This window comes from Balaenoptera acutorostrata, chromosome 9 (assembly GCF_949987535.1).
Source record: "Balaenoptera acutorostrata chromosome 9, mBalAcu1.1, whole genome shotgun sequence".
Taxonomy (NCBI): domain Eukaryota; kingdom Metazoa; phylum Chordata; class Mammalia; order Artiodactyla; family Balaenopteridae; genus Balaenoptera; species Balaenoptera acutorostrata.
In genome coordinates, this window is record NC_080072.1 from 31,567,118 (window position 1) to 31,711,296 (window position 144,179).

General features: G+C 41.6%; 1 protein-coding gene across 4 annotated transcripts; it reads left to right on the forward strand.

Annotated features, from left to right (window-relative positions):
• Positions 1-22,781: 22,781 nt before the first annotated feature.
• Positions 22,782-82,377, forward strand: BDNF (brain derived neurotrophic factor). 4 transcript variants are annotated; one of them, XM_007180991.2, is made up of 2 exons: positions 22,782-22,802; positions 78,706-82,377. In XM_007180991.2, exons 1-2 carry the CDS (start codon positions 22,800-22,802, stop codon positions 79,471-79,473), a joined length of 771 nt encoding a protein of 256 aa, XP_007181053.1. In that variant the 5' UTR covers positions 22,782-22,799; the 3' UTR covers positions 79,474-82,377. The 4 variants fall into 4 exon arrangements, with proteins under 4 accessions (XP_007181053.1, XP_007181055.1, XP_007181054.1 ...); XM_007180993.2 differs by lacking the exon at positions 22,782-22,802 and adding an exon at positions 23,703-23,872; XM_007180992.2 differs by lacking the exon at positions 22,782-22,802 and adding an exon at positions 43,110-43,416.
• Positions 82,378-144,179: the final 61,802 nt, after the last annotated feature.

Below are 144,179 nucleotides of genomic sequence, written 5' to 3' on the forward strand. Positions count from 1 at the left end.
CTACTCATTTTTTCATTCATTCAGCTCGTATAGAGTACTTGCTCTGAACAAATCTTTGTGCTGGACATTAATAATAATCATAAAAATAATAACAGTAGCTAATGCTCATTGAGCACTCCTCTTTTTTAGGAGTTCTGCACGTACTTAATCCTCACAACAACCTCTGAGGTAGGTACAACTTTTATCCCTAGGGACACAAAAATGAGAAAGCAGTGCCTATCCCCTAGAGGGGCTCACAGCTTTGGGGGCAAGTAAATGATTTCCAACCCAGAGGGAGAAGCTTTATGAGAGTGATACAAACACAGGGGCTGTGGATATACCCAGAGAAAGGAGGGACTAACTCTGACAGGGTTTGGAAAGGCTTCCTGGTGGAAGGAACAGTGTACGCAATAGCATGGAGGCTTGAAGACGTGTTCTAAATGAAGAATTCAGTGTGAAGGGAAATCAACACGACTCTCATCTTTTTCATCTTGATCTATGCCGGAACCATGCTGAACATTTTACATGCATCATCTCAGTTAGTTTCCCCACATTGCATTGTATTAGCCCTTAGAGAGGAAACTGAGAATCCAAACAGCACAGCAAGTATGGGAGTGAACCATGATTGAATCCAGGTCTTTCTAAAAAGTGGGGTATATGGGAAGAGAGAATGGACACCCAGGATTAGAGGGAGGCTGAAGGGACATTGTTCCCTTTACACAGCTGCTAGCGAAAAATGAAGCTTCTAAGTATATGGCAACAGTATTTACCAAACCAGAGAAACCTGGTTATACACAGTTATATAGCTTGACAGGGGATGTTTTTGGAAATGTTTGTGTTTTATTAACATTTTTTAAAGTGTTAAAAATGAATTCCCATTTAAGAAAACATATAACACAAATGCCGATATTGAAAAATATTAGATTACGTGAAATCCTAACAGTACTGGAAAATCTGGGCTATGTCTAAAGCAGACACATCGATATGTTAGCTTCCTCCCAGTTAAGGCTGGGAAATGTGCTGACTGGGGCCTCATGCTTACAAAAGAGTTCTCTCTCCCTACTTTAATTCAGGAAAGACAGAGTCAGGGGTAGTAGCAATTTTTGATCAACAATGAGAGTGGCTGTCTCTAGAAATTAAACTCAGAAGGAGTAAAGAAAGGGAATGTCTTAAAATTTTTGAACTAAATCCACCTTGGAAATATCCACCTCTCTACTTTGTCTATGGTGACTTGCAAAGAATATATATTTTGTTGTGATTATAATATGAATCCAATATAAAAGGCCAAGATATTTTATAGTACGTTGACTAGTGATGAAGGCAGTTATAAATGACTAAGAAGTAACCAAGGTGGCTGAAATAAAAGATCTTTGAGAAAGGGTGGGCCACAGGGTAAAGGAGTAAGATCTCAAGTGGAAGCCTGGCTGGTTGGTTAAGGATTAACCCAAATTTGCACTTCATCCTAAAAGCCATGGCAAGTCATTGAGCTATTTTTAAAAACATGATATGAGTTATAGTCATGGAAATCCAGGGTGCCATGAGAGTTCATAGCTAACATTTCTAAACTGGATGAGGAAATCAGGGTAGGTCTCGCAGAGGAAGTGACATTGAGGTTGAGGACAAAAGAAGAGGAAGAGCTAACTGGGAAGAAGAGGATGACGTGTCCTAGGCAGAGAAAAAGGAAGAGGTCAGCACATTTGAGGAATCGAACAAAATCCAGAAACGGCTGAAGCGTGATTGTGGAGTGTGGGAGAGTGATGTAGCTAGAGAAACAAGCAGTGTGTAGACCGTGGAAGGCTTTGGAAGCTGATTTCAGAGTTTAGATTTAAGCATGAAAGCCTAGGACATTCACTGAAGGGGTTCGCCATGATCAAATTCATGTTTAAGGAAGATCATTCTGGCTACAATCTGGGGAAAGGGATGCTAGCCTCTGGTTGTGGTCCTTATGGCTGCAAGTACATATTTCCATGGGATAGCTTCTCTCTGCATAAACTTACATAACTGGGAAAAAAAATCTTCCTTTCTCTGCTAATTTGCTTTTCTTGGTTGAAAAAGTGGAACATGGAATTAAAATAACATGGGGCCCTCAAAACTTCCAGGGGAGGAGACAAGATTGCGTGTGCACAGAAGATTTAATTGTATGATCAGGGCGCACTGGATCAGAGCAGAGATGGGCAAAGCTATCTAAAATTGAAAGGACTCTGGTCAGAGCAAACATTTGACTAAAGGCAAAAACTTATCTAAGAAGAGAATTGTTCATCCTGGTAACACCAGGCAAAGGGAAATAACCAAGGCAAATCTTGGTGTTGTTGACTCTAACCACCATCCAGGAGAGAGAGAGTCTTGCCCAGTGGACTTTGGATAATACGACACCATTGCCAAATCATTCCTATTGTGGAGACAACTGTGTATCAGATTGATGGTCTCAACCCTGACCGACCAAGAAAATCACATGTAGAGTTTTTAAGAAAAAAATACAAATGCCTGACCCTAATTTTAGGTCTGAGATGTTGAAAATTTCATAAACTCCACTGGTCTCAGAGATATAGCCTGCGTGGAGAAACCATTGTGTCAGGCAATCTTAGCCTGACACTGGAATCAATTTAATCTCCTTTATTCTGATTCTGTACTCCCATACAATTATCTGGTTATAATTTGGTTTCATAGGTAGGTCTTTGTACAGAGAAAGAATGTGCTGGTTCTTGCCATACAAGTGTTCCAGTTGAAAGGATTATTACATTTCTTCTCATGAACTGATAAACTGACAATGGCAATTTATACAGCAATCTTAAGACACCTAATTAATATGAAACTGCCTTTGAGAGAATAATACTTCTCTCTGGGTAGTGGTTTCAGAAGCTGTAAGCCTTGAAGACCATCTAACTTCACCAAGATAATATCATCATTTGAACCTTTGCGGGGATCAGCTTGAAGGTATTACTGACTTTTCATTAACCTTAACACAAATGGTTTATCCCTCCACTCACCCCCCAGAAATGATCGGATAACAATATTTTAAACTCAAGTATATATAGTAGTAGTTTAGAAGCAAGAATCCAGGTACTGGGACATTGAACACATTCCTTAATGAGTCCCTTGGTTATACTTAAACTAAAAGCCCCACTTACCTTTAAAAATACTGTTTTCATGATCAAGGGAAAGTGTTCCCTGCAGTGTATTAAGCTGCTCAGGGGAGAGAGGGAAAATATTAGAACTTAAACGTGGAAATGAATATAAAAGACGCATCATAAATTTCACAGACCCAGCAGCAGGTACTAAAAGAGGTCTTTATTTTATTAAAATATTAAACGACTCTTCAATTGAGTAAGTGGGACTGAAGCTGAGCTTCAGTAGGTATTGTTCTGGCTTTACAACGGGGCCACTACCCTTTTTAAATGTAAATGGAGGGTATCTTCTGTCATCAACAAAAGTTACAAGGAACAACGGAGAATGGAAGAAATGTCATGAAAGCAAATGCAAGAAAGCACAGAGGTGGATAATTCAGCTGCAACATCCTTGAAAACATGCCAAAAATCCTTATCTACTGAGGGAGCTCCAGTGGGGAATGAGAAATCACTTATCCCAGAGAGGAGGGCTCCTTGTTTTCCTGTGGAGATGGCATGGGGCCAGAGTAGCCATCCAGAGGAAAATGGAAGAATAGAGTTTACTAGAAGGAGGCCCAGGTGAAAAGAGAGAGAGTTGTGAGTGAAAGGGAAAAGAAACAATTGCTCGCTGTTTTCCACGGCCTCCTAAGGAAGGACAGCCCTTAGGCTGGGTGGGTGCCTCAGGGTCCCTGGGGATTCTGTAGGAGACACCCCCAGGAGATAAACGAAAAGCTGACACCTCTGCCCGGGCTCAGGTAGCAATAAGAAGCTGGGCCTCTTAACATTCCAGCAACCTGTGTACCCTTTACCACACAGCCCATGCCTGAGCCAAAAGGAATGTTCGCCCTGCAGCACCAATGTAGATAAACCCTCAATTTACCCTCGTATTAGAAATAGAGAAATGAGATAAAGGAGAAGGCAGCAGCATTGTTTGCTCAAATTGCATCTCTCCAGGCTGGTGATAGAGGTGGTGAATGAGTGTTTAAGCAAATGGGTTTGGGAATTAGAAAGCCCTGACTTTGTAGCCAGTTTTGTCAGTTATTTGTTGCATGATCTTGGATATGTTACTTAACCTCTCTGGGCTTCCTTTGTCTCATCTATTAAATCAGAAAATAATACCTTCTCCATAGGTGGTTATGAAAGTTAAATAAGATGCCTGATAAAAGGTTTGGCCCAGTGTTTGGCAGAGAGAGTCTTACCAGCAAATTAAATGGTATTAGGGCAAGAGAACAGTTTGAACTGTTATCCACTACCTTCCCACTCCACTTTCACCTTCATCCCTCATTTCATTTCTTCACATGAACTCTGTGACCCTTCAGCACTGGCAACTACACAGGAGTTAACCCTTTTCTAAAAGAAGGGTGTCAGCATGGAACCAGGGGAGAAAAGTAGGAAAGTGTTTGGCTCTTGAGTTTCAAGAACTGTGAAACAAGTGTAAGTCAGAAAAAGATTTGTAAGTACAAATGACCTCTCTTGGTCTTTACTCTCCAGACCAAGTAAAGATTCTAGGACTAAGAAGAGAGATGATGATTGAGACAGACTGGGTTAGAACAGAATAAGGAGAGATGACTTAACTTGACCAAAGTACCATCAGCCCAAAGGCACCACCAGCAGAGAACTGGGTCGGTGCCCTCAGATGATTCACTCTCCATTCCTGTGATCCATGGGCACCAGCTAACCTGAGCACCTATATTAGTTTTCTTATCATCATCTGCTGGGGATCACCCACTGATAGCCTGCATGTGCCCAATGATCACCCAATGATGGTGCAAGAGTGATCCACATTTGTTCCCTAAGATTTTGTTCATTCCTATCCAACCCACTTTGTGACTTTCCTTCAGTGACCAAAACACTCATTAGCCCAGACAACTTAAAAGGGCAATGGTGGTTCAAAAAGAAAAGTCCTCCATATCTAGCAAAGATGTTACTTGATAGAAATCAGGTGAAAAATCTCCCACTGAGCCAGAACATTTCCCATGTTACAATATCTGTTGTTATTTTGATCTGTACCCATAAATCCCCAGACAAATTATGACTGTCCTCCATGCCTAATTTAATCTCCAGAAGCAAAATTAACTTCAGTATTTTGTAATTGCAGGCAACTCCCACTAGCTAAAAAAATTGTGGTTCTATCTTCTGACCCCTTGAACCACACAGTTGAATGCAAAAAGGCCCATTTCCACAGCAGCGAAGTAACCAATTACTGTTCTAAGCCATGCCTGAAATGTCAATGAGTCTTAAAGAATTCTGAAGTTTACTTCTGCTCCTCTACTGGGCAAGGCTCCTACAATGGCCTCTTCACACCTTGAAGTGACTGGAGAACTAAGGAAAAGCCACTGTCCCTAAATAAATCAGCTTTTTAAAAAGTCAGACAGGAAAGGGGCAGGGGAGGGCCCAAGAATTTTCTATGGAGACATGGAGGATAATTTTCCAAATTTCCAACTTATTCCTGAGAATTCAGGCAGCATGTGTTGCCCCTGGGGTTTGCTATACGTGAAACACTGGAAACATGAACAAACCAGAAAGAGCAGGTAGATATTCAGTGAAACAAAGCAAAGAGCAAGGTGTGAATTTTCCATGCAGAATGTACCCTAAGAATGATATGGGGTAAAGAAAGCATTTGTGAGTAATGCCTATGTGATAAGCAACTGTCATGGCAGTTTGGCTTGACTTCTTTCTTCCTTTCCTTGATGGAGCATAGTAAGAAGCATCCACAGGGCAAATTTCAGAAGAGGCTGTATCTGAAGCCTTCCTCACCAAACTCCAGTACTGATGACAGTAATAGAGTACAGGAATATTAAACCCCTTGTAACACATGGTACGTTAAAACCTTTACCCTTCCCTTTCCTTAGCCATCATCTGACCATACCACTGTATTTTTCTCCACTTTTCTTCATTCTCATTTTCAACTGACTGTAAAAGAAATTTGGGCTACATTCTAGGGAAAATAAGAATGCTGATAAGTAATATAGAGCATGAGTCACGAAGGCAGGAACCATGTCTGTCTTGCTCACTGCTAAACCCATGGTGCTGAGCCCAGTGTCTGGTTCACAGTAGATTCTTATTCATTCATTTATTCCGTCAGTCAGTCATTCCACAAGTGTTTATTGAGCACCACCTATGTGCAAGATACTGTTCCAAGAGCTTGAAATACAACAGGAAGCAAAACAGAGGAAGTCTCCGCTCTCATCAAGCTAGCTTTCTGATGGAACAATTCAAACAATAAACAAATAAAGATATAAAGTGCCAATCACTGATAAATGCTTTAGAAGAAATAAATAAATGAAACAGAATAATGTGACAGGAAATGTCAGGGAAGTACAGGCAGTGAGGATATGGTACATATTGCTTGAGGTGGTCAAAAACCTCTCTGACAAAGTGTCCTTTCACCAAAGAACTGAAAGAGTCAGAGAGTGAGTCATGTGGTTGTCTAAAACAAGAGCATCCAGGCAAAGGAACAGCAAGTCCAAAGGTACCGAAGAGGGACTGTGTTTACTGTGTTTAAAGAACTGTAAGGAAACCAGCGTAGTTGGAACAAAATGAATGAGGGGGAGAGTGGAAGGAGATAGAGTCAGAGAAGTAGTGGGAGCCTTGAGGAGGAAGAAGAAAATGTAGGGCCTTACAAGTTCTTTAAGGACCGAGTCATAATAAGTCTGTAAGAATATCAGTTTTTGTGCCAGATGAAGTTGGAAGCCCCTGGAGAGTTTTGATCAGAAGGGCAACATGACCTGACTTTGATTCTACAATGATCTCTCTGAGTGCTATGCTGAGGGATGGATACTAGAGACACACCACTGAAATGGGCCTGGGTGGGAGCAGGTAGGCGGATTAAGAGGCCGATGAAAAAACCCAGGTGAGAGGTAATGATGGCATGAACAAAGAGAATATGGGAGAGTGGCAGGAATTTGTCAGATTCTGGTTATATTTCAGTGATAAAGAGCTGAAAGGATTTGCTGATGGATTGGAAATGGGATGTGAGAGGAAGAGAGATTCTTACCCTGAGCAACTAGGAAAATAAAATTGCCATTGACAATGTGGGAAAACCATTCATGGGAGAAGCAGATTTTGGAGGTGAGGGCAGGATCTGTAGTGCAGGTTGGGGCATGTTAAATTTGAGCTGCTTATTAGATATCGAAGTGTCTATCAAGTAGGCAGTGGGATATATCAGGCTAGCGTTAAATGGAGGGGTCTGAGATGGAAGTATACATTTTAGAGTTAAATTATATAAAAGGTATTTAAAGTCATGAGACTTAGTCAACTGAAAACTGATTGTAAACAGAGAAAAACACCAAAAGCTAAAGCCAGGAACTGAACCCCATAATTTAGAAGTCTGGGGGTGGAGAAAAAATTCAGCAAACTAAGACCAAGGAGTAGCCACTGAAATAAGAAAACCAAGAGAGAGAACTCCAAAATTAATTTTTATTGAAAATGAATGAATGAATGAGATCATGGATTTGGGAGCAAATACCAAGTCTTGGTCATCCTTGCATTTCTACTTACATATAGTCTTAAAAGGATAAATGTAATTATGAAGGCAAATAGTCCTAATAGTAATGTTTCAAAGTGAAACGATCCCAGGAAACACAGAGCACCAGTTTGTGGCCTCAATTTCCCATCTGAGGCTGTAAAGCATTCCAGTTAGGAACGCAGGCACAGGGACAGGGCTATGAGAGCTCTCATTCTAGCTCTATAACTCACTAATTGCATGACTTTGACCAAATTACTTAGCCTTTCGCTGCCTCAGTTTCATCATCTGTAAAATGAGGACAATAACAGTATCTATCTCACAGGACTGTTAAAGATTAAGTGTTAAGACATATAAACTCTCTGAGCAGTCCCTGGCATTCAGAAGCACTCAAATAACTATTATTATTATGTGGCACATGATAGGTGATCAGTGACTGATCCAAATTTGTTTTAAGCCAAGAATTCCCTCCAAAGAAAGAATGCACTAGAACATAAAGTTATTGTGGGACAGCCCCATGGGGTCCAAAATTTTCTGCTTAGTTATATGCATGTCTATTTTATTTTTTAACAAAATTTTAACATACCCAGGACTCTTTTGCTAATGTAATATTTCTCTTTGTACTGTGTGCATACCCTCATCTTTTAAAAATCTCTTATGGGTACTAAGGAAAGTCCTCATGTCTTAGTTTGTTCCAGCTGCTAGAACAGCACAGCATAGATTGGGTGGCTTATAAACACAGAATTTTACTACAGTTATGGAGGCTGGGAAGTCCAAGATCAAGGCTTTAGCGTATTTGGTGTGTTGTGAGAACCCACTTCCTAGTTCATGGACAGCCTTCTTTTCACTGTATCCTCAGATGGAGGAAAGGGTTGAGGGAGCCCTCTGGAGCCTCTGTTAGAAGGGCACTAGTCCCATTCACGAGGACTCCACCTTCATGACATAATCACATCCCAAAGGCCTCACCTCCAAATTTCACACTGTGGATTAGGTTTCAACACATAAATTTTGGGAAGACACAAGCATTCAGTCTATAGCACCTAGTTAAATTGAATGTCTTACTTTAAAAAGTAGTCTATGCTTTATTAACATATTGAGTAGACTTTCCTACAAAAGCCAATCTAACAAGAATCAGGTTTTGGTTTTTTTTCCATCAGGAAAGGAAAGAAAAATGAATATTTTTTTCTATGTCAAATGGAGGGGAGAAGAGATTCGTATTGTAATTTTAGTTTCCATATTCTTTCCATTCACTCTCACTGAGTGTTTTAATTTTGTTTTCCTACTCTGAATTGTTTTTCCTTGAAAAACCACTCCTTCCTATTTGTTCTGCTTCATCTCATACTCCAGTGAAGGAGTTCAATTGAAATTGCACCCTATTTCCCTTCATATGCGTGTGGTACACACAAAAATTCTATACACAGTTGATCTCGTCAAACAAATCAATCAGAGGATGATGATTTTCTTTCAAAGTGATTTTTTTTGCTTTTCAAAAGAAGGTCCCAGTAGGATTTCCTTAAGTAGTTTTCATCTTCAGGACATTACTACTACAATCTATTGTTGAGAATTTGATCCAGCGTATAGTAAATACTTAAGGAATATCTATTTTTATCAATGATGTGATCTACCTGATAACATAGGCATCTGTGTATATATCTGTCCCTCCCCTAGAGTCAGGATGGAAAATGGATTTTATTGCTTGTTCCAACTCAGATTGATTGGAAAGAGCTGCCTAGAGCATTGAATTTAAGAAGATTTTGAGGGACTTCCCTTGTGATCCAGTGGTTAAGACTCCGTGCTTGCACTGCAGGGAGCGTGGGTTCGATCTCTGGTCGGGGAACTAAGATCCTGCATTCCACAAGCCATGTGGCTTGGCAAATAAATAAATAAAAATAAAAGGATTTTGAGACCAAATCCAGATTCAGACAGAAAGAGCACCATGATCGATTAGAAATGTCTGATGTGGGAGCAAGAAGGTATAGTGGCTGTCCATGTGCTTCCCAACCTTCACTAGCAGTAAATATCTTCAGAGAAAGATATCATGCATCTTTGAATCACTCAGAGAGCACAGCACAATTTATGGCCTGTGTAGACAGTGTATATTCATTAATTAAATTAAATAGAAGATTAGTGACTTTCAAGACTATTTGCAATAAACCAAGTATCTTCCTTATACATATCTGGTACTTTTGTCACCCAACCAACACATTTATTGAGCATTTACCAGTTGGAAGAAGTCCCTCTATAGACAGTCAAATTCCCTCTCTCCCTCCTTGAAGAGATCAGAGTGTTCACTCACACACACACACACACACACACACACACACACAGAGGCACACGCACACACATCTCAATCATAAACCCATGATAAGAGAGATTTTGATTTTGCCTTGGTTTGCCTTGGTTGTAGGACACAGGCGCCCCTAGAACCCTTCTACAGTTACCGACCCTAAGTTCATGATCATCCATGAGCATTTTTGCCTGCTTCTTTTTGCTAAAGTCATGACAGTAGGAAAATAAAATACAGGTGAACAGGTCTGGCCTAGAAGTTGTATAAATATTAATACCATGTCACACTTCTGACTGCAGTCTCCTAAATTAAAGGGTAATATTGATAGTCCTTTAACTAAACCAGATCATAATCACTAAAAAAGTATATATAATCCAAAGATTTTCTAACCATCAATAAAATGGTCACAAAATTAGGAGAATTTTGACTGATTATAATAATGATGGTAAATTTAAGGTCATAAAGACAATCTGGCCTTTTAGCAGGAAGCTTCCCATCTTGGGTGACATGCTGAGCAATGCAAGAAACTCCAAGGCAAGATCAATAATCATGTGGGAAATCTTACAGGCAACACATGGCATGCTTTGGGTAGCAACTTAAATGTTTTCTCAGTTTCACCCAAATATACTATTATGGAGCTGGGTCACAAGGAGAAACTTCTGTGGGTTTGTAAATACTCTAAAATCGCAAGCAAAACTCGGAAAATGGGTGCATTTTTCTAAAAAGAGATTCCAGAAAAAGTGCAAACAGAGTTAAGAAGACCTCCTACGGGAACTTTACTTTGTAATTCATGATCAGCACCCCTTTCCTCTTTCCATGCCCCATCTTCATTCATCTGAACTCCAGATACATTTTGTGAAATTGTTAGTTCTTCCAAGATATATACTATCCATGTCAAGGAGGAGACGGGTAACAGGGTCACATCTGGTACAGTGATCTTTTCATTACCCATACTTAGCCAAAGGAAGTGCTCAGTAAACATTTGGCGATGGAAGGGATGAACCATCTATTTATAACAGTGGAGTCATTGAGCTGTTAAGTAAGATTATTATAGGCCTCGAGTTAGGGTTTGATTTGGTGTCACTGTGTTCACAACTTGACTTTTTTAAGAGCTACAGATGAAGAAAGAAACTCATTCTGATCCTGAATTTAAATATTACAATAGATAGCAATTAGCACAGACATCAAAGAGGTAGAGAAAATTTCATCATTAAGAGGATAAGGATGTTATTATTATAACCAAAGAAAGATGATCAGATGCAAACCTATTACAGCAGCTGCTAATAAAATAAAGCTTCATAAAATGGGTTAAATTACCTCCTTAATATTAAACAAATGATTTTACAGATGATCTTGATGGAACTGAATATGAGGGCAAGCCATGACACATTACTTCCCCTGTTTCTGCATTCCATGATGAAACCAGAAAATAAACCAATAAATGTAATCATGATCATAGCAATATTTATGCAGCCACTGCAATTTCCAATACCTTTCACACGTTCTCTTTCCTTTATTAGATTAGAAGGTATTCAGGTTATGTTCAGGGTGTTTAAGACACAAACGTATAACGCACTGGAATCTACAGTTGTTTTATTAACGAGGTAACACATGTGACCCCTGGCAATTTTTAGAGGCAAGTCCATGCCTCTATCAGAAGGGAAGTTCAAATTCTCTTCGCATTTCATTCTCCTCCCATAAACACATGGATCAGTCACTGTGAAGGAACTTTCATGTCTCAGTGTCGTTCTTTAGCACTGGAGGACAAATAATAAGGTTGTAAAATAGCCCCAATATAGTACGTAGGCACACCTTTCATCCATGGTAATTACCTGAAGTCATACAATGTCTTAATGGGTCAAAAGTATTGTTAAACCTCAGCAAAACTACATAGTTCTTCAAAAGAAAGAGCAAAATGGCTTACAAATGAGGTGACATCTCTGTTTAACACCCAAGGACAGCAGTGCAAAATAATTTGAGATGGGAAGCAAAGCCTACCTTATCCAATTGAACAGTGCAGGGGAACTTGAAGTTGTCAGAACGCAATTATCCCTGCTGGAACTTGGGCAGGCCAGCATCTGACACTTCCAAGCAATTCCGTAGGCCTTTTTAATGAACTTGAGCCCTCCAGATTGGATTTCACCTCAATTCAAGGTATAAAGCCTGCACTCTGAGAATAGAGAGTGCAGAGATGTTAATTAGTTCACTGCTGTCAGGTTCAGAATTGCCCTCCTGGAGATCAATAGGTCTAAGGCTGTCATTTCACAGAAGGAAACTGAGGCCAGGTGAACATCCCACAATAAAGAAATGAGTAACTTTGCTTTTTTTGGTTCCTTTTTGTGTCCCTGAGTCCGCAGTTTCCTCAGTTCAATTTAATTCAACAACTATTTATTAACTCCTCCTCTGTGCCAGATCTCTTGCTGGGGTCCTAGGAATTTATAGGGGTAAAGGAAACCTAGTTTCTGCTTTCTAAAAGCTGCTGCTCTGGGTGGAGGGACAGACATGGACACAAGTAATTCTCTCAGAAGGCAGAGTGTGCTATGGGCTAAAGGACAGATATGACCATGGGAATATGCCAGTGGGAAAGAGTTCCTTCTTTGGAGGAATGTGGGAGAAGTTCCTGGGAAAGGCCTGCCTTGCTGTACTTTCAAAACCCCACCTAACTTCCCAGTGGGTTTGCCCTCCTGATCAGTCTCTGCTCTGCCATTTCTCAGACCCAAGCTTTCATTCAAAACTTCTCTGGAATTCATTCTCTTGGGCTTTCCTGGATTTTGACCTGGGGACAGGGATGGATCCATGTTTGGTGGGACCTAAAGGATATACAATTTGGGGGCTCTCTTTAAGAAAGAATACAATGTTACGAACACAACGTTGTGCCCAAGGGTGAATATATTTGAATAAGAAAAGAGATCACAACAAATTGTTGAAGGCTTAGGAGTGGAATCCCTTTTTTCTTGGGTCTTATTGTCAATTTGCCAGAATTGCTTACATAGAGATACTTCCTACCACCCCACCATTCCACCTCCAGCACACACAGCTCCAAGAAACCCCTATCTCTCTCCAAGAGTCCACTAGCTTCACAATAAATCTGCCTTTGCTTGGAGAGATGACTGGCTCGAGGTCACACAGTGAGTAACTGGTCAATCCAGGACTAGAACTGGGTTGCTTGAGTGAAAAGAGCACATACCTTGAAGTCACACAGACCTGGTTTCAACCTTGCCTCAGGCACTAACTAGCTGCATGCCTTCATGCACGTCACTTCTAGGTTTCCCCTTTCCCCTCTAGTAAATGGGAATAAGAATCTTAAGCACATAGGGCTGGTAACTATTCTAATTGCCTAGCATCATTCCTTACTTGAAACAATAAATGCTCAATAAATGGTAACCATCACAAAGACTACTTCTTTTCCTCAGTAATCCTCTATTCTTCCTAGGTAATAGAATTCCTAAATTTTAAACAGGCACCTAGATATCCTGAATCAAGTCTTCATTTGCCAGCCTATGTATCAGATAGATTTGGCCACATGATGAAAGTTTAGCCAATGAAGCATAAGCAAAAGCAGTGTGTCCAACTTCTGGGAAATCTCCTTAAAGAGATGGCATATTCCCTTCTCCAAGCATTCCTTTTTTCCTGGTGGTGGAGAAGAAGCGTCCAAATTATACCCTGAGGTGATGCTGAGAATGGGGCCACACATATAGGATTTTGCTATATCCTATTAGTCAAGGCAGTCACAGAGCCTACCAGGATTTGGGGGAGGAGCACATAGATCCCACCTCTTGATGGCAGAAGTGTCAAAGCATTTGCAGTCATCTTCAATCGATCCCAATACTAAACCTGTTGAAGGAACTTTCACAGAACTAGGAAGGCAGATAATTTGGCAGTTTGAAATATGTATTCGTTTTCTAGGGCTGCCATAACAAAATAGCACAAACTGTGTGGCATTAACAACAGAAATTTATTTTCTCACAGTTCTGGAAGCTGGAAGGCCAAAACCAAGGTGCCAGCAGGGTTGGTTTCCTCTGAGGTCCCTCTCCTTGGAGTGCACATGGCCACCCTCTTGCTTTGTCCTTACATGGTCTTTCCTCGGTACACATGCATCCCTGTTGTCTCTTTCTTCTTATAAAAACATCAGTCGTATTGGATTAGAGCTCCATCCTAACATCCTCATTTACTTTAATCACAACTTTAAAGACCCAATCTCCAAATATGGTTACATCTGAGGTACTAAGGATCAGGACTTCAAAAGATGAATTTGAGAAGATGTAATTCAGCTCAAATGTAATTCAGTTTGACATAACAAATGTCAAATCTAATGCCATTATATAAGTAGAAAAACTGAGGCCCAGAGAGAGAAAATGATTTGCCAAAGTCAGACAATACAGTGAGTAATAGAGTAGGAATGAGAGTTCTTTCCAGTGCAGCCCTTTTCCAAGACTTGTGTCCTGCCTTACAGGGGGCAGGAAACAGAGGCAGAGGAACCAAGAAAGGCCCAGTATGGGGGCCAGAGATTCCTCTTTTTCTCTTGAAATTCCAGGCTTTTCACAATTATTTTATTGAGACCCAGATCTCTGGCCTGCTCATTCTTTTTTCTATTTCTTGGCTGACATTTCTGGCGTTCAGGTCACTATTTAGATTCTGAATCACAGTAATATTGGAGAATAAGATGTCCTTGTTTCTGCCTTAACATAGATCTGTCAAGACTTTGGGAACATCTCCTCAGTGATTTGCAAACTCAGACCCATTCTGGGACTCTGAGTCATCGCATTAGTCCCCCCTAATTTGCAGTGTATACCCCATCTTTGATTTGTAGTTCTTGGGTTTCAAGAATAACCTCCATTGTAGAAAGGAGTTGGCCTATGTTCTGTCGAGGCTTCTTCTAGGATGCATCTGCTACCTTCTAGGATGGAGATGGGGGAAGGGGAGACTCCAGATGTGGTTTAAGCCTTCCCGGACGGTAGGACAATTGGTATTCCATGTTCTCCTCCCGGTCTCACTTTGCATTCCAATCTAGGTTTCTATGTTACATGAGGTTAGAAAACTAGTCTTCCCAGAGGTAAAAGGATCAGTTTAATTTCAATTCATGTAACAAAATTATATTAAGCTTCAATTATATACCAGCCACTGTGTGTTGGGGGGGCAGGGGGAGGGAGGGGACAGTATAGTTAATTGAGACTGGCTTGTCACAATATTCTAACAGAAAGTAAGCTACAATTAAAAACAATAATTAGGGACTTCCCTGGTGGCACAGTGGTTATGAATCCGCCTGCCAATGCAGGGGACACGGGTTCAAGCCCTGGTCTGGGAAGATCCCACATGCCGCCGAGCAGCTAAGCTCGTGAGCCACAACTACTGAGCTTGTGCTCTAGAGCCCACAAGCCACAACTACTGAGCCCTCATGCCACAACTATTGGAGCCCGTGCACCTAGAGTCCGTGCTCCGCAACAAGAGAGGTCACCACAATGAGAAGCCCGAGCACCGCAACGAAGAGTAGCCCCTGCTCGCCGCAACCAGAGAAAGCCTGCGCGCAGCAACAAAGACCCAACGCAGCCAAAAATAAATAAATAAATCAATAAATTTATTTTTAAAAAAGAGAGAGTGACCACCTAGAGGGGTGGGATAGAGAGGGTGGGAGGGAGACACAAGAAGGAGGAGATATGGGGATATATATATATATATATATATATATATATATATATATATATGTATAGCTGATTCGCTTTGTTATAAAGCAGAAACTAACACACCATTGTAAAGCAGTTATACTCCAATAACGATGTTAAAAAAAAAAAAAGAGAGAGAGAGAGATAATAGCATCATATATTTCCAAGGAGAAGCTAGGGAGAACTGCCTCCTCCCACCTGATTACCTGAACTACTGACCATTCACAGCGGCTCGAGATCACTTAAAGCAGTGGACCTAGAGCAATTCCCCCAACGTGGGTTGTCTTATTGAAAAGACAGAGGACTAGAGTTCTGAGTTAACTCATTGTATGACTAATATTTTCCGAATAGTTCATTGGGGAATTTTCAAAGTTTCTGTTAAGTGTATATATTCCAGTACCAAATAGACAAAGCTGCATGATTATCAACTCAATGAGTTCTATATTCCCCTGCTACAAAATGATGGGGGGACTTCCCTGGTGGTGCAGTGGTTGAGAACCTGCCTGTCAATGCAGGGGACACGGGTTTGAGCCCTGGTCCGGGAAGATCCCACATGCCGTGGAGCAACTAAGCCTGTGCACCAAAACTACTGAGCCTGCACTCTAGAGCCTGTGAGCCACAACTACTGAAGCCCACGCGCCTAGAGCCCTGCTCCGCAACAAGAGAAGCTACCGCAATGAGAAGTCCTCTCACCGCAACGAAGATCAGCCCCCACTTACCCTGCAACTAGAGAAAGCCCGTGTGCAGCAACGAAGGCCCAACACAGCCAAAAATAAATAAATGAATAAATAAATTAATTAATTAATTAAAATGATGGGACTGACCAGAGTGGCTTGCAAGTACTTCCATCTCTGAACTTCAGGGATCAGATGAAGATGTTAGGATCTCATATGCAAAGTCCTGGACAATGCTTTTCTATCAACTGAAAAAGAGAATGTTTTCCAGGATTGATGCAAAAAAAAAAAAAAAAGTAACTTAGAGGAAGAGCCCTGCATATTGTAATTCAATTATTTACATTTTTTGCTGAACTTATGGAACCATTTGGGGATGAAGAGGAAGCAGAAATATGTTACAGAAGCAAACTCCTTGAGCCTGGGGAGTGTTAGTAAAGTTCATCATGTGCTATGAGTGCAGGGCTTCTATAGGATTAATCAATGCCCGTTTGAAAATGTTCTCAATGAAGAAAGAGATAAGATGCCTCCTTGCCGCCTCATTTTGTATCTCTCATTTATTTCCTGATCTAAATCCAGTGTTTACCACTCCTTTTGTGACTAGTGGAATTTTGCCAATAGGAACACTGCTAACTGAAGGCCTTTAGAAAAGCTAGAGCCATTCTTCTGGCCTTCATTCCTTGCCAGAATCCTTCTACTCTTGTTTCCATAAGGTACTCTTGTCGCATCCTATTACTTCCACTAGTTTCAGAATGATAGCACCTCAGTGAGGTACCATCTTTCCTCTCCTTACAGAAGAAAACAGACCCAGTTTCTTTAACCTTTCAGCAGAAGCAAATTCCCCAAATCCCTCTGTCATTCTGGTTGCCTTCTGCTATGCCTTCTCTAGTTCCAAAATATCCTATTTATAGAAAGAAACCCAGAATGAGCTCAGGACTCATAATATGACCTAACCAATCCTCTTTACATGACTAGAATAATTTTCTCTGACTCCTTTTCAGTTTTGCAATGTGCCCAATATATTCCAAGCTCATTCTCTTTTCTTTTATTCCAATACATATGAAATGACAAACATTCAAACTATGGCAGTGTTACTGATGAGAGGTTGATGCCCATTGTATTCAGGAACTTTCTGGAATTAATGGGTTGAAAAGTAAGCTAGAGTTTGTGATTCGTGTAACATTAGGGTGAAAGGAACAGGTCTCTTCCTTGAATTATTTTTTGTTATTTGGCATTCACTTCAGTTAATAAAGAGATTAGCTAGTCTTCAATGAAGCCATAATGCAGACAATACCATAGGCTGAAGCAGCATTCACGAAGAACAGTCCAACCTGGGAATTTGTTAAAAATGCCAAATCTTGGTCCCCACCCTAGACTCAGAATCCACTTTTAACAAACTGCCCAGGAGATTCATGTGCACGTTAATTATGAGAAGCATGGTTTTGCACCTGTGAAAGTTTCCCTCCAGATGTTCTAGGCAGATTTGATCTGAAACATACCTTGTTAGGCCCTATCACAATATAGACACTTTTACTAGTTTTCACTTGCCTTTCCATGATCCCAAGTTATGTGACACCCTGGGGATTTGCTTTCTCTTTTTATTCACTTTGTAATATGATCTTACATTTAGCTCAGTATATTTTGCTCACAAGCCCTGACCTGACATGTTCTTGACCTGTCTTAATCCCCTATCAACTTTTCGTATTAACAACATCACTTCTCTACTTGCCACCCAGACTTCCTTTTATTCATTTCTTGTCTGTAAGATGGTTTAGACAGAGTCATTCAGCTCTTCCTCAATATTCCACGTGGTCTTGCTTCAGCCTCATTATAGGGTTGTCTGGTTTTCCTGAAATTGAGTTAAGTCATATCCAGATCTTCTGTCTCATGCTATTTGTCAGACTCAGGAATGCACAGAGGTTATTGCAACTAAATCATAACTTTTCGAAGCCTTTCTCTTGCTTGCTTCTTTTTGATGCTCTGATTGTTTCCTTTCTAACTAAACTGGGTTTGTAGATGGAAGATTCCTTGAGTTCTTTTTAGATATGAGCTCAACACCAGGTTCTTGGCAATTGTTGCCTATTCTTGTTTGCAGAAAGCTTTCCAATTTGTGCATCGTGATTCTTTGCTTCTCCTTCTATTGCCTGTGGAGAACCATTATAGATCAGGAAGTGACTAAGAGAGCCAATCTTTCTTCCTACCTGGTCAGAATCACTTCTTATATCATAAGCAGAACTCTTTTGCTACCTGTTTTTTTTTTTTTTTCCTAAGCCTCCAAGACAGCAGTTTTGTCACCCTCTGAAGGCTTTCTGTGAACACTTTTCTTCATTGATTATAACAACTGATCCTTAGTTGGGAGAAGGTAACTGTTGACCTCTTGGCAATAATTAAGCATGTGCTCTTCAACTGTATCATCTTCACCTGACTCAATGACTCTTCACAGATTAGATCTTGGGTCTATTAGACTCTGAGATTCTTTAGGGTAGGGAATTCTTAATATATGGATCATCGGCCTCTATCAAAGTGTCTGGCATAGAGCAAGTACTGAAGGGGAAGGAGAGGAAATAAAAGTAAGGGGGAAGGAAGGAAATAATCTATCCAACACAAGGTGAGATGGAGAGCTTGGCAGTTAAGTACAAACAAATAGATTTGGGGAAAAAAGTTGGGAGGAAAGAATGAGGTACTATCTCATCCATTCTGCCTTGATATGGGGGAGGGAGTACCCAAACCATTCTTTTCAATGTGACTTGCTGAATTTCCTTTTAGAAATTAAGAGAGAGGAGACTGTCTCAAGAGATATTCCAAGCATCTGTTAGTTCCCTAAACAAAAGGAGTCCTTTTTCATTTCTGATTTTGTAGACTCCTGTTTTGTTTCCTCTCTCCCATTAATTCTGAGACTCTTGACACATCTACTTAATGATATTTTTGTGCCTCCTAGTCTTGATAAGCCCCTTCTTATTAATTTTTGTACCCTTGTTCATAAAGGTACAGGCAGAGGATAAACTTTATGACTATGGCTTTGGTAGAAAACTGCATGTGAACATCAAACAATTCACCAATAAAGAACAGTACTGGTGGTTTGAAAGCCAAAATCCTTCCTTCTAGGTTGTATTAATACACTTTGCTTTAAATTTGGCTACATTGTTACATGGTAATCTTTAAGGAACAAGCTTTGTTTACTGTTCAGTTTGAAATGTTCTTACCATTACTAAAAATGAATGGGGTCAGATGAACCTAGACAGGTGTGATATTCATATCATAGCTGACTAGGTTCTTGTGGAGAAAATGAGATGGCCTCCAGAATAAGTGCTCCTGAGATTAAAACTGTGGCAGGTCCAGTGCTTGGCATCTATCTTAACAAATTAAATGACTGCAACCTTCGCTTATATTAGAAACTGGATTTCTGCAGATGGAAAAAAAGAAAATATGTAAGTGAGTGGATGGAGATTAAAAGCTGGAAAGCTGATAGCAAACCAAGAGAAGAGAATTCTTCTTCAGATCACTGAGAAATCAAGAGAGGAAAATATATGTATGTCAGACACCATCCCTTCACTCCTCTCCTCAACTCTCTATAGCAACTCTCGTTATATGACAACTCTTGTCCCTCATCTTGGTCCGTGAGTTGTAGGTTTTAGTAATGATTCCAAGAAAGAAGAACAGTGGTCAAAAATATTCCTTGGGAAATATTTTCAGCACAATCACATATTGTCTAAATCATTTCAAACTAATCAATTGTTCATGTTTTGAATCCCCAGGCACCCGAGCTAACAATTTAGGGTATCCCACTATAAAACATGACATTAATTTTCAGAATAAGGATCCATCAGAGAGGTAACTAATAGTCTCTATACAGACCACAACTACTGAGGAAAAAGCCATATAAATATATCACATAGATGACGGTGGGGGGTAATTATGTCCATAGAGTAATCATCTCCCTGTGTTATTTCAAGATTTCAGATCTGTACTGGAGACACTGAATACTTAATTACAGCATTATGAATTGCATTCTCAGGAAACCAGTTTTGTCCACAAAACCTGTACCCCAAGACCTCTGAGGATGGTATGTGCCAGCTGTTCCAGTCTTAGGGCAGCATCTGCTGGCTAATTCATGGATCGACAAAAAGTGGCAATTTGTGGACAATCTGAGCAGTCCTCTTAGTTGGAAGGAACTGTTGTGTTGGTGACTGTGGAGGTGTCTGGCATCCTTTTATGATGACCTATCTCAGGTCTCTAGGAGCCTGGCAAGTCTAGAAGTGTCCCTAATGAGGTCTGATAAGCATTTGAATACTACATGTATTTTGGCTGGAGCCTAGGATAAGCTAGGTTGGCTCTGGAAACATCTCTAGAGCGATATCAACTCAACACTGGACTTACAGTAATGATAACCCGGTACCAATGGAGATTCCAGTGAACAGAAGTCCATATACAGAATTAGGAAGTAAAGCCTGTTTCCCATAAGGAAGGCATTTCTGGAAGAGGAGGGGGAGGGGAGCAGGACCTTGAAGCAGCCACTAAATGCCACTATTCTCTTGCTTCTAATCATCCTATCGTGTAACTGAGGTTTACACACCTAAGGAAGCACGATTGTCATTCAGATACAGCACTTTTGATCGGCATAAAGAAACTGGAAATTGGAAAGGGCTGGATGGTCTGAAACTTAAGAGCTGTCCACCATCTTCTGCAGCATCTCTCCGCCTCATCCCTGCAGTCAGTAGCGCCGCGGCCAAGGCCTGTGACGCCGTTGGTGGGCTCCCCTTCGTGGGAACTCTGGGTGGAGAGTAAAATCTTGGTGTTGGTGCCAAAACGACGAAACCTGAAATGCGTCTGGGGACTTTCCAGGGCACTTGCGCTCCTCAGAGCAACCGGCATCTCCATAACAACTGGTTTACATTCGTCTTCCGTTCCTCTGCTCGGCTGTGGAGGCGCCGGGTGGGGGTAGGCAAAGGGCGGCTTCAGTGGAAAGCTACTTTGGGTTAGCGCCTCCCTAGGCTGGGGGGATGTTGCCAACGACCGGGTTACACAGCTCGTCGCCTGCGATTTCTCGAGCTCTCCCCAGGTCTCCAGCAGGGAGCGGCGCCCCTCTCCCACCTCTCTCTCCCTCCTTTACCTTTATTTTACACACGGGGGACGAGGGAGGTGCGGGTGAGGGGGTGGGGAGGTGGTTTGTTGTCTCGTGCTTTTTTCTTCTCCTTGAAGTTCATTCTCTCCCTTCCAAGTTACTTTCCGCCAGCACGTGACCTCTCCGCCTCCCAGCCTGCGCAGCCACTGGTGGGGAAGCGCGGGTGCTCACCGCGGGGCTTCCTGGGAGAGCCCCCTCCCGCGGCTCTCCATCCCAGCCCCCGCTCCTCCGGCGCGCGGCTCTGCTTCCCCGCCGCGCTCACCCGGGCACCCTGGTGGCCCGGGAGCCCCCGGATGATGCGGAAGCGGCTCAGGGGAAGAAGCAACGAGCGGACGCGGAGCGCCGAGCCGCTGCAGAGGCATCCCTCCCTGCCTTTGCCCGCGGCTCCACGCTCCGCGGCGCGCCATGCCGACCTAGCTGCGCACCGGGGCTGTTAACTCACATTTGAGAAGCCATAACCCATTAGAGCAAACGCAGTCATAACTTCATTCAACTCGGCCGCCCGAGAGCTTGGTTTACATAGGTTCCTGTGGGCAACTAGTGGCTCGCCCGAGTGCCTCTCGCCTAGTCATCAGTCCCTAAGAGGGAAAGGGAAAGTTGCCGGGCTGATGCGCGCTTCGACGCAAGTAGTTGTTCCCAAGGACAAGTCACTCACCCACGCCCCCTCCCCGTCTACCCCCATCGCCCCCCACACACATTTGATCATCACTCAAGACCTCATCAGCTGGTGACCCTTAGTCATGGGGGAAGGGGGAGGGGCACGAACTTTTCTAAGAAGTTTCCTTTTTACCAAGGGAGTCACAGTGAGTTGGTCACGTAAACAGCACGGATAGTCGTCGTCGTTGCCGCCCCCCCTCACCCCCTCCCCCTGCGCTTTTCTGGTATTATTATTAAAGCGGTAGCCTGCTGGCTCTGACAAGCAACAAGTTCCCCAGCGGTCTTCCCGCCCTAGCCTGACTAAGCGAAGGTTTTTCTTACCTGGCGACAGGGAAATCTCCCGAGTCGAGCTCAGCTTTGCCAGAGCCCCAGGTGTGACCTGAGCAGTGGGCAAGTGTGCAGGCTGGGTTATTTTTATGAGGGTACCCTGAAACTCCCCGGGAACTTTCTGTGCCAGGACCCAGTGACCGGCGGTTGGAAGGCAGCCCCAGGAACCACCGCTATATAGCAGGGCACTTGGGCAGTCATTGGTAACCTCGCTCATTCATTAGAATCACGTAAGAACTCAAAAGGAAACGTGTCTCTGGGAGTGAGGGCGTTTGCGTAAATCTATAGGTTTTTCAACATCGATGACAGTTGCTTTGTCTTCTGTAGTCGCCAAGGTGGTTGACAGTTTAAGCTTGCGGATATTGCAAAGGGTTATTAGATTCATAAGTCACACCAAGTGGTGGGCGATCCACTGAGCAAAGCCGAACTTCTCACATGATGACTTCAAACAAGACACATTACCTTCCAGCATCTGTTGGGGAGACGGGATTTTAAGACACTTGAGTCTCCAGGACAGCAAAGGCACGATGGTGAGTAGCAATAAACCCTGCATTATAATTGAAAAATCTTGACATGTTGCTTAACAACGGGCATATCACAGCTCTTCCTAGCACTTCACACGCCAAAGAACAGCAGCTACTCAGGGCAGGAGAATCGGGTTTTTACACAGTGCAACTTTAATTGGAATCATTTGAGATTTAACACGGCAATGTGGAACTGCGTGGAACAAACTTGGAGTTGGGGGTGTGTGTGTGTGTGTTATATTGGCTGTTCAAGGCTGATGCTTCTCTCCCAGCCTTCTTGCATTCCATTCTCTGCCTCTATGTGTGTGGTGTATGAGCATATTCTATGATTTATATGTGGGCATGTAATTGACATTCGCAAGGAGGTTAAGTTCCATCTAAAAACAATCATGCTATTAGAGATTGGGGTTAGGGGGTGGAGTAGGGGTAAGGGTGGGATAGAGACTGGGAGTTTGGGTGCAGATGGGGGTGGGGTTGGTGGGAGAGAAATAAGTCAGAAGGGCATATCACCGGTAATGAAATGGGTAAGCCTCTCATAGAAGAAAGGGGTCTCATCAACATGTGATCAACTATTAACAGGATGGCTTTGGCACAGCCATCTGCACGTGACAAAACGTAAGGAAGTGGAAGAAACCGTCTAGAGCAATATCAAATATCACTTAATTAGAGATTTTTTTATCCTTTTCCTCCCGCTGCGCCGGGTGTGTAATCCGGTAGATACGAGCCCATTCAGCACCTTGGACAGAGCCAACGGATTTGTCCTAGGTGGTGGTACCCCAGGTAGCCGTCTCGGCCCCGCAGTAAGCCGGCCCTGTGTCGCCCTTAAGAAGCGTCTTTTCGGAGGTTCGGCTCACACTGAATCGGGGCTGGAGAGAGAGTCAGATTTTGGAGCGGAGCGTTTGGAAAGCGAGCCCCAGTTTGGTCCCCTCGTTGAGCTCGCTGAAGTTGGCTTCCTAGCGGTGTAGGCTGGAATAGACTCTTGGCAAGCTCCGGGTTGGTATACTGGGTTAACTTTGGGAAATGCAAGTGTTTATCTCCAGGATCTAGCCACCGGGGTGGTGTAAGCCGCAAAGAAGGTAAGCACCGGGGCGGGGACCCCCTGCAACCCCAAATTTTGAGCTATTTTGATACTCGATCTTCCCGAGAGGACGCGCGGTGGAGGGGAGGAAGTAGAAGGAGAGTGTGAGAGGGGGGTTGTTTCCTGGTATTTGCCCAGTTTGAATTGCCCTAGGTGAGAGCCTTGGGGTAAAGCGAGAAGGGGGGTGGGGAAGCTCAGTTTTCCTGCGGATATATTGAGTTTAGTTAACTTGGACCTGCAAATGTCTGATTCAAATGTAAGATTTCTCTTTTTCTCCCCTTCATCTGCTTCTTTTCCGTTTTCTTTGCCAGGGTGTGTGTATGTGTGTGTGTGTGTGTGTGTGTACAGTAGGTTCATTACTAATTATGAAGCTTTTACACAACATTCGATTTCCTAAATTTTGACTTTGTACCATTTAGAATTAGGCGGTGGAGGTGGTGTGCGGTGAGGAAAGAGGAGGTGGAGGTTGGGGAGAGGGTAGGAGGTAACGCCAAATCTCCAACACAAAATGAATCAAGGTAATTTCAGCTCTTCTAGGCAAAGGATTCATTCTCTCTGTATCCCTCCCTCCCTCTCTCCCCCTCCCTCCTTCCCGCCCCCACCTCCTTCCACCCCGCCCCCTCCTCCTGCCTCCGTCCCTTCCTTATTCTCTCTTCCCCACCGTCGCCCTCGCGCCTGGCTGGATGTTTCTTTCTGGTTGTTTTATTTATTTTCTTTCTTTCTTTCTTTCTTTTTTTCCCTCTCCCTTTCTTTCCTCCCTCCCTACGAGTTTCGGGTGCTGGCTTAGAGGGCTCCCGCTTTCTCAGGGGAAGGGGAGCCGCCGAGACCGAGCTCCGCTCCCCCGCCAGGCTGGATGCCTCTCTGAGCCCAGGTCCGAGTCAGTCGGGGTAACTAAGGAAAAGGGGGCCTCTACTTGGGAGGAGAAGGTCCTTTACGGGCCGAAGAGCCAGGGAGCGGGCCGGGGGAGGGGGCCTGGGCGGCTGGAGGAGGTGGAGGAGAACACTCGTAGCCCCGCGCGGCGGCTGGACCGAGCCACCAATCAGCTGGGCGCACAGACCGCCCAGCCACCGCGAGGTTGCTCCCGGAGGCGCGTGTGGAGGGCGGCCGGCTCGCCGCCGGGCCGCCGCCGCAGCCGCCCGGGTGGGCCGGGGGGCGGGGGTGATCGAAGCTGCTCAGAGCCTCCCAGCCTTCCGTTCCACCTCCCCGCCTCCGCCCCGGGGGGACAGCGAACGGGCGGAGCGCGCGGCAGCGTTGTCCTGCCTCTCCACTGGGAGTCCAGGGACTTGCGCACCCCTGCGCGGGGGCCACGGTCCTCTCCACACTCCTACAACCCTCAACCCACCCCCTTCCCGGGCCCTTTGTTCCGGCCTCCTGGCCAAGCCCCGTGGTAGTCTTCGCCCCAGGGCTTGAGCGTTCTGGACTCCTCCTTCCTGGATCAGCCCTTCTTAATTAAGAGGCAAGGCTTGGATGGGGGTAGGGGGGAGCGTAGGGGGAAAACCTATTTCCGAAACTCACTTGACTGTTCTAGCGAACGAAAAAAGAAAGAATTCCAACTCTGCTCAGGTGAAAAGGATGGATTCATAGGCAATGCGAGGATATTGTGGAGATTTAGAAGGAAAAAAATAAAAACCAGGCACTAGGATCAGATGACGGTGATAGGCTGCTCGGCACACAAAGGGAGCGCTGGGCAGGGTTTACGGAGCAAGGCTGCAGCGAATGGGGCACAGATTGTTCCGAGATCCAGTCATTTTCTCAGTCAGATCTACGCGCAGGGAGGGGAGGGGAGGGGAGGGCCTGGGAGGGGAGCGAGGCGGGAGGGGCTGGGCTTGGGGGCGGGGGGATTTCTGATCAGTCTGATGCAATTCCAAGCGTGCTGCAAAGGAACTCCAAGGAGTCCGCATCACCATCGCCACCCACCCTTCCCAGATGGTGCTGTTTTAAATACGGATCTGCAGGGCTGAACGCAGAACTGGGAGATTTATTGCAAAATCCCGAGAAGGTGGGGGGAACGGGGAATGGAGGGGCAGAATTTAAAGGTGCAACGCCTCCTTTTCCCCAAATCAAGCGGCAGCCGGTCGGCATTTTTTTTTTTTTTTTTCCTGTCTGCCTGTCTCTGGATTCACCAAGGAAGAGGTGTAAATATTGTGACATTTTGAGGCGGTTTGATGGATGAGAAAAAAATCATCTGTCACTCTAAATCGCAGAGTTCCCTCTCTCCTCGAGATGCCTTGCTAGCGAATACCCGCTGCTGCCTAATACGGCTGCTAGGGCTTTAAATGAATGCACCGTTAAGGGAATATTATCCTTTTAGTCGACATGCCAATTTATCTTGACAGTCGAATGGAGAAAACTGTAGATTTCGAGTCTTCGGGAGACAAGGAGGGAAAATGCTTAACTAACTCTTGTAACCTCGAGATCTTTAACAACTTAAACAAACCTCAAAAGTGTCACGTCATCCTCTGTCACACGCGCACCTATACATATCCTTGACTTGTAGATGAAATGGTTTCGCCTGAAGTGTCGTAAGAATGAGTATCACTTTAAGAATAGTGCACCTGATATTCACTGTTTATGTGTATTTACATAGAGCCCTTCAGCGCGAAGGCAAGAAATTTCAACTGTCCTGTTTGAAACCGGACAGAAGATTAGCAGGTGTTAAAGAGGAGAGGGGAAGAAAGAGGAGGGGGATATTTTTAACCTTAAAAAAATGAACTTTAACCTAGCCTACTTTTGTACCCCCTAGTCTTGCATATTAATATTTCTGTGTGTGAGATTTTAGCTTGGTCTAGCTCCCCCAATGGACTATATCAGTATTGATTCAGATGAAAATATATTCATTTTGCCTATAGCTTTTTCAGTGTCACTGATAGTAAGACCTACAACACAGCAATTTTTGGAGGATAGAAGAGAATGTTTGAAAGAGCCTTGCAAACTGGGAAGAAGACACTCCATAAGAGGGAGGTATCACTGTCATTCTCTGCATACAGCATTTTCATTTGATTGAACCAGAATGCTAGTTATTTTTAAATATCGTCTAATTTATATGGTAAGGCAGTAAATGGGATTTTAAAAGCAAGCTTCTTGTTGGTTTACAAAATCTTATTTGTAAAATTGCCAATCAATGTAAATTGGAAAGAATACCTTTAAAAGATCTAAAATCAAAATACATATGCTTCTTCGTTCACTTACCAGACTCTTTGCCTATCGAATCTGTAATCTATATTCTTAATAAGAGGAGAAGCTAGTGATTTTAGTTTCTTTCCTTTTCCTGGCCTGTCCTCTAGGGGAAGCTTAGTAAGAAACAACATTCCATTATCAGGCAATGTGAGAGGCAAGGCCTGGGTGACCACAAAATAGATAATCAGCCACAAAAACCAACAAAGAGAAATGAGGGGAAAAAAGAGAAAAATCAGCATTGAGGCATGATTTACAAAGGATTTTATTTCTAATTCTGTGATTTGGGGATGAGGCTCCAGTTGCTCAAATAACATTCATTTGATCAAACTGCTTACAAAATGTCAGTCAAAATGATGTCTAACTGAACATACTTTTTATTGCATATACTCCTATCAAAGGCCGGTAAAGCTAATCCTTGCCTTTAATTAAGAAAAACTAATCTAACCATTTAAATGACTCTAGTGAATATGAACTGATAGAATCTGATTTTAAGATTCTGCTTAAAACTAAATTTGTTCTGAAAAGCACTGACTTGCCAGAAAAATATCTATTTTTGTAGCTTTCTTTTCACTCTGTGGATAATTTAATGAGTTGCCTATTTTAATTTTACAACTGCTACCTCAGAAGTATCTCAAATTATCTTTCTTTGGCTGGTGTCTTTCTCTGCTGATCTGCTCCTGCTCTGTGTGTGTGTGTGTGTGTGTGTGTGTGTGTGTGTGTGTGTGTGTGTATGTGTGTATAGGCATGTTTGTCTCTGTGTGTTTCTAGTGAATTTAACAAGCGGTGAGTCTCTTTAATTTACATGCCATAATCCATGTAAAGAACAGTGTGTGGCATTTAATAAATAAAATAAATATTAACATTTAGTGAGAGCTTACCATTATTGAATCCTACGGAAATGGGGAGGGAGGGTGTTGCCTTTAAGGGGAGAAAGATTAAATTCTTAAACAATAAAACAAAAAATTTCTCTCCTCTTTGGCCAGTGAGTGACTATAATTTCAAAAATATTAAAATCTTCTTTTACTTTGGAAGTTAAAGCTACTGCTTTAACCAGTGTATCTTGAGAAAGATACACATGGTCCCTAAAGACTAATACGCCGAAACACCAGGGTGCAGAGATCAAAATGTCAAATTTTTATCCCTGTCTCCATTGTCATTTGGCAACCTTTGGAGCGTTCGTTCTGAGTTTTTTTTAAAGTTCAGATGGGCTTTTCCCCTTTTTCCTACATTCTAAAGGAGTCCTATGAAGAATTCTGTATAATGCAGACTTTATTTGTATTTCCTAGTAATAATACTTTATATACACATAGTGCTCTGAAAGTTCTTCACAGATTTCCTTATCTGATCTCCTCAGCCAGGAGGGTAGGGTAGGAATTATCAATCACCTTTCGCAGATGAGGAAACTCAGGTTCAGAGTTTCCCAAGACCACATTGCCAGTAAGAGGTGAAGACTGACTCAGAATCTTTCTTCAAATTTCAAGGAGAATATTTTCAGCTCTCCAGATCATGCTGCCTCAAACCCTACTCAGGCATCTGAGGGGACTGTAGGCATTATTTCTTCCTGTTTTGATTTCTTTAATTTAAAAGAAAAAAAGTTATCTACAAATAGTTCCCACAAGTCTGTAGTCCTAATGAAAAGTTTTTACCAGTCTATGACCTTCTCTTCCTAAGCCATTCTTTCACTCTCCCATAATCGGAGGCTCAAAGAAGGCAGGGATCTTCCTAGGGTTGACATACCATCTAAGGTATAGTCACTAATTCCCCAAAAAACCAACACAGAGAATAGGAAGAGCCAAAGGCAAGAAGAATTTTTACTTGCGAGCTGTAGAATCTGGGGCCTGGGAAATTTCTCAGGGGTCACTTAGCCCAGCCCCTATCTGATGCATGAATTCATGTTGGTTTGTTTTCTTCTAACCCTCTGGAATTTCATCCCAGTCTTTTTTTTTTTTTTTTTTCCAATATCTTTATTGGAGTGTAATTGCTTTACACTGCTGTGTCAGTTTCTGCTATACAACAAAGTTCATCAGCTATATTCATCCCAGTCTTAGATGCCTGGGATCTTGCTTATCTTGGTAGATATTCTGATACTTATGGGGATCATGAGCTTGACAGGCCATTTTCCATTTGCCCAAGAGGTATACTTTCTATAGAGACTCTAATATTCATAATTTTATTCTGTAAGCATTAATTGACAATCTACTATGTGCCAGGAACTGTGCTGAAGTCTGGAGATTCAGCAATGTGTAAGACTAGAAGGTACTTATCTTGGTGGAACTTACAGCTGAGAGACCTGACTTGTCCTTTAAGTTGCTCTGTTCCCTAGAAGAAGACAGACTTCTGGATTCTTACCTTTTCCAAGAGAATTCAGTGAAACAGATTAAATGTCTGAGTTCAAGCTTTGCTGCCAACTAATTGTCAGTAGCTGGAAAAATCAATTAGTCCCCTTTGATCCATATTTCCTCACACATAAAACAAGGAGGATAGTCTTAGGATCTACTCTAAATTCCATTTTAGCTCCAAGTTTGAGTGATATGATAGATAACTTATTTCTTGGGCTTAAGTCACCCTAACCTTTGATGATTTGCAATTTGGGGTGCCACCAATTTTTAACTTGTTTGTTAAGAAGTACATTATGAAAAATCAAAGCAACTTATTCGAACCCAGCACAGAAAGGATCCAGATATTGAACCAATCATTTTCTGAGAAAAGATGACTCGGAAAGTTTTAATTTGAACAATGATCTCAAACTTCTACAGATTACTTTTTAAAGGGATTGGATGATGAGAGACTCACTATCAAATTAAATGCTTATTTTCTTTGTACAAGCAGAAGTTCTCATTTTTCAGGTCATTTCCTTTTAAAACCAAAGATATGACACCCTGAAATTGTCTGGGCCTCATGACTAATGCATTATATACACATGATAATAGATCATTAGATGGACCAACCAGGAGAAACATGAAAGGGAGCTGGTAGCCCAAGGATTGCAGAAGGTGTGTGGGCATCTTGACATCCAGGAAATGCTATAGATTTGTCCTTAGCTAACTCAGCCTGGTGGAGATAATTAAGAAAAATGTGGATGTAGAAAGGCTACACTCCTTGGGATTGGCTAGACTGCTGCAGTAGTTCAAAACCAATTGGCACAGCTGCCCACACTGGACATGATTGCCTTTTGAGGAGGCAGCTATTGACTTTTATAAAGATGCCATATTTAAAATAACTTCGGATGCACTCGGGATGACATACATCATTCTTGAATTCTATTTTAGACAAATGGCAAAATATATTTCAAAGTATTAATTTAAAAATAAAAAACTTTAAAGTCGAGTTTCTAAAAATCAGCAGTTTAGCAGTGTGTGACCTCCGAATTTAACAGTTCAGTCTGAAGCTAGAAGAAACCTGTGGTCTGTGTGAGGCATTTTGACCATTTATGAACATTTTCTGGATCACCCCAGGAGGTAGAAAGTACTTTGCCAATGTTTTCAACCTCTGAGTGAATGTTAAATGCACTCAAAAACCTTCTCACACTGGGAAAGGGAAACCCAATCAATTGCCCGAAACAGCAGAAGGAAATGCTCTGAGATCTTTGTGCCCAGAGTGCGTGCTATGATGTAATGGAATCCAGGATTCCTTCAGAATATGCTAAATCCCATACCCATCAGCACCAGAAGGAGTTGGAACAGATTTGTCTTACCTCCATCTTCAAGGAAAATAGCAACGACCTACTATCTCTAGGTAATAAGGTGACTGTGGGGAAAAAATAGCTAAGTTGGGTGATTGTAAAAAGGCTCCATAAATATCTAAAGCCTTTGGGATAGGACATTACAGGGCAAGTGAATAGAAAAAAGAGAGGGAATGTGAAAAAAATTGAGCAGAGAAATAAAAAGGGAAACCAAAATAGGGTTAGTATCATATGGGGGCTCTTGAATAGACGTGTCCACTCCGAGAGTATCCTTCAAGGCCATTTGTCTACTGAGTCTGATCTCTACCATCCATGCTCATTATTGTTCTGGTTATGTTGGTAGGAAACAACGATTTCTTCTGCTTTTACCTTCCTCCTCCAGTAAGGGCTTCTGTCTCCCCCAGCAACTTCCACAACCAATGTTTAAGAATGGCCTTGTTATTGTCTCTCCTTGACATACGTTGGATTAACATGGGCTTGGTAACCACTTCTGTGCTGTGGACTCCACTCTTTTGGCAGTCTGGTCAAGCCTATAAACCCTTCTCAGAATAATGTTTCTAAATGAATAAGACTTAAAAGCATATGATTACAAAGGAAGCCAATTACCTTGAAATATAGTTTTAAAAATATTTAAAAAGTAGATTGTGTGATACAGTAATATATGTGCTTTCTTAAGGCACTAAATAAGATCTAACAGCAAGGTGAATACTATAATTTTGCAGTAGTGATAAGCATCAATGTATTTCAAGATATCTGTAGCAACGGACATGTGATATGAATGTGACTGTGATTTCTATCGGTGACAAAGTCTGCAAATACTACTGTGTAGCATTTCCTAAACATATTTGATAATAGAACACTTGGAGAAGGGGGCACTGATTAACATGGCATAGATTCAGAAATGTTAGTTTAGTCTCTGTCTGCCTTTCAGTATGAGCCATTGAGTTTTCCATCCTGGCATTTGGAGAAAACTTTTAAAATTCACTTTTGCCATTTGACAAGTTGCCAAGTGGATAAAGAACCAACTGATGAGATGGCTAAGGTGTAGTAGACATGTTTCTATTGGCTGAGCTTGCTATTACTCCGAAGTTTATCCTCAGTACCACACGGGCTACCCCACTACCCTAGAATCCATCGCTCCACTGAAAAAGAGAAAAAGTCCAGACTGTGTTCATTAACTCAGTGAGCATTACCTCAGATACCTGGTGTGACTTCACTAACCTCAACAAGTTATAAAGACTTCATTTCTGTCATTACTATACTATGGGAAAGTATATGCAAATTATGATGGGATGGGATAACATTCATTTTGCATTTATCCAGGGCTAAGTTGTTTGCTTTGCATTTGACATTTATTATTTCACCCTCAAAGCAACTCTCTGAGATAGATTATATTCTAATTGTATAAATAAGGAAACTGGAGCTCAGAGAGTTTATTTACCCCAAATTATACAGCGAATCTTAAATGGAAAAGCTAAAATTCAAACCTAATTTTCTCTGGTTCCAAAGTCCATTATAAAACCACACTTCCCTATCTAATAGCTACCACCCAGATTTGATTTGGGTTCCACATTATCAGGTTTGCACGTACATTTTGTTAAGAGATCTTCAACACAACCCTTTGAGATGGCTGAGAATTTCAAAATCAGTGGCCACAAATGCTGATTTAGAATTATATTGAATCTTTTCTAACTAATGAAAAACTTTCAAACCACTAATTGTCACCTATCAATTTTGAAGCGCCATGTTCACAATCATAATGCGGAAAGAGTGATATTACTTAAAGTGTTTGGGGAAGATCAGATAAATTAATAATCAAATCAAACTTTACTGAGTTCACTGTGGTGAGCATTCTACATTTCCATAGTTAACTGAATCCCCACAACAATCTTTCTAGGAAGAGATTATTATATTCCTATTTTAAAGATAAGGAAACTGAGGCATCAGTTAATTCATTAACTATCCTAAATTAGCAGAGCCAATAAGTGGCAAAGCTTGACTAAACCCAGGTCCAAGCCCTTTCTTTTAATCAGTAAACTAATCTGTAAGTCCCTATGCAATCTTAGCTGTTCTTATTATAATTGTTGTCATGTTTAAAACACTAGCAAGAGAGAGAATTGTCCAGAAATAAGTACATAGTCACTGAAGAGAAAGATTACTATCTGGAACTCTTCACCTGCACGTTCTTCCTTCCACTGACTTTAGTTTATTAACCCCATGGATGATGTCTGACTCCTTTCTTAACTTGTTTAGGGCAGTTCCAAGTTGGTTGACTTCTGAGAGTTATTGAGTAAGAAACGTTATAAATTGTTTAGATTAGGAGTTAGTGTGTTTAGAAGCCTTTTCATAAATTTGCCTTTTCAAACTGTTACTGGCTATAGCACTGCAGATGCTGTGATGAGGAACGCCCTCTCCAAAAACACAGTGGATGATAAACCTCCAAAGCTAACATGTTGTTTACAGAGATGGAAAAGAAGAGGATGGGCAAGCACAATCCTAAACGTAATTACAAGGCTTACAGTCCCTGCTGGGGACTAAAATGTTTATTGGCTTTCCTTGTGCAATTTAATGTTCTTCCTCCCAAAGCCCTACTCCAAACTTGGAACTTCTCTGGAAATAGCATCTCATTTGGGAGAATGCCAAGTATTTGTGTCTGGGTCCTTTGCATCTTTGCACCGACTCAGAACTCAGAATAGCAGCTCTAGAAACTAAGGCGGGGGATAGTCTGGGTAAGGGAGTTATACGTCTACTTGCGCATCTTCCTAATAAATTTCTTCCATCTTCCTCCTGGAAAACAACTCTTAGAAAGATGTGGTTTTAAATGAGAGATTGGCTGCATACTGGTAGTCCAAGATAGTACAAGTCAGTGGTCTCTGCAGAGCTGCTAAAATCATATAAGGAATCAAGGATGTGGAGGTCAATGGGAAGATCTCATCCCGCCGCCATCCTGATCTATGCAAGGAAGGATGGCCTGAACTCACAATGCAGTTGATATGTCCCAGAGCTCAGAAACCAGCCCAGGGGGAAAGGATGATCTTAAAGGACATTTTGGTGTATGAAAAAGTCTACCTAAAACCTCATCAGAGATAACTATGTAATATATAGAAGAGTATGAATCCTTACCTTGGCTCAAGGCTCTTAACTTTAGGGGAAATAATCTCATGAGTTCCAAGTTTAGTTTACCAAATGATATACAGTTCCTGCAAGCAGTCCAAATTTAGATAGAAAAAAAGCTTTAAAGACGATCTAGTTCACAGGTTTCACTAGGACACTGAAATCACCTGAATCATTCGTTCCTTTGAGCTAAGGTCTGAATGTGCTGCTAGGCTTGACAACCACAGCTTATAGCACACTGCCCTGGTTTCATTGATCAGGCAACTGAGGTGTACAGTAGTCAAGATTGCTCCACTTATTAAACAAATATTTCTGTGAAACTGATAGTATTGATGTGAACAATCTTGGGCTAGTGAAGTGATTTGCACAGGTCACATGGCCAGAGTGATCGTTTAAACTAGAACCCCAATTCTCTTGACTACTGAGGGCCTTACAATCATATCATGTGGCAATGACATTTCTTCTATTTCCCAATAATCAAAACATAAGAAAACAATGGGGCTTCCCTGGTGGTGCAGTGGTTAAGAATCCGCCTGCCAGTGCAGGGGACATGGGTTCGAGCCCTGGTCCGGGAAGATCCCATGTACCGCGGAGCAACTAAGCCCGTGCGCCACAACTACTGAGCCTGTGCTCTAGAGCCCAGGAGTCACAACTACTGAGCCCACGTGCTGCATCTACTGAAGCCCGCGCACTCTAGAACCCATGCTCCGCAACAAGAGAAGCCACCACAATGAGAAGCCTGCGCACTGCAAGGAAGGGTGGCCCCTGCTCGCTGCAACTAGAGAAAGCCCGCACACAGAAACAAAGACCCAACACAGCCAAAAAAATAATAAATAAAAAATTTTAAAACAGAAAACAATGAATAGTCTGTGCAAGATTTTAATTATTTTGATTTTCAAAGTAAAGCTTTTTTGTATATAACTCAGATTAATTTCTTAAATATAAACATACTTAACAAAATGTTAATAGCATTCCAATATGACATTATTAATTTCAAATTGGTAGCACAAAACTAATTATAGTATTTTAAATTTCTTCAACACTCCACAGTTAATTTACAATTATTGAGACGCTAAGACAAGATGAATTGAAACCTCAAGTTTTCATTCATTCCTATGTTATTCCCAGTGTTTCCAGTTGGTTCTAGATTTTTATCTGAGATTTCACAACAGCTTTATTTATTATTCTTGTAGCTTCCTCCCTTCTCACCCTAGGAAAACAAAAAATTGATTTATTTTTCTTAAAACAATCAAGAAATAAGGAAGAAATTCTAAAATTTCTTAAAATCCCTTGTCTTAAAACTGTTAGGAAATGTTTACTAATTTAAACTTTAGATTTTTTAACTCATGTCATTTTCCAAAGAAACTCTTTAAGACTGTTCCTTTGTTCTTCATATGACATCTATACATATAATTCTGCTTTTGAGATTAATTTCTATTATTAAATACTATTCTGAAGTTGTACTCTTATCAATTCATTGAAGGGTAAATTAGACATTTTATAAACTCTTCCTAGGAATGGACGGCAAAATCATATCAATAAATAACAATCTGACTTATCAAAAACACAGTAACAAAAAGTAAAATTAGAAAAAATGTTAGTCAAGCAAATAGTCAAGAATATGTCAAACTTTGACATATTTTTTTGAGATAAATTGGCATCATTTAGGTTAGCATGATCCTTTTTTATGGAATTCAACTTATTTTTACTCACTTTAATTAGTTTTTGTGTACAGATAAAATGGAAGGAAATGGAAATTTGGCTTGCAAAGTAGTTCTAAGATGATCTACATCCACAATCTGGTTGTAATACCATAAAAATATGTTTATTATGTGAGAATGGTAATTCAAGTTAGCATTCAGTATAGACATAAAGCAATGAGCAATGCAAGTTAACTTCAGTTATTTATCCTGGGATTTTTTTTTTTTTTTTTTTTTTTTGCTAAAAAGACCAGAATATATGATAGCATTGGCTCATTCTTCCCAAATCCTCCTGGAAAACATGTCTATGAAATATAAGCTCCTCAATGCTAAACATTTTACTGCATTTGGGAGAAGCATAAAATTTGGTAAGAAAGGAAGTGTTGGGTCTTCATTTTTCTAAATTAGTATGGAGCCTGTCTTAAGGAAAGCTGACCGTGGGCTGAATTTGCATCCCAGAAATATATTTAATTTGTATTACGGACTCAAAATCTGACTTCCAAAATTGGGTATCTAGCCCTGTTTTCCCCCACCTCACACACATCAGCCTCTCTCCCAGGTCATGACTACTGTCCAAGCAGAGAAAAATGAATTTCCCTGAGTACATATGTAACAATAACTAAAATGAAAATTAATTAATTAATGGGTCTTGGGATTTAAATGTGTGGCTCTGCTTTCCCCCATTCATTTCCCATTCTACCATATCTCTCTGCCCTCACGTTTTACGAACTATTATATTTGTCCTATCCATCTGCATCAACATCACCCTTCCTTAGGTTCAACTAGATTTTGCACTTCTTGTTACCCTTCTTGGTAGACTAAGGTTTCAGAAGTTCCTACTTAACAACAAACACTCTTAGTAATCTTTTGATCACAGAGTCCCTTGACAGTTTCTCAAAATGATATTATGAAGGGGAAGTAAATGTTCCCTTTTTCTACTCAGTTTCTTTTTAGAGTGTTGATTTCATTCCGTGTCTGGTTTAATTTCTTCTTGGGATTGCTGGATTGATTTTGCAGTTACCATTGAATTCCTTCAACATGCCCTAAACAGACAACTGTGAGTAGTAGGAATGATATTTCTGCTGATCCAATGCTCTTCAGCCGGGCTATCAAGAATTAGAAGGCCCAAAATATTTGGTCACATTGGACTGTGAAATCATAATTGGGATATTCCTGACAAGTGAAATCATCAGTTAAACTTGATTCTAGGAATCACATAGGTTAACATGATTCTCTTTTATGGACTTCAACTTAGTTATACTGTATTCTAATTAGGTTTTGAATGCAGACAAAATGAAAAGAAATGGTTCAATTTAGGAGAAAGTTCAAACTTCAAAAGTCATGTAGTGTTGTGTAGACCTTACCTTCTGAGAGAAATTACTTGAGAAGATGAAAGCACTATCCTAATTTATCAGGTAAAGGTGCACAACTGGGACATTAAGTGGAGAACAGAAAAATTACTTGTTCTTAAACAATTTTGTTGAGAAGTAAAAACAAAATGTCTTATTAAAGATCTGTTTCTTTTGAAAAATGCTTCATCTGAAAACTAAGGATAGAATATATAGCTTTGACATAAGGGCTCGTCTTTTATGAAACAATCACTTCTGTCTCCAAGTTGCAAGGGAAGGATTTGTCATTCTTATTGAATCTTCCCTTTAGTTTTTCCCAACAGCTGTGTTCAGATAATTCATGACTCCAGTGTTTCCTGAGCCCTGGATAATTTCACAGACATGTCTAATACGGGTCTCCATATTTTCAGAAGAATATGGAGATCTTGGAGGAGATCCAGGGTGGACCAAAGGATATGATTAATGGATTGGAAGTTGGAGTTTATGAAGAAAGTTTGTGAGATCTGATTTCTCGCTACGAGAAAAGGCTGAGGGGTGACTTAATAGCACAAGAAAGTTAGGAAGCAGCTGTTCTCCATCTTCACTAAGGTTGGATGAAATGAAATAAAATATAAATTGCAACAAGAACAAAAATGTGTTACAAGTGGGAACTTCCAAGCTCGAGAATGGCTGGATTCTTAGGTCCTCAGAAGAAGGATGTGTAGTCTATTTCCCTGGTCTGCGGTGATAGGCCTATGTGTAGTGAGGAAGATGAGATAATCTCATAAGATCCCTTCTGGATCGATCTTTTTATAAGTCTACCTAATCATATTTAGAAAAATTATTTTCCTGAACTATGTCTCATTTTCTCCCTACCGCTACCTCCACCCCTGATCCCTTATCCTTTGTCTGCCTTCTGTAAAACACTGCTAACCAAAGATGGCTAGGGCACTGATCAACCAGTGGGGGCCCTCCCCAGCTGCTAGCTGCCCCTCCAGCTTCTTTTTTTTAATTAGTTAATTATTTATTTATTTTATTTTTGGCTGCGTTGGGTCTTAATTGAGGCACACGGGATCTTTCATTGTGGCATGCCGGCTTCTCTCTAGTTGTGGCATGCAGGTTTTCTCTCTCTAGTTGTGATACGCGAGCTTCAGGGTGCATGGGCTCTGTAGTTGTGACGTGCGGGTTCCAGAGCTCATGGGCTCTGTAGTTTGCGGCACGTGGGCTCTCTAGCTGAGGTGCGCGAGCTCAGTAGTTGTGGCACGGGGCCTTAGTTGCCCCACGTCATGTGGGATCTTAGTTCCCTGACCAGGGATCGAACCCATGTCCCCTGCATTGGAAGGCGGATTCTTTACCACTGGACCACTAGGGAAGTCCCTGTCCCTCCAGCTTTGGGAACAAGTTTCTTGTCCATCACTGCTACCCCTTGGCCACTAGGGTCATGCTGATGGTCATCCTTCTATACACTAAACCCATGACAAGGGAAAACAAAACCAAACAAAGCATAATTTCCTACTCTTAACTAACTCACAAGTGGCCCAATGGATTAAAAGGCAAACATTATGTCTAGAATTTGAGCAGCTAAAGGGCTGAAATGTGTTTTACTCATCTGCCTGGATTCTGGTCCATAGAGCATTGGCTGGCAGTAGGTGCTCAGCAAGTTTTTATCAACCGAATGAACTGAAGTTGAGAAAGGTCAAGAGTGTTAGAGGTTTCCAAATGATTCCACATGTGAGACAAATCTAAAGCCTAATCCTTGCTGCCACATGTGTGCCGTTGAGGACTTTATTCCCACCAGGCCTGGGCTATCCAGAGGACTCGGACAAGGCATCACAAGCTGCTTGGGTCCTTCCTCCAAAAAAAATTCACCATAGGCACTGTGCAGATTCAGAATCATGGAAAAATAGGCCAAATTCTTAGTGTGATTTTTAAAACATGACTTTAGGAAGTTCAGTAATTATTTTCTTCTAAATTATCTCTTTGCATATGTTGCTAACTTTCTCCATGAAGAGTACAAAATTTAGCAGTAGGAAATCTCTCACCCCAATCATCACACAGCCTAAATAGTTGGTTCTCAAAAATATAATCTGCTCCTTACAATCTGATTCAATGTCCTGAAACCCTTTGGTTTAAACTTGCTAAATCTCCTGGCTCTTCTCCCAGCAAAACCAGCAAAGAGTCAGCTACCATTGTCAGTTCTAACTTCTGTCCTAAGCCCTCAATCACATCCCTTCTGACTATGCTTACAGAAACATTATAACAAGTAAACCAATTTATTCCTCACTATTATTTTTTAAATGTTCTCAGGGAAAATCTGGTAACTCGGAGGGCTACAAGTTGATGACTCTCGTATGTCTGGGAGTTAGTTGTTTCATAATGGTTTTTATGCTGTTTTGTTTTTTTTTTTGATCCAACTAAATATTATTCCCAGATGGGATCAGTTTTTGACCTTCTTGTGCTACTCTCCTAATCTTGGCCCTTCTGACATTTTCTTACTATGGTTCCTTTCTTTGGTTTGCCACTAAAGGCCATGCCTGGTTACATAATTCCTGTAACAGGTGTTAACCAATTTGGACACATTTGAGTACGGCACACAGCTATTCTTATGGTTTATGAAAAGCTTACAGACAAGAAGTACACCTCATATTAAGGTACCATCTAATGAATTGGGATTTTATTCCTCCCTTAAGATTTTTCTCAGGACGGGCCTTACTCAATAATTTGGAGGATTGTGAGTGACAGTTTGGCATTAGATTGGGGCTTTGAAATCATGAATTTGACGTCTTTGCCACTCTGCTCAGCAGGAGAGTTTTCTGTTTACTTATTATTTTCCCTATGCTAATTACTCCAATTTTCAGCAGTTTTTGAGGTCCATTCATTTGATTCTGAACACCTTTTTTTTTTTTTTTTTGCAAGGAAGACTGAAGGCAGGAGTAACTAGGAAACTTAAGTAAACATAAACATAAAATGCTTATAGTGATAGTAGAATTGACCTCAGCCAATTAAAATTATTAATAGAAAAAATATGTCAATGTCAAATCTGAGCTTACTGCCTCTGTTCCCACTTGGGTAATGAGGATTAGTTCACATTTCCTGACAAGAATAGATGGGAATTTCTCCTTGACCTTTGTCCTTCTAGAACATTGTGTTAGGATAGTATTAGACCATAACCAAAAATAAATAGGGATTTTGACTAATTCAAAATTAATTTTGTAAGTGAAATAGGGAGCATTTTCTTTTTTCTTTTTTTTAATTTTATTTATTTATGGCTGTGTTGGGTCTTCGTTTCTGTGCGAAGGCTTTCTTTAGTTGTGGCAAGTGGGGGCCACTCTTCATCGTGGTGCGCGGGCCTCTCACTATCGCGGCCTCTCTTGTTGCGGAGCACAGGCTCCAGACGTGCAGGCTCAGTAGTTGTGGCTCACGGGCCCAGTTGCTCCGCGGCATGTGGGATCTTCCCAGACCAGGGCTCGAACCCGTGTCCCCTGCATTGGCAGGCAGATTCTCAACCACTGCGCCACCAGGGAAGCCCCAGGGAGCATTTTCTTTTCAAGCAGTGAAGTTTTTCCTCCTTTTGGTGATTGAGGAAATATTCAGATCACAAACTTGGAATCTTTGCTCCTAACACAGCAATCATGTCAGAGACCAGTCTTTAAGAAGAGTCAGGAATACGTGCTCTATATTTTCAGCATCACCTGTGATCACAATAGGAAAATGATTTTGTAAAAAGTTTGATCTTAGACCTCTAACACTATCTCTATATGCTACCTGAATTAAACAAATAAAAAAATTATTCAGAATTCCATTCAAGACACTGGTACAACTTTAGTTTACCTTGGTGTCATTTTTAAATGTAAGATGTATTTTTAAGGCAAATAGGCAAGGGTTTAAGTATGGGCTTTTATTGTTTTGGTAACACCATAATCACAAATCAGAAAGTTTGGAAATGCTCAGAAGTGTCCAGAGGTCTGATTCATTAGAGGGTTTATCTGAATTGGCATTTGATCTTCTTTTATTTCTAAATATTCCTGACATTTCTGATTCGTCTGTCTTTTCCTCAGTAAAACTGCACCACACACTGGAAAGTAAAGATATATCCATCTGTATAACATCAAGGGAGAGTAGGAGTAAGAAGACTGGCCATAGATACAATCAGAGTCTCAGAAATAAGGACACTCCTTCCTTCAGCAGAAATGCTGACATGGCGACGTGAATTTAGCATATAGATTTGCTATAACTTCTCACTCAGCAGCACTGAGAATCCTAAGATTCTTGATATGCTAAGATTCTTGGTATTTTTCAGGAAGGAACTAAATACCTAAGATTCTTGGTATTTTTCAGGAAGGAACTAAATTACAAATGAGCTTAAAAACCTGGGGAAATAATTCATTTTCAAGCAAATTTAAAGTTGGAAAGTAAGCACTGGTTTGAAGTTAGCATAAAATTATTAAAAAAAAAAATCTTAGGGTAGGGCTCCTCCAGTACTTTATAAATCAGTACAAGTTTTGTTTTTTTAAATTTATAATCTAGCCTCTCAAATTGTTTTGCCATATTAAAAGAAATTGTGTCTGCATTCAGCCTACACCCCTGGGAATCAATTCAGAGGTTCTTTGAGGTGGCCAGGCTGGGCTTCTTGGCCTCTGTCCTTCATTGCTTCCAACTAGCCAGTCTATTTCACTTACATTAAATATTCCACAATATACTTCACCATCTGTGCTGTAGGGTAGTTTGTATTGGTCATGTATACCCTCAAGTTGATAGAGGTGCAAAGCTAAATGTGTGACACTCTAAGAATATGCATGTATTTGAATAATTTGACTATTCAGTCCAACAGTTTGCAAAGAGGCTCTGAAAGATCACACATCCTGATAACACTTCTAAGAAACAGACAGCTTCCCTTTATTGGGGGTGGAGAGAGGCAGGGATATTTCTAGCTAGAGTTCCTGATTTATTAAAGTCTTATCTCTGGCATTTAACTGTGTGAACTTGGGCAAATTATTGTGTGGCACTGAGCCTCAGGTTTTCATTTATAAAATAGGAATAATAATTTCTTTGACTGGTCTTTAGGAGCTCTAAAACAGCTAATATAAGTAAGTGCACTCATTTTTTTAACTGTAAACCCTTAGGTAAACTGAACCGAGTGTATAATGATATTATATACTCAGTTCAACAGCACATTCTTGATAACCACAGGAGGGTCCAGGAAAGGAAACTGTTTATAAATCTTTCCCTTTCCCCAAATTAATGTTGGACTGTTTAGAGAAATTTTTAAAGCAGTGAGTCTTAGCAATTATTAGGTCAAACCCCTTTGAGATTACAGAAAAAAATGCACATACACATAAAACTGCCTACCAAATTTGGGGGGAATGGGAGATTGCTATGACACTCATTTATGCATCTCTTAAGAAAGAGTGTTTCTCAAAGTGTAACCTCAGATTTTCTGCTTCCCAATCGCTAGAGGTGCTTGTTAAAATGCTAATTTCTGGACGCTGCCCCGCCCTTACTAAATCACAATTTCAGGAGGAGAAATCTGCATTTTAATAGGCAACCCAGGTGGTTTTTTATGCTCGGAGGAGGTCCAAGGACTCCAAGTTAAATGCTGGGGTCTTGTTCCGTTCCTTATTCTAAATTTCAAGGTCTGTCCTAGTGCTTACGAATCGGTCGAACTAATGGGAAGAAAATTCAGCTTTAAAGCAGGAACCTAGGTAGACGGTTGAAAACGTTCGTCCAATGGCAAAATGAAAATGGTCCTCTGGACCCTAGCCACTTAAATTCTCTCCAAGGGTCTCGGCTACCTGCAACTAAGAATCCTAAAGATTGCTCTTCTGCTGCGGGGGGAGGGGCGCGAGGTGAGGATTAATTGAGCCAACTGCCCACCCCCTAGACACACACACACACACACACACACACACACACACAGACACACACGCACACACACGTTAAAGCAGAGGCTTTTTATTTATCTTTGCTGCCCAGGTTCTTTATTTAAAGGGTTGTTTTATGTGTGTAAGTTTGCTAGGGAGGGAAGTGAAAACATCTGCAGAACCATGCAACGCCCTTTAACGGAACCCTTCTAATAAAAGATGTATCATTTTAAATGCGCTGAATTTTGATTCTGGTAATTCGTGCACTAGAGTGTCTATTTCGAGGCAGCGGAGGTATCATATGACAGCGCACGTCAAGGCACCGTGGAGCCCTCTCGTGGACTCCCACCCACTTTCCCATTCACCCGGAGAGTGCTGCTCGCGCAGCCGCTCCCCCAGGCGAGCTAGCATGAAATCTCCCTGCCTCTGCCGAGATCAAATGGAGCTCTTCGCTCAGGGGGTGCGAGTATTACCTCCGCCATGCAATTTCCACTATCAATAATTTAACTTCTTTGCTGCAGAACAGAAGGAGTACATACCGGGCACCAAAGACTCCCCCCTACCACTTCTTTTTAACCAAAGGGAACGTGAAAAAAGAATAGAGTCTGGGAGTTTCGGGGCCGAAGTCTTCCCCAGAGCAGCTGCCTTGATGTTTACTTTGACAAGTAGTGACTAATAAGGTGGGTTTCTTTTCTTTCTCTTGCCGTTGTTCTCTGGTCGGCTAGAAAGCGTGTGGCTTGAGTGAGGTCTGTCATTGACTCGGCTTCCTGGCTGGAGCAAGTAACTTGGTGTAACGTTATCTGGGGGCGTTCATTAATAAAAAATGCCGTTATTATCTTGATTGAATTCCTATTAGGCAAACTCCGGAGAGGTCAGTGCACGAACTCTGTTTAAGCCGCGGCGTGTTTAAGGTAGCGGAGTAAACCAGTAGCCCCTATGCTCCATGCGATTTCATTGTGTGCTAGCGTTTTCAAGCTCCGTCGTGCGGGAAGGTGCGGGAAGGTGTGTCCATGGGCCGGGAAACGCACGCCCTCTCCCACAGAAGTTGGGTGCCGGGATGGGGCGGAGGGAGTTGCCGAGGAGGGGCGCAAGACCCTGGGGGCTCCGGATTCGCGCTCGCTAGCTCCCGCCCCGGCGCGCACAGCCTGGGTTTACGCGGAGGGCGCGGGACGCGGGGTTCCCCGGGGCGGGGGCTAGGTCGCCTCTCAGAGCCGCGGGCGTGGCGCGCGCGTCCTGTTGAGTCGCCCCAGGGACGGGCGCGGGGCTTGCGGGGCCACGTCGCGGGCCCCCAGCGACTGGAGGAACGGGGCGCGCGGGCCCGGGGAGCTCCGGAAGCTCGGGGAGTCCCGGGGGCCGAGCGGGGGCGAGGGAAAGGCGCGGCGTCTCCTTTAAGCGGCCGCCCCGCACGGGTCTCGGTGGCGCGGGCGAGCTCGGAGGGGGGAGGGCGGGGGGCGGCGCCGTTTGACCAATCGAAGCTCAACCGAAGAGCTAAATAATGTCTGACCCGAGCTCGAGGCGCAGGCTGGAGCTCTGGGTCCCCGTCGCCGCCGCGCCGGGGCGCACCCGCCCGCTCGCCGTCCCGCGCACCCCGTCGCGCCGCGGGCTCCGGGGCGGGGCCGAGGAACCGGCCCGGCGCGCCCCCCACCTCCTCGTTGCGAAGCTTTGATGAGACGCTTGAACTGCAGCTGCCACCCGCTGCTGTGGGGCCGGCGGCGAGCGTCTCCGCGACGGGGACCGGGGCTCGGCGCAGGGGCCAGGAGCGGGCCAACGATGTGACTCTGCCGCCGGGGACCCGTGAGCTTTGTGTGAACCCCGAGGTAGGCGAGCATCGGGCGTGGGTCTTGGCGCGGGAGCCGCCGGTCCGCCGGCGAAAGTTGGCTTGGGGGCGGGGGGGGGGCCGAAGTTATTGGAAGAGGCCAGAACTCCTCCTTTCGTCCCTTGCACGAGTCCCGAGAAGGGGGGACTTTGAGTTGCTCCTGCGGAGCTTTCTCCTCCCACCCCACGATCCAGAGGGGCAGCCCGGCTCCCCGAGGGAGAGGGACGCCGGGAAGCCCTGAAGTGGGGAAGAGAAAGCCAAGAGGAGACGCAGAGCTGCGCCATGGGAGAAGACGGCGCCCCGGGGTCCCCCGAAACCCTTCCCCAGCAGAGGAGAGGTCGTGAGAGCGATTTAGGGCGCCAGCTGTCGGGGGCCCCGACTGAGGTGACGGGCTTGGGGCTGAGATAGGAATCTTTCCCATGGGCTGGGCGGTCCCCGCGCAGATTTCGGGGGGCCCCTTGCTCCCTCAGCCCGCATCCCCGTCCGGGGCTCCAGCCGGGCTGCACATTGTCACCTGCTCCCCAGGAGTTGAGATCAAAGCGGACTTATCCAGGTCCAGTACCAGTTTATCTCGGGAAACTTGATACACTGCTGCAGCTCGGACGTGAAAGGGGCTGCGGGACTCCGGGGCTAGTTGTGCCCACACCTCTCTCCATCCCGTGCCCCTCCCTTGAGGCACCTTCCAGGAAAGTAAAAAGTTTTGACTTTCGGGGGCTGGGAGGGATGTGTGTGTGTATTGGGGGGGACAGGTTGTGACTCAGGTAGGTCTCTGGGGATGCAAAGCCGGGAAGAGGAAATGGGTGAGTGAGCCGTGCCTAGAAAGAAATAGCTGAGGGTTGGAGGCGTTTTGCTCGACGGGCAAGAGAAGGGGAATTGCAGACCGGTGGCACCCCTAGGGAAGGGAAGCCTTGGGGCTGCTGGGGTGAGCTAGAGTCACTGTCGGAGGATGCTGTGTTTGTGTGTTGCGGGTGGAGCGGGGCGGAGGGACTCGGTTGGAGGGGCCCGAAGGAGGTGGGAGGGGTGGGGAGAAAGGCGCTAGGGAAGGTAGAGGGTGCCCTCTGCCGGCCAAGCTGCCCCGAGCAGCTGCTGGGGGTGGGGAAGTGGTAAGAGACGGCTTTGCGGAATCCCTTCAGTAGCTGGTAGGAGGGACTTGTTGAATGACGCTGCTGACTCCCGACTCGGATGAATTTCGACTCGTCGCGCCTCTTTGGCTCCAATGCCAAAAGTTTTCCTTGAGCTGGGGGAGCTTTGACAGGCTACGGTTAGTGGTGTGTTAGGGATTCCTGGATCTCATTTTAGTGTCCTTCAGGGATCTTAATGCTTACATCTCTACGTCAGCAGTAAACAGCGAACGTTTTCTGACAAGAATGCAGGAATGTTCTTGGCCAGAAGCAAAGAAAAGCATATTTCTGAGTGTTTATTAATTCTAGTACAGTTATCTTTTAAAACAAAGCCATATGTAATTGGGAACGTTGATTTTTCATTGCATATAAGACTGCATATTGATTTTTAATAGGGTATAATGTTATTAAATGAGACCTTCAAATTGGCTTGACTTTTGGGAAAATACCCCTTCTCCTTTAATTTTATCCAAAAAAAAAAATCTATATTATATATGTTCGTTATAAAGTCAGAGGCTTAAAAGTATATTTAAAAGTATATTTGAACACAGCCATAAAAAAAAAAAAAGTATATTTGTATATACTTATATTTTTTGCATTTTAATCTATTGAGGTATAATTACAGATTTAATTCATCTAAACATGGGACCCCTCGATGTTTACATTATTTTTAGGTTGAAGGTTTCTGAGATTATGGCATGTAGCACTTAAAATTATTATTATTTTTTTTTCCCTTTTTCTTTTTTTTTTTTTTTTTTTACACACACACACACTGTATTTTATTTTTACAAGAGATAGATAGACTGACCTAAAATTATTATTATTATAAGTAATAGATCACAAAGTTTAGACCCTGGGAACCACACCCCTTTAAAACAGTCTCTAACTCCTGTTCCTTGATTTTGCAAATACCTTGCTTAAGATTCTTCTTCTGTAAGTTTACTGCTGGACTTACAGTGGAGGTAAGAGAAAGGAAAGAGACACTTGTTGAAATGTAACCATACCTTTACTGGAATTTAAAACACATTGGTCACCCTTACTGGAATTCCAGGGCCATAAAGTCGTTGTCTTTTTTTTTTTTTTTTCCACTTTATTTTGCAAAATGTGATAAATGTTGGTAAATATAGACCGGTACTAAGTATTATGACAGGAGAAGCACTATGTAGAGCTATTTTAAGTCATTACAGAACGTTTTCTATTTATGAATGATATAAGCAGAAAGAAATGATTTCCAGATAAACAAGACTTACGTACATGTTTTGAAGCGTTAGAACATTGCAGACACACTTAGACATCACATTTTTTTAAAAGGAAAATAACAGAGTAATTTTTCACATACCTTTGGAGCCTTTCATTGCCTATTCAGAGCTGAATTAGTAACTGGAAATCTTGTTTATTTTAAGATGATATTTAAGGTCTTTTGAGATTTATAGCAGGTCAACATTTGAATATCCAGAAAATAAAGCATTTAGGAAGTCTGTTTTAGGATGCCTTTTCAATAAGTGTAACTTGTACTTGCAAACAGAAGGAACTAAGAAAGGGATATTTGCCTAAAATGCAATGATCTCCTCAAATGATTCATTTATACTATGTAAGTTAATTGCCTAAATCTCAAAATGGCCACAGAGGGGTGGGAAGGTGCTGGAATATTGCTGGTTCATTTTGATTCACCAGGAGAGAGGGAAGTCCTGTAAATAATGCAAATTTCTAAAATCCTGGCTCAAAATCCTTGAGTTTCCTGTTTAATAGGGGCACCATTAGAATGTAAGTTATTCTCTTCTTCCTGGAATGGTTACGAGTCCCAGCTTTTCAGTAGTCAAAAGGCAGATGATTGATAATCTCATTTCTTTTCAACAAATAGCTCTGGTCTGTAACTTAAAACACACACAGCAAGCTGAGCACACCCACCTGATAGTACAGCAAAGAGCTTGTTTATGTTTTTGTACATTTGTCTTTAGAACCTTCTGTAAATATCCAACACCTCCGCCACCCCCCAACCCGGGTCACACACATCCATCCACAGCCCCTACATACGGGTAGTGAATTTGTGGACTGTAACAGCCAGTAGCTTTGGGTCTCAACCATAGACTTAATCTTCTACTGAGCTTCAAGAATATTGAAGATGTACACAATGGAAAAGGTCATATACTAGTAGTTGATTAACATTTTAGGTTTTGGAGGTTAGTCTCAGAGTAGACAGAAGAACGGTTTTAGACTGCTTGAATGAAAACAGCGTGGAGAAGTATTGAATATATGAAAGCTCAACTCTGAGTACCTTTTAAAATGAGAAGCACTGCTATTTCAGATGTCCATAATACTGAATTTATTTTAATGGTTGAAACATAATTTTCAACTTTCATCTCCTTGTGTAGAAGATTTGTGTGAGGCGGCTAGCCTAGCCTAGCCCAAAGCATGTGACTATATCCTTTAATAGGGTAATTGCTAACTTGTCTCAACTTGTTGTCAAACAATTCTTACGGAGCACTCAGTTTTCACTAATTGCAAAATTGCTGCTTAATTGAAGGACTCTCAACCGTCTAGTGCAGCCTTTCAGCCACTGGCAGCCTCTGTAATCTCAAGCTGTGAATTGCATTTTAATAGAGGAACGGAGGAGAGAATTCCGGGGAATTCTAGGTTTAAAACAGCTGGCTGTTGTTCAATGGAGGAGGAAGTCATTTGAACGTTAAATTGCATTGTGATAAGTTTTCTTTGTTAGGGTGAATAACGTGCCCAGATGGGCATGCAAAAAGTGAATGAGTGAACTTCGTGGTTACACTCTGCATCCATTTACTCTGTTTAGGATGGAGTAATGTCAAACAATAATTGATGTTGGCAAATGAAATCCGTATGTCATTTGTATGTGGGGTTTAACCCTAGGAAACAGAGGAAGGCATTGGTATATATATTTTTTTAATTTATTTATTTATTTATTGGCTGTGTTGGGTCTTCGTTTCTGTGCGAGGGCTTTCTCTAGTTGTGGCAAGCGGGGACCACTCTTCATCGCGGTGTGCAGGCCTCTCACTATCGCGGCCTCTCTTGTTGCAGAGCACAGGCTCCAGACGTGCAGGCTCAGTAGTTGTGGCTCACAGGCCTAGTTGCTCCGCGGCATGTGGGATCTTCCCAGACCACGGCTTGAACCCGTGTCCCCTGCATTGGCAGGCAGATTCTCAACCACTGCGCCACCAGGGAAGCCCGGCATTGGTATTTTTAAGCTTAGACAAGTGTCCTCAAAGTCTCCTTAAACTTCCACTTAAGGCATAGAATTACTTAATCCTAAATCATTTTATACTTTAAATGCATCTCTGACTTTCCAGAATACTTATACTAAAGCCTTAGAAAAGTCATGGACCCATTTATTAAATATATGGAATCATTATTGATGATAGACACGAAACAATGGAGCTCACTAATATATGGACTTTGGAAAACTTTTTGGAGTGAGGGAGTGGTAAATGGGCATGTTTTCTAAGTGAACTGGAAGGTATTCTTATTTCTGTAAGAAAAACATGAATAAGAAATGTTTAAATGAAAGTACTCAAATTCATGTACAAACTCTGGGACACTTACACTTTTTTTTTTAAATTAATTTATTTATTTTTGGCTGTGTTGGGTCTTCGTTTCTGTGCGAGGGCTTTCTCTAGTTGCGGCAAGCGGGGGCCACTCTTCATTGCGGTGCGCGTGCGTCTCAGTATCGCGGCCTCTCTTGTTGCGGAGCACAGGCTCCAGACGCGCAGGCTCAGTAGTTATGGCTCACGGGCCCAGTTGCTCCGCGGCATGTGGGATCTTCCCAGAGCAGGGCTCGAACCCGTGTCCCCTGCATTGGCAGGCAGATTCTCAACCACTGCGCCACCAGGGAAGCCCGACACTTATACTCTTGGTGAAACAAATCTGACCCAGTAATACTGGATGCTAAGAAGTGACTCATTGCCTTGATATCTCATCTATACGTTACCTAAAGTTTGAGCATGGTTCCATTAGATGAATTGGGGGCTGGGTGTAGGTCAGGAGAGTGACTGGGGGTAAGCAAAGTCAATTCACAAGCTTCAGTGACAGCCATAATAAAATAAAAGTTTATTTCCAAAGAGCCCAGAGAATAACGAATGTTATGCAGTTTTCCCCAGAGGTTCACTTGAAAGAACTTTTCATTGGTTGTCACGGTAGTAATGTCTTGATTTTGAAAGCTCACAGAACCTAGTAGCTCTTAAATGTGCTTTCATCTTGGTTCCTTTGGTCTGACTGAAGCTTTATGACGACCCTCTGTGTTTTTGACATGCCCCTTTATTTTAAAGGGATGAGGCAGGCAAAAGAAGATTCTTTAAATCTGAGACAGCATAACTAGGAAATGTGTAAAAGCATATGGTAGAAAAATCACTTAACTTCAAGTGGCTTATTAAAATCAAACTAGAAGGCAATCTTTCATTTAATTACAACTAGTATGTATAAAATTAAGATTTATGGGATGGAAACGGAAAAACTAAACGGACAGTTTCAAGGAATTTAAGCAACTCATCAAAAGTTGAAGTAATAGCGCCACCTAGAGAACAAAATCACCAGCTTTACCAGCCAAACAGCTTATTTGCCACATGAGCCATTTTCTAAGGCTACAAGTTACTAGGATTGCCTTGCCACCCTATTCGGATTTGGTGAGTGTATGTGCGGGGGGGCAGGGAGGGGATGGCTTAGGATGCACTTGGGCTTGTAGATGAGATTTTAAAACAGGCAGATCCATACCCATACCTCAATACCTACACTAAGTCCTTTTAACATTTTAATATTAGCCAAATGTAGAATAACCTGCCGGGAATAAGGGCTGGCCTCCTTTTTAACATTTATTATTTTCAAGGATATATGCTGAAGCATTGAGTACAAAGGTTCTGATTTTATTTACTTGCTACAGGCAATCCATTGCCCTTTCTGAGATATAATAACACCAAATAAATAAAGTAGAGAGACCTAAAGAATGTCTTTGATCTGTGCTCTCATTTTAACTTTAATGATTTGAGAAGAATTAAGAGTAAAATAAAGGGTCATGTATGTGGCAAGACTTTAAACACCAAAAAAGTAAGAGGTGGGGAAAGGACAAGGAGAAGGCAATTTTAAGAGTTGCCTCAACCTTAGAATAAATAAAGATGTACATCTGAGCCAGCATCAAAACCGGTAATGGAGCCAGGAGCCAATAATTACAAATTAGCTTAAAATTCTTTGATGACAAAATCTGCATTTTATTCATTTTTGCATGCTTCCACAATAGTATCCAAAATGATTCTGGTAGCAGAAGAGACACTTAGGCAAATATCGTTGAATGAACAAATAGATTGATTAATAGTTGTCTCAGATTCTGACTAGCAATGTGGGCAATGAAGAAACTTTATAATTGTAGAAAAATGTGTATTTGTTTTGCTGGCAGAGAGGCAGAAATTGGAAGAAATAAATGTAATAATATTTTTGTTTTTCTAGTATGTATTATAACTGTCCTTTGGTTGGCTTAATTCTAAAATTTCTTATGTACAGTTTGGCTCACTCGTAAAGTTGCCACGTTTGGAACATATGAAATGTTAGAGCTAATTTAGACAGTAGCAACTATAAAGCTACTGGTGGATTTTCGTTTAAATGTTTTCAGTTTTGGGGTACTGGTGGCCATGCCAGTCATTGTGCTTCAGGGAATGGAAAACGGTGTATGTTAAGTTTGTTCCAATTTCTGGTAAGCAGTTAACCAAAGAAAGTCATTATATTGTCTGTGTCATGCATAGAAGCAATCAGGTGCAGAAAACTTTACTTTTCAGGAAAAAAATTACTAAAAAAGCAAGCTATATATCTATAGCTTATGCATATATAGAGAGAGATGGGGGTGCGGTAGGAGAGGGAGAGAGAAAGATAGAGGGAAACTCCTTGAATAAAATTTTTGCCACATGGGATTAGTCTAATCGCTCTTGGTTTGGAGCTGTTACCATCAGCATTTGCTGCCTTTTCTGATACTTGCTTTCTGCTTTTGAAAACAGAACCTGTGCTCAAATCGAAACAAGTTTTTCTATCTTTTCACGTGTTCATCTGTTTCTTGAATCATGGGGAGTGTTTTTAAACACAGGTAAATTTCTCTTACATCATGCAGAATCTGAAGGCCGAGAAATTTGCTTCATGCTGCGGGCAGAGATGCTTGGTGGAGTTCCAGGCCAATTCCTAGACCAGACTGGTGAAGGTGTTCTCTCTTATGCAACATGCGGAAAGCACATCCAGCATTCACACACTAACTGATAATGTATCTGAAGTCACAGATGATGGGCTTATCATTTTGAAACATAAACCCAGCAGACATTCTGTTGGATGATAGAACCTGGATCATTTACATTTACTTAAATGTAAAATACTGTGGTTAGGTTAAAAGTCAACTGTATAAATAGAGAGAATATGGAGTTGGGACTAGGTTTTGGGGGCTGACTTAGAATGTACAAAGGAAACTCAGATGTTTTAAATGACCGCAGGTTCAATGGGAGCCAGTGGTGTGTGTGTGTTGGTGTGCGGTGGGGGGCTTTGGACAAAACTATTGCAGTTTTGGTCTGTACTAGTAGAAGCCTAACACGCAAATGGAGAAACTAATAATTTCCCCCCATTTCTAAAGTAGACTATGTATGGAATGTCTTCAGTTTAAGGAACTGAAATAGGTTGCTTTAGGTACAGCATCGACAAATTGGTGTATATTGAGATCATTGTGATCATGATGCATAGGAAGTTGGAAACCATTGGCAAGTGAGGAATGGCTGAGGGAACTTGGAATGGGTGGCTGGGGAACAAGAAAACTTAGACTGGAATGGTGAATGTATTCTTTCTCCCTTAGGTAGTCTAAATCACATGATGGTAGGTACCTGGAAGGCTGGGTTAAGAAGAAATCTGGAGCTGTCCAGGCTCAATGAGAAAGAATGTTCTGACTGTTTCTGCCCGCCACGGCTGGGGGATTACAGTGGCAGCATGTGTGACATGTTTTTGATGTCCTAATTTAGAGGACAGTCTTCACGAGTGTAAAGAACTGGCACATGGAGGAGGGAGAGGGTTTTTTTTATGTTGCCCCAAAGAACAGGTCTTGGACCAGTGATATAATTTAGGCACTGTGTGTAGTATCTAGAAGAACTTTCAGTTCCATTTAATTAAGCAAATATTGCAGGCTCACTGCATACAAAGCACTGTGTTGAGGGAATTATGATCTAACAAAGAAAAAAAGAAGCTTCTTTGGAATATGATCAGTTTCCTGTTTTAGATGTTTAAGCAGAGGCTGAAACCCATTCAGAAAGGACAGCTATTAACATGGGAGGTCAGAGTTAGGTATATTCTGAAGTACCTTTGTACTCCTAAGTTTTTGAAATATATTGATCATATCATAAGTATGCTCCTTATTTTGAGTTCATATACAGTCCTAATGACGATCATATATTTCTGTCTTTGGATCCTCTACATGAGATAGGGGCCATATCATGAATTGAGCATCAGAGATCCTTCCCATTTCTTTGCAAAGTGCTGGGCTTTTACTTTTTTCATGCTTACAAAAGTAATTATTTTTCCTTTGGATCAGACAGAATGGAATGTTTAAAAAGAGTCCTGATCAGATTCACATGCCCAAATTGCTTAAGAAATTAGCTTTTGACATTAGATTTTTTAGAGAGTTCAGCAACTGAACTGAAAAAAACGCTCAACATTCACCTTCCCCTTTTGGGAACTGCAGAATCCTCAGCTTTCCAAAGAGTTTCTTTTTTTAAATGTAAACTGTCAAAGCAGTGGACCCCTCCCCTTCAGGCTTCAACATGGATGGAGTTAACTTTTTTTTTTTTATAACTTATTTTGCTCTTCTGTAGATCAGTTGGAGATTAACCAACATGGAGATGTCATTAAAATGCAAGTTTAGACCCTAGGTTGCATGGCCCACTCCTAGTACTCATGAATATTTATTCTTCACGGTCTCTCATACTGCTTTCAAATATTCATATTGTCGGTCATCAACGCAAGCAGTTTACTGTTTACATCCCCTTTAGAGCATCACATATTTTATATATAGTTCATGTGGCTGCATGTATGTTTTCTCCTGTTTCAAAGCTTTTCTTTAAAAAAAAAGTAAAAGTATTACACGCAGGGAATGAATCTTTTATTTATTAATTCATCAAGTGTTAATTGAGTGCCCAGTGGGCGCCAGGCACTGGGCTGGATGGATCCATCCATCTTCAGGTGCCCCTTGATAAGGAACTCCATTGATTCTGCCAGGTGAGTCTTCCATTACCTCTTCATATACTCACTTCAAAAGAGTATTTTAAAAATCTATTGAACAAATTCTCTGAGTCATTTCAGAACTTCCTGCCCATCCTGTATTTTCAGTTATGGATTGTAATATTTTGGAAGAATTTATGTCACTTTTAAGAGATTGATCTTTTTTTTATATATATAACAATCAGGTATCATTTCATGTTCAAATTAAGGCAACAAAAATGCTTGTTCGTGTCTTAAACATTTTGCTATTATTTGAGGATATTTCAAGAGGAACTCTTTTTTAAAATTAATTAATTTAATTAATTAAATTAATTAATTTTTGGCTGCGTTGGGTCTTCGTTGCTGCGCGCGGGCTTTCTCTAGTTGTGGCGAGTGGGGGCTACTCTTTGTTGCGGTGCGCGGGCTTCTCATTGCGGTGGCTTCTCTTGTTGCAGAGCATGGGCTCTAGGCGCGTGGGCTTCAGTAGTTGTGGCTCGCGGGGTCTAGAGTGCAGGCTCAGTAGTTGTGGCACATGGGCTTAGTTGCTCCGTGGCATGTGGGATCTTCCCGGACCAGGGCTTGAACCCGTGTCCCCTGCATTGGCAGGTGGATTCTTAACCACTGTGCCACCAGGGAAGCCCTCAAGAGGAACTCTTGTAATGATGCTGGTAGAAGCCACAGTAGAAGGAGAACTTATGGACTAAAGATGCTGTTCATTTCCACTGATGCTATGATGGATTTTTTCCGTACTTACAAGGACATGTTTGGGCCTTTTAGTATTCAAGAATGTGTCTTTTCTTTGGCAGTGTTTATAAACCCTGTGTGTTTCCCCCCTAAAGAAACTAAAAATGTGAAAATGCTTCCATTTACTAGAAGCTGGTTTCATGATTATGCTGAGTAAGAAAAAGAAGGAAAAATCAATGTAGTAAGTACTATATTGCCTTTAAACGTTAGTCAATAACATGCTTAAATGGTAATTTTTTTTAAGAGTTTCCTAAAACCACTTTTCAATCCATTGGGTGGTCTCCTTTCACTGTGAAGTCAGGAGGTGTTTTTGCTCAAATACATGGAATAAATAAGAATCCGTATGTAGTATTTGTGGATTATGTAAATATGTGGAACTAGAGCACAGTTTGGCACCATCAACTCAGAAATGTTTAGCTTCTTGATATACTGAACAAGGAAGCAAATTTTCACATATTCTCTTGTGAATCTCAAAAAAAAAAAAAAAATCACAGGATCAGGAAGTGGTAATAGATCCCATTTTCCTTCTAATACCAAACCTATAACCACGTTTCTAACCTTCTCCTTCACTCCTGAGCAGGGCAATCAGAATAAACCATAAATCCATAAATAAAAAAAGAATAAGCCATAAATAAATAGTGCCAGGACTATTCCATTCATTCTTTGTTCTTTGAGACAAAATCAGAGGGTTAGACACAGGTCCTCTAACCTCCAAATTAGTGGTATAAATGTAAATAAGTACATTGCAGGACTTTTTTTTTTTTTTTCTGTAATACAATCTTACTTAAAACCCCAATGTGTAAAACAAAAATAAGCAGGGCTGAGTTAGCTGAACTGCAGGTGGGAACATCAGCGTCATGTCTCCTTGACCTCGATTTAGCCCCTTGCAAGAAGGCTGTTGACACTCTTGTCTGCAAAACCCAGTTGGAAAACTGTTGTTCTAGAGAAAAATCAATAAGTAGAAATCCCAAAGTCTTAAATCTTCCTTCCTTCCTTCATGAAAATGACTGTCCTCCTGCCCATTCCTGTGGCCATTCTCTTGCATCTAGACTTGTGTTCATCCCCTTGTTTAAATTATTCACGGATGGTAACTTGGTAACATAGATACGGGTATGTGAAATTTTCCCCACTGCATAATTTTTAGAAATTAGACGTGTAATGGCTGAGAAGCAACGCAAGGTGACCTTACCTTCAAGATTTTATTAATCATTGAAATTTATCACCATTAATAAAATTTATTTTAAAATGTTCTTCCTAAAATACCAGTATATTTTTCTGGTTTTCACATCCCTGGCAATGATTTTCTTAAAACTTTGAAGTGTCTGTTATTCCAGAGCATCTGATTGTTCTTCAGAGTTAGTCTCATCTAAGAATTTAGGGGAACCCTCGCCATCACTGTTCCAAGCAGTATCGGAGATTTTATATACATATATATATATATATATATATATATATAAATTTATTTATTTGTTTTTATTTTTGGCTGTGTTGGGTCGTCATTGCTGTGCACGGGCTTTCTCTAGTTGTGGTGATCGGGAGCTACTCTTCATTGCGGTGCGTGGGCTTCTTATTGCGGTGGCTTCTTTTGTTGCGGAGCACGGGCTCTAGGCACGCAGACTTCAGTAGTTGTGGCTTGCGGGCTCTTGAGCGCAGGCTCAGTAGTTGTGGCGCACGGGCTTAGTTGCTCCGCGGCATGTGGGATCTTCCCGGGCCAGGGCTTGAACCCGTGTCCCTTGCATTGGCAGGCGGATTCTTAACCACTGCGCCACCAGGGAAGCCCCAATATCAGAGGTTTTGACGACTTGCCCTAGTGCAGTGCCCCAGTAGACAATTGGTACTAGGACCAAAAATCAGTTGGTTTGTCATCACTAACATTCCTACATGATTTTATTGTCATATGTAGGTAAGATTGCATACCTCGGTAATAACCTTGTCCAAAGGTATAGTGCTCCGTACATTAAGAAAATGCATACACGTCTCATTCCACTTGATCCTATAAATAACCCTTTGAAAAAATTGGGCAGACATTATTCCTATATAACAGTTGAGGAAACTGAAGCTTAGAGTAGTTAAATAACTTGATCCAAGATGTACAGCTATAGAACCAGAGCAAGGATTACAGCTCCATGACTTCTCCTAATCCAGCCCTCTGACCATCATGCTGGCTGTCTACACCATGAACTGCAGAATTCAGGTTAGAAACCATATTTCACCCTTGATGCGTTAATGTGGGTGCCCGGCACAGATGGAGACCAGTGTCGTCACCCTGGCCTAGTGTCCACTCTCTAGAGAAGAGATTGGCAACCTTCTGTGTGCCAAGGAAGAAGATGATGATGGGAAGATAAAAAATGTTTACTCTAAGGAGTTTTTAAATTTAGTTTCCTTTTTTTAAAGAAAAAAAAATTCTTGAAAAAAGAGAAAAAGGATATGTCTTGTTCCTTGAGCTTCTTAGTTATAATTTTGCTTAAAGCCGAGGGTCCTGTAAGTGAACTGTTGGAAAGCATACCATGGAGCAGTGGTTCTTAAAGATGGTGATCATCAGAATTACCTTCGAAACTTAAAAAAAAAATACAGCTATCAGGTCCTAATCCCTGAGATTCGTGGGTTTGGGCCAGAGCCTGGCCATATGTTATGTTTAGAAACCTCCACAGGTGGTTCAGATGTGCAGGAGGTTTAAGAGTTGCTGAACTAGAAACCAAATAAATTTTTTTTTTTTTACTTTATTTATTTATTTTTGGCTGTTGGGTCTTCATTTCTGTGCGAGGGCTTTCTCTATTTGCGGTGAGTGCGGGCCACTCTTCATCGTGGCGCATGGGCCTCTCTCCGTCGCAGCCTGTCTTGTTGTGGAGCACAGGCTCCAGACACGTAGGCTCAGCAGTTGTGGCTCACGGGCCCAGTTGCCGCGCGGCATGTGGGATCTTCCCAGACCAGGGCTCGAACCCGTGTCCCCTGCATTGGCAGGCAGACTCTCAACCACTGCGCCGCCAGGGAAGCCCAAGAAACCAAATAAATTTAAAAAGACATCATTTACTTCATCATCCAAATACTTGGATTTGAGCATGGTTAGAAGGGGTTTGCAGCCTTGTAAATAATCAGAAATTCAGAAGCTTTGAGGTGGGAGGCCTGTTGAAGATATTCTTCTGACTTGAAGGATATTTCCTAACTGCAGGCTTCCGTGTGACAGCAGAAGGCCTGGGACAGCATTCCCGGGCCCACGCGTCGAATTGGACTCCAAGACCACCACTTACTTACAGGGTCTAGGCCCTTGTACAAACTGCTTCCAGTCTCTGTGCCTCAACCTCCTAACACGGTCGTGGTAGGCATTAAGTGTGTTAATACATGTAAAGTCCTCAGAACAGTGCTTGGCATAATAAATGCTTAATGAATTTCAGCCACTGTTGTTATTACTGGTGCTTTCCAGCCCTAAAAGAGTACCTTTTATGACTTATTGTCAAGACAATTAAAAACTGTATCAGCATGCTCCACGCCTAAATCTGCTTCACTTTGTACCAACGGTGACAAGACCAGAACTCTTTTGTTGTAATCTTTGGAGGCTAATTTGTTTACTCATTGACTTTCTCTTCCTTTCATCCATCTAAGTCCTACTCATTCTTTAAGGCCCAGCTCGAATTCGACTTCCTCTAGAAAGACTCCTGCCCAAGAGAAACCTGCCCTATCTGGATTCCTGGGTCATCCATGGTCTCTGTCTAACAATTTAATAGTTAATTATATAAGCAATAATTGCACAACTATTAAAACATTATTGGGTGGCTTCTCTGTATCAGGTTCTCTGCTAGGATGTGGATGTGATGTCTTAGTCTAGAAAAACACTCTAGATTATCCTGCTTAGGATGCTTACAGCGTGTTCTGCATTGAACTGTAATTGTTTGCTCACGTGTCTAAACTGTTCTACATCCCCCGCCCCCTTTAACAGTGAAGTTCCAAAGGCAGGGATTCTCTCATTCATTTTGGTGTCCCCAGTATCTGTGCTCAGAGTATGTCTATTAAGCGAACAAAAAGTTAAAAAGTCAATTTTAGGAGAACACTAAGTCATAGTCATTCTAAACAATACGTTTGACAAGTTGACATCCAAACAAGGCCTTCACAGATAACCCAGCCACAGAAAGATGGGCAACCTTTGCAGCTCTGGTGGGAGAAGAGGCCAAAATGTAGCTTTAAAAACATTTGTGCGGTTTTTTTTCCTCGTGGAATAAACACGGGCTACAACTTACTTTTCTTCACATGAGGAAATGACAGAAACATAGCCGGTTATGACCTTCAACTTCAATCCAGTGACCAGAGCTCTGCTGATGAAACATGAGCTTGTATCCTTGACACTGACATACACCTTGGAGGTGTTAGCTCATTGTCCCTGTCTGTGTTCCTGTAAACATTTTTTTAAGAATTGTTTTTGATCTGTGAATCTCCAACTAAATGATTAACCATACGATATTGACCATTTGGAGCCACATTGAAACACTTCCCTTGAAAGCTATTGACAGCTGGGAGCGTGCCCACCTCCATAATTGATTTTCTTGTTGTATTTGAAAATCAGTGAGGATTTAAACTCAGGATTCAGCCACTTGAAGAATCTATTAAGATTTACCAGGTTAATTATTCCTGCTTTACATGAAGCTTCCTTGAAAATGATTTTCCTAAAGCAAAGCACATCTGAACTTGGTAAGTTCTTAATAACCTGTGCCGAATGAATAAATGAATCCTTAACTAAAATAGAGCACATTCTGATTCTTAATCAGAGTTAGTTTAAGCCTCTTGTGCAAGAGGAGACTCTGACTGGAAATAATATAGGATAGTAAGCCTCCTAGGGAAATTTCTGTAAGGAAGCATGGCCAACTGAAACATGAAGCTGAAAGTGAGAGGACATTGCATTTGACCCAAAGTGGCCTGGGAGATTCTTAGCAAGGTCCATCAAAGTCATTAAGTGGTGGTCTCAGAATGCATTGTACGGTTTAGACCACTTATACCCAATTGGAACCAGGCACCTTTCACAAGGACCTTCCTTAACCAAAGTAGAAAGGAGTTCTTCGCTTTCTTCTGAGTTCCAAAGAGACTTCTGGTTTCCAGACCAGGTGTCTAGATAGCAGTACCAAGTTAGGGCACCAACAGTGAACTTCCTCCTGTGGTTATTTCCTACCTCTTGGAATGTTTCACTTCAAGAAGGTGAGAGAAGCAACCTTTGGGTTTTCATGATGAGTTTAACATTGTGGTCCGGCTTTGACCATCCGTTTAAAGGGAGATCTGCTTTCCAGATGATCATACGTATGGAGAAGAGAAGGTTTTCTTCTTTCTTTCTTTCTTTTTTTTTTTTTTTTTTGTTTTGTGAGAGGGTTTTTTTTTCTTTTTTTGCCTTTTTAGAGAGTGTTTTTTATACCATTTCTAAATTTGGGGTAAAAGGTGGTCCCCTAGGGAGCATTTTCAAAAGTGTTTGAAGTTTGCATTTTATTTTGGAGGAAGGTTGGAGGCCTACCTATATATGACAGGCACATGGCTCCAACAACTACACTGATCGCAAGGATAAGGGCCATCCTTTTGGATCATTCATTTGACATTGATCTTGCATCTGTATTCAGGTCTGTACCCTTTAAGTTTGCTCCACATATGTTTCCCTAATTTCCCTGTTAAGGCTTCTAGAATTTGCAGTATATTCAATTGCAGATGACCACATATGGAGTCATTTAACCACATGTCTTAATCTTCAGAGTCTTTCTTTGTCATCCTGCTCTTGTGTTCTGTTTACATTTAGATGCCATCTTTTGGAAGTTTTCTTTCCTCCCCACCATCTAAGTGTCTCAGAGACTTTTGGGAATGGGTCTCGTTCTCCTTCTGTGTTTGGTCATGGTCACCCCTCAGCTTGGTGTTGTGCTTTACAAAGGTTGTTTATAGGGTTGCCCTTTAGAGTTTATAGAGCCCTTTTCTGTGTGTTGGTAACCCTTGGCATGACGCTGTGACAGGCAGGCTGAGAACTCTAATCCTCCTTCTGTCACAGAGCTGAGGCAGTGGAGTCCTTGAATTGGCTCACCCATGAAGGTTCACCCAGGAATTTGCCCAATTTGTTGGTAAAAAATGGCCAGTTACCAGCCATTTTATAGGGTCAACTAAATAGCAGGTGGGAAAGGCGGGCCAGAACTCAGGTCTTCAGTCCCCAGCCCCAGAGACAGTCCTTTATATCCAACTGTCCCACATTAGATTGGTTTCCAGAGAAATGTCCCAGAAATTGAGATGGTTCCCCCCAAGACTTCTGGTTTTAGTCACCACCAGGACCTAGAACTGGTTAAATCTCTTGAGTGTCTGTTGCATCAGAGCAGTGTGGGAGATTTTTTGGTGCCAAAAGCAAAGCCACTAGGTTAAACATTTTTTTGATTGGTTATTTATTTATTTTTTTTTTAAATATCCAGGCAGATTTATTTATTTATTTATTTATTTATTTATTTATTTATGGCTGTGCTGGGTCTTCGGTTCGTGCGAGGGCTTTCTCTAGTTGCGGCAAGCGGGGGCCACTCTTCATCGCGGTGCGGGGACCGCTCTTCATCGCGGTGCGCGGGCCTTTCACTATCGCGGCCCCTCCCGTTGCGGGGCACAGGCTCCAGACGCGCAGGCTCAGCAGCTGTGGCTCACGGGCCCAGCTGCTCCGTGGCATGTGGGATCTTCCCAGACCAGGGCTCGAACCCGTGTCTCCTGCATTAGCAGGCAGACTCTCAACCACTGCGCCACCAGGGAAGCCCCTGATTGGTTATTTTTAATTTAAGTTTTTGATAATTTATTTATATGATTCAAAAATCAAAATAGTATTAGAAAGTCTCCGTTGAGCTCAACACCACTAATCATTAGAGAAATGCAAATCAAAACTACAATGAGATATCATCTCACACCGGTCAGAATGGCCATCATCAAAAAATCTGCAAACAATAAATGCTGGAGAGGGTGTGGAGAAAAGGGAACCCTCTTGCACTGTTGGTGGGAATGTAAATTGATACAGCCACTATGGAGAACAGTATGGAGGTTCCTTAAAAAACTAAAAATAGAACTACCATATGACCCAGCAATCCCACTACTGGGCATATACCCTGAGAAAACCATAATTCAAAAAGAGACATATACCACAATGTTCATTGCAGCACTATTTACTATAGCTAGGACATGGAAGCAACCTAAATGTCCATCGACAGATGAATAGATAAAGAAGATGTGGTACGTATATACAATGGAATATTACTCAGCCATAAAAAGGAACAAAATTGAGTTATTTGTAATGAGGTGGATGGACCTAGGGTCTGTCATGCAGAGTGAAGTAAGTCAGAAAGAGAAAAACTAATACCATATGCTAATGCACATATATGGAATCTAAAAACAATGGTACTGATGAACCTAGTGGCAGGGCAGGAATAAAGATACAGACATAGAGAACAGACTTGACACAGAGGGGGAAGGGAAAGCTGGCACAAAGTGAGAGAGTAGCATTGACATGTATACACTAGCAAATGTAAAATAGATAGCTAGTGGGAAGCAGCGGCATAGCACAGGGAGATCAGCTCAGTGCTTTGTGACCACCTAGAGGGGTGGGATAGGGAGGGTGGGAGGGAGGCTTAAGAGGGAGGAGATATGGGGATACATGTATACATATAGCCAATTCACTTTGTTGTACAGCAGAAACTAACACACCATTGTAAAGCAATTATACTCCAATAAAGATATATATTAAAAAAAAGTCTACATTGAGAATTCCTGCCCCACCTGTGCCATGCCCACCTGTACCCCCACCCGACACATACCATCTGTGGGTGGTCGTTTGTATTCGTCTTATGTGAATACAGTGTGTTTTATGGAAATACAGGTAAATATGAATATTATTATATTCCCCCAGTTTTAAAACAAAAGATAGTGTGTATATGTATACATCTGCTGATTTGTATCTTGCTTTTATCACTTACCAGTATATTTCAGGGAGCTTTCCATTTCAGTATATGGGAGCTAACTTGTTAACAGTTGCACGAATTCATTGTAAATATGCACTATAGTTTATATACTTTCCTTTAGCTAGAAATGGGACTCCTTCTAGTATTTTTGCTATTCTATGCCTTGTTGCAGTTAATAACCTTGTGTATGCATCATTTTGTACGTATGCACCTACCTATTACTGTACATTTATTCTCAGAAGCAGAATTGCTGGATTAGCAGGAAAATTCATTTAAAATTTTGATAGGTATTGCCTTATTGTCCTGCAAAAAGGTCTTGAACTGTTTGTACACCCACCATCAGTAAGTGAGAATGCCTGTTTCACTACAGCCTCACCAACAGAGTGCATGTCAGTCTAAAAGATGAGAAACGGGAGGCGACCTTCTAAGTGAGGTCTCAGTCTCTTCTGTGTCCCCTGGTTTGCAGTGGGAATACTGCCCAGTTCCGAGAGCTGGTGCAGGCATCAGTTCCAATGGAAATAATGCCTCACCATGGCCATGGGCTTACGCCAGCTCTAGTGACACACATGGAATGGACCCACATTGACACTTGCAGAGTTTCCTGCAGTGGAAAGTTGAGCATGCATTCATTATTCACCCAACTAGCAATACTGGGTCTAAAGTACACAACAGTGTTTACTGGAATAGAAAAGGAAATTGTTCCACTGCAGCGCCCTGCGTACCAGGCTTTCAATGCTTGTTTCCCAGCTGCTAACCTTATTTCTAGGGACTGAATTCAAGAGAGAGATCCCAAATCACAGAGGAAGTCTTGCTGAATTTGGAGCTTTCATACCCAAGGGGATGCTCTTTTGAGAGATAATTTTGCACTTCCCCCAAGATTTGTAATTAAATAATTAGTGCTTTATAAGGTAAAGTAAAACTATGGGATACAATGTTGCAATATTGCTAGACTTCTCCATTAAAGTTGTCAGGTAGTTTCCTGCGTGTTACAAATAGGGCATCCTGTGAAAACATAAGATTTATAGCCTAGATAACATCTCCACATGTTGAAGGCCATATATTCCACACCATCCTCACACGACTCTGCCGTTCCCACTGGTAAGATGGATTCTCCATCGTATTTTCCTCTGAGGACAGTGTGCCCTGTTCAGAAAGAACTCACTTGAATCCCATTGCCCAGAGAAGTGTGCTGAATGAGCCTGGCAGAATGGTCCTTCAATCCAAACGAACATGCTTCTCTTTCACAGAATTTTTGACGGGGCCGCTTTAAAGGGGAAAGCCACTCCTCTCTCCTATGTGGAGTAGTTGCACTTGGGGAGTTAATTGAGGACTGTATCTGCCCTACACGAGAAACACAAAATAATTCCTGGGCATAAGGGTGGACTGCCAAAAGCTAGCTGACACACCACTGACAAATGCAGATACACATTTTCTTTTGTTAATACCTGTCAAGGCTTCACAACAGGCATTTCCAGTTTTGTTCTCAGGCTCCTTGCAGCTGCTTCTTGAAGGCTGCTCTCTGCCGAGGGCTGACTATGGCCAGAAGCGTGGTGTTCTTTTATGCTATCATCTAACCCACCACACACATTCAGGATGTCATCCCAGGGTTATGTCCTGCATCAACTCCGTGTAGCTGTGGGGTCCATTTTGCCTTAGTCGTTCACGCGGAGGGCCTCTGGGTATCAGTTTGGCGGCAGAGAACATGCGTGAGATCTGCGCTCCATCACCCTTGTTCCTTTGGCTTTTTTGACTCGATGGCTTCTATTTGCACAGTCTGAGTCTGCTGCTCTGTCCGTGCTGGGCCATCTGTTCTCCTGTCTTTGTGGTCCGAACTAGGTGTCTGAACTGCTCTCCAAGAATATATCTGACACTGTCTTGCCATACTTTTCTTTGCACTCCCGTCTCAGCCCCTCAGCTCTCTTCTTGAGTACAGGACAAACCTCATGGGTCAGAAGTGGAGTAACCTAGGCTACCAGGCTCCAGACTTGGAGGGGATTAGGTTGAGATACTGAAAAGAAAGGTTTTTATGTCAGAAGTTTTTTTTTTTTTTTTTTTTTTAAGACACATGGGCACTGGGGTCTTGATTGAAATTACAGTAAGTCCCCTACATACTCAAGAGTTCTGTTCTGAGAGTGCGTTCATATGTCCAATTTGTTCGTAAGTCTAACAAAGTTAGCCTAGGTACCCAACTAACACAATCGGCTATATAGTACTGTACTGTAATAGGTTTTAATACTTTTTACACAAATAATACATAGAAAACAAACACAAAAAATAAAGAAAACATTTTTAATCTTACAGTACTGTACCTTGAAAAGTACAGTAGTACAGTACAACAGCTGGCATACAGGGGCTGGCATCGAGCAAACAGGCAAGAAGAATTACTGACTGGAGGAGGGAGAGAAGGTGGGAGATGGTAGAGCTGAGGGATCGTCAGCAATAGGAGACGGAGGGCAAGCTGCAGTTTCACTCACGCCTGACATTGATGGCACAGGTTCCACTTCCTTGCTGGATTCAATTCTATCTACCCTCTTGAAAAAACGATCCAGCGATGTCTGGGTAGTAGCTCTTTTTTCCTCATCATAGACGACACGGTAGCACTGGATTGCATTCTGAACGGCTGCTGCAACCTTCGTGTACTGTTCCACGTTCGGGTCCTGTGCCTCAAAAACTAACAGTGCCTCCTCAGATAAAGAAAATCCCCTTGCCATTTCCTGCATCGTGAATCTCTTCGGTTCTTCAGTTACTTCTTCCTCTTGTCTTTCTTCGTCCTTTCTCTGGGCCTCCAATTCCATCAGGTCTTCATTAGTAAGCTCCTCGTGTTGCACAGCAACAGTGCTGTAAAGTGCACAAAAGGACAACCACTTGTAGAGGGTGCATGCACGTGACAATGTACGCCAGACACATCAACTAACTTACGTGATTGGACATGCGAATGGACGTTTGCATCTTTGAAAGTTTGCAACTTGAAGGTTCATATGTAGGGGACTTAACTGTATTCTTACTCAAGTGGAGTTGACACGTATATTTGGCAGTTGTAGTTCCTGGTCTGAAAAGCATGTGGTTCTGTTCCAGTACCCGGAGAAATCTTCTCAGGGGAAAATGTCCTGCCATTTCAAACAAATAACCTTCCTGCAAAGTTTTGACACTCTGCCCTATTAAGTATGCATGTATGGTTGGTACCTTGAGGGAATAATTCAGTATTGGGAAGAGGGTAGTGGAGAAAAAACATTAAGATTATGTTCAACCTCTGTGGAATTAGCCTGTAAACAAACTACTTATCAGGAATGATCACATGGGGCTTTGCTTAAATAAATAAGAAGTGGGTGCAATAGACCTCCCTCAAAATATGACACCACATTTACATCTGACCCCATATGGAAAGAAGCATGCAAGCTAGCCCAGGTTGAAATTCCATTTCCACCACATGCCAGGCATATGGTCTTAGGCGATTTACAAAATCTCTCTGAGCCTCAGTTTTCCCAGCTGTAAACTGTCAATAATTAGATTATTTACCTCATAGCTAATAAATGTTAGCTGTTATTTTAAATCACTTTTTAATGTGAAGAGAAGTTTGATATTACTTATTTAACCAGCTCCCTAGAGCATCTTCCAAAACTCCCCCCCCCCATATACACCACTACCAATACTGTATTTATTTATGGTACTATGTAGAAACACAGCCCGCATCCCCTTGCTTAGATTAAATGTATTGATGTTCGAGTTTGCATGTCTTCTGTAGGAATCAATGTTGAGTGAAAAGGGTTGGAGACAAACAGACATTCTCACAGTCCTGATACTCACGCAACCAGAGAATTGAATGTTTCCATATAGGTACATTCTATGATGCAGATATTTTCTGACCAGCCATATGGATCTTTTGTCATCTGAGATGTTAATATTTTCCTTGTATTTTATAGTAGCTCTGGAGCACAGCCAGTTTCTGGCATAGGGTCCACCTGGCTCATTATGTACAGGGCCCGGAAACCGGCTTCCTTGTGCCGTTCAGATGAACGGTGACACCCAGAAGAGTTGGGGGCTGGGGTAGGGCAGTGGGCGGGGGAACGCAATTATTTTTGCTCCTGCATTAAGCTACAAATAATGAGCACTTTCCTGTGTTTTACAATAAGCAATTAAAAGCAATTATAGAGTTGGATGCAAAAATAACCTGAAGGGCAACTCGATGTGTGGAACCACCAGTTTTCTCCATGTGTGGAGAAGGTTAATCCTAGAGAACGCGCAGAACACTGTGTTGCTACAGAAAGGGTTGCGTGTCCACACATGTTTGGCCTCTACCCACACGCTTCTGTATGGTATGACTGTGCATCCCAGAAGAAGGGCTGTGGCGTGTGCGTTTGTGCTTCAGTGGAATTTAACAAACTGATTCCTGAAAATGGTCTCATAAAGGTGAGCAACGGAGCTGCTAGCCTTCTCTTGCTAATTTTATCTTTCCCCTGGGATTTCTTGGTAGTAGCTTTTAAAGGAATGTTATTCTTTTGATTCTAGAGGCCACTTATCCTCCGTTCAGGTTCTTCCCCCACTGTTTTCACCCCTCTTGCTTTTTTAAAGATTAAAGTTCTGTGTTAACTTCCGAGGATAGGGTCTAATCTAGAGAGAGGTCTCTTCGTCAGGTGAGAATTATCCATCGCATTCTCTTTTTCCCCCTTCTGACTTAATGACATTGAAGGCTTCCAGTTTGGACCTAAGACGGGTGTAATTACGTACAGATATTCTTTCTTTATGGCAATTGCTCAGATAACTAATTAACCACAGGCATACACTGGCTATGGAGATTTTCAGGAGCACCATCTGTAGAAACACTGAGAAAGGCATGCCTCTACCGCAGCTCTGGGGTCCATTAAGAGTGTGTTTGTATGGGGACGGTGTCTGGTGGGTGTTGGCTCAACAGCTGTCAGAATCCCCACGGCACCTCCTGGCAGGAACTCAAGAGTGTCCAGCAACACTCTGAAAGCAACCTGTCGATCTGACATTGCCGGTTCTGAAAAAAGAGACTGAAATAGGACAGACGGGTCTTAACTTTCTTCCTTTGCCTTTTTTTTTTTTTTCCGATTGTAATTGTTCTGGCATATTCCCAGTCTCCACATTGTGGCAGACTTCTTAAAGGTGGATTTTCTTTATCCTTTGGTTTGAATTAGTGCATGTTCTCCCCTTAGGGACAAAAAATGCAGTTGTGTCACCCTTGCATTTTTTTTTTAGACAGAGCATGCTCCTTCCTGGATCCAGGAACTTGGAAGACCCTGTGCTTTCACAACAGCCCCTGTTAGTAGGTGCACCTTGTGTGTGATGTGGAGAGGCATTCCCTTAGCTTTGTTGACATCTGTACTGTGTGGGGCTCAAGGTGGATACTGCCTGGGAAAATAGGGTTTTGTGGCATCTCAGCCCCATCTCACCCACCCATTTGCCAATGATGTAACAGCCGCGATATCAGGGTTCCCAGTGTGAGTCACTTGCATTTGTACTGGTGAACTTGGTGACTTCTTGGGGTTTGGAAACTAGCCACCTTTTTTAGTCCTTTGTAAAAAGCCTAAAGAGTGGACCAGTCTCTAGCAGTTCTGTTTATGAAATTACCCTACCCCATCGACTCCCTGATAATGTTGTTCAACTCAAAGTTTTTACTTTTCTTTGGAAATCTAACATTTTTTTAAAACCATTTTGGGTGCTTCAGTCTTGAAGCAAATGATCCCAGGTGTTGGAACTCAACTGAGAAATCGGGTTGCTGCTGGGTACCTTATTGAAATAGAGACAGATTTGGGTTGGAGAGGGGATTTTGATGCTTGATACGTACGCTAATATACTTTAGGGTTTGGTTGTTTGCTGCTGTTGTTGTTTTTTGTTTGTTTTGTTTTTGTTTTCTTTGGCCGTGCCGTGGGGCTTGCAGGATCTTAGTTCCCCGACCAGGGATTGAACCCAGGTCTTCAGCAGTGAAAGCGTGGAGTCCTAACCGCTGGACCACCAGGGAATTCCCCGTTGTTGTTTTATTTTGTGAGTTTTTTGTTTTCTGTTTTAATTTCATAGTACTTGGTAGGAGGTAGCTGGATCTGTTAGTTTTAGGATAAGCGTAGAAATAAGAAATCTCCATTGAGTGGATGAGTCAGTTCTTTCTGCCTCTGTCTGTTTCACCATTTCACAACAGAAAGAACTCAGGAGGATCAGAGACATCCGGCTGAAAGTAATATTAATGTGCCTGGAAATCTACTAGCTGCTCTAACTGATCACATCATTTCCAGTATCATTCTGATCAAGTGAGTGATGTTAGGGTTCTAATGATCAGGGAGGCCAGTTACGCTTGCACTTGCCTTGTAGCATTGAGATAAAATTGAGTGATTGAGTGGAAGTCCAGATTTAGATCAGTAGTACTCTAAAAATTCTCATTCAGCCTGTCACGTTTATAGGTACCCTGCACTTTATGGTATGAACACAACAGTGGAAAATCCAGTTGACATAAAGGGAACCCAGATTTCACTTAACATTACAAAAGCAGAACTATTTTGCCACGTAATAAATGTCCCAATAAAACAAGTTGAACCAAGGAGGTTACTTAAGTTAATGTTAACCCTGCCATTTCCGTGTCTTACGTAGACACCGCTTTTTAATTGAATGTTAACCGCCATTTGGTTTTATCACTTAGTCCAGTGCTTCTCAACTTTAATAAGTACATGAGTCACCTTGAAGTTTATGAGTCTTGTTGAAATGCAGATTCTGACTGAGTGGATGCTGTGATGGTTTGGAGGAGGGGAAGCTGAGATGCTGCTTTTCTTATTAGCTCCCAGGTTTTGCCAATGCTACTGGTCCATGGATCCCACTTTGAGAAGCAAGGCTTCATTTAATTTCCGCCCATGGACATTTATCCCATACCTACATTTCCTAAAACTTATTTCAGGCCCCACAAGTTTCTCCCTCTGTTGTATTCTTAGTAACAAATTGGAATTGCATTAATACACTTAATTATAGATGTAACACTCAAAAACTTATCTGAAGTTGGAGATTTAGGTTGCATGAAATGAATTTTGTACTTAAATTTTTTCTATAAATTCAAAGTCCATGTGTTTAAATGTAACTTAAATGCCTGTGTTACAATGATGTTTATATCTCCTTATTTACTCTTTCCAGAGTTATTTTCCCTTTACAGGAAAATTTTCCCCGTGATTTCACAGGACTAGTAGGGATCAACACCTAGCATTAAATGTGATGGATACTTGATAATTTTTTCAGGCCCTTCCTTACACAGTGGGTCACTGAAACATCACAGAACCAGGTAGACAGTGACTTCTTAATTAATGTTACTGTCTACCCTGTGTGGAAATTTAATAAATAATACCTTGCTTTTTGGCAATTTAATAGTCAGAACATTGTTAAATATGAACTTTAGCTCATTATGACAAATTCCACCTGAAATTCTAAAGAAAACAGAATCCTAATTAAAGAGGTTAGGCTTTTTAATTGAATGTTAACTGCCATTTCGTTCTTGTAATCTAACAACTGGCAGTTGAAAACAATAATTTAAAAAGCATTTTTAGACAGTCTCCTTATCTGATGGGCAAGTGACCTGTGTATGCTTGAGACTTCTTTAGGAGGGACTAGAGATGTACATTGTTGGGGCACTATTTCTCTGTGTAGAGGAGGCGGAGGAAGGGGGCAGAGCATGGATAAGACTGCGAGCTCTGGGTGCCTCTGGCTTTCTGGGATGCTGCCTTGGTTCTGGTAGAACAGCAGGTTTCCCAGAGCAGTAATGATGGAAGCACTTGTAGACCTTTGCAGGGTGGCAGCTGTGCCTGGGGTTGGAATGCCAGGTGAAGTGTGTTCTTTGCCCAGGCCTGGTCCTTGTGCCAGGCATTTCCTATCTCTTATTCCGAAATTCATTCCATCATTATAGCTCACTTTAAGGCTTACTGCTCTTACTTTAATTGCACCTCCCTAAATACTAGGCAAATATTACCAGTACAGAGGGGAACTGAGTCATTTAATGTGTGTGGGAACCTAGTTTGTGCAAGGTACTGTACAAATTGTGGTAATTCAGAGAATGCCCAGTCCCTCTCCTAATGGAGATTACGGTCTGGTTTTACTCCTGGATAAGGTAGGTCTCCAACCAATAGAAAAAATCCTTTTTCAGAAATGCGATGGGGAATAGAAGGAGTGAATAGAGGGCCAGAGCTATAGGGCTTTCTATCAAAGATGTATGTAATTTTGTCTATCAAATTTATGATTCAGGGAAATACACCTTTTTTTCATGGTACTTACATGTATGTGTCACTCCAGGTTTGAACTAAGAACGAGCAATTTCTCTGGCGTTCTTAGTGAGGCTAAGTAATGTCCTCAAGTGTCACGCAACACCATGAACGTACTCAGGGATCAGAGAGTAGTATGAAGGGCTGTGTTTTATAAGAAGTGTAATCAGATACTCTTGGACATAAACTATGTTATGGTTAAAAACTACATTTTTAAAGGAACTTCCTTCAAAGCTCTGGAACATAGGCATTATCAGATATCATTTACTAAAATATTTATTAGTTTCAGTTGATTGGTCATTCAGATAAGTAGGTGAGCATCTGTAATGATCATGAGCTTTTTTTCCCTCCGTTGTATTTGTGGATTCCAACTACCCATTATTTTATTTGAGGGATGTGAGGTGTTTCTCTTTTAAGTCTTCTTGGCTAAACAATATATACCTAATAGGAAAACAATACAAAAATAATGCAGAGGGATGGAAGAAACTAGTCCCTGTAGGTGAAGGCCTAGTTTTCCTTTGGAATCTGAGGTTCTGACCTTGTTCTTTCAAGGGAACCAGGGGAAGTGGATGAGTTGATTAAAAACTTTGGTCCTCTTTCCTCCTGTATGAAATGGGGATAATTATAGTTACTTGCACCTCTAGGGTCCTATGAGTCTTAATTACTTAATATTTGCAAAGCGTTTGGAGATCTTTGAATTAAAAGTGCTGAGCAGTAGAATCCAAGTTCAGTGTAATCATAATTGGAATGAGAGTTTATATGCCCGCCTTCCCTCTACCTCCCTCCATTCTGTTCCTTTGGCCCAGACAGACATGGCCCATGGTTACCACCCAGCTCTGCACACTTCTCTCTAAACCCTTTGCTTTTGGCAACTTAATTAAGCCTAAAAATACACACATACGCACATACATACATACATAGAATAAGTTAAAAATTATGTTCAGGCCCCTTAACCCCAACTCCACACTTACGTAACTCCTTAATATTTACTTTCAAAGCTCAACAGCCGCCAAGAATAAAATCAGTTAATTGACTTGTCTCTTCCAATGTATCATTCTTTCAGGTTCTCCTACACATTGTGATAAACTGGGCTTCTTGAAGCATTCCTCCCACTCAGAAACTCCTTGATTCTTCCGTGCCTATACAGCAGGGTCCAGATTCTTTAGCATCACCCTCAGAGCCTTTCAAAACCTAACAATCATTCACTCTTATTCCTCACTACTCTAGAACTCTTCTCTCCAGAAATGTACTCCGTGCCTTTAACCAAGCTGCCCTCCATCCACTGGGGTCTTTTCTGGATACATTAAAATCCTTTCTATCCTTTGCTATCTTCTTCACAAAGCATTCTTCTTTCTCTAAGTGGAAGTAGCCTCTTTCTCTTTATAGAATTGTACCTATACTTTTCTGGGTCATTTCTACCTTTATATTTTAATTACTTTACATATATGTCCTACCTCCCTCCTAGACTGTAAGGCTTGAAAACAGATCCATGTCTGATGAATGAACGAACAAAAATAAGCCTAGACTTGCAAGATTTCATTAAATTGGGCTCTTAATAGAGTTGCATCATGTATGTTAGGAATTAAATATTAATTGATAATTTTGCCAACATTACCATTATCCTTGTTGCTTATAGGACCGTCTAACATGAGCAACTATATCTTTAAACTGTGTTTCCTTTGACTACATGCTCATAGACAAAACCCAAAGGGACTGGGAACAAACAAAGTTTTGTATTTTTCCCCCTGTATGCCCAAATTATCCATATTATTGTTTGGTTCCCCTTCTGAGCTCTGGCCATGGAAACTTGGCTCTAACATGCCTAAATTTTTGCAAAGCTTTCTTTTAGAGGAGGACTGAATTGTCTGAAATTCCATCTGCTGAAGCAATCAAGCCATAAAGCTGAAGGGTCTTGAAGGTCGGAATATCATCTTAATGGTGCTGCCTTTAGAAAGTTGGTCTCTAAGATACACACAACTGCAGAAAACTGTGTCCATACTTTATAAGCTGCTTCTTTGACCACCGTTCATAGCATCACTTCTCTCCTCCCTCTGGTTAAATATTTTAAATTAAAAAAATATATATTTAGAACATGTCCTGATGGTACAAATGTGGACAGTGAGACAGGGAACCTTTTAGCTTTATGATATCTGAACAGTAATTGTCTCATCTGTATAATGTGGATAATAATACCTGTCCTGTCTCCTTGTGGCAATCAAATTAGATGATGCTTGTGAATGTTCTGTAGTCTTTTAGACAAATGTAAGTTATTACTACAGCCTGCTGTCATGGATATTCATTTGGTTGAATGTTTAAGACTTGTGAGTCATGCTTAAAAGTAAACCTTATTTCTGCTTCGTTGATTTTCTTTTTAGCTCTGTGCACTATATTTAATTTTTTGAGAATGGGGCTAAAAACAACCTTCCTAGCATTTTATACATGTGGTTGAGTTGATTGTTGCAAGGCTTGGAACAGAATTAACAGCAGTGAATTTTGTAATGTATAAATAGATATATAGACTAACAAGCTACTTAGCAATTTTGCATAGCCTCTTTATGTCTTGTGTGATACTCACCTGAAGAAATTGTCATATAAGAAAATTGTCATGGAAGTTCTTAACCTTTTATGATTTCCTAATACAGTATATAAAATTACTCATTGACGAGGTAAATAGGACAAAGAGCATTAAAAGACTGAAAGTTCCAAATTTTGCTATAATTATTATTACTGCCCCCTTTCCAAGTCTTCTATTAGAAACAGAGCAACAAAGGAAGTAGTAGGGGCAGTTAGTGTGTTGTAGTGTTACGTGCTTTTAAAAAATTATTACTCAAGGTAAGTTTTACCCTATTAGAGAAACTCAAGAGATTCCTCATGGCTGATAATTACCATCTATCAAATACTTTAGAGCTTATAATTTGGGTTTAGTACAGCCTGTACTTGACCTAATTTCAGTGAGTTCACTGGTGCTTGCCATATGGAAAGGCTTCCTGTGAAAACGATATCAGCACTGTTTTCTCATGGTTTAATAAACCCATCAGTAAGTTTTTTGTTTTTTTTAAGATTATTATTTATTTATTTATTTTTGGCTGTGTTGGGTCTTCGTTTCTGTGCGAGGGCTTTCTCTAGTTGCGGCAAGCGGGGGCCACTCTTCATCGCGGTGCATGGGCCTCTCACTATCGTGGCCTCTCTTGTTGCGGAGCACAGGCTCCAGACGTGCAGGCTCAGTAGTTGTGGCTCACGGGCCCAGTTGCTCTGCGGCATGTGGGATCTTCCCAGACCAGGGCTCGAACCTGTGTCCCCTGCATTAGCAGGCAGACTCTCAACCACTGCGCCACCAGGGAAGTTTTGACTGCGTCCACTACTACATTATTCTGTGTTAAGCATTATGGGGGAATCACCCATGATCCAGAGAGCTTATCATCCAATTGAAAACTGACCATAATTAGCAAACACTGTTACCAATTAACCAGTGAGTAGGGAATGAAGTACTAAATGAGATGTCACGTGGAATTTTAGAGGCGAAGGAGGGCAGTGTGCGCTGGAGTAGTTTAGAGAAGGTGGCATGTGTGATTTGATGGTTGAACTGGGTCATGAAGGATAAGCAAGATTTAGTCAGAGAAAAAAGAATTTTCCAGAAGAAAGGAACAAGTCACTTCCCGGCACTAATATATATGGGGCTCCAAGGACTCTGGCCTGTGATATCAGAGGAGAGGTGATGGAGCACTGAGTTAACATGAGAAAGTTAGCTAAGTAAGGTGACGCCAGATTTTGAAGGGTGTTGAATACCGGGTAAAAGAGGTTAGATTTGATCTGGTGGAATAAAAAAGCATTGCAAGTCTTTGTATAGGAGCATAAGATGAGAGGTTAGTCAGGTCATCAGAGTTAAATGGAGCAGAAAGGATGTCATGTACATTGTGGGGGGGGGGGGCGGGAGGTGGGCGGCGCTGGGGGCATTATAGTCAAAATGAGATGGCAAGGGCTGAGCCGAGACAGTGGCAGTAGAAGGGAGAAACAGGATGGACAGGAGAAATATTTTAAAGGAAAAATGAGCAGGACTTCTTCACTGACTGGATTTAAAAGCTCTACAATAAATATATTGGGAGGGGCTTCCCTGGTGGCGCAGTGGTTGAGAATCTGCCTGCTAATGCAGGGGGCACGGGTTCGTGCTCTGGTCTGGGAAGATCCCACATGCCACGGAGCAACTAGGCCCGTGAGCCACAACTACTGAGCCTGCGCGTCTGGAGCCTGTGCTCCGCAACAAGAGAGGCCGCGATAGTGAGAGGCCCGCGCACCGCGATGAAGAGTGGCCCCCGCTTGCCACAACTAGAGAGAAAGCCCTCGCACAGAAACGAAGACCCAACACAGCCAAAAATAAGTAAATAAAAAAAATAAATTAAAAAAAAAAAAAAGAAATATATTGGCAGAATTGATTCCAAGATTTCTATCCTGCAGCCTGGGTGGTCCAAAGTATCAAGAAACCATTGTCAGAAAAGTTAGGAAGTAACATTGTTCCAACAAAAAGTATTGGCCTTATAAGCCAGTAGGCAGTTAGCACTGTAGAAAGTCACTCAGCTGGGTGGGGCCGTGGCTGGGGGTTGGGCTGTATCACCAGGTAGTTTAATTACTGAATGTCTGCAGATGTTCTGCTTTGAGGGATGCCCATGTTTGGGCTTCAGGATGAAAGCCAAGTAATATTTACTCAGATGCCATTTGTTCCTTTGAAAAATTGCTTGTGGAACTGGTGAGAAAATGATACTTAAAGTGCTAACTACTTTTATAACCAAAAAGTTATTAATAAAAAGATAAATGTGACAAGTGAAAAGCAGTAACTTTACAGGGTCAACTTCTTTAAGCCAAGTATAGAAAGAAGGATCATTAAAAGACTCATTACTATGATAGTGATAATAAAATAATCTTCCAACTCTGTAGTTTAAGATGCCTCAGTACCTTGGGCCATTTTAAGCAGTGAGTGTGGGCACTTAGTAAATACTTACTAAACTTTTTCATTAATTCTAAGATGCACATTTTCTTATTCATTTTTTTAACATCTCTGAAATTGGGTTGTGTCTTACAGTTGATGTCATTTTATTGTCGTTGGCTATGTAGCAGTTGCAACATAGTTGTCATTGCCTTAACCAATTTATTTTGCTTAATTTTCTTTTTTACATATGCACAGAAGTTATCTATGACAAAATATGTCCAAATAAGTCTAAAAGAACTCTTTTCCGTTCTAAGTGATAAAGAAAGCAATAGTTTAACGGGCTGCGTTTTTTATATCCTAGTGGTACCTAAAATGGTGTACTTTAGAAGGATAGTATCTTAGATTTCATGAAATATGGTATTAAAAGATAGCTAATCACAGCAAATGTCTACCAGTGTGATAGAGGGGAGGAGTAAAATATGCTAAATTTGCCTTTTTTTCATCGGCCTGCATTTGAGGTGCCCCTTGGGTTGTTTTAATTTGGTCTGGGAACACTAGGAGAAAGGATTTTCATTCAGTGGTGTAAATACAGCTGCCAGGAATAGAAATCTCCTTGGAGGATCCATTTCTTTGATGGTGTGGAATCCAGAACCTTCACAGAAGTTCAGGTATTAGCAGACTGGATATCTGTGTTTTATTCAAACCAGTGTGTCCTCCTAATCTGAGACTGTGTACTCCAGGCAGTTCTGAGCATGCTTGCTACTCATGCAGAAGCAAGAGTGAATCTGCAAGGAAGTTGGTTGGTGTTTGGGGACGGTAATGAAGTCTTGTAGTAGTAGAAAATGTGATCTCTGATAAAAGTGGAGGACGGAAACATTGGGTTCTCGCTCCCAGAGTTTCAGCTCTTTCTGCAGTATGACCTACCGACCGGAGGTAGGTTACCCTCCTGGCAAGTGACACTTCATGGCACTTGGAAAAGCAGTCCCCTTTCCTACCGACTGGCACAGCGTAACAGCTGTGGCACGTGCGTGTCTTTTTGTAAGTCCTTGCTCCAGAACTCAGAAGCAGGAATAAAGTTAGAGTGTTGGGCTCGGGTGGGGGAATGAACGCTTCTCGTTGCTACTCAGGGACGCGATGCCTCAGGTAAGTGATTCTGAAGTCCTTCACCATCCGACGGGAACCTTGTGTCTGTAGGTATGTTTTCACCTCGCTCTTCACTCATTCTAATTGGCTTCCCAAAGCATGCTTGTAGATGGAGAGCCAAATTTAGAGTATAGCTACTCTCTGGCAAACAGGAAAAGATTAATTTTGTAGTGTGCTGTTAAGGGACTTCCCAGAAAACTTCAAAAGCCCAGAAAGAAGCGCCAGCTCAGCTGCCTGTACCAAAATGTGCACAGTGCCACCCGGCTTTTTAAAGGTACGATCGACTCAGAGCTCGCGCACACACGTGCACATAGGTCACATTCCAATGAAAAGAGAGGCTGAGCTCTCTTAGATGGGTCTCCACAAGAGCCAGAAAAGCCGAGGGGTGAGGGGCTTAGGGAGTTAGTGGAGATACACGTGGATGCGCATGTGGCAGGCACTTGAAATTGCCTTCGAGCTTTTTGATGTCACCTTCTTCAGTTCTCTTTTTTTTTTTTCTAATTTATTTATTTATTCATTTATTTATTTATTTCTTGGCTGTGTTGGGTCTTCGTTTCTGTGCGAGGGCTTCCTCCAGCTGCGGCAAGCGGGGGCCACTCCTCATCGCGGTGCGTGGGCCTCTCACCATCGCGGCCTCTCCCGTTGCGGAGCACAGGCTCCAGACACGCAGGCTCAGTAGTTGCGGCTCACGGGCCCAGTTGCTCCGCGGCATATGGGATCTTCCCAGACCAGGGCTCGAACCCGTGTCCCCTGCATTGGCAGGCAGACTCTCAACCACTGCGCCACCAGGGAGGCCCCCTTCAGTTCTCTCTTAAGCAGACACGTTGCTTTCATGGTATCAGCCCCAGGCAGAGACACGTCATTAAAATCAACGTGTAGAAAATGATTTCTGTTTGGGAACGAGCAAAACTTATTTTCGTTGCGACCACCCAAGGTGTAGTAGAAAAACATTGAAGCTGGACTTGGGAGCCCCGAGTTCTAATAGAAACTTTCTTCATGACGGGAGGCAAGTCCTCCACGACCACTGGTTTTCTTATCGGTAGAACTGGATGATCTGATGAAATGATCTTTCTCCTTTGTTTTTCTTTGTGTGTTTGTTTGTTTTTGGCCGCACTGCATGGCTTGCCGGATCTCAGTTCCCCAACCAAGGATCAAACCCAGGCCAGAGCAGTGAAAGTGCTGAATCCTAACCGCTAGATCACCAAGGAACTCCCTCCTTTCTTCTAATGGATTATCTCCATGGGAGGAAAGAGAGTCAATGGGGAGGCTCCTTGTAGCTCCCTGACTTGTTTTGTTGTTCATGCCTGGATAGCCCCTAGCTAGAAAGGCTCCCCTCAGACCCCACAAACCACTACTGGTCCTGTCACACGTTCCTGCCATAGGGCCACGTTGCTGACTTGCGGGAAAAAAAGATTACTATTACCCTCGCAGTTGTTGCTTGGTAACATTTCTGCTGTTGTGTTTCCTGTGACAGCCTGAGCAGAGATCATTAAAAATTAAACTTACAAAGCTGCTCAAGTGGGAGGAAAGAGGCAAACTCGAAGCCACAGTTTTTTTTCACTTGCTCAGGAGCCATCTAATCTCGGGTTTACATGCTAAACCTTGGGGCCAAGGCTGCACGGCTCTGGTTTATATTAAAGCCCATCGAGCACACTACTGACATTAACCTGTGTCTGGTACAGCTGGAGTTTATCACCAATACAGCAGAAACCTTGACCCTGCAGAATGGCCTGGAATTACAATCAGACGGCTGCTTTGTATCCCAGCAAAAGAAAGCCCTAAACAGTCTTGTGTCCTGTTTCTGCTTTCTCCCTACAGTTCCACCAGGTGAGAAGAGTGATGACCATCCTTTTCCTTACTATGGTTATTTCATACTTCAGTTGCATGAAGGCTGCCCCCATGAAAGAAGCCAACGTCCGAGGACAAGGCAGCTTGGCCTACCCAGGTATGCGGACCCATGGGACTCTGGAGAGCGTGAATGGGCCCAAGGCGGGTTCAAGAGGCCTGACGTCGTCGTTGGCTGACACTGTTGAACACGTGATCGAAGAGCTCTTGGACGAGGACCAGAAAGTTCGACCCAGTGAGGAAAACAGTAAGGATGCGGACATGTACACGTCCCGGGTGATGCTCAGCAGTCAAGTGCCTTTGGAACCGCCTCTCCTCTTCCTGCTCGAGGAATACAAAAATTACCTGGATGCTGCGAACATGTCCATGAGGGTCCGGCGCCACTCGGACCCCGCCCGCCGCGGGGAGCTGAGCGTGTGCGACAGCATCAGCGAGTGGGTGACGGCGGCGGATAAAAAGACTGCAGTGGACATGTCAGGCGGGACAGTCACGGTCCTCGAAAAAGTCCCCGTCTCGAAAGGCCAACTGAAGCAGTACTTCTACGAGACCAAGTGCAATCCCATGGGTTACACAAAGGAGGGCTGCAGGGGCATAGACAAGAGGCACTGGAACTCCCAGTGCCGAACTACCCAGTCGTACGTTCGGGCCCTCACCATGGATAGCAAAAAGCGCATTGGCTGGCGGTTCATACGGATAGACACTTCCTGTGTATGTACATTGACCATTAAGAGGGGAAGATAGTGGCTTTATGTTGTATAGATTATATTGAGACAAAAATGATCTATTTGTATATATACATAACAGGGTAAATTATTCAGTTAAGAAAAAAATAATTTTATGAACTGCATGTATAAATGAAGTTTATACAGTACAGTGGTTCTACGATCTATTTATTGGACATTTCCATGACCAGAAGGGAAACAGTCATTTTTTGCGCACAACTTTAAAAAGTCTGCATTACATTCCTCGATAATGTTGTGGTTTGTTGCCGTTGCCAAGAATTGAAAAACGTTAAAAAAAAAAAAAAGTTTAAAAAATACTACTAATAAATTGCATGCTGCTTTAATTGTGAATTGATAACAAACTGTCCTCTTTCAGAAAACAAACAAAAAAAAGAAAGAAAGAAAAAAAAACCTAACAAAAATTTGAACCAAAACATTCCGTTTACATTTTAGACAGTAAGTATCTTCGTTCTTGTTAGTACTCTATCTGTTTTACTGCTTTTAACTTCTGATAGCGTTGGAATTAAAACAATGTCAAGGTGCTGTTGTCATCGCTTTACTGGCTTAGGGGATGGGGGATGGGAGGGGTATATTTTTGTTTGTTTTGTGTTTTTTTTGTTTTGTTTTGTTTTGTTTTGTTTTTTTAGTTCCCACAGGGTGTAGGAATGGGGAAAGAATTCCTTCCATCTAGAGTCTGGTTGATAAAAGATTCGTTTGTATGTTGCAGAGATGTCGGCAGTATCAATCAGATGACTGGAAAGTGAATAAAAAGTAAGGCAAACGAATGATGTGCTCACTCCACTTCCCATGACGCACCTCTTAGGCGCTTGCTCACCCTCTGGGCCTTGGTCGGGGGAAGATTCTTTGGTCGGAAAGATCTCCATTTACTCTGAGCACATTCTTTCCCCCCCACCCCCTCTGGTCCCCTCCTTGTTTTGTTTTCTCTAAGGGAGAAAAATCATTTGCGCGCTCTGAAATGTTTTACAACTGCTGCAAATGAGTAGACATGTTTTGTCACATCGTGGCACTCATGTAAGCATGGAGAACAGTGATTTCTTTCTTTCTTTCTTTCTTTTTTTTTTTGATGAGAGAAAAACAAAAAATAATTCAAAAAATAAAAATTCTTTTAGATGAGGGGTAAACATTTGGGTCAATCATTGTAAGGCTTAAAAAAAAAATCATGGTAAGGCATATAACTGTCTTGCAAGCAAAAGGTAGAGTTCTGTACAGACCCAGAAACACCTAGATCAGAGCAGGAGTCCACACTGCCAGTGAAATGAGACTGAACAACCATCTGGAGGCCGTGTGGAGCTGACCTATCATTTCCAGGTGGTGCAGGAGGAATTTCTGAGTGGCCATGCTGAGGTCTAGGTGGGGTGGGAAGGGTACTTGAGACATTCCAGAAGGGAGGCCTCTGAAGGACCCTTCAGGGGTGGCTCTGGAATGACACGTGTCAAGTTGCTTGGACCTCGCGCTTTAAGTGCCTACATTATCTAACCGTGCTAAGACGTTCTCGCTGGAGGACCGCGCTCAAGCCGATTTACACCCTCCACCTCTGAGTAATTTTGCATAAAGCTGGATTAGCGTGGAACATTTTTGGAACTACACGGTGGCATTGTGATCATGAAATGGATTCGATGAGATGGGAGATGTTTGCTACATGAGCACTTATTGCTTTGAAATTACACTTGAGGAAACCAGGGTTTTGTCTTTTGAGAACTTTTGGTAAAGGGGAAGGGAACAGGAAAAGGCCCCAAAACTCAGGTTGGATGACCATGGCTACCAATAGGAAATCTTGTCCAGAGACAAGACTTTGGGATGGTGTCTGCCCATCCAGGACACCAAAGGCTTGAAGGCGCCTTGCTCGGTGGAAGAGGCCAGGACAGAGCTGACAAAGTTTTGCTCCCCGGTAAAGGCTGCAGCCATCTCCTGACCATCCTGCCTGTTCATGGAGAGGGTCCCTGCCTTACCTCTGCCATCTTGGGTTAGGAGAAGTCGAGTTGGGAGCCTGAAATAGTGGTCCTGGATAAAATGGATCCCAGTGGAAATTAGTGCTAAGGCCCATGTAGCCCATCGTGTAAACCTGAAAATGTCCTGGACCGGGTCCTTGAGTATCAGAAAGCCTCAAGAAATGTGCTGCATCTTAGTAGGGTGAGGGATAAGCAAAAGAGGCTGTCCGCCATGACCCAGGGAATGAAGATACCATCAGCAAATAATGTCTACTTGTTCAGTCTTTCATTTAGAATGAGGCTATCTTTTACGGTACCATCCTGAATACCTGTCTTTAAAAGAAGGAATAACTTATGTAGTATAGGTTTGTTTTGTGCTGTTTGAAACTACTATCTTTGTAATTATCTTTAACATGTAATGAATACTCGGAATATCTGCTGTCTGATAAGTTTTCACAGCCTCCTTTCGAGGGACAAAATTCTAAAAAAAACAAAAACGTCCCCATCACAGTCTCAGAGTGTACTGCAAGGGCCAGATCTCTTTAAGTGGCCGAGTAGGAGGCGTTCAGCAATCGTGTGGTCAGTGGCAGTCTCTTATTCAATAAGCTACATCACAGTCACATGCTTGGTGGTTTACGTTGACTTCAGGTTGATTTTGTTAAAATCTTTCTCTGTTGCTGTTCATTTTTGTTCCGTTTTGTTTGGTTTTGTTTTTTTAAAGTCTTGCTGTGGTCTCTTTGTGGCAGAAGTGTTTCATGCATGGCAGCAGGTCTGTTGCTTTTTTATGGTGATTCCCATTGACAATGTAAATGTCTGTGGCCTTGTTCTCTCTATGGTAAAGATATTATTCACCATGTAAAACAAACAAACAAAAAATATTTATTGTATTTTAGTATATTTATATAATTATGTTCTTGAAAAAATTGGCATTAAAACTTAATCGCATCAGAAGCCTATTGTAAATACAAGTTCTATTTAAGTGTACTAATTAACATATAATATATGTTCTAAATATAGAATTTTTAATGTTTTTAAATATATTTTCAAAGTACATAAAATCTGGGGGTTCTGGGTTTTTTTCTCTTCACTGTAAAACAAACATGACAACGTGTTTTGTTATAAATACGTGTGTTCCTTGCTTTAAGACCAACCTGACTAGTTTTAGCAATTGCACAGCCCTCCAGAGAGGATGCTTATTTCAGAGCATGGGAGACCAATCCTGCAGTCTGTGAGCTTTCAAGAAGCTCTAGGATTGGGCCTGTCTTCCACAGTGGAAAACGAGAGTGTCATTTTCTAGGACACTTGCAAGTTTTCCCCTTCGAAGTGATATACTTTCATCAGATACCAAGCCATGTATCCTAGCAACATCAGGATCCATGAATTAGGGTTGGCTGGCTCTATTGGATTATAAAATAACTGTTAAAAAAAAAATCAAAGTAGGTTTACTTAGGGATAATGAGGATAAATTGGCCCAAATTTAGAAAGTCAACGACTGAAAAAAACATAGAAATTCAATATTTAGAGGCAGGTCATGTACCCTCCGTTTGGAAATGGTGCCATTTGCATTATGTGCTCGTATCCGTTGCACTGATTTAATTTTTGTACGTGGAACACGCAGATTTTATAGCACAGTACCCACGATCTAACAGACTGCTAGGATTTCTAAAAAGATTTGCCTCTTTCATGGCTGCCAAGCTGCTGGGTAATTTAGTTAAAGTGTTTGAAGTTATCGCTAAATCTTAGGGAAATAAATGGAAGGATTTTAAATGAGAGAAAGGGCCATTAAGGAAAAAAAGCATCTGTTCCTACTCATTAGACTCCCCATTTGAACACTGACAACCCATCCCAGAACGTGGTGAACTATATCTGTGCAATGTATCATTTCTATTTCAAACATACACACACATGGTTTCCTCTTGTATTGTCTTATAAATAAGGATCAAGAAAGTCATAACAAACATAGATTTGTGGGGATGGAAGGGAGGGCAGATCGAATGAGAGGAATTCCTCCATCCTAATCTGTCCAGTGAGTTTGCAAAGTACTCTAAACCCTAGGAGAAGTCCCGACGGCCAGCGAAGACAGTGTGCCCAGCAGTGAATTAGAACTTTAGGAAACTTCAGGCTTAACCAATCTTCACAGTTGAGGAAGACAAAAAGGTTTTTGAATCTTGAGTAAAAAGAAGTGAGAATTCAATGTGACATTCAAACTCCTTAAAGGAGTTTGGTAAACATGACAGGAAGTTTTCATCAGAAGATGAGGTCAGGGAAACAAGCAAACAAAAGATGGAGACATCTCCTAAATTAACCAACTTGAACTTAACAGGAGTAGTCAATTTGTACTCTAGTCATTGGGTAAGCAGTTAAACCTCTTTCATTATGAAGATGCCTGGAAATAACCCAGATCGTTGCTATTGTTTTTCACCTTATTGATAAGACTCTGTGGTCATTAGCAGTGGCTATGAAGTCTTTTTATTAGCTATACTAATTCTGTGAATATTGTCACAGTTCTGAGTGAGAATCTGAACTAATTCGTAGAATGGATCGGTGTTAAATAGTCCCTGATTCATTTAAGAGGTTACTAGACTCTGGATAAAATGTCAGACACCTTATGAACTGCAACAGAAGCCTTCATGCCTGGCCTCCGCTCAGCCAGCACCCCAGCAGCGTTAAGGCTTCGGCCTAATTAAAAGATACATGTCTCCTCCATGTTCTCACATTAAGCCTGTTCTATAAGACAGTTAAAGTGGAAGTGGCTGCATGTTTTGGTAAGCCATTGTTAAGTAAAGGATGTTGATAATTGGGATAAGAAACAATTTATCTACATAATGTAGGTAGATAAATTATTTAGCTTGGAAAGAGTGACCCACAGATTTGATCCAACCTTAAAATGTTGAACAGCAAAATTAGTGATGGAATCTGGGCTTTTTTTTTCTTTTTTTAGCTGCGGGTTGTTTTAACTTGTTTTAAAGGTTGGGTGGTTGGTTTGGGGGGAGAAATTAATTGGGAATCCGCCTGTTGTTGGTTACAATAAGCTGACTGGTGGTTGGTGCTGTGAACTCCCCACCTAAGAGCCAAACTCAGTGGCTAGAGCAGGTGCAGCCACTCCAAACCAGCCAGGCTTTATGTACATTCCAGCTAATAAATGCCCGGCCCACACCTCTATCCCCTATTCCATTAATTCTAGCCACGCTTTAATTCTTTGTAGGAAAAAAAAAGGCAACCTCCTTGCGTTTTGATATGTGAGTAGATGCAGTAAATTGCCTGAAGAATATATTTAAATAGTAGAAAAATATTGTGGCCTTACCCATGATATTCCTCATTAAGAAAAAGAGCCATTTATGTCGCACTCTCTACAGGATTTCCATAGGCCTTTACCTCAATCCCTCGAATTAGTTGCTAGGCACAAAATGCTAGATCAGGAGCTCCCCGACCTGACATTTGCTTTTCTGAAAAACAACAACCCTGTATGCTTGGTGATGTCAGTAGCATGGACTCGTAAAAGCTAGTCTTCCAATTCATTAAATCTTATCCCACCCCTAACACACATGCAAAATAAACAAATAGGACCTGTGCATTCATTGTATATTTAAGTGCGAGCTGCTGATTTTTTATATGTGGCAAAACAAAAGTGCTTTTCCTTTGCAAAAAGAAGCCCTTCTGCCCTAAAATACCCCACACAGAATACTGTAGTCAATGACAGGGTATTAATAATCATAAGCCTGTAAGTGACAAGAAAAAGTGTTGGTTGAAAGACTGAGCTTGGGGTGTATGTTCTGCATTTAGAAATCATCACAAGGATGCTTCTGCAGCACTACACTTTGGTACTGTATGCTGTTCAAATGGTTCCTTAGAAACCAGGAGCTGGTCTGCGTAGAATGGCTGAACCCAGGGGAAATATTTTCGTCTAGCTTAAGTGCTCACATTTTGGAAAAATCCATATCAAGTACTGAGGTACACATTCAAATTAATTTAGTCTACATTCTCCATTGAGCCTTAACATTAAAAAATAATCATAATAGTTTCCAAACTCGAATTTGGTGCATATCAAGGGGGGAAGAGGAAAAAGACACAAAACAAAATAAAAACGCTCCAAACATCAGCGACCTTCTCCAAAAGGTACCAATAGCGTTTACTTGGAGATTGTACTACCCGTACACGCCTCTGATTGGACTAAGCAGCGGTCCTCAAGGTGTGCTCTCCAGTCAGCAGCAACAGCGTCTCCAGGAACTTGTTAGAAATGTACATTCTCAGGCCCCACCCTAGACCTACCGAATCAGACGCTCTGGGGGAGGGACCCGCAATCAGTGTTTTTAACAAGCCCTCCAGGTGATCCTCATGAATCCCTGGACTAAGGGGAGTAGACAGCCTGCCACATATTCTTCTAGACAATAGGAAGACAGCACAGCCCAAGAAATTGGATCTGTGAGTTCCAATCCCAGCCATGCCACCACCTCTTTCCAGGACGCTGAAAACATCATTCAAACCATCCAGATGTTCATTACCTAAAAAACACAAGAGCAATGGGTGCTCCCAGGTGGAGCAATGCTCAGTGATGGGAGACTGCAATGATTTAAAAAGCAAGCACGAAAATGTGTGCTGGGAAAGCTCGCTGCAGTTGATAGTCAATATGTTTTTTCTTTTTTTTTTTTCAAAGCTATAGCAGTAGTGGATTCAGGACCCAGAGCATGTAGTTGTTTGTAACACATTTGGAATGACTGCGAGAGATGAGAAGCAACATGCAGCAAATTAATAAGAAAAAGATTATTCCATCTGGGGAGCTGGTTTCTGCATCTGCCAACATGGCCCCCTCTTTGTGAAACAGAGCTATATTAGTCACAAATTAAATAAGCTTCCTGAATTAATCAGCTATTAACGTCCAGCTGAGGAGTCCTGGGTTCACCCCTCCAGAAAGACCAGATTACAAATGCAAAGGGCTTCTCCAGCCTCGGTGGCAAACCTTTTCCTGATCGCAGGAACTATTTCTGGAAAGGAGGACGGGAGAATAATCTATTTGCACCTCCACCCCATCTGTGTGAGTGTGTGTGTATCTGTGTGTGCATATTCCTGCACATTTTAGACACTGCAAACGGCATTTGAAGATTCTCTGTTTAGGAGCTGGGGTGGAGGGTGTCCAAATATGTTACCCATCTATTGGACAACATGGAAACCTGAATTCTGACAAGCCTACCTTAGGAACCAGGAGTCCTGGTAGTTCAGTCTTTAACTAGGATGGCCAAAGCCATTTCTGGTCTCTGGACCTCCAAGCCCTCACCTATTGTAGGAAAAGACTGAACTGGATGGTCTTGGAGGTATATTCCAGCCCTAAGAGTCTATCATTCCATTCTTCCTACTTCATCATTTGTGGTAAAAGAGGTTAAAGAGGTTCCTGAAGCTCTTAAAGGTTGGGGAACATTGTGAGAGTTCACTGTCCCTCTCCTGGGTCCCTCCACCCTTACTGCTTGGCACTTATCACAAGATTGAAATCAGGAGGTACTTGTGTCAAAATGGGCGTTGAGGAAGGGGGGAAATGCCCCAAGGAAGCTTTTCACTTCATATATAAAATGAAAATGTTACCAACTGTTTGACAATCAGGCAGAAAATGCCTTGGAAGAGGAGCCCAAATATTCTTGAAGGTGCAAACATTTTCTGCCTGGCTCTATACTTGCTTTCAAAGCCAGACAATGATATTTGCCTATGTTTTATGTCACTCCATGACAGAAATGGTGCCCGACAAAGAGAGATCTGGTATGTTTTGCTGAGGTGAGATCAGGAAACCCTGGATCAAACTGCAGGATTTGCATCCTGTAAAGTCACTGTTTATAGAACCCTCCAAAACAGAAGGGACTTGCCTCTCAGTTCCTTTGGATTTATAGCTTCACCAGGGTCATGCAGCTCTCAACCTGCTTCTCTGTTACCCCCAGCACTCTAGGTATAGCCTCTTTCTGGAGACAATGGCCTTGAAGACAATGGTGTCACATGACGAATCATGGCAACACCACACCCAATAGACTTCTTCACAGCAAACCTTCAGGGAAGGTCATTCTGAGTAGAACTTTGCCTAGCTTAGGAGACAAACCTCGCTGGTTAGGCAGAGTCTGGAATTCCTCCTTCCAGCTACCAAACTTTGGCTTATTCCTGGACCAGAATCCTTTGGGCCTGAATCTCTGAAAACCTATATTTTCCTTCTAGTGCCATCTATGTCTGCTCCCCGTTCATGCTGATCTTCCCTTCCTGGTGACCTCAGGACTCTATTTATTCTGGGATCCAACTTCTTACCCCTCAGAGCACAGGACCATAGATTTTGGAGCCTGAGGGTTGGGGGTCTGAATTTCAGCTCTGACATTAGAGCTGTGTGTCTGTGGGCAAGTTACTTAAATTCTCTGTGCTCCAATTTCTTCATTTATAAAGGACAGGTAAAAATACTACCACTTACCTCATAGGATTTTGTGAAAAGCAAATGGGTCAATACACATAAAGCACTTAGAAAAATGATGGTCCCATGGAAAAGTGTCAAACTCTTACTCTGTTGACTGCGGATGAGCTGGACTCACCTAGAGCAGATATCAGAGACTGTTCTCTAATATTCTCTGACTCCTAGAGAGGATCCTATTTCATCTGTGTTTCATTAAGCATCCAAGGCCACTTGTCTTTTCTGGAAGACTCAGGGAGTCAACTCTTGTGTATCCCCTAGCAATATACTCCTTGGCACTTAAACTCTGGCCAATACACACACTTAGGCAAATGGAGAAGGCATCTTTCTAGATTGTACAATCCAAATGAAGCCCATTATCCTTTAAGTGTCCATCCCAGCTGAATGGAAAAGACTGAAGCCAGGGTGAAATGGATGAACTCACAGAGTCAGAAAGAAAAACAAGGCGCCACAGGCATACTTCTAAAGATAGCTGTGGCCCGTCAGGAAGATCCCACCTCACCTGACGGCTGAGCTGCATGCCATCCAGCCCTTCACACAGTAAGAATGACTAGTGCATACTGTGAGCAGGCAGTGTTCGAGGCACACCGTGCAGACGTGCTCACTTAATTCTCACAAGAGTCCACAGACTAGGTGGTAGGATTAGGACTCCCATTTTAGAGATGAGGACACTAGGGCACAGAGAGTTCAATTAAGTTGCCAAAGATCACTAGTGAGTAGCAGAGCGGGACCTGGAGTCCAGGCAGCCTGGATCTGGGGCCACTCTGTTAACCCCTGCAAAATAGAAACAGTGTAAGGGCATTGGGAAAATATGGAAACAAAAAAATGGAGAGAGCTACGTATCTAAGAAGAGTTGGGCCTCCATCAAGAAGGTAGAGCGCTAGTGGTGCTTATAGTTTTTAGCTTTCGAGAGAACACTGGCTTGCTCTTTTAAGGGTTAACGTGCCAAGAGGCTCATATTGTGTGCGGGCCCTTCCAAAAGTGGACGCAACTCTGCTCTGTGCTGGGCAATCTGAGGGCAGGGTTTCTAGAGCTTTGTGTCAGCTGTCTCCAATACCTGGAAATGAGGTAGCTGTCACCCAGTCTACCTTATAGCAGCTCAGAAGGGCTTCCTGTGAGCAGCCAGGATTGGGTAGACAGGCAGAGTGTTCTGGAACCACTTTCTAAACTCAGGAATGCCCAATCCTCCCTAGGTCAAAAACGTACAAAGTTGTTTTGTGTTTGGGCTTCGTGGAGGAGAGAAAGTGCAGTGGTCCTGGCCCTGCTGGGTTGGCATCAGGAGCAGAGCAGCACATGTGCCATCTCTCCCCTACTCTTCCATGTAGGGCAGACATTGCTAACAAGTCCTAGCTGAGCTTAGTTGCAGTCTCAGAATCATCTTTAAGGCTGTGCTCTGTGTAGTAACTGCCAGTGGAATAGAACTGACCCAGAAGATGAACTCAGTTTGCTGTCCTGATTCCCCCAGTTTCTCAAGAACAGATCCTATAGGTGATGGGATCGATCTGGCAGCAAAGTCGAGGTGCTGAGGACTGGATGTGCCCATCAGGTTGGAGCAGAATTTGGGTGAGAAAGGGCAAAGCATGTTCTACAGACATGTGAACATGAGAGTGAATTCCATGGGCTTCAGACAGATGATCCACTGTGAGAAGCCCAGTAAGGAATGATTACCCTAGGAAATGATTGAACATGGGGAAGAGTTTGCCTATTGACATAGGCAAACTGAAGAGTATTGCCTATTGACATAGGCAATAATATTACATCCCTATTTTGTACCAGATGCCATGCTAGATCCTTTGCATGCTATTTAAAATACACGTCAACCGTGTGCTACATATAACTTTAGAGACAAGGAAACTGACAACAGACAGCCTAAATAACTTGCCCCAAGGTCACACAGTTAATAAATGATAAAGTCAGATTTGAAGCCACATCTATAAAATCTCAAGACCCCCAATTGTTTTTAAATCGGCATTGTTTCATTTCCTTTCATTGTTCGTATGTTACCTACAATTCTTCATAAGTTTGCTGTTGCCTCTGTTAATAATCTCTTGGCATGCTCACTATAACCCTGGCATTTTTCTCCCCCGACCCCAGCTTTATTAAGATATAATTGACATATAACGTTGTGTAAGTTTAAGTACAATGTGTTGCTTTGATACACATATATTGCAAAATGATTACCACCATAATGTTAACTAACACCTGCATCACATCACATAATTACTGTTCTTTTTTGTGGTGAGACCATTAAAGATCTATTCTCTTAGTAACTTTCAAGTGTACAGTACAGTATTGTTAACTATAAGCACCATGCTGTACATTAGAGTGCCCAGAACATATTCGTCTTATAGCTGAAGTTTGTATCCTTTGACCAAAGTCTCCCCATTTGCCCCACTCCCAGCCCCTGATCGCCATCATTCTAGTCTCTTTTTCTGTAAGTTCACTTCTTTTATTTTTATTTTTTTATTGAAGTATAGTTGATTTACAATGTTGTGCTAATTTCTGCTGTACAGCAAAGTGATTCAGTTATATATAGAGAGAGAGAGTTAGATATATATATATATTTTTAATATTCTTTTCTATTATGGGTTATCATAAGATATTGAATATAGTTCCCTGTGCTAGACAGTAGGACCCTGTTGTTTATCCATCCTATATATAATAGTTTACATCTGCTAACCCCAACCTCCCACTCCATCCCTCCCCCAACCCCCTCCCCCTTGGCAACCACAAGTCTGTTCTCTATGTCCGAAACAGAGTTTGTTTCTGTTTCCTAGATAGGTTCATTTGTATCATATTTTGGATTCCACATATAAGAGATATCATATGGTATTTGTCTTTATCTTTCTGACTTACTTCACTTAGTATGATAATCTCTACTTGCATCCATGTTGCTGCAAATGGCATTATTTCATTCTATTTTATGGCTAAGTAGTATTCCATTGTATATATGTACCACATCTTCTTTATCCATTCATCTGTCAATGGACATTTAGGTTGCTTCCATGTCTTGGCTATTGTAAATGGTGCTGCTGTGAACATAGGGGTACATGTATCTTTTTGAATTATAATTTCGTCTGGATATACGCCCAGGAGTGGGATTGCTGGATCATATGGTAATTCTATTTTTAGTTTTCTGAGGAACCTCCATACTGTTTCCATAGTGGCTGCGTCAACTTACATTCCCACCAACAGTGTAGGAGGGTTCTCTTTTCTCCACACCCTCTCCAGCATTTGTTATTTGTAGACCGTTTAATGAAGGCCATTCTGACTGCTGTGAGGTGGTACCTCATTGTAGTTTTAATTTGCATTTCTCTAATAATTAGAGCTGTTGAGCAACTTTTCATATGCCTGTTGGCCATCCGTATGTCTTCTTTGAAGAAATGTCTCTTTAGGTCTTCTGCCCATTTTTCGATTGGGTTGTTTGTTTGTTTTTTTGTTGTTGAGTTGTACGAGCTGTTTGTATATTTTGGAAATTAAGCCCTTATTGGTTGCATCATTTGCAAATATTTTCTCCCATTCTATAGGTTGTCTTTTTGTTTTGTTTATGGTTTCTTTTGCTGTGCAAAAGCTTGTAAGTTTGATTAGGTCCCATTTGTTTATTTTTGTTTTTGTTTCTATTGCCTTGGGAAACTGACCTAAGAAAACATTGGTACGACTTAAGGTTCAGCTTTTTTAGATTCTACATATAAATGAGCTCATACAGTATTTGTCTTTCTCTGTCTGACTTATTTCACTTAGCATAATACCCTCATGGTCCATCCACATTGTTGCAAATGCCAAGGCCTCCAATCTTAATCACCAGACCAGTGGCTCTTGATCATGATCTATACATCTGAATCACTTAGGGAATGTTTTAAAAATACATATGCCCAGGCCCCACCCCAGATGAGTTAAATCAGAATCTCTGCGAGCGGGACCCAGGCATCTGTATTAAAATTCCCCAGTGGTTCTGTTGACCAGCCAGGGTAGAACCATTACCCTAGACTCCTCTTCCTCTGGGTAAGCATGAGTCAGAAATATCAGAGAATTCTGGTCCTAACCCAGTGGCTAGGACTTGGGCATTGTAGTTTAATGTCTGGATTAACCAACTAGACCCTAGACCTAGGGGAAATCAAATAGAGTAGAAGACTTACCATTGGAAAAAAGAACAATTCTAGATATGAAAATCAACATTCAGAGTCAGGATGGGATGACCAGATAGCTCAGTTAAACACTGAATCCTGAACTAGGGTCCTCAAACTCCTTCAGATTCACTGTGATCAAGAACAGAAGAGGCACAAACTCTACAGGAGGGCTTAGCCTGTAGGTGAGGGTCAAGTAGCAGCAGTGCAGAGAACAAAGCTCCACCGGCCAGAAGGCAGGCAGGTCATCACCTGTCCCACCTCTGAGCAGGTGCTCTGAGCCAGAGACAAACCTGCACATGTCATTTCACTAAAGCTTGTCTTATTCTGCTGGACTCCAAAGGACTTTATAAAGTTCAAGCAAAAAGAAGATTTGATTGTTTGGAATGTCTTCTCTGTTTTCAGAGTGACCATTAGGTTAACATTTGGCTTTGTCTTTTGCCCCTTCTAATTTTTCTGTCTCCCCCAACCCCTACCTCAAACTGCCAAGCAGTCAGTTTGATTGACACTTAGTAGGAAAAACATCTCTATGTCTCTTGGCCCCTTCCTGGAGGGCTTCTTTGAGCAGCAGTGCAGGAGATGCCCAGCTTAGCCAGGCCACGGGGCTCATTGGAACTGGCGAATGCTCTGTGTCAGCAGGCAGCAGGGTCAGCTGGTGAGAGGGTAAAAGTGGGCAAGTGCCTGGCTTCTTCCCCGTGTTTTTCAGAGCAGGAATCTGAGTCCCTGGAATCACTAGCCTGTGGGACCAGAGGCTATTTTGAGCCTTCTCTCATCCAGTGGAAAGTTAGGGGTGGTGTCATCTGAAACTGCCAAAGAATATCCGATTTCACCCTTATCCGGGACATGCCCCTAGAGGAAATGGAAGCAATGTTAGAGAGACCAAATACCTGTGTCAGAACGTCCCTTTGTTTTTATTTGTGTGCCATTTTTTCTCATCCGTTCCTTCCATTTTCAGCTCACCCTTTCCACTACTCTAGTTCAGGTCTTCGTTACTTCTTGCCTGGACTCTCGTGATAGTCTTCTGGTGGGTTCTCTACCTCCAATCTGTTACCCCCACCACAATCTATCCTCTCATGATAGCAGAAGGATCTCCCTGAAGATTCGATGGAAATCATGTGAAAATGCTTTGTAACACATTATACAAATGGCAACGCCCATCAACTGACTTGGCAGGAGAGAGGGATGCTGTCCTTACTCACTGGTAAGGACACAGGGATAAAGTCCAGTGCTTTTGCAAAAGGATGAAACAGACAGACTGAGTGGAATGTTTTAGGGTAACACGGGTATCACTTGGTACACACAGTATTGGAACCTTTAAAAAAGTTCTCAAGAAGTCATTCAAGATGGCCTTGTCCGCTCAGCAATTGTATGACAGTGTGATAATCCTGATGAGAAGTGCAGGGTGAAGACCTAATTATGCCCATTTCTCAAGGAACGGAGGCTGAGAGAGACTGGGTGATTTGCCAAACATCTCTCAGTGAGCACATAGCAGAACCTTATATAAATTCAGAGGACATGTGCTTTCCAATGTGCTATTGATACAGATACATTGATGTAGAATGATGGATGGATGGATGGATGGATGGATGAACAGACAATATGATTTTTCTTCCTTTGACATATTAAAGGGATTTCCATTGTTGACAGAACATAAATCAATCAGACTGGCATTCATAGCCTTCTAGGATGTGGTTGTAGATTATTTTCCTACTGTGTTTCTCAGACCACTCCCAATCTACCCCTCCCTATTCTCCAAGTACACTTTACACTCTCTCTCCACCATGCCTTTGTTCACTTCCTGATTCCCTGATTGTAAAAACCCCACCCAAGCATAATCCACTGCCAGATAAAATACAGGATTCCCAGTTAAATTTGAATTTCAAATGAACAATGAATAATGTTTAATATAAGTATGTAGAAATACTGCATGGGACACACTTAAAATATTATTTGTGTTTATTTAAATTCAAATTGAACTCGGTGTGTCTTGGAATTTCATTTGCTAAATCCAGCAGCCCTACCCATAAGATGTTGCTCTACTCATATGCATCCTCTGATTTTACTCAGCCCATCTCAGAGTCGGATTCAGCACTTCTTTGTATTTTCCATACAGAATTCATTCTTACCAAATCATTGGTGAACAATGTGTATTTTACTGAATGTTTCTTAGTAAATCTGAAAGGTGGGGTTTACGTTCCGTAATACCTATCATTTCATCTTAAAAAAATCTTATTAAAAATGGCCTCCTGAGCCTCCGTTTTTGGTGAAAAAGTTGCCAAGTGTTCCTTTGACCTCTTCCTTACACGGCATTCAGCCCTGCTCCCCAGCTCCCACTCTCTGTTACACAGGGAAGCTTCCATCTTCCAAACCCAGGCACTGGCCCAAGGCACTTTTGAACATGATGGTGGACTTATCAAAGCAACCTTTCCATTAATCAGGCCTCTTCCTACAAAGGAATCATCTACTAAGAAAATAAAAATTGTTCCCACATGTTATAGAATCTTCAAGGTTCAATTTTATGAGGCCTTCAGGATTTTCCCAGGAAAAAGTAATTGCTACCTCCCCAGGCAGTAGTTATGTGTCTAGGTGACTGAGCCCCTTGTTTTACCCTATGCTCTTCTAGGGCCATGGGCATTTTCATTCATCTATGCACCCACTGCAGTCCATATAGCCATCAAGCACTCAACAAGTGTCTATGAAATTGAATGACGCAGTATAACACCACATTTTAAGTGCATTTAGCCCCAAGTGACTACAAAAAATTAGCAGCAGAACAAGGAGTGGGTCCCAGCAGTCAGGGAAAGCTATTGGATAGTTCAACTGAGTGATTCTCCATCCTGGTTGCAGGTTAGACATCTGGGGAGTTTTGTAAAAAACCATGAAGTCTAGACACCATCCCAGATCAAGTGAATCAGAATCTTTGGGGGTGGAGCTCAGGCATCTATATTGTTTTCAAAGCTCCCAGGTGATTTTACTGGGCAGGCAAGGTTGAAAACGATGGGTGGTTGCTAGAGATTTGGACTGACATTCTTCTTTGGGTCTAATCCATAACAAAGGAGTGAGAATGGGGTATGAGGGAGCGTTATGGATTTCTTTTCATTTTTTCATACAATGTGTTTTATAGTTTACACAGTGCTTTCCCACACGTGTGGACACATATGTGCATACCATACCCACAACTCAGTCTAGCCATTGAGCCTTCGCCACGTGTTCCCTTCATGAGTGTGAGGACCAGGTGGAGGCAGATGTGCTGTGCAAGTATGAAATCTTGGCTTTGACTGGGTTGGGCATTAATTCACCAGTTCCCAATTCCACTTTCTCTTGTTTGGGTTCTGGTTTCACGAAGACGTCCATAACTGTGATGCATTTTCGGGTAGGAAAGGATGAAGAACTTGCTAAAGCAGAATTGGCCAGCTTTCCACACCTCCATCCCCACCACACACCAACCTGAACTGACCATCAGAGGAAAACCAAAGGAACGGCTTCCTCCTGGTTTGGATACATTCCACTTGAAGCTCTTCCAGGCCTTGTGCCGCAGAATTCCTTCCAGTGTATGTGAGTGTAAAGAGGTGGATTCTTGAAGTGGAGACTCTGAAAAAGAAGGGTGAGCATGTACAGAGAGAAAACATGGGCCTGAGAGTCAGCAGATTGGAATCCCTGACCTTGCTCTGCCCCTCTCCAGCTGCATGATCTGGGCGAGTCCCCCTTCACTTCTCTCAACCTTGGTCATCTCCTCTGCAAAAGGAGGACGCTGGATTTGATGATCTTAAAATTCCCTCCAGCTCTAAATACTCCATGGCTTCTAAGTCTTGAAAAGGTGCATGAGAAGTCTGTTGAAACTCTGTGAAATAACCACTTCTAGGAAACTAAATTCTCCCCCGAGCCCTGCTTACACATGTGCTCACGTGATGCACTGAAATAAGCACTGGATGGGAAACAGAGGACAAGCTCAGGGCCCAGCTCCGCCTTGAACTGGCACCATGTCCTTGAGAAAGGCATGCTCTGTCTCTGGGCCTTAGTCTTCTCAGCTGTAATCTGATGTTAGGCTACATCCTCTTGACTGTCCCTTTCAGCTTGGTCAGGCCAGGGATGTTGGGTGTGCTAGTGGCTGAGACTTCATGTCACAATGAATGTGAAATTTAAACATAAGACAACATTCAAAATATGAAGGAGAGATCAAAATTAAAGATGGAGAAGATACCACTTGTCTAGGGCAAAGGAGTGAGCCAATCTCCAGTGCAAGCAGAAGGAAGGGAGGGAGAAAAGGAGGAAAGGAGGAAGGGAAAGAATTCACAAATAAAATTTAAGTTCTAGGTATATTTTATCCAGTCAAGGGAAAATACCCACGATAGCATCTTCATTTAAATATGGAAATTGTACCATGTTTCAGAAAGAAAGCTCTTCACGTGAACAAGTGTTTGCAGAATCAGCTCCCTTTGTGGTTAAAAAAAGCTTTTTTTTTCTGTAAACTGATGTGATTTTTTCAGAAGAGAGCTAACTAGATAAATAAGCCCATATTTTGCCAATTCTTACTGATAAATAATAACTGTGTCTCAAAGTCTTGGGCCTTATTTTTTTGTTTTTGTTCTTTTTTTCATTTGGTCCTTTTAAGAGCCATTTTAGGGACCTTCAATTTTAGAAGCACACTTTTTAGCTTCACACTTGAGGCCCCTGGTGATCTGGCCTCACCTGGGGTTTCAGGTCCCATGCCTCCCTGCTCTCCTGCACAGCCCTCAGGATCCACTTTTCCTGAAACACCCACTGCCTGTTTCCCATCAATACATTGCCCTTCCCACCCCTGGCCCTTTGCTTGTCCTTTCTCACTCCTGTCTCTGGATAAATAAATCCTTCAAGACTCAACTCCAATGCCACGTCCTCCTTGATGCTGCTCCTGATTTCCCAAGCTAGAAACCGTCTCCACAGGCCCTGTCCTGAAATCTCCATCCCACTTTAATTCTAGCCCTCAATGGACCCTTAGCGTTTTCAGTCATGCCATTATACTCCTAGAACCCAGCTTGCTTTCTTCTTTAAAAAATTTATTTTATTGAAATATAATTGATGTATAATATTATGTTAATTCCTACTGTACAGCAAAGTGATACAGTCATATATACATATACATCCTTTTTCATATTCTTTTCCATTATGGTTTATTACAGTATATTGAATAAAGTTCCCTGTGCTATACAGTAAGACCTTGTTGTTTATCCATTCTATATATAATAGTTTGCATCTGCTAATCCCAAACTCCCACTCCATCCCGTCCCCACCTCTCCTCCCCCTTGGAAACCACAGGTCTGTTCACTATGACTGTGAGTCTGTTTCTGTTTTGTAGATAAGTTCATTTGTGTCATATTTTAAATTCCACATGTAAGTGATATCATATGGTATTTGTCTTTCTCTGTCTGACTTACTTCACTTAGTATGATAATCTCTAGTTGCATCCATGTTGCTACAAATGGCATTATTTCATTCTTTTTTATGGCCGAGTAGTATTCCATCTTCTTTATCCATTCATCTGTTGAAGAACATTTAGGTTGCTTCCACATCTTGGCTATTGTAAATGGTACTGCTATGAACATAGGGGTGCATGTATCTTTTTGAATTAGAGTTTTGTCTGGATATATGCCCAGGAGAGGGATTGCTGGATCATATGGCAACTCTATTTTTAGTTTTTTGAGGAGCCTCCATACTGTTTTCCATAGTGGCTGCACCAATTTACATTCCCACCAACAGTGTAGGAGGGTTCCCTTTTCTCCACACCCTCTTCAGCATCTGTTATTTGTAGACTTTTTGATGATGGTACCTGCTGTGAGGTAGTACCTCATTGTAGTTTTGATTTGCATTTCTCTAATAATTAGCAATGTTGAACATTTTCTCATGTGCCTGTTGGCCATCTGTATGTCTTCTTTGGAGAAATATCTATTTAGACCTTCTGCGCATTTTTCAATTGGGTTGTTTGTTTTTTTGTTGTTGTTGAGTTGTATGAGCTGAACACAGCTTTCTTGAGAGCAAGATTTGCTTCTCAGGGCAGCACACAGCACAGTGGGTATGAGATAAGGCCCAGCTGTTAGACAGACTTGGGTTTGAATCCTGGCTCTGCCCCCAGTTTTTGGGTTACTTGACCTTGGAGGGGTTACTTGACCTCTAAGCTTCAGTTTACTACTCTATAAAAGGTGGATGGTACCTACTTCATAGAGTTGCCAGGAGACTCAATGAGATAGTATATGTGAAATAACACTTAATATAGCACTTACTGTATGTCAGGCACTGTAAGCACTTACTATGTATTAAACTCGGGAACCTCATAGCAGCTAAGCCCCACTTTACACATGAGGAACCTGAGACGCAAAGAGCTTAAGGATCCCGCTCCGGGTCACATAGCTAGTAAGTAGCTCATTCAGCTCCATGGCCCATGCTCTCAGCCATTGTGCTCTATTGCCTCTGTTCTAGAAATGTTCCCAATTTTTGTCTGTGAGTAAAATTTATTTCCTTAAAGAGCCTAGCACACTGTTGACATAAAGTAGATACTCAAGAAATCATTACTTGAATGAAGTGACTCAATAGTTAATTGGAAGAAAGTTACCTGGTTAGATGCCTGTTGACTACAATGTGATTGGCTATTTGAATGGTGTATTTGTGGTGAACTGAGAAACAAGTGGTGAGCCTACAGGCTTTTCTGGGTTCCCTCCACTGCCTCATTTCTACCATCTCCATTGGTGAATCTAAGATACATGGCATTGGCCCTTGGAAGAAAAGATTTCACTTTAAAAATTGTTTTCTCTCCAAGGAAATGTCAATATACTGAAGACATCCAAAGGATGTCTTCCAAGGACATCCAAGGAAGAATAATGACATACCAAGGTTACCTTTCACTGTGTGACCTTAGGTAAGTCATTTCATGTCTCTTAGATGTAGTCTTCTCATCTGTAAATTGTTGGGGCTGAACATAATGATTTTAAGCTCTAAAATTTAATGATTCTGTGTTGTTATACATTTCTGTCTTCTTTTGATATCTCACTATGTGCCTTAAGGCACACGGGATATGGAAATGTATAAATTTGACCTATATAGGATGTTTTTGCCAAATGCAAAGAACAAAACAAATAAAAGCATTTTTGCTTGTAGAGTTATTATGTCCATTACTATTCATAAATTTGCATGGTATTAGTAATAATAGCACCTCCTGCATATTTAATACCTTTGCGTTTGAACAGGGCTTTTTGAGATTTTTCAAAGGCTTTCATCCTCATTGTTAAGTCTCCAGGCTATTGAAAAACACGGCAACAAAAACATGAAAGACAGATGCATAGAAAGCCTGAATTCCATCTGTATAGCTAGCACTTATTAGGCATCCCTCATGTCTAAGTTCTGTAAAGAAACTTGAAAGACACACCCTAAACTCAAGACTTGTGCTACCTAAGAGGTAAGATGTGCAAACACATCCAGCTACAAATTAAGAGCATGAAAGTATTGGGCAAACAATGGCCTGCCTAAAACATCCTGGCAACCAGGCAACAGGCCAAAAGGTCATTCTAGGATTTTTCTGCCTTAATAATCATCTCTTCCAAGCGTGTGGTGCTTAGAGTTTCCAGAACATTTCACATGCATTTCTTCATTTAATTCTTAGAACAGACACACAAACCATCACTGCCACCACTTCCATATCTGTGTAGAATTCTATTCTCCTAATTTAACAGATGGGGAAACTGTGATTCAGCACTGTAAAAAGACCCGCCTTAAGTCAAGAAATTAGTATAATACTGACACAAGATTCAAATCCATATCTTCTGACTCCAAATACTGCTTTCTTGTCACTTTCTTTTTTTTACTTTTATTGAAGTATAGTTGATTTACAGTGTTATGTTAATTTCTTCTGGACAGAAAAGTAACTCAGTTATATATATATTCTTTTTTTCATATATTTTTCCATTATGGTTTGCAACAGGATATTGAATATAGTTCCCTGTGCTATACAGTAGGACTTTATTGTTTATCCATCCTATATATAATAGTTTGTCTCTGTTAATCCCATACTCGCAGTCCTTACCTCCCCTACCTCCCCTCCTCCTTGGCAACCAAGAGTCTGTTCCCTATATCTGTGAGTCTGTTTTTGTTTTGTAGATATGTTGATTTGTGTCATATTTTGGACTCCACATGTAAGTGATATCACATGGTATTTGTCTTTCTCTTTCTGACTTACTTCGCTTAGTATGATAATCTCTAGGTCCATCCATGTTGCTTGAAAATGACATTATCTCATTCTTTTTGATGGCTGAGTAATATTCCATTGTGTATATATACAAATATATTATATATGTATAATATATGTATGTATACCACATCTTCTTTATCCATTCATCTGTCAATGGACATTTACATTGTTTCCATGTCTTGGCTATTGTAAATAGTCTTGTCACTGTTTTTTATCTGAGGTTTCATGGAGAATGGGGAGGTGGCTGTAAAGCTCTGGAGGTTTTGGTTACCATCAGGTTGAATAAGAGAGAACAGGTGTGCTTGGATGAGGCAGGGAAGCCCAGGTACATGGAGGAAAAGAATGATGGTCTTTAGTTGCTTAAATATTTTAAATTGGAAAGGTATTTTTATGTCCATTTACAGATGAGGAAACTGAGACTCAGAGAAATTAGTCCAAAATCACATAGCTAGTGGCAATGTCAAGATCTGAACCCAGGTGTGCCTGGCAGTAAATAAAATGACTAGAAGCATAAGGTTTGGTATGAGCCCTGCTCTCCACAGAGATCTTGGTCCCGCTCGCTCCCTAAGCCTGGTATCTTCATCACAAAATAAGGCTGATAGTAACCACCAGTAAGATCTTGTTTTATGTATTAGGTGAGATAATTCCTGTGACACACTCAATATGGTATCTGGTGTATAGGAAATGTTCTGTAACTACTAGCTACCAAGATTATTTGCTAGACCTCACTGCTTCTCTTAAGTACCATCCCTCCCCTCCTTAATGCCATTCCAGGAAGATACAAGTGAATGTAAGAGATGGAAAAAATATGATCAAGTAGAATGGATGTGTTTATAGCTGTCCAGCTCACACTGACCTTCTTGGTGGACTGCCTTTGATACTGCCTTTGGGTTGGACAGAGCTAGTTAGATCAGAGGTGAATGTGGATCTAAGTGGAAAGAGTCAGATCCTCCTCTCTGGAAATTTGAAAGTGGGATTGGGAAAGACATGACAAGTTTTGCTTATTTCTAGAGCTATTACATGTAAACGTGAGAGCTCTGGGATGGCCGTACGCCTTCCTGTGAGCTGAGAATGATGACCGTCTGTGGATAGAGAGAGGGTGAAACCAGTCCGCAGAGGAAGGCAGTAGTGAGAGGGTCTCCTGCCCCAGTCGCCTCCTAAGGCCCAGCTCTGACCCTGTCCTTGGGTTCCATGTCCACGTCCTCCGTGTCACCTCAGCTCGATCAAGGAGTCCCACCTACTACAGCAGCAACTGGGGCCCTGTAGCCCTGTTACTCAGCCCACACGGTGCGGGAGTCCAAACCCCAAATCTCCTTTGCGTCATGAGGATTTCTTCTTTAGGAAAGAGGACAGTGAAACTGCGTACCCAAGCACCCAGAGGAACACTTAAGCCAACCTCTGTCTGGACTGAGGCTGTGTGATAAGCCTATTTCAGATGATTTGGGCTTTAAGGACATGAGATAATATAAAATACCGCCACCTAAGATTTCAGGGGTTCCAAATGAACTCTGAGCCATATTCATCACTGACATCCACGCATGCCTAGTGTGGGCAAGATAATAGTAAGGGTTTGCATAAGAAAATAAACCTCAGTCTAAGGGAAGACGGCATTAGGTGGACAGTCTTGGTGCAGTAATACAGTCTTAGTCAGCAAAGGAGAGGGGCAGACCTCAGCTCAGTGTCATGCCGCCCAGCCTAGTTCCCCAGGGTATCTCCTCTGGATCCTATAGACAATGTAAGGGTATATAGGGAGACAGAGGGATGCTGGGATAAAAGCCAACCAAGCTCAGACTCTTTAAGAATTGAGTCTACTGGCAGTTTGGTAGCCTCACCAGAACACCAAACATGAGAAGAGGCATTTTTTCTACCACCACTGCACAGAACCCTATATGACCTTGACACCTCTTGGCCGTGGTGTCAGGTGGAAGACCGTGGTGTCCAGCACAAGTAGCTCCCCAGGAGCTTTGACAGAACGAGGCGGATGCCATGTAGAAACCCAAAGGACAAACGTCTGATACACACACAGCAGCCCCTGTGGGCTCTTGGATATAATTAAGAGAGGGAAGACTTTTAAAAATAATACCAGAAGTACTGCAAGAGCAATTAAGGCTGGTAGGGAGGTGGGCTGCAGTAAAGCATAGGTTCGAAATGACAGTCGCTCCTGGGACATAAATATGCACTCAGGCAACCACAAAGTTTGGGACCAGATGACCTGAAAGAATTTAATGAGGCTGAAAATTCAGGCCAGTGATGTGAAGTGCAGACGGCTGCTGAGTCGTGGGATTGGGAGTCATCCAGCTTCTTAACCTTAACCTCTTAACCTTAATGCAAATGGTAACCTCAGTGATTTACAAAGCAGCTTCTCCTCTCCTATTTGAATATCACTACACACATCCTCATTAGGGATTCAGAGGGCAGAGAGGATGCCAGCCGGGTCCCAGCCGGGTCAGGAGGCAAGCAAGACTCCACTTGGATTTTCCTGGTAGGATGGTGATCTGTATAATATTAACTCTGAGAAGCCTGACAGGTGCCTTGGGGATTCAGGAATGTGCAGGTATCTTATTCATAGTGGGAAGAAGATTCCCGGCGAGGTCATTACAGTAGAAAGGCAGAGTGGGATTTTGTGGTCACACAACCTCAAATTACAGTTCTACCACTTACCAACCACGTAACGTTGAACATGTTAATTAACTTCTCCGATATCCAATTTCTGTTTCTGCAAAACTGGGATAACAATATATGAAGGCAATAGTTAAAAAGCGCCTTTTACTTTTCCTGTTATAAACTGACTCTCTTGTAACCCCATTGTTACTTTCCTTTGCTCTTTCAAAACCCAGATGCCCAGGGGACCAGGCAAATAACCTAAGGGTGTGTAGGGCCACGTGGGGACCTGACCAGGGCATGTAGGAGAGCGCCTGTCCCATCTGAAGAGGCTTCCTTAGATCCAGCCTACTCTCACTGTGGAAATGCCAGCCTGGGATCATCAGATGTGATTTTTCAAGATATGCCAGAAATGTGGAGTTTCATATGCAGTCTCTCATTTTAAATGTCGCAACTAATTCAATTTTTTTCAACAAATACATTATAAGGCAAATCCACAACAGGCTGCACTCAGCCCGTGGCTGCCGGCTTGTCTTGAGAGAAGAAGGAACCTGATATCCCAGGCTGAGTCTCACCTCAGAAACCAGTTCAAAGCCCCCAGGCATCATTGGCTTCCCCCAAACAGAAGGCCAAACTGAGGGAGGAAGGAAGACTAGACACAGGGATTGTTCCTGGGGCTCCCTAGAGGGGCTCTTGGTTACCCACATTGGATCAAGGGCTCCTGTGTCCCACATGCAGCTTTCAGAAGTCCCAGGGGGATGACACCTCCTCAGCTCCCATCTTCCAGCACGGGGACTCAAATGCCATGGAACTCAGGTTCCCCCATGCATGAGATTGCACTCTCCAGGAAGTGTTCCAACCTCCAGGCTCTCTTCTGGGTGACCTCACCACTCCCACAAGAATTGGGTAATTGAAATTATCCTTTACACAAACCTGAGGGATTGGATGTACAAAGCTTGTCAGGGGATTGATGGATTTTGACATTCTCTCTCAGGCTGCTCAAACTCAGATGAGAAACAAATCATCTTGGCAATCAGGTGGAGGAGGAAATGTCACTGAGAGTCAGCCGCAAGCAAATGCAGATGGAGGTCCCTTGAGAGACCCTGGTGGCAGAGGAATTCAACACATTACAATAAGGTCGTGACCTCTGTAGATTAAGAAGTTATCAAATTCACAAAGAACGTGGTGATCGTTAAACAAATCCTAGCCCAGCAGAGGGGGAACACCCTTCCAAGGATTTTATCTTTAATAAGCAGATGATTTTAAAATCATCTATGGCTAGCATTGCAGGCAGAATGAAAGGTGAGAACTCACATGTGTTAAACATCTACTGTACTCCATGCATGGTGGTTATATATAATGTCTAGCTATGGGACGCGACACAAATTACTTAGCCATACTGAGACTCAATTTGCATCTGTAGAACAAGAATGATAGTGTATCTATCTTGTAGGATTATGGTAGGAAATAAGGCAAAGTATATGAAAACCCCTGGTACTGGGTCTGGTACGTATTAAGAATTCAATAAGTCATCTCTATCATTATCTTATTACTTCAGTGATTTCTCACAACAGCCCAGGGATATTATTTGCATTTCAAGATGAAAACTTAAGTGCACAGAAATTACTTGTCTGAATTGCTTGCCCAGATCCTTTTAGCCAGGATTGAAATTTGAGTTTGCTTTTTAAAAGTTTTTTGAAGTATAGTTGATTTACAGTGTTTCAGGTATACAGCTAAAATGATCCAGTTATACATATATATATGATATATATATATATGATATATATATATCATATATATGATATATATGATATATATATATATATTCTTTTTTAGATTCTTTTCCCTTATAGGTTATTACAAGATATTGACTATAGTTCCCTGTGCTATACAGTAGGACCTTGTTGGTTATCTATTTTATATATGGTAGTGTGTATCTGTTAATCCCAAATTCCTAATTTATCTCTCACCCTACTTGGGTTTTCTTTTGATGTTTTTTTCAACAAAGTTCTTTTTCTGGTTTGGTGATATTAGAAGCCAATTTGCTAAATTTTTCTAGCCATTTTTCTCTTCAACCAAAATGGAATGAGGCAACATTCAGCACCTGACTAAACCTTCCCAAGGCCCTTGGTTCATTGATGCCCTCCTCTCCCCCACCCCAAACAGTTTCACCCACTGGGTGCCTGGGGCCAGGCCCTCTACTGCCAGTGCCCCCTGTACCCTGGGTCTTGGTCCTGGGGTGTCCATCCCAGGCTAAGTCACTCCCACACCATGCAGCTGTTACCTCACACAGGATGACTTCCTGGATGGGTCTGCCCCTCGACACTGGCTTCTTATTCTCCCCTTCCTTACTACTCTCCATTCCTGAACTTTGTCCCCTGTCCGCCGTGTTGCTTGCTCCTGCGTCCTGACATCTGATTTGGCTTCTCCATCTTGACCCTCAGGCTGCTGTTCGACATGCCTCCAACAAGGCTTGTTCCGCTCTTAGGACCTCCCCCTCCCAGTCTGCCCTGCCCCTCCTTGTCCAGGGTGAGACTGAAACTCAGTGAGCTCAGCCGATCAGCTCCTGGGCTGTGCTGGGGGAAGGATGGGGGAGTGAGAGCCACAGCCTGGCCGAGGCCCTCCAGAAACTGCTTTCTTCTGGAAGAAGAACTGAAGTTTCCAAGTTAGCTTTCGCTTTGAAGCCTAAAACAAATATCGTCAATTTTAACGGGAGAGCCCACCATTTATTTAATAACAGCTGATTTTCTGAAAGAAAGGCAGATGGTGTGATAAAACATTTCAGTGTTAAGACTTACTCAACCTGATTTCAGAAACATTAAAAAGTGTTTTGCATGTCAGTGTGTGTTTGTGTGTGTGTGTGTGTGTGTGTGTTTTCCAGGGGGCACTGGTGGGAATGTGTGTGTTAGGATAAAGGAAGCATACTACTACAATTGAGTGAAATTTTCATTTTACCCAGAGTGATTCTTTTTTTTAAATTTATTTATTTATTTATGGCTGTGTTGGGTCTTCGTTTCTGTGCGAGGGCTTTCTCTAGTTGTGGCGAGTGGGGGCCACTCTTCATCGCGGTGCGCGGGCCTCTCACTATCGCGGCCTCTCTTGTTGCGGAGCACAGGCTCCAGACACGCAGGCTCAGTAGTTGTGGCTCACGGGCCTAGTCGCTCCGCGGTATGTGGGATCTTCCCAGACCAGGGCTCGAACCTGTGTCCCCTGCATTTGACAGGCAGATTCTCAACCACTGCGCCACCAGGGAAGCCCCACCCAGAGTGATTCTTAAAGCAAAGAGTTTATCTGTGAATAAGTAAAATCCGAATCTCTGTTTATTATCTGTTTACAGAAAGGCAGGCTAAGCCCTGCTCTAGCTGCAGGGGATGCAGGCTTGGGGAAGCTACCATGGTGTTCTCCTAGAGCTCTCTGTCCATAGGAGAAGACAAACTCGTATATGGAAAATGCCACCATAATGTGTTAAGAAGGGGCCTGAGCCCTTAACCCCGTCTGGGGTCTCAGGGCTAATTTCTTCAAGGAACTTTCCCTTGAAGAGGATTTTGAAGGGTAACAAAAATGATAACTGGCACTTATTGAAGAAACATTATGTGGTAGGCACTGCTCTAAGTGGTTTCCATCCATTACCATTTAATCCTAAGAACGGTTTTATGAGATAAGGATTATCACTCTGCCTGTCACACAAATGAGGAAAGTAAAGCACAGAGAGCTTAAGTAACTTGCCCAAAGTCACACAGGCAGTAAGTAGCAGAGGCAGGACGCAAACCTAGGAAGCCTCAGGGTTGTAGGCTAATCAGAAAAAGAAAGGAGAACACGAGCAAAGGCACAGGAGAGTTATGCAGCAGACACTGTTGGTGCCTTGCCCATATCCCGAGGTAGTGTTCCAGAGAACTCTTCTTGCACTCTTGATGGCTTTTCTCTCACCCAAGGGAGGCAGCGCTGCTGTGCATGGTGGGCTAAGTGTGCTGCTAATGAATCAGCATGTTAGGGTGTGTTGGTGTGAGGTGGTGTATAAACACCCCAGCTCCCTTACCCTTCAGGTAAGAGAACTCGAAGGCATGTGTTTGACACCATTTCCCAGCACTTCCTTTCAGGATTAAGCTCCAGACACCCACAGTGACAGCTGGTTTGGTAGCACACCCTATATCGGCCACTTTCCTTCACTGCATAATTTCCCTACCCCTTTAGAGGTATTTCCTGAACTTCCCAAGTATAAACTCCTTAAACTTGAATCCTTGTGCCAGGGTCTACTTCTGGGGAAACATAAGCTAATACAAATTTAATATTGCTAAAATATCAAGTAAGAGACTGAAGAGGCATAGTAGGGTCCATACAGACGTATACCCACAGATGGTCCGTTACTGCCCTAGGACCGTGTGTTTATAGACTCAGAAAACATAAGATACATATGATATCACTGCAGGAAGTCCCTAGGAGATCATCTGTTTGTCTCATTCCCATTTTGCAAACAATACACCTAAGACCTAGAGTGGGAAGTGACTTGCCTGTGTCACTTAGCAGATTTGTGGTAAAGCCCAGGTTCTCGTTGCCTAAACACAAATGTTGAGATCCTAGTCACGGAGGCAAACTAAGGAGCTATTTGGAATAATTTTTGCACCAACTGCACCACCTTTATCAAACTTACAAAAATTAGGAACTTGAGAAATTCATTTCTGGGGCTCTTTCTCTAAAACCAGCTTGTGGCAAATAACTCACCAGAGCAAACTAGAGCCCATAGTTTGACCATAGATTGACCATTTGGTCAATCCAGTCTGTTCATTCCTAGGAAGCAATGGCAGAAAAATAATAAAACAAAGACATGCATATATGTGCATAATACAGCATTATTTATAAGAACGAAATAATAGAAGCAACTTGAATATCCATCAATGGAGCAATACCCAGTGTCATTGAAGATATCCATGCTGTACTAAAGGAAAAAAGGAAGTTGTGACTGCATATGTATAGTCTGATCCCCTTTTTGTTTAAAAAAAAAAAAAAAACCTTATGTGTAGATAGATATTTTGCTTCATAAGCACAAGAAAATTCTGGAAAGATACCAAACTGTCAACAGTGTGTGGTGGTTTGGTTTTTGGAATATTCACTTGTGTTTGTCCCACCCTGTGTTTCTTCCTTTCCTGCGCTGTAAGCAGATGGTCAGGCCTTTTTGTGGCCTCTTGCCACGAGGGAGATTTTTGTCCCAGGGCCAGAAGACAAAATTGTCTGCAAGACACTTCTGATCTTGGTCCGGAATTTTATAAAATATAAACCCATTGAGGATATTACCTTTGGCATCCTGGAGGAACAGCAGAAAGAAGGGAAGGCCTTTGAAATGGAAATGGGATGGAAATCTGTGAGTCCTGGGGTACTCCCTGAAGGAGGAAGACCTCAGACGGCCTGGCCTAGGGGGCTGGGAATTCTAAAGCCTCACCAAAGATTTTCCTGGCTTTGAAAGAGGCCGCAGAGGAGCCAGCACTGGAAGAGATCATGTGGTCTGAGACCATGGATGCCTCAGCTGTAAATATCATAGACGAAATCCAACGGCTAAAGAGACCTCCCCAGGACTTGGTGCTACATAAAACCCTGGGACCCTTGCCCACCCCATGAGGGTGACAGTAATGGCTGACATCAAATTCCTAATAACCTGATAGGATGAGGAGAGTGACTGTAGGCTCAGAATTGGATTTAATTTATGTAAAAGAAATAAAGTGCTTTTTCTTGCGCATCTGAGTTTTGTAAAATAAGATTCATGTTCACTACAAGAAACGAGGCTGGAGATTCAGAGGAGAGAACTTCACTTCTTACGTCATGTCATTTCCAAGTAATAGGATTATGGATTGTTTTGATTTTTCCCTTTTGCTCCCCACAATGCCAAGTATTTTTCTAATAAACCCATTGTTAGTGTTCGTTAAGTCATCCCACCCTCTTAGGCTGGTGGCAACCTCTCCAGGGGGACAGAGTCAATTGTATAAGCTTCATTTCTGACCCTGAGACACGGGTCCTGTTTATTCGTTTAAGCATCACTTGAAAGAGCCATTTGCTCAAATGGTCTGTGACATTTGCACCAACAGGAATGCTCACTCTCCTGGGTCCTGAATTTCTGGTTCTCCAGGACTCTAAATTCCTCTGCTCTCTCAGAAAGGAACCCTCTCTCCACTACCTCTTCCTCCATCTCCTGACTCAAGTATTCCCCTCAGTGTTCTTCAAGTTGTGAATTTACCTTCACACTCATTCCCCAGATTTCCTCGCTGAGATTCTTTTACAGTTTCTCTAGAGGGCTTTCCACTTAGGAAGAGAAAATGCCTCTAGGAGTGGATAGGAAGGAAAGAGGATGTGCTGATGGCCGGGATCGGCTGTAGAGAGTGGACGCTGCTGTCAGGGTGCTACAGAAAAGACCACCCCATTTTGAAAAATGCAGTCATTCCATCTAAGCCCCTGCATGGAAGAAGAGGAAGAGGCACCTTTCACACATCAGCCCTTGGGACCCACCAACCCATCCAGTCTTAGTACCCACTGCTCTCCAGGGCACAGCCTCTCAACTATCAGGCTACGGCTCTCCATTGATCCTCTCAAGGGCACAGGTCCAAACTCTAGGTCTTTGTACAAGCTGGTTTCCCCCCACCCCCTTTTAAAAATTTTATTGGAGTATAATTGATTTACAATGTTGTATTAGTTGCTGGTGTGCAGCGGAGTGATTCAGTTAAACATATACATATGTTCATTCTTTTTTAGATTTTTTTTCTCATATAGGTTATCACAGAATATTGAATAGAGTTCCCTGTGCTATACACTAGGTCCTTGTTGGTTATCTATCTTATATATAGTAGTGTATATATATGTTCACCCCAAGCTCCTGATTATCCCTCCCTCCTGCCACGTTTCCCCTTTGGTAACCATAAGGTTGTTTGGGATATCTGTAAGTCTGTTTCTGTTTTGTGAATAAGTTCCGTTTTATCATTTTTTAAAATTCGATTCCACATATGAGCGATATCATATGATATTTGTTTTTCTCTGTCTGACCTTCCCCACCCAGCACGATAATCTCCAGGCCCACCATGTTGCCACAAACGGCACCACCGCCGATTTCCCTTCTTAATGAACCATTTCCATCACACTTATAATCTAATTTATTTCTCATTGAAGCTTATTCTACCTCCTCCTGGCTGTAGTCAACTTCTCCGAACACAGATATTACCTATACGTACCTTGATGCGTCAGAAGTCTCCAGAGAAACAGAACCAATAGGAGATTTTGTGTGTGTGTGTGTGTGTGTGTATTATTGACATATATATATAAATATAGTTGACCTTTGGACAACTTAGGTTTCAACTGCATGGGTCCACAGTGGATACTTTTCAGTAGTAAATATTACAGTACTACATGGTCTGTGGTCTGTATATGTATGTATGTAATATATATATAATATTATGTAACATATTATGTATATAATATATGATAACATATAATGTAATCTATATCTGTTTTTCTGGGGGGAGGGTGAGAGAGACTTATTATAAGGAGTTGACTCACACAATTGTGGGGACTGGCAAGTCCAAAATCTGTAGGATAGGTTGCAAATTCAGATAAGACTTCAGTTGCAGTCTTGAGTCAAAAACCCACATCTAAAAAAATTACCTTTACAGCAACATACAGACTGGACTGAAGTTTGATCAAACAGCTGGACACTATAGCCTAGCCAAGTTGACACATGAAATTAACATTACAATACTTCTACAGTTCTATTATTTTACATGTTTGAATCATATCTCTTCAATAGGGCTTTAAGCTATTGGAAGGCAGGGAACAGAATGACGTTATGAATCAGGCAGAGATGAGTCTCTTGAAAGCCCTCATATAGTAACCAGAATCTCAAATACATTTCCTGTGACTGTGAACTTAACCATTCAGAGATGATAGAAAATGTGGGCTTCTTATTCTTTCTGCTACAGCCTTCTGGATGCTTGCTGTGGAAATGGGCTTTTCATTGAAGCTTATTTCAACAAGAAAAAAGGAAGCAATCTCAGCTAAGCCCTTGAGTTAGCAACTGACATAAGGGGTCAGTGGGAGTAGATTGTTGAAAGTTGTGATTGAAATGAAATTCATGATTATCTCTGGATTTCTTGAAGCCATGCTAGCCATGATGGAGAGCACACAGGGCCAGCTGGGGAATTGATCAATAGTAGGTCAAACATTAATTGGGCCATCCTCCCTCCCCCACCTGCTCTGAATCAGAGAAGAGGGGTACCAAAAGCAGAGGAACAAACTTGTCTGCTTCTGCTAGCCTTCAGAGTAAACCACAGTTAATAGCAGCACTTTAAAACCATCCCTTGGGGCTTCCCTGGTGGTGCAGTGGTTGAGAATCCGCCTGCCAATGCAGGGGACACGGGTTCGAGCCCTGGTCTGGGAAGATCCCACATGCCGCGGAACAACTGGGCCTGTGAGCCACAACTACTGAGCCTGTGCGTCTGGAGCCTGTGCTCCGCAACAAGAGAGGCCGCGATAGTGAGAGGCCCGCGCACCGCGATGAAGAGTGGCCCCCGCTCGCCGCAACTAGAGAAAGCCCTCGCACAGAAACGAAGACCCAACACAGCCAAAAATAAATAAATAAATAAATTTATTTAAAAAAAAAAAAAAAAAACCATCCCCACTGCAGCTGACTGAGGAGAGATGCAACCCCATTATAGCATGTCTCTGGTGTGGCAGCATTGAAATGTCTCCTGGCCCTTCTTGTTCTTTCCCTAAGACCTGTCATTTCCCAGAGGGACGGTACATAATATAATACTTTAATATTTAATATAAAACACATTCCAGTACTACTTCATCTGCCTGTATCATGTTCCTAGAAGTATATTTAGAATTTTAAGCTGTTCCAACTATTACACATTTTGCCAAATTTTAGTCATCGAGGGAGTTGTGTTTTAACATCTGTTGACTGCAGATGTTCAGCAGTATGAAATATTCTTTTAAGATGCCAAAATGCAATTAAAATCATAATATTTTTCTTAGTAACACATCACGCCACATCAATGGAAATTCAGAAAGATAAAACTCAATGAACAATGGATGGTAATAATTCTCTAAACAAATCAGCTGTGGCTCGCAGCAGGGAAGAATTAACTTTTAACTAAATTAGGTTAAATTAATCAATGCCAATTTGCCCAGCTCTTGAAGAGCTGGTTTTTTTTTGGGGGAGGTTTTTTTCAAACCAGACAATGGTCAGGTGGAATAAAACACAAGAAAGGACATTTTTTTGGCTCATAGGTTGACGATAATTGGATAACAAACTTTTTACCTTACGTTTGGCTGGGCCACTAATTCAGAATATGTCAGTGTTTAAAACACTGAACGCTTCTCTTGAATGCCAACATGGGGGTGTCTGATTTATGTACCTGGGCTCCAGATTCAAAGGAAGGTGTGTGACACATGGCCTGGACATGCCTCAGCCTGGATGATGATCTCTACCCCAAATAGTGGAAGAAACCCATCACACAAGCAGAGGGGACTCTTCCTCTGACCTTATTAGGATCTGATGCTGCCTTGTTTTGGCTGCTGGGTGGGGAGGTAGGAGCAATACTGGAGCTTCCAGAAGGGAGACCTTTCTCTTTAGTGTTAATTAAGCAGTACCAGGAGATCTCACTGTTCAAAATAGCTCTCTCCCTGTCTGAAATTCTACTGCTCGAGTTTTTCTTTAGGTTTAAAATCTTGAAAGCTCCATAGTGTTCCCAAGTAGAACAATGAAGCCATTAGTAGTCAATGCCTTCCTTCAATTTTTTTTCCAATTCAATTTTAGGTCTAATTTTATCTGCTTCCTAAGAATAAGTTTCATATTTTCATGAGGATTGGGCCTACATATGTAACTGATTCAAACATCTTAATTTGTTGACTAAATCAGTCAAAAAATCAGTTAAAATTCTTTTTTGGGCAAAAGTGAATTTGTCAAATTGGGCGACCCACTATTTCTTAAATTCATCATTGATTGATTGAGCATCTGTTATGTGCCAAGCCCTGCACTTGTTCCTGGGGCAACAGAGATGAACACCCATAGTCTCTGTTTCTGTCACCGTGTCAGTGTGATGGGGACACAGGTATATAACCAGACCATTGTCATGCAGTATGGTAAGTGATGGGGAAGGTAGGCATAGGGCACTTTTGAGCACAGAGCCGCAACCAACCTCATCCTGGCAGTGTATTGATGACTTTGAGTTTCTAAGTGCATTGGAAAGGTATAATGAGGAAGTGCATAATTAGTAGAGAGTATTTATATAAAGTTCCACCATGTTTCTATTCCTGGGCCAGGTGTTTGGGTTGGGGATGTGTGTTGGAGAAGAGAAGAAGTTGGAAAGCAAGAAAACGTCATGTTGGCTATCAGAGTTCAGAATTTAATTGCAGGAAATAAGATGGAAGTGGAGGGAATCAAGACAATCTACATATTTGTAAAATATAAGCAGCATGTTGTGTGGGCAAACAGTAAGTGACATGCATGAAGAGAAAAGGAAAAGAGTGATATAGGGTGAAATCATCTCAGAAAGGTCTTCCAAGAGGAGACAAGTGTGAAATAGACATGGAAGGACTGGTCCATTTGACAATGGTAAAAGCAAAGGGCTCAGGGTATCTATGCAGTGGGGGTAGCAAGGGCAAATGTCTAGAGCTGGCAATAAGGGGAAAGTTTTTGTTGTACTATGGGTATTACAGGGGGCATGGGGAGGGGATTGTGCAATAAGGGACCAGAATAAGGGTCTGAGGTTGAGTTTTGTGCAGGTTCTTTAACTCACCCATTATTGAGGGCCATGCACTGGGCTACATACTATGATTATAAGAATTTGTAAATTCCTGCCATCTTGAATCTTCTAATCTAGTCCTAAAAAGATACTTAGATTTCTCAGAGCCTCAGTGTGTCAGTGTCTATGCCCCTTTCATTGCATCTTTCAAGTAGGGTCCACCGAAGGAAATCTCTCTGATCTGTTCAGCCAAAATAATGTATAATGACAGTAATAGTAGCTAATCGTATCAAGTACCTCACAGACCAGGGTACTGCACTAAACACTTTACATGCCTTATTCACAATAATAGTTAACATCTAAGTGTTTCCGTGTACCAGGCACCATGTTATATTTACAAAGATTTCATAATTTAATCCTTACAACAAACTTTAAAACTATGCAATATGATTATCTCCATCATCTATGAGAAAACCGAGGCTCTGCAGGGTCAAATGATTTACCCAAGGTCACCCTTAATTTTTGTGGGGAGAGGGAAGATGCTCAGAGAGTGGGATAACCAGCACTGTGCGCTGCCTGATGTGGCAGAATGTGTAGCACACGGCACAACTTCTGAAGCATGCTTGCCAGAAAACATTGAACATAAATCGAATTAGGTCTTTAGATCTACCTTTTGGTTTATTGAAAATAGAAGGATAAAGAATCAAAATAAATGATACCATGAAGAAGTAGACAGAAAAACTTAGAATTTGGGAGTATAGGGACTGTAGGCCAGCTGACCTGATTTCTTGAATATCTCAATTATATATATATTTTAATATAACATAATATAATAATAAATAGATACATAGAGAGATAGGAAGTAGAACTTGCTTTGGATTGAGTTAATTTAGTGTTTGGGTGTTGTTTGTTTCCTAATTTGAGCAAAAAAAAATTTTTTTAAACTTTTTTGAATAAGTGAGGAAATCTGAATGTGGACTGGTTATTGGAAGATGCAAAGGAAATATTCTTAATTTTCTTGGGTGTGATCGTGGCACTGAGCTTATGGAAGGAAATGCTAATAATTTTTGAAGATATGTACAAGTGAGTCAGGAAATGACATGAAATGTGGGATTTGCTTAAAAATATTTAGCAACAATAGCTATAACAGGAAAGGGTAAATGTTGCAAACATGGCAAATGTTTGCTAATTGTTGACTCTGTGTGATGGATATTTGGAGGATGATTGTATTAGTCTCTCAGCTTTTCTGTGTGTTTGAAATTTTTTTTCATAAAAATTTATTTTTAGAAATGCATAGCTTAAATAATTAACAAGGCTGAAAATGAATCCTCCTATACCACTGAGCCCAATTTTGTGGCCAGAGTAGGTGATCAATAAGTACATGGTGAGTTATTAGAACTGGAGCCTGGAAAACAGCTGCAGCATGAATGGAAAAGGCTTTGTGCTCCTAACAAACAATGGTCTGCTCCAGACCAGAAACCTCTCTTCTCTTTCAGAATGCTGCATGTTGCTTTTTTTTTTTTTTTTTTTTAATTTATTTATTTATTTTTGGCTGTGTTGGGTCTTTGTTTCTGTGCGAGAGCTTTCTCTAGTTGTGGCAAGAGGGGGCCACTCTTCATCGCGGTGCGCGGGCCTCTCACTATCGCGGCCTCTCTTGTTGCGGAGCACAGGCTCCAGACGCGCAGGCTCAGTAGTTGTGGCTCACGGGCCTAGTTGCTCCGCGGCATGTGGGATCCTCCCAGACCAGGTCTCGAACCCGTGTCCCCTGCATTGGCAGGCGGATTCTCAACCACTGCGCCACCAGGGAAGCCCTGCATGTTGCTTTTTAATGAAATATTCTCTTTCTCTGTTTGCCTTCAAGGTTGCCCTGGATGTTAATTTTCATCAAAATTCATACAGATAATATTTTTAAATGTGAGAGAGATGGGCCTTTACAGTGTGGTTCACCTTGTAAGTCTGGCTTGCTTGATTACAGAGAGCTCTGAATGCAGGCTGAGACTTCAGCCTTGTTTTTGAGGAGAGCAAACAGCAGCCACAACTTAAACATGGACATGATGAAATCAGTGCTTTAAGTGAATCAATTTCCAGTTTCCTCTGCCTTTCACAAAGGCATTTCCCTTATGCTAGGGTAAAACTACACCTCAAATGTGGCTGCAGAGGATTGGGGGATACAACAGACAGAAAGACACTGCCCATGCTAATCTGCTGCTTTGAACATGACCAGACTATTTTTCCATATCAAATCTGCAGGGAATAACAAAAATGACATCAACAAATATTCTTCTGGATATTGATTTATTAGATGAAATATGATATTACTGAGACTTTGCCTAGGGGAAACAAGACAGAAATCTCTGTATATAATATGTTTAAAATTAGATGCTTGTCTCTCAATTCCAGAAGCTGGTGATTGAACTCCCAGAAATGAACTGGCACCAATTCCCATGAATGAAATGACTATGAATCACTTCATTCTTGAAAATTAAACAAAGATGTGACTTAACAGGTGATGAGTTAGGTGGATGTGCAATATTTCCACAAACACTCAGCCACAATACACGCTCATATTATTGGTATGATTCGGAACCCTTTAAACGTTCCTGCATCTGAGCCTTACAAGAGAGAAGAAACTGAACATATCTGTTTAAACATGCTTAACGAATTATTTTTGTGGAGGTCTATCTTTCAGTGTTTCAGATGAAGTGTTGTGTAATTTTTACAGCATGGAATGTCCCATGTAGCCAGGGCGTCCTATTAGAAACAAGTTTCTGCTTTAGTATAGTTCCTTCACCTACATAAGAAATAAAAGGGAAAGAGGACCAGAATTATCAGTCACTTCTTTTTTTTTTTTAATTTATTTTATTGAAGTAGAGTTGATTTACAATGTTGTGTTAGTTTCTGGGGTACAGCAAAGTGATTCAGTTATACATATATATGCATTCTTTTTCATATTCTTTTCCATTATGGTTTATTATAGGATGTTGAATATAGTTCCCTGTGCTATACAGTAGGACCTTGTTGTTTATCCATTCTCTATGTAATAGTTTGCATCTGCTAATCCCAAACTCCCAATCCAACCCTCCTTCAACCCCCTCCTCCTTGGCAACCACAAGTCTGTTCTCTATGTCTGTGAGTCTGTTTCTATTTCATAAATAAGTTCATTTGTGTCATATTTTAGGTTCCACATGTAAGTGATATCATATGGTATTTGTCTTTCTCTTTCTGACTTACTTCACTTAGTATGATAATCTCTAGGTCCATCTGTGTTGCTGCAAATGGCATAATTTCATTCTTTTTTATGGCTGAATAGTATTCTAGTGTGTGTGTGTGTGTGTGTGTGTGTGTGTGTGTGTATGTGTGTGTGTATACACCACATCTTCTTTATCCAGTCACCTGTTGATAGACATTTAGGTTACTTCCATGTCTTGGCTATTGTAAATAGTGCTGCTATGAACGTTGGGGTGCATGTGTCTTTTCAAATTAGAGTTTTGTCTGGATATATGCCCAGGAGTGGGATTGCTGGATCATATGGTAATTCTATTTTTAGTTTTCTGAGGAACATCCATACTGTTTCCATAGTGGCTGCGTCAACTTACATTCCCACCAACAGTGTAGGAGGGTTCTCTTTTCTCCACACCCTCTCCAGCATTTGTTATTTGTAGACTCTTTAATGAAGGCCATTCTGACTGCTGTGAGATGGTACCTCATTGTAGTTTTGATTTGCATTTCTCTAATAATTAGAGCCGTTGAGCAATTTTCCATGTGCTTATTGGCCATCTGTATGTCTTCTTTGGAGAAATGTATATTTAAGTCTTCTGCCCATTTTTTGATTGGGTTGTTTGTTTTTTGTTTTGTTCTGTTTTGTTTTAATTTTTGGCTGCATTGGGTCTTTGTTGCTGTGCACGGGCTTTCTCTAGTTGTGGCGAGTGGGGCCACTCTTCGTTGCGGTGCGCAGGCTTCTCATTGCGGTGGCTTCTCTTGTTGCGGAGCACGGGCTCTAGGCATGCGGGCTTCAGTAGTTGTGGCACACGGGCTCAGTAGTTTTGGCTCCTGGGCTCTAGAGCGCAGGCTCAGTAATTGTAGCGCACAGGCTTAGTTGCTCTGCGGCATGTGGGATCTTCCCGAACCAGGGCTCAAACCTGTGTCACCTGCATTGGCAGGCAGATTCTTAACCACTGTGCTGCCAGGGAAGTCCCGGGTTGTTTGTTTTTTGGTTGTTGAGTTGTGTGAGCTGTTTGTACATTTTGGAAATTAAGCCCTTGTTGGTCTCATCATTTGCAAATATTTTCTCCCAGTCTGTAAGTTGTGTTTTTGTTTTGTTTATGTTTTCTTTTGCTGTGCAAAAGCTTATAAGTTTGATGAGGTCTCATTTGTTTATTTTTGCTTTTATTTCTATTGCTTTGGGAGACTGACCTAAGAAAACATTGGTACAATTTATGGCAGAGAATGTTTTGCCTATGTTTTCTTCTAGGAGTTGTATGGTGTCATGTCTTATATTTAAGTCTTTAAGCCATTTTGAGTTTTTTTTGGTATGGTGTGAGGGTATGTTCTAACTTTAGTGATTTACATGCAGCTGTCTAACTTTTCCAACACCACTTGCTGAAGAGACTATCCTTTCTCTATTGTATATTCTCGCCTCCTTTGTCAAAGATTAATTGACCGTAGGTGTGTGAGTTTATTTCTGGGCTTTCTATTCTGTTCCATTGACCCACATGTCTGTTTCTGTGCCAATACCATGCTGTTTTGATTACTTTAGCTTTGTGCCAATACTGTGCTGTTTTGATTACTGTAGCACATATGAAGATGTGCTCATGTAAAACTTATAATCTTTTGTCTTATGTGTTAGGAGAGTTATGCCTCCAGCTTTGTTCTTTTTCCTCAGGATTGCTCTGGCAATTCTGGGTCTATAAATTTTAGGAATATTTGTTTTAGTTCTGTGTAAAGTGTCATAGGTAATTTGATAGGGATTGCATTAAATCTGTAGATTGCTTTGGGTAGTGTGGCCATTTTAACATTATTTTAATTCTTCCAATCCAAGAACATGGTATATGTTTCTATTTCTTTGAATCTCTTCAATTTCCTTTATTAATGTTTTATAGTTCTCAGCATATAAGACTTTCACCCCCTTGGTCAGGTTTATTCCTAAGTATTTTATTTTTTTAATGTGATTTTAAAAGGGATCTGTTTTTACTTTCCCTTTCTGATATTTCATTGTTAGTGTAAAGAAATGCAACAGATTGCTCTATGTTAGTCTTGTATCCTGCTACTTTGCTGAATTCATTTATCAGTTCCAGTAGTTTTTTGTGTGAGTCTTTAGGGGTTTCTATATATAGTATCATGTCATCTGCATATAATGACAATTTTACCTCTTCCCTTCCAATTTGGATACATTTTATTTCTTTTTCTTGTCTGATTGCTGTGGCTAGGGCTTCCAATACTGTGTTGAATAGAAGTGGTGAGAGTGGGCAACAGTCACTTCTTGACTCCCCTTTTACAAATCCAGAATCCCATTCATCCATCACAGCAAATAAAGCTCTGCTGTGAAATACACTAGCCACTAGCCACATGCAACTATTTAAATTTAAATTTAATTAAAAATTCAGTTTCTTAGTTGAGCTAGCCACATTTTGAATACTCAATAGCCACACGTGGCTAGTGCTACCATTTTGGATGGTGAAGATTTAGAATATTTCCATTGTTGTGAAAAGAATGGGGTCACTGATATCATTCCCATCCCCTCATTTTTTTCAAGTTAGAAGAGCAGCAAATGTCTCTATAGCCTTCATAGAGAGATATTGTAGGATCAGTAAGAAAATACCTGAAATTAGTTTCTCCAAAATTCATTCTGAAACTCTGAAGACTCAGTTTAAATAGTATAAGACTTTGACTAAGTAGGGTTTGAAATATTCAAAAAGAATCACTAAACTGAAAGAGTTTTGGAGTCTACTTAAGTGGTTAATTGGATTTTTGATATTTGATTTAAAAATAGCATTTTATTAGATCCCATGTGAAGCTAAGAGAATGGCCCAGTTTATCTATATCTATATCCTACTGATTGGAAAAGCCTCGCCATGATGAAGATGTGCTCATGTAAAATTTATAATCTATTATCTTATGTGTTGTCCTTGAGAAAAAGACAGAACAGGACACAAAGTAGCAAATGAGAGTTTCTTCTTAAACGTGGTATGAAAGGAATTACTCACCTGTTAGGTGAATGACATTTTCAAGGACAGGAGAAAGTGATCCAGAGGCTGGAAGTAAAGTTACTTTCAAAGCTCTAGGGTTGGTAGTTTATGTCTCTTTCCTGGAAGACTTCTAAATCTAATGAAATGATTTGGGTGCATTGTTTTTCAATAGATAAAAGGAATGTTAGATTAAGCAGTGCCTGTTAGCCAGTGATGTTTAGTTTTTTTAAAAAAAAGCACTATTATTGGGGAAAAGTACCCACCATTATTTATTCAACAAAGAATAAAGCATCCACTAGTATTAGCCACTGTCCTAGGCACTTGGAGTATGTGAGGAGAAATAGGCATTAAAGAGATAATCAAATGAATAATTGCAACTGAAATAAGTATCTTAAAGAAAAGAGTAAGGGGTCCTATAAAACCATGTAACAGGGGGACCAAACCTACTTTGGGGAGTCAGAGAAGGATTTCCTAAAGATGTGACATGCAAGGAAACAGCCAAAGATGAGGAGGATTTATCCAGGTCAAGAGGTGGGGAAAGAACATACTGGGGAGGAGGATATGTGTGTTGACTTTGTAAAATGAAACAGCATTAGGCATTTGTTGTGCGGCAGGGTGTAGCAAGCAAGAAATAGGAGGGTAATGTGAGGCTGAGAGATAGGTGGGCACCTACTCATGCAAGACCTTCTATTGCCATGATCAATGAATAGATTGATCAACTAAATATGCATTTATATACGTATGGTCATTGCTTGTATTTTAGTGAAGAGTTATAATACACAGTAAAAGACATAAGTATGCAGAAGTACATAGAATGGAATGCTACTTAATCACCCAGATCTATGAAAAGAAGGATTTCCAGATGGAAGGCAACAGTGTTTTCAAAGGCTTAGCGGAAAGAAGGAATACTGGAAATCATTTTCTGGAAATAGTTAAGGGGAAGGGCAAAAGAAAAAGTTAAATTGTAGATGAGGCCAGATTGTTGAAATTTTTAAATGACAGGATGAAGTGAATGAACCTTACCTGTTATGCAGCCGGGAACCATTGATGATTTCAAAGGGGAACTTTATTTAGGAGGATTTATCAAGTGTTAGGGAATGGTTGGGGAGAGAAAATGTAAATGTATATCAGAGTTTGAATTGGATGTAGCGGCCAAAGGCAAGTTACGTTACGTTCTTGATGTGAAGATGAAAACTTTAATGAGCAAATTATTGAGTAGGTAAGTGAAATAAAGCTGTTGCTACATGAAGTAAGGAAGGGTTGAACGTGTGTACTGGGGGAGCAAGAAGTTGAGGGGCTGTGGCTATGAAGGGCCAGCATCTGGAAGCCAACGAGAATGGGATAGCGCATTGCTGGTGGCCTCCCCAGCCTCTATTTTCCTCTTCTTCCACCAAAGTATCTACATTTTCCTTTGGAGAGCTGCCCACACCCCAGCTTCAAGTTATCTCCAGCTCCTGGTTTTAGTAACTGTCTCAGGAATATACAGGTGACCCTATTTGAGCCAGTAAGAAACAGGGAGACATGTGCTGGGGCTTCCCTGGGAAAGAAGCTGGTTCCTTAGACGCTATCACAGGTGATGGTCTTTCTCCCTCTTAAGAGAGTGGGATAAGGATGTGAAGCTTGGAATACCTGCAGGCTTTTTATACAAGGGTGAGGAACCAGGGTGAGAATAACAGTCCTGTCACAGGGAGGAGAGCAGAGGCCACTGAATCACAGAGATGCAGGTCCAGTACCTGAAGACACTGAGAACATCTACACTCCAGGCATGTGAGCCAGTAAATTCCCTTTTTTTGGAATGGGCCTGTTTGTGCAGAGATTTCTGTAGCTTGATACCACCACAGTAAAGAAAATGATACAAAAGGCAGACAAAAATGAGTTCATTTTTAAAAACAGAAAGTTAATGAGAAATTATCACCAGGGAGAGTTAATTTTACAACTATATGATAATATGAGAATTGACTTTATAATCAAAAGGATGGATTGTAATCTGTATGTTGTGATGCAGTAGCACATGGAATTAAAACCAAAGATCCCACTTACAGCCATGTGTTGCTGCTTATTTTTTCCGGAATTGTTGCTTGCAATAAAGAACTGTGACTAAAAAATGAAATTCAAAAATGTAAAGAATATCCAAAAGTACTGGTAACTGTTATTAACATATAGGGGTCTATCTTTCCAGCCATTTTTGCACATACACAAATTTATTTTTATAAAACTGGGGTCCTAATGCATGCACTGTATTATACCCTGAGTTTTGCATATAACAATATGTAATAGACATATTTCTGTCCATAAATGAAGATTTACCTCATCTTCTCACTAGCAGTTTCACATACACGTTTTTAAAAAGAATATCCTCAGAGTAGTAAAGGGAAAGGATTTAAAGCCAATGCGCATGCTCAGATCCTGCCTCTGCCCCTTACCTCTCAAACACTCCCTGGTTCCTCACTTCTCTTTTGCAGTTTAAATGAAATGATGACTCTGCATTCCTTAGTATGATGCCTGGCACAAGGTAACACTTGACAATGAGAGTTACTATCATCATTTTTAATATTATTAATGTACTGTGTGCTGTAGGGGCCAAGGTGAGGAGATACAGAAGATATACATCAGGTATAAATATAAAATTGAATTAGGCCCTATCTGTACACAAGTGAAACAAGTCAGTAAGAGAAGTGAAAAGAAATACCCCAAAATTATCATATTCTTTCATTACTAATTTGAAGGTCAAGTAATTTTTACAGCATAATTGATATAAAACTTGAGCAATGGGCTTCCCTGGTGGCGCAGTGGCTGAGAATCTGCCTGCCAATGCAGGGGACACGGGTTCGAGCCCTGGTCTGGGAGGATCCCACATGCCGCGGAGCAACCGGGCCCGTGTGCCACAATTGCTGAGCCTGCGTGTCTGGAGCCTGTGCTCCGCAACAAGAGAGGCCGCGATAGTGAGAGGCCGGCGCACCGCGATGAAGAGTGGCCCCCGCTTGCCACAACTAGAGAAAGCCCTCGCACAGAAACGAAGACCCAACATAGCCATAAATAAATAAAGATAAATAATAAATTGCCATATCTTAAAAAAAAAAAAAATTTCCTTTATAAAAAAAAAAAAAAAAAAACTTGAGCAATGAGATTGTTAAGACAGCTGAACCCTTAAGGCCCCTATTTAATTCCTTCCCACCTTCCACAAATTAAGATGAACAGAAACATAAGAGTGGAGTTTATGGTCTTTATGAAAAAGTGATTTTCTCTGTGTCCTTAGGCAGAATGCCTTCAATTGACACAGGCTCCATCTGCACTCCAGGCAAAACTGCACGTTCTTCTTTTTTTAAATGTGTGTTTTTAAAATACCATTTGGCATCCTCCCTACAAAGCTTAAAAATTAGCTTTTGAAAAAAAAAATCACCCAAAATGTTGCCTTGCGTGTAGAGGCAAGCAAATTGAATTCATGTAAATGATCCTTAAGAAATATCTTTAAGTCTATTCCAACAACAGCATTTTTTAAAATACATATTGATTTGCTTTTAAAATTCTAGTCTCCTTATATTTTTCTTCCTCTTTTAGAAAAGACCTGAATTATGCAAGTATATCTTGCATTAAGAAACCTAGTAAATGAAAATTTCTATTTGCATCATATAAAAATTAGGGAATCGTCATTTACTCTTCAAAATGATTTTTGAAAATAATTCAAAGTAAAATTCCCTTAAATAGAAAACTTGTCAAGGAAATTCAAAACAGGATTTAAATACAACTTTTCAGAAACTCATCTACTATGTATATAACACAACAATGAACATGAAAAAAATTGTTAATATATCCTCTATTATACTCTCAGCAGTATATGTATGTCTGTAGATATTTTGAGCTAGAAAGAGATGGAGGTATCTCTAGCACATATTGCCCTGGTGATACAAGAAGTTGATCATATCCAATGCAGATTGGCAAACGGTAATAATAGAAGTCGTAAGATCTTCCAAGACAGGGGCTATGTCTTATTCATGTTTATATTAGTGCTCTTTTTCCTATAGCATGTTGACTCTTTGCATTCTAAAACTGCCATCTTGTGAATTATTCGATAAATAATTGGGTTAAGTGGATGACTTTAGAAAAAATAAAGCAGATCCCTACCACACTCTTAAATATTTAAAAACTTAATTCCACCTGGATCAAAGATTCAAACACAAAAAATCATAGAGACTCCTGAGAGACTAGGTCCTTGGAAACTCCTTCATGGTACAGAACACCTAAAACTTTGAATTAAATTGTTAAAATATATTTTAATGCATGGATGAGCTGTCAGGAAATTAAAGGGAATTTTCAAAATCCTTGAGTCTAGAATTGACAGTAAAAAGAAATAATCTAGTACTGAGATTGCTTATTCCTGGTGGCTCAAAGCCTTAGTTTTATTGGGCCCCATATGAGGTGAAAAGTTGGAAGGGGACAAAGCAGAATGAGAAAGTAAAGCAGAAATTCTCAAATAAAGAAGGCACCCTATACCCCAAAGGTTGACATCCTCATTAGATAATAAGTAAACTTGAAACAAGAAGAAACTGTTGGCCTGTCTCAGACTTGACTCTAAATGGAGCTGGGGGAGGGGAGGACACTTCACCCCAAATTCCTAACCACAGGCTCCCACTTCCATTAGTCTGGGGGATGAAATTACAGACATACCTTGGAGATATTGTGGGTTCAGTTCCAGACCACCACAGTAAAGCAAATATTACAATAAAGAGAGTCACACAAATTTTTTAGTTTCCTAGTGCATATAAAAGTTATGTTTACGTTATGCAGTAGTCTGTTAAATGTGCAATAGCATTATGTCTAAAAATGTACCTACTGTACCTTAATTTAAAAATACTTTATTGCTAAAAAACACTATCATCTGCGCCTTCAACAAGTCATAATCTTTTTGCAATAGTAACATCAAAGATCACCGAGCACAGATTACCAAACAAATGTAATAATAATAAAAACATTTGAGTTGTTGCAAGGATTACCAAAATTTGACACAGACACAAAGTGAGCAAATGCTGTTGGAAAAATGGCGCCGATAGACTTGCTTGACAAAGAGTTTCCACACACCTTCACTTTGTAAAACATGCAGTATCTGCTAAGTGCACGTAATGAAGTAAAGCACAATAAAACAAGTTATGCCTGTAATGTTCTTATGCAATCCCCCCCAAAAAACTCTAGTTGAAAACTTAGTTCAAAATAATAAAATGCAGTTATTGGACTACTGAATAAAATTGTGTCTAGATAATGAGTTAAAGAATAATGATGGGGGCTTCCCTGGTGGCGCAGTGGTTGAGAATCTGCCTGCCAATGCAGGGGACACGGGTTCGAGCCCTGGTCTGGGAAGATCCCACATGCCACGGAGCAACTGGGCCCGTGAGCCACAACTACTGAGCCTGCGCATCTGGAACCTGTGCTCCGCAACAAGAGAAGGCCGCGATAGTGAGAGGCCCGCGCACCGCGATGAAGAGTGGCCCCCGCTCGCCGCAACTGGAGAAAGCCCTCACACAGAAACGAAGACCCAATACAGCCAAATATAAAATAATAAATAAAAAAAATTAAAAAAAAAAAAAGAATAATGATGGTATAAGAGGAAAATAAAATTATACACTATACACAAAATGTCAACTCCTGATGGGTTGGTAACATGAGAAAAGCAAAATTTTAAAACCTTTAGTAAACAATATAAAAAGAATGTATTTTTAAACTTGAAGTAGGGAAGGACTTCTTAAACAAGATACAAAATGTGCAAACCAAAAAGGGATTGATAAATTTGATCATTAAAATTAAGAACTTCTGTTCATCAAAAAATACCATAAAGAAAGGAAAATGACAATCCCTAAACAAAAATGATGATGAGCTTGGAAGGGAACCTTCCATCGACTACACCAGAGCTCTTTCTTCAGGTTAATATGGATCTGTTCACCTGTGTTTTTCGAGTAGGGACATTCATTTGGTTATAATACCACTATACTCACACCATCTTATCTAAAATATGGTCATTTAAGTTGCTATAAATACAGAATATCTGGATTTCCATGAAGCATTGTTCTGATCTTCTTTGCTAACATCCTTTATGGAATTCTTCCATTTGTTCATTCGACTGCTCATTCATTCATTTTGTCATTCATTTTAATTAGTAAACATCTATTAAGCATCTACTTTATACCTAGCACAGCACTAAGCCCTGAACATTCTCAAGAGAACCAGACTGGATTTTAAAAACTAATTTATTCATTCATTCAACACCTATCTCTTGAGCAACTACAATATACCAGGCACTGTTCTAAGCACTGATGTAGCCGGGGGGTGGGGGGTGGGGATGGGGACGGGGCAGGGAATGGAAGAATTTCCTGTCCTTATGGAGTTTAGTGCCTAGTGGTATCTACTAATATCACATGAGCATTAATATCTAAAGTTCTCTATACCCACTCTCACCTACTCACCCAAGAATTTCAATCCCTTGTAAAACTCCCCCTCCCCCCACCATCAATGCATTTCTGGCGGCTACCAAGAGGGTATCATTCATTCCATAATTCAGAGTCACTCACCACTGGCCTTTGCTCTACAACTAAGTCAACCACCAAGTTGGAAGGCCTTAATTGGTCCAGGTTCTGGTAATGTTATTATTAGAAATATAAATTTATATAATGTTAATAGCTATCATTTAGTACCTGGTGGGCACTAAGTCCCTAACATATATCGTTTAATTCTATAAGATAGTCTATGTAGTCTTTAACTTTGAAATGTATCAGTGTAGATAGTAGTGTGTGTGTGTATGTGGGGGGGTAATTAATTTCAATCTATACCTGTGGGTAGCTAATTAATTACCCTAATTAAAACCACTTTAGGGTGATTAATATTCAAAGGTCTCTAATCAGGAAAACACAGTTCAAGAATGGCTTGTTAGCCTTTGAAAGACCCTATTAGAACCCCACATTCCAGAGGCAGTTACTACTAAACTACTTTAGTCCTTTAACTATCATGATCTGTAGTCAACACCAAAAGTTTATAAATTAGCATAACAGATGTTAGAAATCATTTTTCATTGAAATGAGGTGAAATGAGGAGTGTTGCAGATGCTGCACTGGCTGAAAGTATGATACAGACACACTCTCTCCATTACTAAAATAGAATATAAAAATCTAGTCACCCAGTAGCCCAACTGCTTCAAAAAGGAACCCCTGGGTTTAGGATTCTGAAGAGTAGTTATTGTTACCTGGCTTCTACTAGAAATTTAAGCAGAATTCTACCTCTAAAAAGTGTCAGTCACCTAAAGAGAATCACAGACAGCTGAGACTTTGTAACACCTACAGAATGGGTTCTATGACTGTTTCATGCCTACTGATCTGTGGCAGAATTTGGCCTGAGATTTGCTTTCATTGCAAAGTAGCCCCTGATAGAAAGATTTTGGAGGAGGAAACCCACAGCCCTCATCTACCTGTGACTATTACAGGCTCCTACTCTCTACCAGAAAGAACCTAATAACAATAATAATCCTTGGAGGATCCAATATTTGTGAGTAAGCAATTAGGCTTAGTTCCACTTGCCACAGGTAGGTATCATTATCCCATTTTAAAGAGGAGGAAACTAATAAGATTTGAGATGTTAATTCACTTCATCAAGTTCTCAAAATCAGTAAGTAAGGCAACTGAGATTTGAGAGGCAGGTCTGTGTGATTCCACAACCCTCATAGCAACCCCTTAACACTTACATAAGTATGAAACTCTGCCTCACGTAATTGGGCATGTGGCCATCTGTTACACTCTAGCCTTTGGAGGCAGAGCTTGGCTCTCAGTCCATGGGTGAGTTGCATACACACCTGTTGTGAGGTTTACTATTCAAGAATACAGACTCATTCTAGTAAGCCTCTTGTCCGCATTACCACTCCCTTGACTTGGGCTTTCTCTGGCATATTTTTTGAGGGCATAGGTGGTTCTGGGCAGCAGACATGGAGGGCTTTTTTAGCTGTGTCTGCCTCAGGATGGAAGATGTGGAGCATCCTGAAATCCTACTACTTTCCTAAGGATTTCTCTGAAGGACACTGATAGGTATCCTGCAGAGAGAAAAATGTAAGAGGGGGGACAAGCTGCTAATCTTATTAAAATAGTCCAATTGTTTGAACTCAGATGCTTGACGGCATAGGAATAGGCACTGATCAGTTTACAGCCATGTAATACAATCCATATAATGTCCTGCCTGAAAAAGAGACGGCTCCGACCCACCCTGATGGAAGCCCAGGCTGGAAGCTTTCCGGTGAAAGCAAAGTGCCCAGGTCAGTGGACTCTAGGGCTTCATCCCTCCTGAGTAAGATGGCTGGCTTCTCCCCACATTTTGATACTCTGTACATGTTTATAGTCATGCCAGGATGACATCACCTTTCTGTTAACTCTAGTGCTGCACAGCTGACTTATGTTTCACTCTCTACCCTTAAGCTTTTGAGGTCACCTGTACAAATGGTCTAAAAGCTTGCTGGATTATACCTGGTGTCAAGGGGAAGGATTTACTTTGGCAATAATAATAATGAAGCAATCATTTACTGAGTGCTTATTATAGGCCAAGTACTAAGGAAAATGCTTTACATGCATTATTCTCGAAGAGATCACAACAGCCCTTTGCTGTGGGTATTATTATTATTACTATTAGTATTATTATCCTCATTTTACAAATAAGGAAACTGAGGCTCAGAACGTTTAAATGGCTTGTTGGAACAAGAAATTAATCTGAGTCTGCTTGACACTTACCCCTTCTCTTAACCAGTATTCTTGTAGGCAATCAACCCATGGTATATGAGATGCTTTTTGATTGCTATTGCTCTGATTTAAGCCATCTCTTATGAAGAAATAAGTAGTGATCTACCTCAATATGGTAAAGAGAGCATAGTATTTGGAATCGGGGGACCTGGAATCATTCCTGGGTCTATTATTGGCAAGCCATCTAATCTTGAACAGATTAATTTCCCATAGTCTGGGTTTTTGTTGTTTTGTTGTTGTTGTTGTTGTTGGTAAGCTGGTAATGAATGATACAACCATCATCCAGTTATTGTGTGAATCAAATAAAATAACAGCTCCATAATGATCAGCTCTCTCCCTTCCCCATATCACTTAGCTTATTAGTAACTATGCTAGAATCTAGATAGATCTTCTATCTCCCAGTCCTCTATGCTTTCTTCTTGACTGGGGAACCTTTTGACTCTCTGGTTATTGTTAGTATTGCTGGGCTAATGTCTTTGGCTCTTGTCTAGTTTGGTATGTTGGAGAAGTCTTAGGCACATTGACAGCTGAAGCCTACTATTAAGTGAAGAAACAGGAGGAAAACTATTGTATAAAACACAGGCGCAAGACACAATAAGCAGAGGCCATTTAGCACTGGGGCAAATACCTCAAGAGCTTCTGAAAGCATCCCTACTTAGCACACAGAACTAATTATATTTATTCAAAAATGCAGATAATAGTGTAATATGTTTTAGAAAGCTATCCACTAAACATGTTCAAATTTTAAAATAAAAGGATTTATTGCCTAGTAAGCTACACCTGCTATCTGGCTACTCAACCATCCAGAAAAATCTTCAAAGCCTCCCTATCCATTTATCCAATAATTATTGAGGCATCTACCATCTGCCAGAGACTGATGTTGGTGCTAGGAATGTGATAGTGAACAAATTCCACAAAAAGTCCTGCTTTTAGGAAGCTCACAGTCTTGTTGGGGGGTGGAGGGGAAAGAGGCAATGAATAGAGAGTGCTGATTACAAAAATCAAGTAAGAAAAGACGCTATGAAGTACTGAGGTTGAAGATTAAAACTGTAGATAGGGTGGCCAGGGAAAGATTTACTAGGAGAGTGAATTTAAGTGAAGACATGGAAGACGTGAGGGAGCTAGTTCTTTCCATGTTTGGGGAGCATCATCCAAGGAAGAAGGAAAAAGGAATGTCTCAAGGTGGGAGCATGTCTGGCTTGTTGAAGACCAGCAAGCCCAGGAGCAGAGCGAGAGAGGGGGCTACATTAGAGTCGTAATGGGGCAAGGGAGATCGGGTAGGTCGGGCCTTGTAGGTCATACTAAGAACTTCGGCTTTTATTCTGCATTAGAAAATCTGAATTGATATATTTGCAAGATCTGTCTGGCTGCTTCTTGAGAATGGACTACCAAGGGGCAAGGGCAAAAACAGAGAGATCAATGAGAAAGCTATTTCAGTAATCCAGGCAAGAAATGATGAGGCTTGGACCAGAGTGGGGGTAATGGGAGTGATGAGAAGGGGTTGGAAAAATATTTAAGTAAGTAAGTAAATAAATAAATATTGTTGTCCTTTTTTTGGAACTCATAGGTTTTGATGACAGATTAAATGTGTGGTCTGAGTGCAAGAGATGAGTCAAGAATGACACCTAAGTGTTTTGCCAAAGCAATGGAAGGACGATGGAATGACGTCAAGACAAATCCCAAGCTCGGTCGTGTGGGAGACAGTGCCCTTCACAATCTCCTTCTGCTCTGCTCCCACCATCTTCCTTCTTGGGTTCTGATCCATTTTCAGTTCTCTGAACTCATCAATGCTCCCTCTTGCCTACAGGCGCCCACACATGCTGTTCCTTTTTCGTCTAACACTTCTTACTCCCCGCAATTCCCTGAAAGAGGGGACTCATCCTCAGCATACGATTGGTAGTGTTCAAAGAATAAACGATTGAATCAATACCTTAATATTCTGGGTAACTGAGGTTTGTCCCTAGGATACTATGATGCTGGAAAGAAGTTTGGTCAAGGCTGAGAGGGAACACAGGAGTTGAAGACTTTCAAGGATATGGGTGCCACTGTCACTGAAGGGTCTGGGTGAATGGGGGTGGAATAAAGACTGGAGTGCTTTATTCAGACCCCCTATCAGGGCCAAGGTGCTCATCCCTCAGCTATTGGGAATACTGGCTGAGTCTCTGACTGGAAATTGTCTCAGCCACAGGGAACTTTATCAGCCAAGGGGATGCTCTCTCACAGGGAGCAGCCTGTGTCCAATGACAGCTGATGTGTGGATACAATGACTGGCTTCCTTGATTCCATTTGGGATAATCTGAGAGGCCTTCCTAGCAGCAGAGCTCCCCATAGGATGACTGAGGCTTGAGTTGGAACCACCTTGTAGATCAGCTTTCCCCTCTGCCCCATCCTACCTTCCTCATTTCCTTACAAGGGCATGTCCTAATAAACCTTCTCCATGCAACTTCCCATCTCATTCTGTTTCCATAGAACTCGATCTAGGACTGGAGACATCTTTCTAAAGGATAGCTCCATGGTAGACTTTAGCAGGGAGGATCCCTCTGTGTATCTTAGGGGCTCAGGGAGCCATGGCAGGAGGTGAGCTAGCTGTGAGGCCGAAGCCCTAAAAATTGGAAAGGTTCATTAGTGAAATGATGCAGTATAATTTCATAGAAGATTATTCTATCTGGAGGCTAACAGATGGCTCTGCAGCCAAATTCGGGACTCTAATTCAACAGAGAGATTCTGCTGATGTCACCAGTGCTTGAGCTGCGTGTTCTAGTGTGGGCTTTTTAAGGGTTTTGGTTGTCTTTTTTTTTTTTTTCCTTTCACAAACAGCCATAGAACCTCGAGAGTTAATTCAGCCTTGTAGTCACTCCAAGGCCATCTGTTGTTCAAATTAAAATACATATTTTTAACTTTAACCTTTCAATCTCTGAAGTTTTAAACCTTTGCAATAGAAACAGTCACTTTGCAACAGCTTTTCAGCTTCCTGATTCAGTGACATCAATGAAAGGGTAATGTCAGTTTTGAGGACGTCAGTAAGGAACGTTGGCAGGGCTGACATCAGTAGGGGGACATAGAGAATTTACCAGGCTATTTTCTGTTCTTGCATGACATGGTAACGTGCTCTGCTCTCGTTAGCTGGGGTTCATTGAAACTCTGAATAGATTTCATGAAGGATAGTTTAGGAATTCACATTTATTCTGAGATATTCATAAATAAAGAAGGATCTAGAAAAAACACTGCAGAATTTGGCTCCTTTGTTAGTTCTATTAATCTGTTGGCATATTCTAGGGTAAACGCCAGAATAAAATATAACTGAAATGTTAATTTCTTTGTGAATGATTTTTGTTCTCATTTAAAAAGTCATGCATGTTTATTGTAGAAAATATGGAAAATGCAGAAAACTACAAAGATACTCATAATCCTGCTGTCTAGAGATAAATGTTTTTAATGTCTTGGTGTATTGCATTTGTATTTTAAACGGTTAGTTTAAATACTTCCTGAATGCAGAGATGAGGGGGTCATTATGACCTGTGATGTGTTGTCCTTGATATTTGAAGGTGCTATTGCTAATCCCTGACTAAAGGGGGCATATGTCTTGAATCTATTTTATCTTATTTCTTCCAAATACCGTATCTACCAAAATTCATGATTTTTTTGTGCCATTCCATCCACCTTACCTGTGACACATGAATAAATTTGCTAAAACTATTTGAAACTACACAAATTAAAATGGTATATTACCATTCTCTGTTCAACTGAATTCAACAACCCTTTTTACTTATGATAGATACTATGTATTCTGCGCTGTGCTGGGTGAAGTGTAAGGATGGGGTGGGATAGAGAGATACAAATGTAAAGACCACACAGTTCCTGATTCTAGAAGCTCATATGTGTTCATTCATGCAACAGATATTTATTTGTAATTTATTATTTACACCTACCACATGCCAGGCATTTAACTAAGCATTAGCAATATAGTAAAGAACAATAAGAACAATGTCCCAGCCTTCGTGGGGCTTATCTTCTGTTGGAGTAGGCAGAAAAAAAAAAAAAAAATCAATAAATGAGATTATTTCAGGAAGTATGTATTAATGATGTTTTTATTTTCTGTATCTTATAATATTTTTCTTTTTAAAATTGAGTAATTTTTTATTAAGGTATAATTGACTTAACGTCATAGTAGTTTCAGGGGTACAACACAACGATTTGATATATGTATATATTGCAAAGTGATCACCACAATAAGTCTAGTTACCATCTGTCACCATATATAGTTACAAAATTTTTTTTCTTTGGGATGAAAATATTTAAGATCCACTCTCTTAGCAACTTTCAAATATGCATTACAGTATTATTAACTATAGTCACCATGCTGTACCTAACATCCCCAGGACTTATTTATTTTATAACTGGAAATTAGTACCTCATCTTATGATGTAATATCTTAAAAATCTTCCTGGCAGTGGGGAGAGGCTGCCCCTCTCTGGGCTAACCAATTCTAGAGATTGCAAAGGGCTCAACCTGGAGCACGCCTTTCATACACAAACCGACTGATCCTGAGTCTATACTCTCCAAGCACCCTTCTTAACTGTCTCACACAGCAAGTCAATATTTCCCCTGCCCTGAATCATCCCAGGGACCAGCAGCTAGAGACCAGACCTATAGCCCAAAGCGTGCCAGAATTATTCAAACTAGCCAGTCCTAAGCCACTTGCTCTGTCCTGCCCTGACCTTCCCAAAGAAACCCCAATAAAGGCTTGGGCCTTCCCCTCGCTCCTGCTTCTGCTTCTTGAGCAAAAGTGAATGCTTCCTCTGTAGATATATGCGGCCTGGTGGGCCCCTTTCTCTTGGGAAATATATTGATAAGTAGTACCTTCTTTCAATGGCATTGACCTCTCCATGTTGTCACTCAGTCACCCCCAGAAGTTAAAAGCATTGAGACACAGTGGTAAGTGCTATGAAGGCAATAAAAACAGGAGTGTTACAGAAAAAAGCCGAGGTGCGCCGCTTCAGAGTGGCAATAAGGAAATACTTTGCTAAGAAGGTGGCATTTGGGCTGAGACCTGATGGAGGAGTCAGCCAGCAAAGAAAGTTCTAAGCAGAAGTGATCGCAAGTGCAAGTATCCTGAGGCAAGACGAGCTTTGCTTGCCGTGAACAGGAAGGCCTGGCTGGCTGGAGCAGAGCGAGCTGGGGCGGAGTAGGGCAGGAAGAGGTGGGAGGGGCGAGTGGGGCAAAGTTCATGGAGGGCCTTGCAATGGGTGGTGGGCCAGATATGCATGCAAATAGCTGTTACCGTGTATCGTGAACAGTGTATGATATTTGCACTTGTCTCAAAGTCTTTGGAGATACCGGTGGACCCAAAGGTTTGGGTCTCAGGTGCAATTCCAGGAACTGTGGCATAGCCAGGAGAGTGACAGTTCTAGGCGGATGCATTTGGTAGCACTCCTTAAATCACACTCTGGCCTTTCTCTTATATTTCCTGTAAAGTGGGTCTTTGTAAGTTGAGAGAGGACCAGTTTCATCCAGCCGTGTTGAGTAAAATTATAAATGCGACAATGTGTGCATAAAAAGGGCAAGGACAAAGTGCAAGGTGCAATCCCTATGTCCGTGGAGGGCGGGGGAGGGGTGTTTCTCTTTAATAAAGTTCTTGTTGAAGCTCAGCTTACTGACTGTCGGGTTCAGCGCCTACACGTGAATCATATTCCCAAGCTACGCCTGAATACTGATTGACAACTAGCTGGCTTAGTTCTCACAGCTTTTTAAAGTCAGACACAAGAGGACATGGCCACCTTTTTGGTTCAGTGTGATGTAATAGTGTTGTCATTTACCTACTATGGTCACAAGAATACTTAATTTCTAGGTTCAGAAAACAGACTCCAAATATTATAGGGAAAATTTCATTTTAATTCCTCTTTTCCCGTAACACAAAATATTTTCTCTTGAGCCAGGCTTGGGTTGCAGCTTCACTCAGATGAAAGGGTGTGGTGGAGAATAGTTTATTAACAACAATAATATGGGTCAAGCTTTAAGCTTAGGGCTCCACAGTTTAATACCTTTATTATTGTTACAACTCGGTTTTGTAGCTGCTATTGTTTTCCCCACTTTATAGATGAGGAAACTGGGACTCAGAGAGTTTAAATTGCCCAAGACCGAACAAGTAGTGTGGCCCCGGATGCTTGGTGGAACCCGCCTTCAGTCAAGTCTGTTTGCCTCCAGCCTGTATCCCCCACCACACAAGTCTCCCAGGGCCTCATTTAACCACCTGCCCAGTAGCAGCAGGCCTGCCTCACCTCACACAGGTGTGGTTAGGAATGGAGAAGGCCAATCAGGTTTGCTGAGGACTCTACAGGTGGCAATTGTAAAACAGAGACAATAAAAGGAAGCCACACAGTGGGCTGCACCCCGCTCACAGACAGGCCTCACCTCAGAAGCAAGGCAGACGGCTCTCCTGGTACTGATTTGGGAGAGAATGCACATCCTGGGGACATCAACTCTGCAGCAACTCCCGGTGAGTTTCCCTTTTTACAGAACTGGGTGAGGCACGGGTTTCAATAGAAGTTTCCTATTTAGTAGAGAAAGTAGTGCTTTAAAATTGTTTACAGAAAAGCCTAGACCAATAATATAATATGATACAGTATACTCTATATTCTCTCTCAATATATTCTCTGTACAATATAGTCTATATATAATATGTTCTATGCATAACATATTCTCTGTATAATATATTCCCTATATAACATATTCCATATGTATTCCCCTAGTATATTTCCCCAAGACAATAGTAATCATAACAATCCATTAAATAGTTATTTTGTGGATGTTTATATTTATTCCACATCATCTTTCAAAAAGGATAAGATGTACCTTAAAATGTACAAACAAGTTAACATTATACAGAAGATTGTAATACAAAGAAAACTAAAGGCAGGAAAGTAAAGTCAAAGCAGAGACAGTTTATATTACCCCATATATGTGCTTTAAAGCCCTTCATCCTTACTAAAATTTGTGTGCATTATCCCATTTGATCCTTGAGACATTCTTACAAAGTAGAAAGATTAGGTATTATTAAACCAGTTTTACAAATGAGAAACTGAGGTATGATGAGCTTAAATGATCTTCCCAAAGTAACAGAACTAGTAAAGATAGGCTGGGACCAGATTAAGGTTTCCTACCTTCTAGCCCAGTGCCCAGTGAATTCTGGTGCCCGAGGCATCAGGCTGGGGGAGATCCCAGAGAAAGCAGGGTCAGTCCACTGGACTCTTCTTCAGCTTGTTTCCAGGTATCATTCAAGTCCCTCCTGCTGCTAGCTGGCTGCCCACGCCCCTGCAGAACTGCTGCCCACCTCACTCCTGCAGGTCACCCCTGCCCAATCTCATTTCCACCTGCCTCTTCCAGTAGCCTAAACTCCTCCTGTGTCATGAAAATCACCCCATCCCATTTTCAGATCCCTCAAGGGCTAATTCCTAGCCAAGTGAGGACCAGCTGAGTGTATACATCTAGGATTAGACATATGTATTGTTGACTGAAAACAAATGAGCAACCTGAAAGTTGAGAATTAGGTTTTATTTGGCGGACAAAACTGAGGACTTAAGCCCGGGACACAGCCTCTCAGATAGCTCTGAGGAACTGCTCTGAAGGGGTCAGGGAGGAGCCAGGATACATAGGAGTTTCTGCAACAAAGACCAGGTAGTCAGAACATCAAAAGATTACTGTTAATTAAAGAACCGGATACCTCAAGTTAAGGAATTTAGCGCTTTTCTATGTATGGAAAGATGCAAGAGTCTGGGCTCACTGAAATCATTCCTTGGATATGCACCTCAGCTATCTGGGGCCAGTATCCTGTGCTTTCTCATCTCCTCAGGGTGCATTTTTGGGGGTGGCTGCAGTGGCTGAAGATTTGATGGCGGGCATCCTGTTTCTATCCTGAGCTCCCTCAGGGCTCACCATCGGGGTGGCTGTAACGTGATGGCTTGATGGCTGCAACATCCTTTGTTTACTGATATGGCAGGCAATATTTTTCATTCACAGTATGTTAAGGCAAATGATGAACCAAAGGAGATAATTCTAGAGAATGATGCTTTGAATAAAGTAAAGACCCTTCCAACTACAGGGCTGTCTAAACCAAGAGTGGGCTGCTCCCATCCTGCAGCAGCTCCTGCACAGGATCGAAGCCCACCTGATCAGGGACGGGCAGTGAGGGGTCCCCTTGGCCTCTACTAGTTGGATAAGATGCCTCTGAACCAGCTTCCAACTCCTCCAGATTCTAATGGATTCTAAGGGAATCTCTATCCCAGCCTCACTCCACCCTGGCAATCTTTTCATGAGAGCTTTCTGGAGTTAATACCTTCAATCAAAAGTGTGGCCACGCGTGGGAGAATTCGCCAGGCCTGCTTCAGCTGGGGTCGGGAGACTTTTTTTTTTTTTTTTTAATTTATTAATTAATTTATTTATATTTTTGGCTGTGTTGGGTCTTCGTTTCTGTGCGAGGGCTTTCTCTAGTTGCGGCAAGCGGGGGCCACTCTTCATCGCGGTGCACGGGCCTCTCACTATCGCGGCCTCTCTTGTTGCGGAGCACAGGCTCCAGACGCTCAGGCTCAGTAGTTGCGGCTCACGGGCCCAGTTGCTCCGCGGCATGTGGGATCTTCCCAGACCAGGGCTCGAACCCGTGTCTCCTGCATTGGCAGGCAGATTCTCAACCACTGCGCCAGCAGGGAAGCCCAGGTCGGGAGACTTTTAACATGCTTTAACCATACCATGGAGAAGCCAGCGACCCTGTATAACGTCGCTTTCTGGCACAACCTGGCTCTCTATATAGGTTCTTTACAAAGCTTCTTTTTTTAGGTTGGTGATTAAAGGCTTTCCCCCAAAGCATGGAATTGTATCTCTATTTTTTAAAGTTTAAAAGCATTTCTCAGTGACTTTGAATATTGGGAAAGGTCTGAGCATTAAAGCAGCAGATTTGAACATCCTTGGATTTTGGTATCCGAGAGGTGTCCTGGAACCAATCACCTGCAGTTACCCGAGGGACTGTATTTTTAAGGTAATATATGTTAATGCTATTCCTAAGACCATCATGGAAAGCTATTGGAGGAAGCAGAGTGAATGCAGGATCATGAGTCACATAGACAAGATGGCCAAAGGCTGCCCTTGGTTTTGTTCCCACATCACCCAAGCTAACATTCAGGGCCTCCTCTGCCTTCCCCTCTATAGTCACCTCATCCCCAGGTTAGACGCCAGTGTGATGTGTGCCTAGAATACGTGTATCAAACATCTCCTTTGTGACAAGCCTGTGCTAGGCACTGCCTTTAAGGAGCTTATGGTCTGATTGAGGATGAAAAATATGAATGTAGCTATGCTGCACTCTGTTCAGAAAAGGATTAAAGGCAGTTTATCTAGAAAAAGCAACCATAACAACGTAAAATGAGGCTAATATAAAAATGCAGGTCATAGATGAATGAATAAACAAATGTGATATATGCATACAACGGAATATTATTCGGCCTTAAAGAAAGGAAATTTTGACACATGCTACAGTTGGATGAACCTTGAAGACATTATGCTGAGTGAAGTAAGCCAGACACAAAGGGATGAATACTGTATGATTCCACTTACATGAGGTATTTAGTCAAATTCGTAGGTACAGAGAGTAGAATGGTGGTTGCCACAGGCTGAGGGGAGGCATAACGCATAGAGCTTCAGGTTGGGAAGATGAAAAAGTTCTAGAGATGGATGGTCGTGATTGCTGCACAACAACATGAATGTATTAATACCACTGAACTCTACATTTAAAATGGTTAAAATGGTAAATTTTACCACAATGAAAGAAAAAGACACAGGATTGCAAAGGCTTCGAAAAAACAAACAAACAAACAAAAACCTCATTAATATTTCTTAAAACATTGATTGCAAGTTGAAATGATATTTTGGATATGGTAGATTAAATAAAACATTCTATTAATTTTTTTTAAATGCACACCACAGATGAAGAATCATAAAATCAAATACTTTCGGGGAGCCAGCAGGTAGCATACTCATGTGAAGTGACAAGTGGTATATACGTCAACAGTGGGTGCGTTTGTGACAACCAAGAGATTGTATGCCTGGCCTGAAGGCATTCAGATTCTATCTTTAAGAAACCCCAACTAAACAAATAAAACAAGTCCTCAGCCTCAGTTACCTGGAGGCAACAGTTAGTGACATGGACATTCAAATGTTACTCGTTTGCTAAGAGGGTATAACAGATTTGCCTTGAGCTCTCTAGCAACCAGTGTGAAAAGAGAAATTTAGCCAGTTACACAGTTCACAGGGTGGTGGGATAAAAACCAAGCAGTTATTCAGAAGCACACATGCTACTGAGATTGAGATAGGAAAGAAATTTCCCCTGAGAGTCTCATACAAAGAACACTGAAATGTAATGAACAGAGGTTGAGACAAGTCTCATGGGCAGTTTCTCATCCCATTCCTCACCGAGGCCCATTACTTCATAGAACAGTGTCACAACAACAGTTCCCCAGAGGCCAGTGGTCCAGGGAGAGGCAAAGTAGTGCTGAGTGAATGGTCAAGGCAATGCATGCAATTGATGTTCAAAGGAAGGCAAACTAGCTGAGGGGCCATCTGTCGAGAAGCTTTCTAAAGGCCATGAGGCAGCAGCTCGAGCTTTGGGAAAGGGAGGAGTTAGATTCCTGCCTGGTACATAGTGGATGCTCAGGAAACTTTCGTTGCACGAGTGAGTGGGTAGAGAAGAAAAATACAGGCATTTCAAGGCCAGAGGACTAGAGAGGGCATTCTGGGGAACGATCTGGCTGGAGGACATTAGGACTTTCTTGGTGGCAAGTGGTAAAAACCTAACTTGACCTTGATTTGGCAAAAATCGAAATGTACTGTAAGCATATTGGAGTGCATCCCATAATCGAAAGAGTTGAACATTAAACAGAAGGAAGGTAGGCTGAAGGTGGGCCTCTGGTGGGCAGGAGATGTGCAGCCCAGATCCCTCTCAAAGAAGGGTGTGTTACCCCAGATGCTAGCTGTGTGGTCAGTAGAGAGCCTTCAGCTGTCAACTTCTTCAGGGTTTGCCTCAGCTACAGAGCTGTGTCACCCAAGAACACATCCTTCCCTGGGCAGCCCACTTTCAGTGACTGGTCACTGTGGGAGTATAAAGACCAGACTACCTCGGCCCATGCAGGACAATTCCAATGGGCTGTGTATGCTGCAGAGCTCTCTGTGGGGTTGGCCAAAGCTTTCCTAGACCTGCGCTGCAGTTCAATTTCTCCCTCTACCCAATCCTGCTTCCTCCCCTCCTTTCTATGAGTGTTGCTTCCTAATAAATACCCTGCACCCCAAACTCCATCTCAGGGTCTGATTCCATAGAACCCAACCTTTGACAGCCTAAGAAACATATAGAACCAAGGGCTCAAAGGCCACCAGGATCCTCTCTCTCTGTCTCTCATCTCCCCTTCTCTCTGCGTCTTTGCTTCTATCTCTTCCACTCCAAATTGACTTTCTTCAGATATTGGGAAACCCGATCATGAAGCGTTTCTCACAGTTTTCACCACAGAAATGGACAGATTGTTATTGTTTAGTTTCCGATTTTTAAAAAATGTTTGAAACCCCAGGAAAGGATAATGAAGAGCCCAGCTGGGGTCAGGTGCCCACCCCCACACAAATCAACTCTGGCCTGGATGTCCAAGCATTATAATTGGCCAGACTTGAGTCAAAACCTGTTTCTCAGGGATAGGATTATATAGGAACAAACGTGGCAGCCATAGAGCCATGGGGTATGGGGGAGGGTTGCTGAGCAAAAAATGATGATATCCTCTACATTTAATTTTAGAAGATTAATTTGGGATTTTGAATGTCAGATATAAGAGATAAGATGTCTTTACCTAGTTCATTGATTTTCAAACAAATGCTTAGGGCAACCGGACTCTTTTTCAAACAAAACTTAACTTGGGAACACCAACATAATTAGTAGATAATAATGGAGCTACTGATTTGAGAGGAAGTAGGGGCCCAGAATCCAGTCTCTTGGTCTTCTTTAATTCCATTTCCCAGCAACCAATGAGTCACTTCATTATTCATTCATTTATTCATTTATTTTACTAATTATTATTGGACACTTATCCTGTCCCAGGCATTGTGCTAGATGCTGGAAAGACAATGGATGAGTAAAAATAAACACTATTATTTACGGAGCATACTATGAATGGTCCTTAGAAGACAGTTTGAAGACCACTATTCTGGGCAATTTTGTGGGAGTAGGGAGAAGGAGAATATGAGATTGAGATAGAAGAGTGACATAATTAAAGGGATGCTTTAGAAATACTGACTTGGTGGTTTTAGGTGTGGTCAATTTGATTTGGTGAAGGCTGGCATGTTGATTAATTGGGAGACCATTGCAATAGCCAAGACATGAAATGTTGGGTTTAAACTACGGAAAAGGCAGAGGAAATGAAAAAGAAACATGGATACAAGAAATGTAAGAAAAATTGATGAGTCTTGGTGACAACCTCTTAATGAATCTGGCTAGTGTCTATTAATGCAAGCTATTAAAACAATCCCACATACATATGTAGGTACTAGGAAACCTCCCCCCTCACACCCCACACACAGACTTTTTCCACTCAATCGAATGTGCAATATATTCCGATCCACATCACTGCGCTTACATATTAATCATTCATGCATTCTTGACAGCCAATTTCAGTTCCATTTTTTCAGCACCCTGACCGCTCACACGTAATTCTCATGGCTCCAAGTACAACACTGTCTCTGGACTGATAGCAGCCTGTGCCATTCCTTATGTCCTCTTTGTATTCAACTGTAATCAAGATTAAATTCCTGAATATTTACAGTTCAACTAATACTAATAATCCTTTCTTTAGCCAAGACATTGTTCTTTAGTTTCTCAGGGATTTATTTTGTGCTGTATGAAAAAAAATTTAATAGTCCTTTTACATGTTTTAAGTTCATGCATAGTTCAATATGAGATATGGTCCATTTTTTTGGCTGCTTTGTGATGATGTATTTTTTGAAACATCTTTGGGCTGAAGATGCTTGCTTACCTACCCCCTTCGTATATTTACCTTGCAACTTAGATTTTCTAAGAATTTTATGAGAAAGTTTCTTATCAGTCATCATTCCAATGTCCAACCCCACTCACATTTCACAGATGAGGAAACTGAACCCTAGAGAGGTTAAGAGACTATATCCTGGACTAATTTCAGTCCTGTGTTCTTTTAGTACTAGAAGATGAAATGAGAAAAGGTAGGGACATGTATATTTTATTGCAATCGCCATAAAGTATCAGAGTAATTTTTATTGGCCACTGAAGTGCTGATCACAGGCAATTCTCTGGGGCCAAGGTTTAAACTTTATTCATTCCTGCTTCAAAGCCTTTTTATGTATGTATTAAGAGTTTTGTGTGTTCCTAAGTATCCACCTAGGCTGTAGGCTACTTGAAGGCAGAGACTGTGTATTATGTGTCTTACATTTCACATACTACTTCATTGGGCACAAAGATTCTAGGTCACATTTTATTCATTTACTCATTTGACAAATATTTATTGGGTACCTACTATGTACTAGACATTATTCTAGGTGTTTGAGATATAGCAATAAGTAAAGACATAGTCTTTACCCCCATGGGAGATATTGTATAACAGGAAAATAAGACATTGAACAAGACAATAGTCAATAAGTAATAAGAAGTGTGATGAGGCTTACAAAAGCGAGGTACAAAGTCTGTGGGAACAACTATCAAGAGACCACCACCTATCCCTCCCCTTTGTTCCCAACCTCGCTTTTCCCCTGCCTCACCCCTCCCTGAATCCATGAATGAAACTGGCTTCAGTGACACAAAGCATGAGTGTAACTTCCGTGACTTATGTGTCTCTTGGGACCCCTTCTATTGGTCAACATAAGATGACACCTTAGAGCAAATGTTATTGGTGACCTGAGTACCAAATTGATAGTGGCTCCCAGAAGGGAACAACTGAAGAGTGACAAGCCTGTATGCGTTCATTCATTTATTCAGCCAACATCCATTGAGAATTTATTCTGTTCCAGGTACCGTGAGCAAAACAAATAGCCACCGCCATCATTGGGGAGCCCATGTGGTGAGGGAGACATATTTTGAACAAAGGATCACATAAATAAATGTAAAATTACAGCACCAATAAGCCCTACACCATGCTATATGGGTTTAAGAGTGTATATAATGAGTTAATTTGATTTGTCTAATATCTTAGATACAACTAACCTGCAACCTTGTCATTTCCAAAGCCTGAACTCTCAATGTCTATGTCACAATAAGTCAGCTACTACATGAACATTTCCAGGCCATTTTTCCCATATTCATCCAACTCAAATTATTTCAAAGTTCTTCATTTTATGGAATTTGGGTTGACCCTCTGGCGTTTAAATGTAGCTAGCAAAACTTTCCCCCCTCCCAGCCCTGGAATTTTAAACATCCCATCCTGTGACATGCTTATAAGTTCCAAAACAGATGTCTTTTCTTTTGGACATATTGCACAGTCCAAGGTTGGCTAATAGGTTGTCGGCATGCCCTCCTTCCTGTCTTCATACTCATGGAAGACATTGCTAATTGATCCCCACACACTTTGCCACTGTGCCCAGATGAAGCTTCATAATTCATCTCAATACATCATCAACACAGCACTCTAGGCCACTATGATTAATCAGTTGGTTTTAGCATGAGGGTTGAAATCTTTTGCTATCCAAGCCTAGCAATGTCTCTATAAAAGTGAAGTGCATGGAACTGAATACGAGGTTTTGGCATTGGCTTCCGATGTGAGATCTAGGCTAGCCATCATTCTAACCTCCTGAAGATTCCACACTCCATTATCAATGTTTCCTACCCTAGATGTTCCATCACCTGGCATGTTTTTGCAAATACTATGTGAAGGGGAGAGACCCAGACAAATGAATTTATACTCTCCCTCCACTTTCTAACTTTATTACCTGAAGCTCATTGTAACCATTTGTAAAATGTGGCTACTGATGCTTATTTTACAGGTAGTTGTAGGGATCAATGAGACAATGTAGGTGGATTTAAAAGATTATGATACATTTTCTTTTTTTTTCTTTTTATAGAGATGGTTTGTTTTGAAACATGGGCTTTTTTTTTTTTTATAAACCTTCCATTTTATTTATTTATTTATTTATTTATTTATTTTTGGCTGTGCTGGGTCCTCGGTTCGTGCGAGGGCTTTCTCCAGTTGCGGCAAGCGGGGGCCACTCTTCATCGCGGTGCGGGGACCGCTCTTCATCGCGGTGCGCGGGCCTTTCACTATCGCGGCCCCTCCCGTTGCGGGGCACAGGCTCCAGACGCGCAGGCTCAGCAGCTGTGGCTCACGGGCCCAGCCGCTCCGCGGCATGTGGGATCATCCCAGACCAGGGCTCGAACCCGTGTCCCCCGCATTAGCAGGCAGACTCTCAACCACTGCGCCACCAGGGAAGCCCTATGATACATTTTCTAGTCTCTTATTTTTCCTTTCTCCTGAACACTTATGGTCTAGAATAGTCTTTCCACATTTCTAGATCAACCAAAAACTCCATGGAAAATTGTAAAAAAAACTCCTGAAAGACTAAAAAAAGATTTGAATAAATGAAAAGACATCTCCTATTCTGTCTTAAGGTAACAACATTATAAAGATGTCAGTTCTTTTTGAGTTAATTTATAAATTTTAATGCAGTTCCAATGTAAATACCAACAAACTACTTTATAGAGTTAGA